Source organism: Solanum dulcamara, chromosome 12, assembly GCF_947179165.1.
Source record: "Solanum dulcamara chromosome 12, daSolDulc1.2, whole genome shotgun sequence".
NCBI lineage: Eukaryota > Viridiplantae > Streptophyta > Magnoliopsida > Solanales > Solanaceae > Solanum > Solanum dulcamara.
In genome coordinates, this window is record NC_077248.1 from 65,443,167 (window position 1) to 65,584,400 (window position 141,234).

A 141,234-nucleotide genomic window follows, 5' to 3' on the forward strand; every position below is an offset into this window, starting at 1 on the left:
TGATTGTGATAGTAATGATTAAACTAGATAAAATTTATCAAAATATGTAATATTAGAATATGTGTGTGGATAATCTTATAAATTCTTATTTTATTTTTTTAGTAGCTACAATGGTCGGGCCCTTCCCTAGACCCTGCGCATAGCGAGAGCTTAAGTGCACCGGGCTGCCCTTTTACAATTAGACAATAACTTCAAAATCCAAATAGACTTGTTTAATAAAATGAATTCATGACTATTTTAAAATAATTTAGTCAAAAAATCAGTGTAGTTCATTAGTTGTTGAGTTTATATTTATTCTATCTATAATAATCAAGTAGAAATGTCTTTTTTCTTAATCAATAACATGAACTCACAATAATTCTTTATTACATTCATAATAATACTCTCCTTGCCTAAATAAGCAAAAAAAATAATCTATATGGTTCAAAAGGGAAGAACTTAAAAAAATGAAAAAATAAACAAATAGAAAGCTATCGTACTATATTGCATTTAAGTGATTAACACTTTTAATGACTATAATTGACATGACTCTATATTTAGTATTTTTATTTTGACTATACATTATTAATTTAGTTATTAATTCTCTATTTGTAGTTTTATTATTCATATGATGAGAAGTTACGTCTCATTCATACGAAGAGAAAGTTAAAGAATAAAATTTAACAAATTTCACGAGTCCTCCTTAAGCTATAAACATTCTCAATAACAGTTCGGATTGAATTGATATTGATATATTAATTCTATACAAGTTCTTAAAATTGAAATAAATTTGATTGATTCCTTATAAATATGAATTGGCGCATGAAACTATCTTACATAAATAACATCAAATTAGTGAATACATGAGATGTCGTTTTCGTATTTATTTTTTCTCAATATTTTCATATGTTTGAAGCAACTCAATCATTATTAATTAATAGTATATATTTTTAGTTTAAGTTATTGCTTGATATATTAATTGTGAAAGATTTTTTCACGACGTGTCATTAAAAGTCAACTAATGATTACTGTAAGCATTAATTAAGAGTATATAAGTAAGAAAAACATGAAAAATCAATTACGTGTATAAGACCCTTACATTATTTGTGTATACAAAAGTAAGTCTTAATTATTACACCACAATCTAATTTTATATGATAAAAGAGGATTGTATTGAGGAAGTTAACTAATTTTTATATATTAATTTTCTAAAATATTTTTTTATATATTCCGCTAACTGTAAAAATTATATTTTGCAATGTTTTTTATAATTTTTTAAATAGTTGGTATTTAAAGCTCATAGTTCGATTAATCTAAATTTGAGTACATAAGGGTCATTAAAGGAAGAAACACTATCCATTAAGACTTTCTCCATCTGCAGGACATGAATTCGATACCTTCATAAGGAGTTTATCTTTTCTGTTAATTTTTATGGATTGAATACAAAATATATTTTATAAAATTAGAATTGAAAAGAAATTTTTTATTGATTCTATTCCTTATTTCTTACAAAGAGGATGAATCCTTTTCTTGAAGGATTAGAAAAAAATGGTATGAATCTCCTATGAAAATAATTTGAAAGATTCAAAATTAAAAAATATATATATTTGTTACGATAATATGTGTGTACAAATCAAATTTCATTCGTATTACATCATAATCTAATTTTGTATATATCTTAGACTCTATTCTCTTTCGATTCTATTTTGTGCGACTACACGATTTATATTATTATAATATAATTAACATTTTTTTCACACCTCTAACTATACAAATATATATATATATATATATATATATATATATATATATATATATATATATATATATATTTTGCAATCACTTGCACAATTTTTTTATAAGTTAGTTGAGAGAAAAGAAAAAATTATTGATCACTATATCCTAAAATCCATATTTAATGAGCAATATTTATCACGTGGGTGAAAAAATCAAACCTTCTCATCCACTATTTTTGACTGCTGAGATGAGTAAATGTGTATCATTCCTATCCTAAAATTACAATGGATTCAATCTCATCCACCAAATCTTACACCTAGTTAAAATCATGGAAAATCATTTTTTTTTATATATATATATACACTTTCTACGTTTTAATTTGTTCGTCATATAATTTTTTAGTCTATTTTAAAAATAATATTTTTTTTATTTCTACAATTTTCTAATTTTGATTTTTCATATGGCATATTTAAGATCACAAATTTAAAAGATATTTTATGATATTTAATATATTTTTAATCTAAGATTATGGGATTCAAAAATTATTTTTAAAATTTTTGTGTCAAATTAAAATATGATAAATAAATTAATTGGCATCCGGACCCTCTAGTTCAACTATTCATATGTGTTGGGTAAGTGTCATTGAAAGAGGACTCACTGTTGTCGAATGAGCTGTGGTCAAATGGTTGAAGTTACTCAAGCCCTAATAAGAGATTTTGACTTTGAGTTTTAAATATAATTTTTTTTTGGTTGAGAACACAAAATTAAATTAAACCTTGCAATATGCGATTCAAATATAATTAAATTTCAATAAAATACAAAAAAAAAAGGAAGGACTCAATATTTGTTAGGAATATCTTCATTTAAGGACATCAATACGAAATCTCTGGTTAAAATAGAATGGTCACATTGCATAAATAGTTAGACAAACTTTTTGAAGGTGTGAAGAATTCACACGAAATATGCTTCAATTATTATTGGATTTTTTTTTTGTCATGATTCGTTTTAGAGAAAAGAATTTGAAATTGTTTATTGAAAATATTGCATTTTTTATTTATAGTGGAGTTGTACTTTTTGAAATTTTGTGTGTTCTGATGGTTGTTTTTTAGAGTTATGTTTGGTTTTAGTAATGCAGAAATTACTAATAAAGAGTTTAGTTCATTGATATATTGATTACTTTATTTTCATTATGTGTGAAACAATATATATATATTTATTTATTTCTTCGTGTATTAATTATGTTAGTGAAGTTGTAAATTGATAGCCGAACACTATATTTAGTATACTGAATTTTTTATATAGCAACTAAAATACTATTAAATATGATATTAATTATGCTTATTTAAATATATAAATAATTTACTTCTTAATCAGCAACCAAACTACCCTCTTATTTTCAGTTTAAGTTCAAAAGTACCACAGGAGGGTGGTTTTAATGGAAGAAAATCTATTAAGGTTCTTCTTTAAAAAAAAATTCAATATTTTAAAAAATTAATGACTTCTTAAATATGGTGGAACTTAAAAAATTTAAAAAGTATGATATAAAGAAACCATGAAAAATATTATTTTTTTAAGAAAAAAATATATTTAAGTTACATATGCTTATCATTCGTGGAGTTGCTCATTGTTTTAACACTTAGAATAAACTTTTACTATAATTATTAACAAAGTAGGGTACTAACACATATATGATTTATATATCATCATTAATAAAAAAAGAAAACTCTTTATTTAAAGTTTATGATAAGATAATGTATAATAAATTTTCGTAATCTAACAGTTTTTTTAATTTCGTATATAGTAAAAATTAAGTATACCAGACTATTTTTCTTTTTCTATTTTTTTTAACTTTATATACTTTTAGTTTGTAATCATTAAGGATTATGATATCGAACTCAAAAGTATGTAAATAGAGTAAGTTTTTGTAGAAGGCATAATCAGAAATATTTGAGCCATGTGAATGAAGTTTTTGTTGATAAAGTATGTCCTAATCAGAGATCTCAAAATTAAATCTTGAATGAACTGTTTTTGATAGAGTACAATTTTTTCTCGAAATTTAAATTCTTATTTTAGCTTTATATACTTTTTAGTTAACAATCGACAAATATTATGATGTCAAACTCGAAATACGTAATTAAAATTATTTTTTACGGAAAATATTTTTAACAAGAAATTTTATATATGAATCGTGTGAATAAAGTTATTTTTGATACAGTATGTTTTTAATAGGAGATCTCAAATTTAAATCTTATGAATAACTTTTTTCGAAGTTCGATTTCATGATATGGATCTGAAATAATTGAGTCTAAAGATCATAAATTTAAAGATCTTAGTATTTATTTTTCTTTTCCTTCTGTGTTTTTGGTTTGTTATTTTATGATTATAGATACAAATACTTTTAGAGTTTTCTCTCTTTCTCTCTCACACACCATTTCTCTTCTCCTTTGGGCCAATAAAATTTAAACTTAATCTAAAGTTTATATATTTTATTTGATAATCAAATGTTGTTGAACTCGACCTATGTGAATAGAGTCGTTTTTAATTAAAAATATTCTTAATTAGAGAATTTATATTTAATATAATCCGAATAAATTTATTTCTAATAAATTATATACGTCATAAGAGATCCAAAGCTCAAATCTTAGAAATAAATCATTTTTGAGAAGTAATCATTTTTTCTCTTTAAATTAGATTTTATGATAAAAAAATTTAAACTCTTATCCTAAGCTTATATAATTTTTTAGTTAATAATCATCAAATATTATAATATGGAACTTGAGATTGGTGAATAAAGTCTTTTTCAAGATTTTGTAATTTAAATTGCGTGAAGAAAATGACTTTTAATAGAGTATGCCATAATGAAAGTTTTCGAGCTCAAATCTTACATATAAACTATATTTAATAAATAACAATTTTTTAAAAGAATCTAGAATTTAGACTCTTCCAAAAAAAAACTAGACTCTTATCTTAAATTTATATACCTTTTTAATTAATATTCATAAAAATTATACCCTCAAATTCAATATATTCTTAATCAGAAACTTTATATTTGAACGGTGTAAATAAAATTACTTTTCATAAAATAAGTATTTTATCAAAAATTTCGAAATCAAATCTTAAAATGAACTATGTTTGATGAAAGATCATTTTTTCAGAATTAGACTTTCCAACACAAATCTGAAATAATTCCAACCTAATAAAACCTTAAAATCTTAGCATTAATTGTTCTTTTCCTCTGTGTTTTTGGGTGTTATTATTGGAGTATTATTTTTGTTGCAATAATAGATACAGATTACAGAGATACTTTCTGAGTTCTCTCTCTTTCTCTAAGCTCCAATCATTCTCCTCTCTCTCTCTCTCTTCCCCTTTTGGGCCAATTTTGGTTTCCGGGTTTCTCTCTCTAGAAGTTCTTCACTGGTGTCCCGGCGGGAGAAAAGGAAGTGAAAGTGTAGAAGAAAACAATTTCTCTGGTTTTACGAAAACTGTTTCCTTCTTCTTTACTGCTACATCACCTCTTTGGGACTTCTCTTCTTTTTTTTTTCTATTGTTGGCAGTGTGCGATCATCCTAGTTTTTGTCCAATTGCAACCGCTCTATGAGGTAAAATCATAATTCCACCTTTTTTTTGGGATTTTGTTTTGGGTTTTTATGTCAGTAGAATATATTTATTTTGGGAAATTTTAAGTGGGTGTTTGAGTTCTTGGTTGAATTCATTGAATTTCATGTGTTTGGGTTGTCGATTTTGTTGTTCTTTTGGTTTTAGGTGTAAAAAGTTGTAATCTTTTTTGGGTTTTGGCTGATTTCTGTTTTCATGGGAGGTAATAATGGTGAAATCAATTGTCTGTTTAGAGGTTTTTTTTGTTGCTAGTTTTTTTTTTTTTTTTTTGATATGGGGTATGGTTGACCAGTAATTAAAGTGAATTCCAAGAACTTAATATCAGTAGAAAAAAAAATATTTTTGGAAATTTAAGTGGGTGTTCGGGTTCTTGCTTGAATTTGTTGAATTTCATGTGTTTTGTGTGGCGGATTATGTGATTCTTTGGTATTAGGTGTAGAAAATTGTGATCTTTTTGGGTTTTAGATAATTTTCAGTTTTTATGGGAGGTAAAAATGGTGAAATCAATTGTTTGTTTAGAGTTGCTTTGTTAGTTTCAGCTTTTTTGATATGGGTTATGGTTGACCAGCAATTAAAGTCAATTACAAGAACTTAACATGCTTATGGGGTTTGATTAAGTTTATTGGAAATTTAAGTGGGTGTTCGAGTTCTTGCTTGAATTCATTGAATTAAGTGTGTTTTGTATGGCAAATTGTGTTATTCTTTGGTTTTAGGTGTAAAAACTTGTGATCTTTCTTGAATTTTAGCTAATTTTCAGTTTTTATGGGAGGATAAAATGGTGAAATCAATTGCTTGTTTAGTGTTTCTTTGTTAGTTTCAGCTTTTTTGATATGGGGTATGGTTGACCAGCAATTAAAGTGACATCCATGAACTTAATAAAAGTAGAATATTTTATGTTTTGGAAATTTAAGTGGGTGTTTGGGTTCTTGTTTGAATTAGTTGAATTTCGTGTGTTTTGTGTGGCAGATTGTGTTATTCTTTGGTTTTAGTTGTGAAAAGTTGTGATCTTTTTTGGGTTTTAGCTAATTTCAGCTTTTATGGGAGGCAAAAATGGTGAAATCAATTGTTTGTTTAGAGTTTCTATGCTAGTTTCAGCTCTTTTGATATGGGGTATGGTTGACCAGCAATCAAAGTCAATTCCAAGAACTTAGCATGCTTATGGGGTTTTATTAAGTTTAGTAGAATATTTTATTTTTGAAAATTTAAGTGGGTGTTCGAGTTCTTGATTGAATTCATTGAATTTCGTGTGTTTTGTGTGGTAGATTGTATTATTCTTTGGTTTTAGTTGTAAAAAGTTGTGATCCTTTTTGGGTTTCGACTAATTTCAGTTTTCATGGGAGGTAGAGTTGGTGAAATCAATTGTTTGTTTAGTGTTTCTTTGTGAGTTTACTTACGTGGTTTGATTAGTTTCAGTATTTTTGATATGGGGTTAGGTTGACCAGCAAGTAAATTCCAAGAACTCAATGTGCTTATGGGGTTTGATCTTTTCCTTTTTTTTGGGGGGCTGAAATTGTTTCAGTTCTATTGTCGGTTTCCCAAAGCATTGAACTTTAAGTTAAAAATTAGTAGCTAAGCTTTATGTTAGTGTTGTCAATTATTTATATGGCTATGTTGAGACTTGAGAATGATATTGGTAATTAATGGTTCATTTGATTTCAGTTGACAACAATGGCAAGCATGTTTCTAGTGTTTCTTTCTTAGTACAGTAATGAGATTTGATAAATTTCAGTTTCGGTTTGGGTGGGTTTGACCAGTAGAGAATGTAAATTTCATGGGCTGATCTTTTCCTTTTTATCTGAACTTGTTCAGTTTTATTTCTGTTTACCAAAACATTGAACTTTTAGTAATACAGAAACTACTCAATCCCAACCTAGTTTGGTTCAACTTTATAAACTCCTCTATATTTGTCCCATTCTTTGAGCCAATTTCATTTTTGTACTCTAAACATTTTTTTAGAGAATTAGATGTTCTCCAAATTTAGAAGCCTAGATTATAATTAGTATTGCCATTTCTTATATGAATAGGCTGAGAAGTATGTCAAAAAGATGAATAGGTTGAGAATGACGTTGGTACTTCTTGTGGACTCTATTCCTTGTTACATGTTGATTTAATGTTAATCGGCATTATAATGTCCTCACAGTAAAAACGGGTGAAATAGAGATCTTAACTTTGTGATAATATATTGAATGGTTGCTCGTCTGGTGCTTAATTTTTGTTGAAACATCTGAGAGTAGATGTTTCGTTTGCTAAGTTATATATGTTCAAAGATCTTTAGGTTATAACTTGATGTGAATAGTTTCAAAAAAAAAAAAACTTGATGTGAATGGCTTACTTCCTGCTACAAAGATGAATATCTAGAGTTTTTTTGGGTTCTAAACGAATTTTTGTGCAAGACTTTTTTCAATATGTAACTGGTCAAAAAGACTCTTCTTAATATGTAGCACTTCTATATAAATTAGGCTTAATACATTGTTAGTCCCTTAAACTATTCAGATGTTCCATTTAGACACTCAAACTAAGCGTTGTTCCAATTGAACACCTCAGCTCCTAATTAAGTTTCGAATTAGACACGTTTCGTTTAATTTTTCAATTTTTTGTGTGTTCTCATTCGTATATTAGGTAATTAAGTTAACCACATAAAATATGTCATTGCCTTTAACTATACGCATTCACCTTAATAAGCCGTAAAACCCCAAACATTTTCTACTTGAGGTTGATGCTTATAATTAAAGAAGATGACATATTTTATGTGGTTAACTTAACTACCTAATAGACAAATGAAAACAAGCATAAAGTTTTTCTGAAATTTGTACCGAAAGTGTCTAATTGAAACGCTTTATTAGGAGTTGAGATGTTCAATTGGAACATGACTTAGTTGAAGTGTCTAAATGAAATATCTTGCCAAGTTTCAGGGGCTGACTATGTATTAAGCCTATAAATTAATACATATTTATTGAACAAGATTTGCTACTTCTGCTCCTTACCAACCATCTTAGTGCTCTCTGTATGTATTTTATTTGTTATGTCGCTTATTTGATCAAGTTACCTTTCCAAGCTTATTGAAAGAGTTTTATCTGATATTACTTGGCAAATCACAGTTTATAGCACTTCATATTTTAGTTCTAGGTACTTACCCTTTTCGAATCATGCTTTTCTCATGGCATTTTATTTCTTAGTCACATTTGCAGTAACTGAAAGATGGAGAAACCTTTAAAGAAACCTATGTCAGACGACTCTGAAGGTAAAACTATTCTTTTAGCCTATGAAAAGTATATGCCCGTTTTGGTACAGTTTTGTTATGCTCTCGATGAATTCATACGTTACATTCTTTTACAATCTGAATAGCTGCTACAACAAAGACTTCTTCCAAAGAGAAGAATGCTTGGGCCATTCCCCTTGGATCTGCCGCATATCATGCATCAACTGATACAAGCTTGTTCTCTAGCTCATTGCCTGTGCTAACACATGCGAAATGTGAGTATAATCTTTACTTTTCAATTGTCTTGGTGTCCTTCAATTTTTGAGCAAATCCTTTTAACTGTTTTTGCTGATGTGTAGTAAACTTCAATGAGTCCGAGCACTATGGTCAATCCATTGACGATAGCTCACCCAGCTTAAGCAAGCTTCAATTGGAAGATAAAATTAAAGATCCGTTAGAAGAGGTTGAGTCAAGTCCAGTTGGGTTCTTGCTTCCAGGGGATGAAGAAGAGCTACTAGCAGGCTTAATGGATGACTTTGATCTTAGTGGATTACCATCTCAGCTGGAGGACTTGGAAGATGATTTTTTTGGGAGTGGAGGACTAGAAATGGAACCTGAGGATCAAAATAATTTACTTAATGGTTTTGCAAACTTAAGCATATATGATGGTATTCCTGGAAGCAGTAGTGGACATTTTAGTGTTCCAAATGGTGCTGCAACTGTTGTGGGTGAACACCCATATGGAGAGCATCCATCAAGGACATTATTCGTTCGAAATATTAACAGCAATGTGGAGGACTCAGAGTTGAAATCTCTCTTTGAGGTAATGCTCAACTTACCATATTCTTTAAATTCGCCTCTACTGATTTGCTATCCCTTTTCCCGTGCTTCATTTATTGCAGTTGAAATGCTTGTTCATTCTGTTTGTGCTAGGAATATTTTCTTTTGGATGATTTCATATGCTTGAATGGTAAAGTTGTCGTTCGAGCGTGGAAGTAGCCACTAATGCTTGCATTAGGGTAGACTGTCTACATCACACCCCTCGGGGTGCGGCCCTTCCCTGGACCCCACTAACGTGGGATGCTTTGTGCACTGGACTTCCATCCTTCCTGATCTTGTTTCTCTGGTAGTCTGGTTTCTCTGATCACCTATTACTGAGCTCAGAGGTGTCATGTATTTTGCTTGTATGGAATTAAGACAGAATAAAAGCACGGGACAACTTTAAATATATACAATAAACTAATTAGCTTACAACAAATATAGCCATATTTTATTTACATAAAAAATAGCAAAATCATAGAAAATATACAGTGACTATACACTGACTATACAATATAGATTACTTATACATGAGCTATACACTGAATATACATTATGATTCACTCAAAAACTGAATATAACTTGACTATACATGAAATATACACTGACTATACATGCCTATACAGCGAATGACCATTTTTTTGGTAGTTACTTTGGCTGAATAGCCACTGGGTGTAATTTGCCCTAAAAACAGATGACTGGACTTTATTCTGGTTAGGCTGGGTGTTTATTTATTTAGTTTTTGTTCTTTTGGCTAACGAAAAGGAGTTGAAGGATTTGATCAGTGATCTGCTACTTTAGCCTCTGTATAATATCTAACCGATGCTTCTGTTTTTAGAGCCCCGTTTCCTGTCTCTTTTTCTGTGTCTCTGCTTGTGTTTGTTTATTAATTTTTAAAAGAGGGTTTTCACTTCATTCGTCACTGGAGTCCTTGATCTGTATTGATTTTGATGGGAGACTTCTAACCTTGTATTACTATACCTTTTCTGAAGCAATTTGGTGATATCAGAACCCTATATACTGCATGCAAGCATAGGGGCTTTGTGATGATATCTTACTATGACATCCGAGCTGCTCGAACTGCAATGCGTGCTCTACAAAATAAGCCCTTGAGACGAAGAAAGCTCGACATTCATTTTTCTATTCCTAAGGTTTGGATCCACATTATGTAGACATATGCTAACATGGAAAGACAATTCTAATTAATGTTCTTTATTGCTGCATCCAGGAAAATCCATCAGAGAAAGATATTAACCAAGGAACTCTTGTCGTGTTTAACTTGGATCCATCAGTATCCAATGAGGATCTTCGTCAAATCTTTGGAGCATATGGGGAAGTGAAGGAGGTATCAATTTTACTTGTTTGTGCACTGTTGATGCTGTATTATTTTGTTGTTCTTGTGCTTATGTGCAATTCTAAAACTTTTATGCTTTACTAAATCATGTTGTATGCAAAATGCAGATCAGGGAAACACCACATAAACGCCATCATAAGTTCATCGAATTCTATGATGTCAGAGCAGCTGATGCAGCTCTTAAAGCATTAAATCGTAGTGACATAGCTGGAAAGCGGATAAAGCTTGAACCCAGCCGCCCTGGTGGAGCCCGTCGAAAGTATGTTATGGTTCTTCTATGAAAAACTTGCCTTTGTTTTCACTTTCCGGTTTAATTTTGTGATGAAATGCTTCATCAAAAAATTTTGTGATGAAATTATAAGCTAGCATTTTGCCCCAATTTATAAGTGCTTATGGACAGACATGCATGAGAAAAAGGAAGGAAACTTAATGCAAAAAAAGGAAGAAAGTGAAAAACGAAAAATAATCGCTCTGGAAGTAAAAGAAGCATGATTACCCTTGTCGGTACTTAGCATGCTAGGATTTCTGGGATCTTTTTGCAGGTTGATTAGTGATGAAATTTCTTTCTATCCTGGCTCTGTTAGGCTATGTTGCTCGGACTCTTCAAAAATATCAACGGGTGCGTGTCGGATTCTCCAAATATAGTGTATTTTTGGAGAATCCAACACGGGTGCGGCATCGAAAGTGAAGAGTCCGCGCAACTTAGTTGTTAGGAGCCTACAACCTCATTACTCCGTTAATATGGATTTTGGGCTTAACTTATTGACTGTCAAATTGTATAACTGCAAGTTGACTGGTGATGGAAGTTACTTTTCTGTTTGGGTGTTATCTTCTGTTAGTAGCCTGCCACACCATTGCTCCGGTAATAAAAGAACACCACTGCTCCAGTAATATGGATTTTGGACTTATCTTACTGTCAAAGTATAGCTGCAAAACTTGGATTCTGCTGCAAATATGTTCGGCTTTGGTTATTCTTATGTTTCTGTTGCAAGTATTTCAGGGTTTTAACTGCCTCCTTCACAAATTCTTGTACCCTCAGTTTTAGCCCTAATAATTCTATGGATGAGTTATGACAGATTTCAATGCTGCAGCCACATATTTTGCTTTGTCCTATATATAGTACTATGGTGCTGTAATAATTTTTCTGTTTAGTAATATATCTGACGTTTGAAATGATAAAAAAAATATCTGATGTTTGAATTTCATTAGTGACTCACCAAGTTTAGTGCTTAAGGATGAATTTTATTTATTTTTAATTTTAGAATGTACTATTACCACTTGTTGTCTCTTATGCCTCTATTTTCTTACTACCCTGCTGTTATTACTGCTTATGTCTTCATAGATGTTGTGTTTTTGCTTTCCTTGAGCCGATGGGCTATCGGAAACCACCTCTCTACCTGCCAAGGTAGGGGTAAGTTCTGTGTACACTTTATCCTCCCCAAACTCCACTTGCTGGGCTATACTCTCCCCAGACTCCACTTTTGGGACAATACTGGGTATGTTGTTGTACTTGTAGAATCTACTATAGACTATTAGCCATGATGTTAGTCATTCTACGTTTTTGTTCGCATTGGTCAATGTAGGCAGGTCTCTGTTACTTGAATCATGCTTGCCTTTCTATGTGAGGGTATTTTTCAGTAGGCCTTGTTCTAGGGTGATATTTGGATTCTTCCAACACTCCCCCACCTCCTTTCCCTTTCAAAATTTGTTTTGAATGTTACAAACAGCTGATCGGTGTTGATCAAATGCATATAAAGACCATCTCAAAGATGCAATAGTGTATTCCCCATCCTTTCCCTTTTCCCAAGAAATCTGTTATGATCACTCTCCATCTGCAGTGGCTTATTATTAATTTGCTTGGATCGGGAAAAACACATGTTCTATCATTCAGATGGATGTGGTATATTATGAAAGTTGTTAACCAGTTAGCAAGAAAATTAATTTCTTTTCATGTCTAGTTTGATGCAGCAACTAAGTCAAGAATTGGAACACGATGAAATTCGATCATTAAGGCACTCAGTTGGATCACCGGTAGCAAGCTCTCCTCCAGGTATTTCCATTGTTGTAATTAGTCATTCTGCGGTTTTGTTCGCATTGGTCAATGTAGGCAGGTCTCTGTTACTTGAAAATCATGCTTGCCTTTCTCTGTGAGGGTATTTGGCGGTTGGCCTTGTTCTAGGGTGATATTTGGACTCTTCCTACACTCCCCCCACCTCCTTTCCCTTTCAAAATTTGCTTTGAATGTTACAAACAGCTGATAAGTGTTAATCAAATACATATAAAGACCATCTCAAAGCTGCATTAGTGTATTCTCCAGCCTTGTCCTTTTCCCAAGAAATCTGTTATGATCACCCCAAGACGGTTTAATTAAAAAAAATAATAGATGCTGTTTTTAATATTTTTTAATTTTTGATCAAGTAGCATAACTGCTGATGTTAACCTCGGAGAGTCTATAATCTGATAAGATGACGTGATAATGGTGTTATATCTAACAGGCAGCTGGTCAAACTTTGGCAGTCCAGTTGAACCCAACCCGTTGCGAGGTTATAGTCAATCACCTGGTCTGAGAAATCTCAGCCCTGTAAATGGTAATCTTATGCCAGGGCTGGCCTCTATTCTTCCTGGACACCTCTCAAGTCCGAAGATTGCACCCATTGGTAAAGATCCTGCAAGGATTGGCCACTTGAATCAGGTAACTTCTAGTCCAAAGTCGGTGCAAGGAGTGGGTTATCAGCATTCTTTTTCAGTCCCTGAGCAGAAACCAGCTTTAAGCACGGGATCTACGCCATTTAGTAACTCTAAGGCATCCGGTACTGGAACACTTTCTGGTCCACAGTTTCTTTGGGGTAGCCCCCCTATTCACTCAGAGCGTACTGACTCTCCTATCTGGCCAACTTCATCAATGGCACATCCATTTGCATCAAATGGACAAGGACAAGGCTATCTCCATTCACGTAGGCAAAACTCTTTCCTTGGATCACATCATGTGGGGTCTGCTCCATCTGGAAATCCTCTGGATAGGCATTTTGGTTTTTTCCCGGAATCTCCTCAAACATCATATATAAACCCTCATGCATTTGGTTGTGGAGGTTCTAGTCATAACAGTGGAAGTAAGGTGATGAATATAGGTACCCTTGGAGCAATGAATATGGGTGGTGCTCTTTCTGGGAACTTTACTGAAAGTGGTTCTCCTAGTTCTAGAATGATGCCATTGACAAGAAATGGACCTATATTTTTTGGAAATGGCTCTTACGGAGGAGCAGGAACAGTTAGTGGTGAAGGACTAATTGAACGTGGTCGAAGTCGAAAAATTGAGAGTGGTGGTAATCAGATTGACAACAAGAAACAGTATCAGCTTGATTTGGAGAAGATCATAAGTGGAGGAGATACTAGGACCACCTTGATGATTAAGAACATCCCAAACAAGTAAGAACTATCGAAATTGTAAATGATGTGTGTTTTGGTAAGATTTTTAACACTTAATAGTTTGTGTTTTTCTTCGTCATTTAAGGTACACTTCAAAGATGCTACTTGCAGCAATTGATGAGACTCATAAGAGTACATACGATTTCCTCTATTTGCCAATTGATTTCAAGGTAGTGTATTTCTTTCATTTGTTGACAGTTTTCGATAAGTTTACACAGAAATCTCCGCTAACCTCTAAACTTTGAGTGACTTCGATATACTGAAGGTAGAACTAATTATTTCACTGTTTTGCTCCTTCAGAATAAATGTAATGTTGGTTATGCCTTCATCAACATGGTGTCTCCTGCACATATCGTCTCCTTTTATGAGGTTGAGTTCTTTCCCAATTCCTGTTGGTGGTTGTTTTTTGGTGTGTAGCAAGCATAAACTCTAATAACCACATAGTCCCTCCGTCCCAGTTTATGTGGCAGTGTTTTGACTAGACACGGAGTTTAAGAAAGAAAGGAAGACTTTTGAAACTTGTGAGCTAAAATAGGCCATAGACATTTCTGAGGCTATAAATCATCTAAGAGTAAAATGAGAAGTTTAAGTTAAATTGTTTTTAAATTAGGAAGTATTGACATTCTTTTTGGGACATGCTAAAAAGGAAAATATGACACATAAACTGGGACATAGGGAGTATTTATTTGGTGAAGGTTTTGCAGTCATTGAATGTGGTATATTTCTCTTTCAGGAAAATTTTGCATGTTTATATTTTTGTCTCCATAACTAATCTGGATGTTCTATATATTTTAGAATGGCTTGTAACCTTAGAAACTTGTGTAGGCATTCAGTGGAAAGAAGTGGGAAAAGTTTAACAGTGAAAAAGTTGCATCGTTGGCTTACGCACGGATCCAAGGAAAGGTAGCTCTGGTTACTCACTTCCAGAACTCAAGCTTGATGAATGAAGACAAAAGGTGCCGACCAATTCTTTTCCAGTCAGAGGGCCAAGAGGCAGCTGATGAGGTACAATTAGTCATAGAATATAGTTGTATCGTTTATAACTGAATAACTCCCTTCCTTGAGGTGAATAACCTTGTTGGGCTACAAAAACATCTAGATTGTCTGAAAAACAAGTTTATCATATGCTTATTAACTGATTGCTTTTTTGGTTCGTCCAGGAAACGTTGCCATCCAGCAATCTGAATATTTGTATCCGTCGGCCTGATGGGTCATATTCAGGAGATTCTCTTGATAGCCCAACAGGTGATCTAGATGGGAGACCAGAGCTATTCACCGGAAGCAGCTGACCCTCAACCGTGGCAATGAGTGTTCTAACTGTGAATAGAAAATCGAGTACATAATTTATCAATGAAACCAGGGAACTGCATATAGTTACTTATGTGTGCTAGTAGTGTCTGCTTTTTGGATGAAAGACACTCTAGAGCATGTACGACGCATTGTTACCGTGGCAGAGAGCATTTTGTTTATATGTAGAATGATGACAATTGTTGATCCTTTTAACAAAGGGGGGAAGTAAAATAAGGTTTAAGCATTCAGCCAACAAGTGAAGTCTTTCTCTACTGATATGCTTTGCCAATTGAAGCAGTGCAGGATCTCTCTCCTTCCTACTTTGGCTGTTATGCTTCTTGTTGTGGTGGGATTCTCTTAACTAATGCATATACTGTTGTTATACTTGTGGGGCTGTTTCATAAGTGTATAGGATGGAGATCAACAGACCCTGCATTCTTTCTTGAATCTTGTAATGACTGGCTACTGTTGTATTTATCACATTTGTGGTTAAACTGGAGCTTCCGTTGTCTCTGGAAATCAGTGTTATTGTGGTTGATGGTCATCGTTATGATAGTTAATTATGATGAATCCTCTTAGTAATGAATGATGGAGTGGGATATATGAGATCTGTATTATCGATCTTGACTAGCTTGGTATTGAGGCATAGTTGATTGATTCATTATGGTTCATTGGAGAAAGAATCTTCAAGGGATTGGTCGTTGTCTTTGGGTTGTGTGAAGGGGTTGGTATTGAGGCATAGTTGATTGATTCATTATGATTCTTTGGAGAAAGAATTACCTGTTTAAAGTTCTAACAACCCAAAGCAAAATCAATTGCTTAGGTTAAGAAGCCTAAATTGCTTGGAAAATATTCATTTTTTGATAACCAAGGGCAAGTTAGCACAAAGTTTGAAACTCACGTGATAAGGAACCTGTTCTAACCTTTTCCACTTAGATATAAGTCTTTTGTCTATGTATTCGAACTTGAATCATGTGTCAAACTCACATATTGAACCAACGACCCGTGGGCAATAGCTAGGAACACATTCTTGCTACTGAACCAAAGACTTGAGCAATCGCTAAGAAACTATTTGATTCTTATAAATTGATGTTGGCTATAGTGTTGATGAGAGTTCATTCTCCAACTCTTTATAGATTGTCGGTAGACCAAGGTAAGTACTCTATCCTTAACTAGAGATTTTAGGTTCGAGTCCTGAGTATGAAATTGCCATTGTTAGGAGCGTTTCACCCCCAATGTAGAACTTCCCAATGCAAATGCAGATTTAGAAGCCCCCAGTACAACAACATACCCAATGTAATCTAACAAGTGGGGTTAAAGGAGGGTAGGGTTTATGCAAACCTTACCCTACCTTTGTGGGATAGAGAGGTTGTTTCCGATATTTAGACGCTCCCAATGTCACCAAAAAAAAGAGTGACTTCATTAGGAAATCAGTTGACTCTATGCAACAAGGCAAGTTTCTGTAACAACAGGAATATCTCAGCTATGTCAACTTATAAGATCCCTTACAAGTTACAACATGTCAAAGAACAAGTTTTTCAAACACTCTTCCACTCTAATTGATCCTATCCAATGTTCTCATATTTGAAGAGCATCAGCAATGGATCCTGCCAAACTAATAACTTCAAATGGAGCCTTATTAGCGACGGCTTTCACAGTATGAGGACAGGAATCCGTGGTCCAAAAGTAAGTGAACGCTTTCTCTGAGCCTTCACAACAAAATCATAGGCGACCGTCAGAAACACAGATAATAAGCAAGGGAGATGCTCAACAAAAGGCAGATGGATATAATTTGGGAGAGTTACCATCATTCTTGTGAAGAAAACGCTCCCATGACTGCTTTGGGAAAATTCCATGGGTCACATAAGCACTAACTTTTGATGCACCATGATCGGCCAAAACTTTCTGGGGTTGACCAAAGCATCAGAAGTACAATATTAGCAACTTGTCATATGAATGTACTCATCAAAGTTGAGTAGCGCCGATTTTTAACCACAATGCATTAAATGGTGGAGGTGTGCGGATAAAACATTTTTCGTGTCATTAAGACCTTTAAAAGAAACTTTTGTAAGTTTTGAAGTGAACGAGTCTTATTGTGCATTCTCTAACTTCCTACCTCCTTTCCCTTCTTTTTCGGGTTTTTTATTCAATAATCCAATTTGACGTGGATTATTGGGATCCTTAAGTTTGCCTCATCCAGTTAGAAGGTATAAACCCCCAAAATCTCCTCACTGCTAAAGGCGGCAACAACAACATACCCAGTGAAATCTCACAAGTGGGTTCTGAAGAGGGTAGGATGTATGCAGACCTTACCACTACCTCATGGAAATAGAGAGGTTGTTTCCGAAAGACCCTCGGCTCAAAAGTCACAGTCTCAAGTAAGAGAGAAAAACATATATATAGCATAATGGCAACAAATGAAAAGCGACACAAATTTTACAAAACAAGAACAATAACGATAACAAAGTAATGTGATAATCAAAAGCAATAACAACACAACTATAACGACACGCCTAGACCTACGACCACTCTAAACCGACACACGGCAAAACACCATTCTATCCCTACTAGCCTTTTACCCTAATCCGCGACCTACACTCCTTTCTATCTAAGGTCATGTCCTCGGTGATATGGAGTAGCGTCATATCTTGTTTAATCACCTCTCTCCAATACTTTTTCGGTCTACCTCTACCTCTTCGCATAACCCCCAAATCCAACCGCTCGCACCTCCTAACTGGGGCGTCGACACCTCTCTTCTGCACATGCCCAAACCATCTCAGTCTCGCTTCTCTCATCTTGTCAACTCCCATCTTCTCCCGAATAACATCATTCCTAATCTTATCACTCTTAGTGTGTCCATACATCCATCTCCGCAACATACATCTTCTGAACATGAGAGTTCTTTACTGGCCAACACTCCACTTCATACAACAACGCTGGTCTAATCACCATTCTGTAGAACTTACCTATAAGTTTATGTTGTACTTTCTTATCACACAGGACTCCAGAGGCAAGCCAAATAAATGACACAGAGCAATCATAACGATTACTCAACCAACCCAAAGACAGATACTTTTTACACCCCCAAAAACTAACAATATAAATAAGAACATGGAAAAACCAGAGTTTCTTGAGACGAAGATTTACAAAACAAGAACTAAACAAACCAGAAGGATCAAAGAGATATAGAAGCAGATTTAGTTGCAGGTAGGAGCAAGTCTACCTGCAAAGCGGCTTCTTGTAAAGTTTCAACTGATCATCACATAATGGGGAGTAAACACATTTAAGTACTCTTGACACATATTAAAACCCTTATCAGATCTAAAGAGGCAGAAGTACCTGGCATTCAATTAAGGTACCTCCAGACTGGACCAAGTCATCAACAATGACCACATGACAGCCAGCAGGATTACCCTCTTTTAGCCTGACGATTCTCTTATCACCTTCACGCACTTTAGTGCAGATAACCTAAATAAGATAGTCTGCTGAATTACACAAAAGTTCAAGATTGGATAACATGCAGAAATCAAAGTAGGAAATTGTAATTTTTAACTAACAGTAGGATAATGAACTAGTTGCTTGTGAAACCTCTTCCAAGCTCCATCATCAGGAAACGCTATAACTATCTGGAAAATAAAGAACACATTAAGGGTGTGTTTGGTATGGTGTCACTACATCTCAAGATAATTTTATTGGAAAAACAAGGACAAAAAGCTCAACAGGACTCTTGCCCACCTTTTCAGAGTCGGGAAGCTGCTGAAGCCGTTGCTTCAGCAGTGGAATTCCAGTCTCAAACAGAGGCAGCACATGATCTCCAAAATAGAACCTCTCCTGCAGAACAAAGAGAAGTATGTTCACCATTAGAAAGGCGAAATTTGCAGTGTAATTATGGACATTTCAGGGGAACGCAAAAAAATCATAACCTAAAAGCTAAAATAGGATGTATAACATGATTATGAGAAAGCAGAAAGAATTCATGCTTCCGAATGATCGTGAACTCCAATTACCAATTCAATTAAAGAATCTCGGATAGAAAAAGCCAAAGCGACCATCACATCAAGTAAGAGAGCAATGTGAATACAAAATTACAAATAGATCAACCTGCAATGCATGTATGTCATAGATAACTAAGCTGGTCGGACCACCCCTTGATATTGGAATATTTGATATTATTCTGGCCATGGTAAATGCAGTGGCTACATCTCCTTCTTCTTCCATCCTCTCAAAGGTACCAGTTGGAAAGAAAGGTAACACAAGTGTAAATGAGGCGACAAACAGCCTTGGAAGTGCAAATATCACAGAAAGCTGTTCAAAGATGACTCCAGGTGAGCTGAAAGATGCTAGAAAAGCAACATGCTGCCCGCGGATATCATGTGCATTGTTTATAAAGAGATTTGGGAAACCATCAGCAAAACTCCTGGCACATGAATCCAATTGGTTAGCATTTGTTGTCGGAAAGAGTCAATGGCAACTATGGTACAATAATAGCATTATTTCAAGGCTATTAACATCATACAAATTCCCAATTGAAAGTCTGATTATTTGGCAAATTACAGAATATGCAAGATTATTTGGCAAATTACAGATTATGCAAGAACTTAATAATCGAACTTTGTGTAACCAATGCAAAAATGATGTTATAACTTATAACCCTTTTCCTTTGCCTGAATATTGTTTAACACATTCATCTTTTTTACCACTAAACTTTTGGTGAAATTTAGATCTTTTATTGTAACAAAGAAATCCCGAGGGCTTGCTGGTGCAGGGTTTGAAACTCGGCGGGTAATGGGCTCGTTCCTCTACCTTTTTCCACTTAAATACCGGACTTTGGTCTGGGACAGGATACAAAACCTTGTCATGCACCTAACTCACACATCATGTGCCCTTAGAGAGACTAAATATTAGGTCTTGTTATTGCATTCCTCAAACTTCGGCCTATTCAAGTTTAGCAAAGGATAACTAGTCTAAAACCAAGAAAAAGGAAAAGGATTGCGGCAGGTGGATGGTCATCATACAAAATAATTAAACAATGATCAATCCTGCGAATGAAATAGGCCCAAATAGAACAGAATTGATTTAGGATATTCAACATAGCTGAAGCAACTAATCCCAGATTAAGGTATAGTTCAATGATTGATTCAAGTCTTTTCTCAATTGAATTATACTACCCAAGCATCTATGTTTCACACTACACTAGAAAATGAGGTCTATGGGTCTACTATACTTTAGTCTAAGACTATTCACAACACCAAAATCATATTGAAGCTTCCTTCATTTTATCCTTTTAACATGACAACATCGTCCATCACAATACAGTATTTGAAGCTCACCCCCCAAAAAAGCTTTCTACAAGACGAAAAAAGGAGGAACCTTTGCTCGATTTTACAGCTTCACCTACTGTTCGACTCGACTTCAACATAACTCATTAACTTTGGCTCAAACCATGTATATGGGTTTAAAAATCCAGTTAATTGTATAAATAATGTTATCAAGAACCCTGTAAACTGCACTTTCTAGAGTTCAAAATCCTTGCTCTGCCTGTGGACTCATTTTGGATTTGACCCAAATCATATTTCCCCTATTTAAACCCTTTTAACATGAAACATCGCCCATCCCAATACACAAATCTGAATCACCCCCAAAATGTTTTAACAAAAAAAGGAGGAATCTTTATTTGATTTTAGATTCGACCCACTTAATTTTTCTACAGAAAATTCAAGTAAAGATTTGGAATTTGCGTATATAGCAAGCGCAACGACATGTACTTGCGTTTTAATTTATCAAGAATCCGGTAAACTGCATTTTCTAGAATTCAGAACTCTTAAAACTCAAAAATCCTAGCTCCGCCTCTTGACTCATTATGGATTTGACCCAAATCATATTCCCCCCATTTTAACCCTTTTAACATAAAGCATCGCCCAGCCCAATACACAATCTGAATCACCAACAAGAAAAGGAGTAATCTTTATTCAATTTTGGATTCGACCCACTTAATTTTTTCAACAGAAAATTCAAGTAAAGAGTTTGAATTTGCGTATATAGCAAGCTGATGATACAAAGACATAATAAGAGAGACAAAAAGGGGTAAAAGAGAATAGAACCTCCAGTTAATAGAATGGAGGAGAATAGAATCGGATTCAGAAGCGATTTTGCGTGCAACATCTTCCATCTCAACACAGTAATAGAGAAGAACTTGCTTCTTTTTCTTCACTGTTTCCTTCTCCATCTTAACACACAGTAGCAAAGAGAGCAGGAGAGTGGTAGGTGTGGCTGTGTTCAAGGTTTTTGCCAGCAGCTGAGGGTTTTAGTCCTCCAGCAAATGACTATATTTTGTGGCCGAACAACAAAAATTTCATCAGTTTAGGGTCTAATTGGGTGTCTATTTGTGAGTTGTTTGACATTATCATTCGCGTTAGATTTCGATGTCTAAGTACAATACATGTATGTGATGGTTTAGATATAGTATGTCAAATATATAAGGTTAAAATTAGGTATAATTTATTTCAGATATACTGTATTCAAGTAGATTCGTATGTATTTGGGATAAACTAATTTTCTCGCTCGCCTTTCTTCTTCTCTCTCCATCTCTCGCTCACTTCTTTCCTTATGTATTTGTATTTAAGAATGTATCTGCCCAGATATATGTATCTAGTGTGATTCATATGTATTTGGGATACACCGACTCTCTCGCTCGCCTCCCTCCCATTTTGGTTGCCTCACTCCGTATGTATACGTATTTCATAGTGTATCTGATAGAAACAATATATGTATTTAGGTGTATCTGACTTGAAATAGATATGGAATTGTTAATTAATGAGACAATTTATAATTATTTCAAAATATTGGGAGAATTAGTAAATATAGTAGGAATATTTATGTAATTAGATTATTTTTTCAATATTTTATCTTTATCTATGTTCTTCAATTTCGGATATATACGCGATAATAAAATTTATAAAAAAGTTTAAATAAGTCAATGCGTGCATTGATATAATACTACTACTACAACAACAACATACCCATTGAAATCCCACTAAGTGGTGATATGATTTTCGATCACATTTTTTGTGAAACATTTACAGGATCCTCCGTAATGACCCGTGGAAACAGTATGTATGGTCTCATCATGATTTGTGCCATATGTATAGCATTTAGGAACCACTCAGTAGAAATTAGACGATTTCTCAAATTTTCGTATGCGTTAGTTAATGAATTTTTGGTGACATGACATACAATCACTTTTTTGCGAAATCATTAAAGGACCCTCCGTAATAACCTAGAGGAGCAGTACATATAGTCTCACCATAATGTGTGCCACATTTATAGCATTTAGGGTCACTAAATAGGAATTATGTGATTTTCTTAGTTTTTCGTGTGTATTAGTTAATGTATTGTTTGGTGATATGACTTTCAGTCACTTTTATTGCGAAACATTCATAATGACCCCGAGGATCAGTACTATAGCCTCATTATGATCTGCGCCACATTTATAGTATTTAGGGGTCACTCAACAGAAAATGGGCGATTTTCTTAGTTTTGTGTGTTGCGATATGACTTTCAGTCACTTTTTTTGCGAAACGTTACATGATCCTCTGTAATAACCTGGGAGAGTAGTATGTATGGCCTCATCACGATCCACACAATATTTATAGCATTTAGGTGTCACTTAACAGAAATTATACAATTTTTTTATTTTTTTCGTGTGTATTAGTCTATGAATATTTTGGTGATATAATTTTTGGTCACTTTTTTTTGCTAAACCTTCACAGGACGCTCCGTAATGACCTAGAGAGCAGTACATATAGCTTCACCATGATCCGTGCCACATTTATAGCATTTAGGGACCGCTCAACAAAAACTCGGTGATTTTCTCAATTTTTCGCATGTGTTAGTTAATAAATTTTTTGGTGATATGACTTTCAGTCACTTTTTTGCGAAATCTTTATAGGACCATTCGTAATGACATGGGGGAGAAGTACATATAGCCTCATATTGATCCGCGTTTATAGCACTTAACGGTCATTCAATAGAAATTAGGCTATTTTCTCAGTTTTTCATATATGCTAGTCAATGAATTTTTTGGTGATATGTATTTCAGTCACTTTTTTATGCAAAACATTTATAGGACCCTCTGCAATGACTTATGAAAGTAGTACGTATAGCCTCACCATGATTTGCATCACATTTTATAGCTTTTAGGGGCCACTCAACAAGAATTAAGAGATTTTCTCAGTTTTTCGTGTATGCTAATCAGTTAATCTTTTGGTGATATGACTTCCATTCACTTTTTTGGGTAAAACCTTTGTAGAATCCTTCGTAATGATTTGATGGAGAATTACATATGGCCTCATCATGATCCGTGCCACATTTATTTCATTTAGGGCCATTCAACAAGAATTAGGCGATTTACTCAATTTTTCGTATATGCTAGTTGATGATTTTTTTTTGTGATATGACTTTCGATCACTTTTTTTGCAAAACATTACCCTCCGTAATGATCGGGGGAACAATACTTATGGCCTCATAATGATATGCACCACATTTATAGCATTTAGGGGCCATTCAACAAGTATTAAATAATTTTCTTAGTTTTTCGTGTGTGTTAGTCAATGAATGTTTTGGTGATATATATTTCGATCACTTTTTTGTTGTAAAATATTTATAGGACCCTCTGTAATGATGTATGGGAATAGTATGTATAGCCTTACCATGATTCCGCCACATTTATAGCATTTAGGGGTTATTCAACATGAATTAAGTGATTTTCTCTGTTTTTCATATGTGTTAGTCAATGAGTTTTTTGGTGATATGGTTTTCAATCACTTTTTTGCAAACCTTTATGGGAACCTGTGTAATGACTTAAGGAGAAATACATATAGCCTCATCATTATCTGCACCACATTTATAAAATTTAGAGGCCACTCAACAAGAATTAAGCAATTTTCTCATTTTTCCGTATATGTTAGTTAATGAATTTTTTTGTGTGTATTAGTCAATGAATTTTTTGGTGATATGACTTTCGATCATTTTTTTGCGAAATCTTTACATGACCCTCCGTAATGACCAGGGGGAGCAATATGTATCGTCTCACCATGATCCGCACCATATTTATTGCCTTTAAGAGCTACTCAACATTAATTAGGCAATTTACTAAATTTTTTGTGTGTAGTAGATGAATTTTTGGTGATATGACTTTCAGTCACTTTTTTTGTTAAACTTTTTCATGACCCTCCGTAATGACCTAGGAAAATAGTATGTATGGTCCCATTATGATCCGCACTACATTTATAGCATTTAGGGGTCACTCAACATAATTTAGGCAATTTCTCAAAAAAATTTGTGTGTTAATCAATGAATTTTTTGGTGATATGACTTTTGATCACTTGTTTTTGGAAACCATTAAAGTACCCCCCGTAATGACATGAGATAGCAGTTTAAATAGCCTCACCATGATCTACGCCACATTATAGTATTAAGGGGCTACTCAATAGGAATTAGGCGATTTTTAAGTTTTTCGTGTGTGTTAGTCAATGAACTTTTTGGTGATATGACTTTCAATCACTTTTTTTGGGAAACCTTTTATAATGAACTGGGAGATCAATACATATAGTCTCACCATGATCCGCACCACATTTATAATATATAGGAGCCAATCAACAGGAAATAGACGATTTTCTCAGATTTTTGTGTGTGTTAGCTTATAAATATTTTGGTGATATGACTTTTAGTCAATTTTTTTCTGAAACCTTTATGGGAGCCTCCATTAGGAACCGAGAGAGCAGTACATATTGCCTCAACATAATTCACAGTGTATTCATAGCATTTATGGGCCGCATAAGCTAAATTAGGCAATTTTCTCATTTTTCGTGTGTGTTAGCCTATTAATATTTTAATGATATGACTTTCGATTAATTTTTTTTTGAAACCTTTATGAGACCCTCCATAAGTACCCAGGGTAGAAATAGGTGTAGCCTCGGAATAATCCACGCCGTATTCATAGAATTTAGCGGCTGCGCAAGCGAAATTAGAGGATTTTTTCATTTTTTGTGTGTGTTAGTCCGTGAATAGTTTGCTGATATTTTTTTCGGTCAATTTTTTTCCAAAACCTTTATGGAACCCTACGTAAGTACCAAGGAGAGAAGTACATATTCATAGCATTTAGGGGCCACAAAAGTAGAATTAGACAATTTTTTTTATTTTCGTGTGTTAGCCAATGAATGGTACTATGTTTTTTGATCAATATTTTTTTTCAAAATCGTTATGTGATCCTTCGTAAATACACTGAGGAGAAGTAAGTGTAGCCTCGGCACGATCCACTACATATTCATAGCATTTAGCAGTCGCACAAGTAGAATTAGGCGATTTTCTCAATTTTCATATTTGTTAACCCATAAATATTTTGGTTGTATGTCTTTCGATTAACTTTTTAAAAAAAAATATTTATGGGACCCTGCGTAAGTACCTGGAGAGCAGTACATACAGATTCGGCTTGATCCACAGAGTATTTATATCATTTAGGTGCCACACAAGCAGAATAATAGATAATTTTCTCATTTTTCGTTTGTGAACTTGAGTGCCCATTAATATTTTGGTGATATAAATTTCTGTCAATTTTTTTCAAAAACTTTTAACGGACCCTCCATAAGTACCCAGGGATAAGTACGTGTAGCCTCGGCACGATCCACGACGTATTCATACCATTTAGGAGCCGCGTAAGCTGAATTAGATAATTTTCTCATTTTTTGTATGTGTTAGCCATTAATATTTTGGTAATATGACTTTCAGTCAATTTTTTTATAAAATTTTTATGAGATCCTACGTAAATATCAGGACGAGCAATACTTGTAGCATCGGCACAATCCACGATGTATTTATAACATTTAGGGGATGCATAAGCGGAATTAGATAATTTTTTTATTTTTCATATGTGTTAGCCCATGAATATTTTGATGATATGTCTTTCAGTCAATTTTTTTCTGAAAGTTTTATGGGACCCTCCGTAAGTATCTGAGAGAGTAGTATGAGTAGCCTCAACACGATCCACGGTATATTCATAGCATTTAGGAGAAGCGGAATTAGACAATTTTTTAATTTTTCGTACGTGTTAGCCTATGAATATTTTGGTGATATGATTTTTGGTCAATTTTTTTCGAGTCCTTTATGGAACCCTTCGTAAGTACCAGGGAGAGTAGTACGTGTAGCCTTGACATGATTCAGGGCGTATTCAAAGTAGTTAGGGCTCCACAAACGGAATTAGGCGATTTTTTTATTTTTTGTGTGTATTAGCTTATGAATATTTTGATGATATGACTTTTGATTAATTTTTTCCGAAACCTTTATGAGACCTTCCGTAAATACCCGAAGGAGACGAACGTGGAGTCTCGGCATGATCCACTGCATAATCTTAGCATTTAGTGACTGCACAAGGAGAATTAGGTAATTTCTCCTTTTTTGTGTGTTTGCCCTTGGTGATATTGCTTTTGGTTAAAAAAAAATTCAAAACCTTTATGCGATCCTCCGTAAGTAACTAGGAGAGAAGTACGTGTAGCCTCGATACTATCCACGGTGTATTCATAACATTTAAGGCATAAGCAAATTTAGGTAATTTTTTTATTTTTAGTGTGTATTACCCTAAAAATATTTTGGTGATATAACTTTCGGACAATATTTTTCCAAAACTTTTATGAGAACACTTGTAAGTAATAGGGGAAGAAGTACGTGTAGCCTCGGTGCGAACCACGTCGTATTCATTGCATTTAGGGGGGCCACTAGCGAAATTATGTGATTTTCTCATTTTTCGTGTGTGTTAGCCTATGAATATTTTGGTGATATACCTTTCAGTCGATTTTTTTTCCAAAATCTTTATGAAACCCTTCGTAAATACTAGGGAGAGCAGTATGTGTAGTTTCGGTACGATCCACAACGTATTCATAGCTTTAGGGGCTGCATAGGAGGAATTAAATGATTTTCTCATTTTTCATGTATTGGTGATAAGTCTTTCATTAAAAAAAATTTTACAACCCTTATGAGACTCTCCGTAAGTACTCGGAGGGAAGTACGTGTAGCCTCTGCATGATTCACAACATATTCATAGCATTTAGGGGTTGCACAAGCGAAATCAGGCGATTTTCTTATTTTCGTGTGTGTTAGACTATGAATATTTTGGTGATATGACTTTCGATCAATTTTTTTAAAACTTTTATGGGATCCTCTGTAAATACCCGAGGGAGAAATACATGTAGCTTTGGCATGATCCACGGCGTATTCATAGCATTTAGGGGCTGCACAAGCAAAATTAGTCAATTTTTTTATTTTTCGTGTCTGTTAGCGCATGCATATTTTGGTGAATTGGGTTCCAGTCAACTTTTTTCCGAAACTTATATGGGACCCTTTGTAAGTACCGGGAGATTAGTACGTGTAGCCTTAGCATAATTCATGGAGCAGTCATCGCATTTTGGAGCCATACAAGTCAAATTATGCGATTTTCTCATTTTTCGTGTGTGTTAGCCCATGAATAATTGATGAACTGAATTTTGATAATTTTTTCTCGAAACCTATATGGGGACCTTTGTAAATATTCGAGGGATCAGTACGTGTAGCATCATCATGATCTGTGGTGCATTCATAGCATTTAGGGGTAATACAAGCGGAATTAGATGATTTTCTCATTTTTTGTGTGTATTAGTCAATGAATATTTTGGTGATATTTCTTTCGGTTAATTTTTTAGGAAACCTTTATAGGACCCTCCGTAAGTACCCAGGAGAGCAGTACGTGTAGCCTCGTCACAATTTATGGCATATTCATAGCATTAGGAGTTGCGCATGCAGAATTAAGCGATTTTCTCATTTTTCGTATATGTTAGCCCATGAATATTTTGGTAATATGACTTTCGGTCAATTTTTTTTGAAACTTTTATGGAACCCTATGTAAGTATCCGGGAGAGCAGTACGTGTGGCCTAGACATGATCCAGGTGTAGTCATAACATTTAGGGGCCGCACAAGTGGCATTAGACGATTTTCTCATTTTTCGTGTGTGTTAGCCCATGAATATTTTGGTGATATGACTTTCGGTTAAATTTTTCGAAATCTTTATGGGAACCTCCATAAGTACTCGGGAGAACAGTAAGTGTGGCCTCGGCATGATCCACAGCGTATTCATAGCATTTAGGGGCCGCACAAGCGGAATTATGTCATTTTCTCATTTTTTGTGTGTGTTAGCCCATGAATATTTTGGTGATATGAATTTTGGTTAATTTTTTTTCGACATCTTTATAGGACCCTCTGTAAGTACTCGCGGGAGAAGTATGTGCAACCTCTAGAGGAAATGCCTCTTTTGTAAGATTAATTAATGAAGAGAATTGGTTGTACTTTTAAAAAAAAAATATATCTACATGTGTAAGGTATTAATACGATATGATTGAGACATTTGTTGAAAGCCAAACTCATAATTCTTTATTATATAAGCAGGTGTAAGTCAAAGCCGAACAAACTATGATCACCAATTTACGGTACCGTAAAATAACAAAATCGAACTTAAAAGATATCGAACCATATATACCAAATTAATCCAATATAATAAAATCAAAATTATCAATCAAGGGAATTGCCCGGATAGTAAGCACCCCTTACTTCCAACCCTAAGTTGATCGTGAGTTCGAGTCACCAAAGAGCAAAAAGGTGAAAACTCTTCGGAAGGAGTAAAAAAAATTTAAAAATTACCAAATCGAAATTTTCAGTATCGTACTGTACGCACTCCTAGTTGTTTGTATGGGGGATATATTCAGCACTTAAAATAACCATTAAAGATTGTGATTTTCAATGAAGCAACATCGATTTTTCAACAGCCAACTGAAATACTGACGAACTTCGATGAGTTTGGGGTAGACAGTGGCGACCAACGTTTTTAGATACATATATAAGTATGTGTATGCTATAAAATTATATAATCTTACTATATTTTGTAATTATTAAAAGTATCATTATATAAGGTAATAATAAAATAGAATCCAATATACATCACGTAATCTTTTCTCTAAACTTTCGAATTTTTTGTTAGAATAGACACTTTCATGGATAGTTTACACATACAAATTAAATCTCATTAGGATTATGGTGGAACGATGTTTAAATTGACTTCCCCTCCCTTTCAATCTGTCCCAACTCCCTATATTCTAAAATAAAAAAGTCAAATATAATAAATATAGTAATTCTACCCGTTGTGAGATGCATCTGAAATTGAAATCCTGACTCTAACCCAATAGCTTTAACTAAGACTTTTTCAATCTTTTAAGTTGTAATCATCTTAGATAAAGTAATTTTGCGTTGAAAATTCTTAACTCCAAAATGGTCACTAGAAATTGTAATATTCCTTTTATTTTGGAGTTGATATATAGCCACGTTGTACTAGATTCACGTATATTTATTTTTAAATAATTTGACGGTTTAATTTTTTTACACTATCAATATAATATAGGTTACAAATAGATTCAAACACGAAATAATTTACTTATTCTCTTTATTATGTGCTTGCTAAAAAATATTTATGATCGAATTTATTATTTTGTTGGTCGACTAAAAAAAAGACAAATAAAATAATACTCGAAGAAAAGACATGATTTTCATCTTAATAAAGAAGCATTTCCTTATTCACAACACACATGATAATATACAAAATTGATATACCATACAAAATAGTTGGCCATGAAAAATAGATAATAAAAAAAAATGAATCATCATAAATTGAATTTTCAATTATCTAAAAGAAAAAAAAAAGAAATTAATTCCACAGCCCCACTTCACTTTCTCTCATTTATAGCCATGTTGTTCTGTTGGTGCACTCATTTATGACAGCTTACAGATATGTCATATTCTCTTACACATGAATAACAATATATTCGGTGTAACTTCACGACTAAAATTTAAAAGAAAATAGAGTATATATAGATTTATCCCTATCTGTTTTTGATATACATTGATCGGGTCAAGAAAAACATCATATTCTCTTAAAAAATTCACTTGAAGAATAATTTATTTATTTATTAAGTCTTTTTGTTCGCGAAAAGTTGGATGAGAAGGAACTCTCACATCCAATTCTATAGTAGAGATGATGAAATTGAGAAGCAACTATCAACTATATATAACCTCAAAAGAATCAAATCCTAAAAGGTGACAAAACATATAATTTGTACAAATCTTTTATTTTATACATCGATCCGATCCATTCGTTCATAGATTTATTTACTACATATTCAAAGCACCTTTTTATTGTAAGTTTCACATAGATGCCAAGCTGGCATTCCTAATACATCATCAATCATTTCCTCATGCCAACCATTTTTCATCTCTTTGTTCAATCTCCTAACAAATCCTTCTTTTTTCCCCTCACAATAATTTAATAACTTTACTATGGTCCTTGTATCCTTGCTCTTCCAACAACTTCTCTTTAACCTTACTGATTCGACTGATTCAGATCCTGACATTTCAAAACTAGTAATATACTCAATCATGCCATTTACAATATTAGACGGGGCATTACCTTGACCATCCCATAACCATATACGCGCCATGCCTTTTTGCAACGCTAAAAACATGTCACGCTTATAATTTGGACCTTCCAAAATCGAAGGACTTATGTGTATAACAAACTCATCGTTGTCTTGGGACGATTCAATGATGACTGGATGAGTCAAATTCTGGCTAGATAGTTGGAGGATAACATGTTTAACTTGTTTCTTGATTTGTGGTTGATCAAAATCCTGATGATCATCGATAGGGTAAAGAATATTTTCGATAAATTTACTAGTCCTTTGGACTAAACGTGTAGCTTCGTCATTTGACACGTAAAAAAGATCGAAACGCTTACTTGAAAATGTATCCTCGATGGCTTCATTGACAATGGTTATGGAAAAACCTTTGGAAGCTTCATAATTTGCCCATAAGGAGACTACTCCAACAAAAATGACCAAAACAAGTCTAAGAATTATACTTGTATTTGATGAATAAGATGTGATTTTGTGGTCATTTTCATAAGAGTTTGTGGTGGTTGTTTTTATGAGAGGTTTAAGGAGATGTTGGTTTTTTTCTTCCATATATGGAGAGAAATAACCAAAAAAAAGAAGAAAGAAGATGAAATATATGTAGAAATAAGAAGTTAGAAAATAGTAGAAGAATAGAAGAGGATATCATATATAATTTACACATAGGACACAATGAGTGGCTACTAATAGATAAAGGGTCCCTTTATCAACTTCCTTTTAAAATATTCTACCTTTTTGTGTATAAATTAGAGGTTAGGAGTTTAACTTCTTTTTTTTTTAAAAAAATAATCTTTACTTTACCTATTCACCCCATAAAAATAGAGGTAAGATCTAATTAAGTACATTCTAGCTATTAATATAGTTGTGATGCAATGGTGGGATTGTTTCACCCTTAATCAGAGGTCTCGGGGTTCGAGCCCTGGGTTTGAAGAAATTATGTTAGGAGCGTCACCCTCGAATGGACCCTACAGTTCGCGATCCAGATTTAATCAGGGCTCCACGGGCTCCGACATCGTGTGGGAAACAAAAAAAATGTACATTCTATCATTTTTAGATTTCATTTATGAAATTACATTAAATATATTATTGTTGTTGTTATTGAGTCGAAAGTTTATTGAAAACAGTTTTTCTATCTTTTTCAAAGTAAAGATAAACTTGTGTACACATCACTTTCTTCAAAACCACTTATAGTTTAACTTTTTCATACGCTGATGATGCAAAGAAATAAAAATTGTATGACTATTTTAGGTCATGTAAAAAGAAAATAAAAATATCCATTCATATTAAGTGAAGTTAAATAATAATTTGAAAAATAAGATATGTTATATTATATCTTCTTAAAATACATTGATATAAATTCAGAAAGCTGGTCAAGTTAGTGCAACAAATGATATATTATAACAAAAATCATAGATCGATTTTTTTTTTGCCAATGACTTTTCAATCAAACTCATCACACTAAACTTATTTATTATAATTTATATCTCTTATGTAATTTATAAATTATTACACATGAACGGATTTATACTGTGCCAAATAAAAGGTTACATACATGATAGAAGAATAATTGAACAACAACATTATCACATTTAAATATTTAAATACTAAAACGACATTGGTGAGTTGTACCATGTTGGCATGTTCTATTTATTGTCTCTTTTCATTCATTTAATTTAAACTTTCTTTGTCCCGAATCGATAACAAACTTTAAAAATTCAAACTATGTAAATTTTGATTAATATTTTAAAATATTTTTAATAATTTATTTGAACTAATCATAAATAACAATCAAGCAATAACCATTAAAAAAATGTGAAAATGAGATTTTTTCACCTTTATTAAGGTCTCAAATTTCAAATTTTAAATTTTCAAAAATTATTTCTATGATAATGAAAAACTCAAGGTAGGCAATTTCCTTTTTTATGGGCTCTACATAATGTAAATTTAAATTCAGAGCAAGTATTTTTCCGCTTATTAGATGATTATAATAAATAAAAATAAATAAGACATTTTAATTAATGTGTCGGCAAGAGTTAATTACATATTATTTAGTTTTCACTTGGTGTTTAATTAGTAGTTGTATTAGAGCTTGATTAAATTTGAATTCATGTATTGCAGAACAATTTTTAGTTATGGCGCTTCCAAATTTTTCTTTTCACTCCCAAAAACTTTAACTCGATATCACTAGTTAAAGGTGAAAGAATCCCGACCATTTATGCTTGTCATTTCAACGAGTATGCATGCACATTTTATACCGTCTCAACCTCAAATATTATTTATGAAAAAAAGGAGGTTATTCATATAGTTCATCAATGCAATAAATTTATACAATACCATATAAATTAATAAGTATATATGAATATAATATTCATTATAAACAAGGGCAAATTACACCCAGTGGCCATTCAACTAAAGTAATTATCAAAAAAGGTCATTCATTGTATAGGCATGTATAGTCAGTGTATATTTCATATGTAATCAAGTTATATTCACTTTTTGAGTATATCATAATGTATATTCAGTATATAGCTCATGTATAAATAATCTATATTGTATAGTCAACATATAGTCAATGTATATTTTCTATAATTTTGACTATTTTTTATGTAAATAAAATATGTTTATATTTATTATAAATTAATTAGTTTATTATATATATTTGAAATTGTCCCTATAAATAATGAATGGATCGATGAATTTTACCTTTCGGCCCATTCTTTGACCCAAAACTCAAATGATGTGCATTCCTACTTTGAATTAAGATTTTTAATAGTGATAATCCAAGTGAAACGGCTTATCATTAATCACTAAATTATCAAATATCATTTGGTAATGTGTATAAAAATAATATTTTTTTTATTTTAATTAATTTATTTAGTTTTAATTTAATGAGGAGTTTAAGAATAAATAAGTTTTTTGAATTTTGTTGGTATAAACTAAAGAATGTCAAATGTATCACAATATTCTTTAATTCTGTGGTCTTAAACATGTCGTGTGGAAAATTAAAATAAAAGAGTTGCCAAAAAAGAAAAGAAATATTCTTTTTAAAATGTATTAAAAAGAAAAGTATGACAAACAAATTGAAACAGAGGAAGTAATGAATAAGGTGTATTTATAATAATAAAATTAGTAATGATGTGATTAGCTATATTTGGTTGTTGTATCAGTTTTTTGAGTTTCATATCAGAAATTTTAGGTAGGAAAAGTGAATAAACCGATATTTCAAATGTCTTTTGATAAATATTTGGTGATAGTTTAGATATAAAACTCAAATACTTGCTAGTTCAATTATGAAACTTAAAAATGTCGAGATACTTAAGATGTATTTTTGATCCGTAACTCCTAATTAATCCATAAACACTCACTTTCTTGCAAAGGAGCCCCACAAAAATAATTTCTTATACATGGACCCTAAGAAGTTTGAAATTGATTGATAAAAATTACTTCCTTTTTTTTTATGATTAAGATGAAGTTTAGAGGATTCATCATAGCTAACTATTTTAAGTTAATCATTAAGTGTCTTTAATTTCTCTTTAAAAAAGAAAAAGAAATGAAAAGATAAATAATCAGCTTAAACAAATTATAAGGTACTTGATTTGGCCCTATGAAAAAGTTAATGTCCCAAAAAATAAATACTCAAAAGGAAATTACACATCATCATTAATATTATCACTAATACATTACCCCACACTTAAATTCCAAATTATTCCTCTTTTACTTTCTTGTCTTCTCCTCCTTCCCTTTTTAACTAATGACATCTCAGTCTCAAATAAAACGGGATCGAATATATATATTCTCACTTTTCTTATATATTTATATTCAACCCATGATATCATAACGCATGTCATGGTGAACATGTTTCAACGATATCTATATTATGAGTAGATAAGTTTTACGTTAGCTAGTCATGATCTATAGCATTCGTTTTTTTATTTGGACTTGAGATCGATAATATAAGCTAGCTTACACAAATAAAATTGTAAGAGATAATAAGTACTATCAATTAAATTAGTTGAAGTTTGCATATGTGCGGAGTTAGGTTTAGGGTCGAAAATTATACTAAACTGTTGAATTCCCTTGATATAAATAAAGAAGTTCAAAAATTACTTTATGTCATATGTTCCAATCCTACATGTGATATTATGGTGTTGAATTTCTAATTCCGCCACTGGATAAGCTCGAACATCATCATTAAAAAGGAAAGAAGAAGATAATATAACTTAATATTGGTATATCTCTTAGAGAAAATCATGAGCTTTCCAAGAAGTTCATCATGGTTTCTTGTTTTCAAAATTAAAAGAGTAGAAGTTTATAAATTAGACTATGAAGAAGAAAGTTGGAATTTTTGCAACAATGAGTACAAATATTCTCAACAATCTTATATTTATTCAACTCATTTCTCTTTGTATTATTATGTGTTCAGGTGAATTAAACTTTGTCTCTATCTTCATAATAATTTTCTTCTACAACTTTTGTTATTTCTCTGCTTCACTAACTTTGAAAATTTTGCCTTTTTATTTGTTGTCTGGTGTTTGGTATTCATTTTTGCAATCCAAATAATTGAGAATCGCATTGGAAAATTTTATTTTGAGGTAAAACACTTCCTATGATCAAAGGAGATTTCAGACTCAGGTCTCACCTCGAGACCTATGGTTAAGAGTGAAGATTACTTACCACTCTGCCTCAACCTCTAGTGATGAAATTTGTGCTTTAGAATTTCGTTGGTCTATTAGCGTTTTAAGGGTAAAAAGCTTTTTATGAAAGGTGACACATATTCAGGATTAAAACTTGAGATATCTAGTCAAAGATGAATGAGTACTTACTGCTTCACCTCAGTAGTAAAATTTCTATTATAGTATTTCGTTGGTCTATTCATGTTTGAATTGTTCACATGTAGGTTATTGATCAATTTTATGTTTAATCATTATATCTCTTCTGGTATATTTATGTTGTTGTCTTATTTATCGTCATTCAAGATTAATTTTGTTAGCTTTCGTGTGACACCTGATAATTTTGATCCTAATGACAATTGCATGAACAAATTAAAAACTTCATCCCCATAGGCTATATTGCTCGAACTTTTCAAAAATATTGTCAGGTACTTATTGGCTCGGCCAAAAGTATTTCATTTTTAAAAGTTCCGACACAAATAAAATAATATTTTTGAAGAGTCCGAGCAATATATCTCATATGTGGTTAAAGTTAATTGGAAATCACTCCCCAAATTTGAATTTTTATTTCTCATTTGCTTCTTTCAGTTTCAAATGCAACACCAAGAGAATTCAGAGTGCATCAAAAGGATATAACAACAGTACCAACAACAAATCCTACCACATCTACCCCTATGTTGAATCCAACCATCTCGAATCCCGATTCGATATTCACTAACCCGACTAATTCAAAAACGACACCATCAATAATCAACTCTCTGGTGTTTTACGGAGCGAGTTGGTGTGTTGCTAGCCGAGCCGCTTCAAAAACGGCTCTACAAGTCAGTTGTGGATCTAGACTAGACGCTTCTAGCCCAAATTTATGATTTAGAGTAGATATACGCCTCAATTTTAGAGATATTATTTTTAATTTAGTAAATATAGGTCTATTAATGAAAATAGTAAATATGCACCATTTGTTAGACAACAAGGGTATATATGCACCATTTGTTAGACAACAAGGGTATGCATGCACCATTTGTTAGACAATGATAGTATATATGTACCACTTTCTTAACAAGGGGTATATCAGCTTTAAATTACAAAGTTGAAGGGTATGTTTGTCCATTTTCCCTATAAAAAATTAGCACATATATTATAGGAATATAGTTTTCTAACTTTAAATTTTGAATCCGTCTTTACTGCAGGTTGCTTTAAACTATGCTTGTGGCGATGGTGGTGTTGATTGCTCCGCGATTCAGCCACGTGGCAGCTGCTACAATCCCAATACTCTTCGGGATCACGCTTCGTATGCATTCAACAGCTACTACCAGAAAAATCCAATTCCAAATAGCTGCAATTTTGCTGGAACTGCTATTACTACCAACACCAACCCTAGTAAGCTAAGCTAAGCTACATTTGTTATTATTAGTCATGTCTCATGTTAATATGTTTGGGGTGAATTACACTTATTGTCACTGAACTTTATACGTTGTAATAATAAACAACATAGATTATAATCTGAATAATCTTGAAAATTGCAGTACAAGTTCATCTATTTTGAACACAACAAATGGAAGAGGATCAAGAATATTTGGTGCTGGACCAATCACACCATCAACCTCATCAACAGCTGTAGCAACAAGTAGCTATTTATTATTAAGTTATAAGTGTCACATCTTAACATACCTTGTGATATTGTTAGCCTAGCTAAAGACACAGAGAGAATTCATTTTTATTTACTTAATTATATCTTCGACACAGTTATTACACGTGAGTTTAATTTTTTTTTATTATTATGAATCAAGTATGTGAATATATTTTTTGATAGTGAATTTGTAGTCAAATGTATATTTTTAATATTATACTCTATTTACTTGTCAGCTAAACACAAGTATGAATGTCTATGTATGTATTACCTCATTGCAATGTGTATGTTACAATGATCATTTTAAACAGGCTTAATATATACATGACCAACCTTTTTAAAACTTGTCAAGATATTTCATTTAAACAATCAAATTAAACGTCTGGTTCAATTGAACTCGAATAAAGTGTTCTAATTAGACATTTTCAAAGTTTCAATTCAATGTCTAGATATAAGCTATTTATGTTAAAATAAATCATATCATATCATCATCATCATCATCATCATATATTATTAAAAGTGAAAAATTTCAAAGTGCAAAGTTGAATTACCATTTTGCCCCTACACTAAATTATATATTTATTTAATTATAATATATATATATATATATATATATATATATATATAACATTGATACAATATAATATTAAATTCGTTGGATCTTATTAAATGGTAAAATTATGATTTCAGTTCAAGCCTTTTTTCCTTCCAACCTCCGATGTCCAGATTCGGTAAAATATTTGTTTTTCTTTAATACTCCATTACTTTAATTTATTTTCACGTTTTTTGCTCTGACTTCCCATTTTCCAATATGTTTTTAAATGAACATGTAATGTAATTTCACTTATAAATAGAGTGCATTTTAAAGTCATTTGATATCATTTGTCCTACCCAATAACCCAAATGGCCAAATCCGTATAGTTGGTAGTAAGGATGGTGATATACAACGAGAAAGGTATCAGAATTTATTTTAGAATTTTATAGTATTATTTTTCTGTTGTAAGCGTTTAAAAGCATGTATGTTTATTCTCTTTTTACTATTTGCAAGTGTGATGTATGCTGTGAAATTGATAATAATTTACTATTCATATATCATAAATAGGAATCTAAACTTGATTTTAAATTTTAAGTCTGATATTTAACTTTCATAATATACAAATAAATACTTTAACTATTCAACACTTAAACAAAAACCACTAGAGTCCCACAGCCAAAATGCGTGAGATACAAATGCTTCTACGTGGATTATTGAGCCAATAAGTGGCTGCCAGATAATTAAAGATTTTACACGTATTTTTAGAATTTTAAAAAATTAATATATAAAGATTTATATAAAAGGGATTCATTAAGGATATAATTGCCTTTTCACACTTTTTTATTGTTTTGGGCGTCGAAACTTACTCCTGACGCGGGTGAATTGAGTGTCGAACACGCGTTTTGCTAGGTGGGATTCGAGTGGTTTCTTGTTTAAGCGTTGGATAATTAAAGTGCCTACTTATATATTATGAAAGTTAAAGGTCAGAATTAAAATTTGAAACCAAGTTTAATGTCCTATTTATGTATTATGCCTTAAAAAGATATATATTGATCGAATTTTTGTACATACACTTCTACAAACTGTTACTTTCATTTATAAGCTCTCTATATAAACACGTTAATCAAAATAAGATTTATCAGATTTACAAAAATAATGTGCAATAAATAGTTATCAACATAAAGCCAATCATGTACAAATTTTATAAAGTTGTAAGGGACAAACGTGTAACGCACATTCCCAGAGATTAGTATATATATATATGAGTCACTCTACCATCTTGTTTGGATGATTGTTATCCTTTGTATTGTATTATTTTATTAGTTTAAATATGATATTTATTTTAATTATTACTTAAAATTTTTATTATATCATTTTAAATAACCATGAAAAGTCCATTTTGTATATATAACAATTTTGTCTTCAAAGAATTAGTGATAAAATTAGAATGGTAAGAAAAGTGTATATATATCCATCTATCATCAACCCTCCCAAACACAATTTTTAACCAAATGAGACTACAGAATATTTTACAAAGTGCAAATCTTGGTAGAGTTTGCTAATTGCCTTTCCAATTTTTGTAGTAAGAATGACATCAAGAATCGTTTTTTCAAACACCCATTTGAATCTTTGGTCATAAAAATAAAAATTTCTGGAGTTCAAAGGGACAAATCTTTCATCTGGGGCCAGTCGGTGGGTGTTCACTCTTGCTTGCTTACTACTCGTAAGTTTTCTAAAAAATATGTTTTAAAAGAATGGAAATGAGCTCGAATTCGAGAAGAATGTGTGTGTGTGTGTGTATAGTTGATTAATTGGGTGATTTGAAAGAAGTTTTCCTTTTTGGTTCCTGTATCTTACTTCCACTAAGGTGTTTAGAAATTAGCATTAAGGGAATTGTTTTCCATGGGAAAAATATTTTTTTTACATGGTATTTGGTTTGTATTGCTGGTGAGAGGTACATGTATCCGCAGAATGAGTCAAGCCCGTACACCAAGGTTATCAAGATAAAGCAAAACGTTTTTTTTTCTTGTACCGATTGGTGGTAGGAGGTGACCTGTACTCCGTGAAATTAGTCGAGGTGGTACAAGCTGGTTTGTATCAAAGTTATCAAAAGAAAAAGAAAATGTTTTTGTTGCGGGTGGGAGGTTACAGGTATTCCGGGTAATTAGTCGAGGTGCTTACAAGCTGGCTTGAAAACCATTGTTATAAAAAATATGTTTCTTTTTTCTAGGTGGTGGCCTCACTTATTAGTGTTTGGCTATGTGTCTGGAGGATCCGACACATACCCATTAACATTTTTGAAGTGTGAGCAACATAGGTGTTTGGTTGGTGAGTGGACAATATAGATGATGATTTCAACTAATTGAATAGTCATTGTAAGAGCTTTTGGAGTGAGATTGATTGATAATAATATGTAAGTGTAGGTGGGAGCAAGGCTCCCCTGGCTTTGGTCTAGTGTTAAGGACACACCATTTGAAGTGTAGGTTAGGCGCACGTCACATGGTCAAATTCTGCCGCAAACAAAAGCCTGGTATACAAGTGGACTTTAACTATGTCTCTAAGATTGTATACAAGTTAAAACAGTCCCTTATAACATATGTCTCTAAGATTGTAACTTAAACTGTTAAATGCACGATATGCTTTCCAAGTGTACCACTGCAGAGTAATTCTAGCTGAACTGCTATACACGAGCATCACTATCTGACTGTTAACATGCAAATTATATAACTTTGGTGAATATATCCTCATTCATACTTAGTCAATCTGGCCTATGATGCAAAGATAAATTCACTAGTTGATATGATTTACCTGCTGAATATTCAGTCTTCTTCTAATAATGAATTCTGGTATTGGTTATCTGTTATTTTGCGACAATCATCAAGATTGTTGATGAATTAATTGGTCCATGAAGTTTTGTGCATAGCTTCTACCATAAGTGCTGGTGAACTTATGGTAGCAGATTGTTTGGTACTAGTATATACCTTTTGTTTTCTGGCATAATTGTACAACCTTTTGTTTTTATTGAAATGAAGTTGAGAAAGATGGGAACTTCATAAGTTGATTAGTAGTAGTTTTTATTGAAATGAAGTAGCAGATTTTAGTAGTACAGTCTTTGACTTTCCTATCAGCGACATTAGTTCCTTTAGATTTTTATGTATCGTTAGTCGGTATTGAAGTGGTCGATTTGCAAGTAGGTATGTAGTTTCTGTTTTTCCTATCAGCAGCATTAGTTCCTTGGTTCTAGTATATACCTTTAGTCTGCTGACATAGTTGTACAAACTTTTGTTTTGCTCAAAACAATTGGACAACAACCCAAATTATTTGTTAAATGGTTTCGTGAGATTATAGTACAGATCTGACCTGGTCTTGGCAAAATGTTAACATTCACAATCCTCAGATAATACTACTTCTCCGTGTTTCTTTTTTTTGTTGTTGTCTTCCTTCATCTTGCAACTTTTTCAACAAACTTGGGTCCATCAATTGCTGATATTTCAGGAATGCTGGCTAAGTTGAATTGGGAAAAGGGGAAGCAACATGAGTAGTGTAACTCATGAGAGTGCAAAAATGAACAATGGTATGAAGAACCGAGAGAATCATAAACATCAACTGTCCAGAGATGTCATGCTGGCTAGTGAGCTATGGACAGATGGCCTACTTTGTGCCTTTGAATTTGTCCGTGGACAACGGAAGACAAATGGCTCGAGATCGACTGAACATTATGCTGACAGGGAACCTAAAAAATCACCATTATATAAATGTGGAGCAAGTAATTTATCACCCCAAGATGTTGACAAGGATCACTTCATAGAACCTTATTATACAACAGAATCTGGGTATGCTGACATTGAGAACGCGGATGGCCAAAGTTATCAACAAGCCTATCCTTATCATTCCCGAGAAAGGTCTCCCGGTAATTACTGGATACCAATAGGCTGGGCTAGAATATCTGAGCTGCTTCAGACAGTGCATATTGATAGTGGTTGGGCCTCTCAGCCTGTTGATCTCACCGATGATGAAGATGATGTCACTGTAGCAGATGTCGCAGCTCCATACTGGCAACTTCCAGTTGGACCAACTTGGTGGTGTCATGTAGCTGCAGGTCACCCTTCCGTCAATGCATGGTTGAGCAATGCTAAGTGGCTACATCCTGCCATAAGTGTTGCCTTGCGAGATGAAAGCAAGCTGATCAGTGAACGTATGAAGCACCTTCTCTATGAGGTACCTATCTTCTATAAGTTTCGACTCCCCCAATTCTGTACTGCTTTTAACAACTTTGGGAAGACTAAACCTTCTTTTTGCTCCTAATAGCATCTTGATCTCTAACCTATAACCTATTGCATGACCTACCAGGATATTGTGGTAGTTTCTGTCACGACCCGATTTCGGGTGTGATGGCACCTGTCTTTCCCACCGGACAAGTCAGCCTAAAACCCAACATTTCGATAGATATAGCGGAAACAGTCTAAATAAATAAATAATAAACCAAAAGCGGAAGACTTTCAACTTAAATAGCCCCAAAGATTGATTGTCACATGTACAAGCCACTAAAATAACGAAACTGAAATGAAAGTACAAGTCTCAATATGTCTTCAACTCTCAAACAGAGTAAAGCATAAAAATACAGAAAGTATGAGAGTTCACTGGATATCAATGGCTACATCTCTCAACTCCCAGAAGCCTCGAATGATCAAGAAAAGAGACGGTAATCAAAGTCCGAGCTCAAAACCTACACAAGTGTAGAAGCAAGGGTGAGTACCAAACAACACGGTACCCAACAAGCTAACTAGAAGAACTAAGTAAATCGAAAAGAATACACGAACTCCGTTTCCAACCCAACCGGACCTCCAAACTACAACATGCACAGAAATCAGTCCAACCTAACAGTTCATACTATACAGTTCAATAAGGTTCAGATCACAGCTCAACATCGCAGATATATCGTACAAATACTCAAAATGTCACAAATAGGCATCAAACTGTCAACAAAGATATGCAGAATATGTATATGCACACTTAATGATCATGCATGTGTGCAATTGCCGGCAAAGACCTCGGCATAATAATCTCTGATCGAAAATGACCTCGGTCTCATAGTCTCTAACCGAAAATGACCTCGGTCTCGTAGTCTCAGACCGAAAATGACCTCGGTCTCATAGTCTCTGACCGGAAATGACCTCGGTCTCATAGTCTCAGAACGGAAATGACCTCGGAGACATGTCTCTGACCGGAAATGACCTCGGTCCCACAGCCTCACCGGAAATGACCTCGGCCATATAATCTCGCTGGAAATGACCTCGGCCATGTAATCCCGCCGGAAATGACCTCGGCCTATCAATCTCTCGCCGGAAATGACCTCGGCCTATCAATCTCTCTCCGGAAATGACCTAGGCCATATCATATCTCTGACTGAAAATGACCTCGGTCTCACAATCATATACCTCTCATCACAGTGTTTCAGAACCAATGTTGTTCAGGACCAATGCAACAGCATGCTCACACAAGTAATGAGGAATAATCCATTAAGACAAACCACAATCACAATTAGACTATCAAGTATCTAATCAAATACACATAGATATCTAGATTACGGCATGCAAGTTTCAATACCAACAATGTCACACATAGTCTTTTATTAACCCCATCGTTTCATTTTAGATTAGTTTCATATCACAATTAAACCCATAACCTCATCCCCATTACGCCCCAACACATATACAACAGGATATTCTGGAATTCTAAGAGATTCACGGAGTTTTAAGAGTTCACTTGCCGTAGCCAATACGCAATCGGTCACTCCACGTGAGCTTTCCCCTTCCGAATGCACTCCAATTCACCGCAATCTATACAAATTCAAGTTCCCAATTAAAATACGGAACCAATGATAACCATATCATATTTTTGGAAACCGGGCTGAAATTGACCTGAAATGCCCAAAAAATCCGATTCCAAAACAAGCAGAAAATTTCAGAAATTTTTACATAAACAACATCCTCAAGGTATTTGGAGTTTACTTGTGAAAACGAAAGTGGATTTGGACTTAAAACGAGCACAATCATCAAAATATTGAAACTAATTCAAGTTGTTGAAAACCCCAACCTCTCCAATTTTAAAACCTCAATTTCATGCTAAAACTCTCAAATAATCAATGGATAATCAAGATTGGAGGTTAAAATCACTTACCCCAAAGTTTACCCATGAAATCTCTTCTGAAAATCGCCTTCCCAAGCTCCAAAATCACCAAAAATGGTGAAAATAGGCTAGACCCCGACTTTGTCAATGTTCAGGGGTCATTTTCTCTCTATGAACGTGGATCACTAACTTTGCGGAGGCTAACCAGACGTCCCTCCGCGAACGCGGGGAAGGACTCTCAGGCACCAGATGACAGCAATGTTACTTAAGCCTCCAAGTCTCCGAATGACCCTCGGAATTTATTCAGAACCCCGTATAGACAAACCATATATGTAACCCTACTAAAATCGACATTATGGACTCAACAGAACCATCAGAATTCGATTTCAAGGCATCCTTGACCCGAAAACCAAAAAGTCGCAACTAGACCAACATTATGCCTCAAATGACCAAAACGCTCTCGGAGCTTCCGAAAAATACATAGAAAATCTCACTAGGCCTAAAATCACCCTCGAATCCAACGAAGTCGTCAGAATTCAATTCCGAACATCCAGTCCTCAAATGTTGACCAAAGTCAAACCTATAGCCAAAAACTCAACTATTTCCAACTCAACTCCTCAAATCCACGATATGACCCCAAATATGATTCCGTCAATTCTCCTAGACTAATTTCAACGTTCCGGAATTGATGGAATCGACGGAATTCCGTTCCGAGACTCGAAACTCCGAATAACCTCAAATACCACTTTTGAGTCATTCTAAACCTCTAAAACTCAAAGTTTATCAAAAATCCCAACTTTTCAAGAAAACCACGAAACCGGCATCAAATATCAATCAAATATGACTCGGGGAAACTACCGGGAGGGGTAAAATAGTCTTTTTATGAAAATTTCCAAAAATGATCTTCAGGGTCATCACAGTTTCCTTTCTTTTAGTTTTAAGGATGTACAAGTTTACAAGGATCTTAGAATAGACTATTGTTTCTGAAAATGGCCTAAAGGACGGGTGACTCTTGATTGTTGTGAAAAGCTTGGACAAAAGAGATGCAAGTAATCATGTTTTATGTCATAAAATTATTTGCCTCGCCAGCTACCTACTTCTATGCACCTTCTAGAAGTTGCTTAATAGAAGGAGCAAAAAGATGCTAACACTAGGCAATGTTTCTGGACTACGCTGGTTGGTCTGACATATTCCATTTAGATATTTCTTCCTGAGATTGGAAAAAGAAGAGAAAGAGAGAAATGAGTACAGACAGTAAGTTGAACTTTCTTGCTAAATGGCATGCTTAAGGTTCAGAAAACCGTTTTGATAAAGAACATTGAGGTGAAGTTTGTCTGTTAACTTGGTGACTGGACATTTGATCTTGTGAAAGTTTTCTCCCTGCAGTTTGACATGAGTTACTTAGTTGTTACTTATCTCGCACAAACATCATTTAGAGCCAGTGGCTTTATCAACTTATATAGCATCTTCCCACAAAAGTATTTTGTGCTGTGTCCAGGGACTGCATGATTTTTCTTTGATTCTTCTCAATTTTTTTTTTTGTGAACTGTAATAAGAACAGCAAAATACAAATAGATTGAAGAAAAATCTATGAAGGAAAAGGGAGGAATAGTGAAACTATGAGAGACTGTATTAGCTTTTCCTAAACGTTTATTCTAATTTTTATGCATGCTCTTAGTTGAGGTCTAAATCTGAATTTGGACCTGAACAATCTGGTAGCCTACAATAGTTCCTCTGCAGAGCGTCATGGATCATCTGTAAAAGGAAAATGAATATTTCTTAAATTGTTGACAGGATATAACATTGTGGAATGGTCTCTTTACTACAATGGTAGTTATATTTCCACGTGAAAACTATGTCCACAAATTTGAGCTTGTATAACCTTCACGTCTTGTTGCTTTCGGTGCAGGTGCCGGTTAGAGTTGCTGGTGGATTACTATTTGAGCTCTTGGGGCAGTCAGTCGGTGATCCTTATGTTGAAGAAGATGATATCCCAGCTGTTATACGATCATGGCAATCACAGAATTTCTTGTTAACTGCAATGCATGTTAAAGGATCTGCATCAAATATCAATGTGATAGGTATTGCAGAAGTCCAGGTTTGTCAATGATCATGTATAAAGTTATCCTACTGTCTATGTTGCATTTGACATTAGTACATTACTAGAGAGAGAGGAATAACAATCTTGAGGCTTGGATATTTTATTGATATACATCTCACAGTTTAATGATGTGTTTCATAGGAACTACTCGCTGCGGGCTCTTGTAATGTCCCGCGAACAATTCATGAGGTAGTAGCACTTCTAGCTTGTCGGCTGGCCCTGTGGGATGACAGGTATCAATTTTCCCTTGTTTTATTCGACCCATTTCTTTTCTGACTACATGTTCTAGGAGACAAAGGAATACATGCTTATTATTTCATAATTTACCTGGATCTTTTGAATTCATCCTCCTTGTTGGTTTTTAAGCCCTTTTGCACAGGTTCCTTTTTTCGGATGTCTGTTTTATAATTCTCCTTCCTTTTCACTATTTAGCTCTTGCTTTTGTTACTTTACACATAATTATGTTCTTGATAATGTTTTGTTATTACTAGTTCCTCTGGATTTTAAAGAATCATATCTTCTTGTTTCCTACAATTCACCTTTTATAGTTTTTCCATCTCAGGGAAATGATGCATTTTCTTGTTCTTTTTCTTTCATTAGACCGTATCGATTATACTTAACATCATCATTAAATATGAGTTGTCTTGAATAAATAGAAGTTGACCAAGATGTGAACTGTGCTTTGGATGGAAATAGGTTCCATCATCCGAGCAATCGTGTTCATATCATGACGTTAATGAATACTTGTGTAATTTGTAGGTGGGCTTCTTTGATGCGCTGCTATACAGGGATCATTCTTTTTTTCCTTTTTCTTTTTAAACTGTATTAAGTGATTGTAAAAGTATCCTTCTTTTGCTTTCTGTTCCACCAGACTCCTGTCTTTGACCAATCTTTACATTTGAGGCTACTTTACTTCGTCTGAAGTTGTAACTTTTATTGTTAGTTTCTAATTGCTTAATATGCTGTAAGCACGATAGAAATTTATACACTACCAATAGCTTTTGATTTGTCAATTATGGTGCACGGCTGAATTCACCTATAATTTTTGTCACTATGGGTGTCGCTTGGTATTCTGATTGTGAATTCAACTAATACACCTTTTTTTTAAAGGTTATATCGGAAGTATATTTTTGGGGCAGCTGATGAAGCTGAACTGAAGTTCATGAACAGGTTTTTCCACTTGTTATTATAAACTGCTTTTGCGATGAAACTGAAATTCTACTGCCTTTCATTTAGTTAATGGCATCTATTTAAAACTTATGAAGTATCCCTGTTGGACAGGAGGACCCATGAAGATGTGCAGTTGTTCAGTGTAATTTTGAATCAAGAGATTAGAAGGCTATCGACACAGGTACCTTTAGTTTCATCGCTGCAGGAAATTGATCCCTCAAAGCATTAAAAAATGTGCTTATTCCAGTTGACGCCAAACCCAATGAGAAAAAAGATAAGTGTCGGAAAGCAACGTAGTTCCCTTGATTTTTGCACGATATAGAAGTATCCATAAACATAAACTTCCTTTCATCATTGAGAGGATTTTGTATTTCAGTCAAGTGTTTAAAAACGTGTTTATGTGTCGGAGTTGAACCATCATTCTCTTCGCTTTTTTCTGCAAGGTTATACGGGTAAAATGGTCTTTACATGCAAGAGAAGAGATTGTATTCGAGCTTCTTCAACATCTTAGGGGAAATGCTGCAAAGAGTTTGCTTCAAGGAATACTAAAAAGTACAAGACAAATGATTGAAGAACAAGAAGCAGTTCGTGGCCGCTTATTTACAATTCAAGATGTCATGCAGAGTACTGTCCGTGCATGGTTACAGGTGCCTTAAGTTTATTCACATATGATACATTTACTAGTCTATTTCTTTAACTAGTAAATGTGCTTGACAGTAACTTCCATGTAATCCTGTTGAGCTTTTTACTTTGAAATTCTTTAAACTTCAGGATCGGAGCCTTCGCGTCCAACATAATCTAGGAGTTTTTGGGGGCTGCGGACTTGTTCTTTCTATTATCACTGGGCTATTTGGGATAAATGTGGATGGAATTCCTGGAAACGAGGGATCCCCATATGCATTTGCCTTCTTCTCTCTCACCCTAGTCTTGCTAGGAGCTGGGTTGATTGCTATTGGATTGATCTATCTTGGATTGAATAAACCATTCACCGAGGAGAAAGTCGAGGTGAGGAAACTAGAGTTACAAGAACTCGTCAAGATGTTCCAGCACGATGCTGAATCGCATGTGCAAGTTAGAAAGGATGCTTCAGAAGCCAAGAAGTCAATTGATTCTGCAGGTATAATATCAGATGGAGACAAATATGTTGTCATTAGTTGATCAAAACATAGAAATGCCAAGTCTTCCAATACTGCATCGCGATGAAAATCGGAAAATTTTGTCTATCTTGTCACAACTGGTAGAAGGGAAAAAAAAAGTAACATAACTTGTAATAACTGCATAGATAGAATACTTCTGCTGCTTCATAAGTTGAATTTACAGGGGGCATTTTTTTTTTATTCTCTTTGTTCTGTTTACATGATGAAAAGCAGAAAGCAGGCCTAATTCCAAATACAGTTGAGCACTTAGATTTTGTATATGCATTTCTCTGGATTCGTCGTCATGGTTGCATATGTAATATGTTCTTGGTAGTTGATGGAATGGGAAAAGAATCACGAATAGTCTCCTTTCAGCTCATGTAATTGAATAATAGTCATTGTCCCGGAGTTTGAAATTCTACGCGTGAAACTTCAAGATATCGGTTATCTCAGAAAAGTGGCCAGTGGGCACTGTTTTCTTTGATAACCTTGTAGCTTGCATGTACATCCACTATTTCACCGGTTACTTGCTACTTTTTATTAGTACAAGTAATTCAACTAAGGCTGGTGCAAACAAAGTTACCATATGCTAACTGCAAGGATTTAAATAAGTAAAGGATACAGAATCAGTGAAATAATAACAAAATTAAGAATATACCATTGTCTACAGTATTTGAAGATTATTCAGTAGAGGGTATGCTACAACTTTCAGAATCTTAAACAAATAAAAGGAACTTGTATAGGATCTTCAGCAACTGGAATTGGACACAGAGGCAGCTACATTATGTGCATTTACCATGGATATCCTGAAAGTTAATTTACGAAAACCAATGGGATTAAACATGGTCAGTAAAGATTCATATAGCTAGCCTCAACTTGTTCGGGGTTGAAGCATAGTTGTTTTATATAGTTTTCTCGGAGTACATAGATCAACAACAACATATCCAATGTAATCCCACAAGTGAGGAATGGGGAGGGTAGGACAGACCTTACCCCTTAGAAAATAGAGATGTTCTTTCCGATAAACCCTCAGCTCAATGAAATAGTATAGAGACCGTGCTAAGTAATGTTCTACTGCTGCGGTAAATGAGTACATTATATCCAAGCTCAAGAAGATGAGGGAAATAAGAAAAGATGACATCTACTAAATCACCAATCAGTATGATATCTTGCATATCAGCAACTGTCGAAAACTTACTACTGCCAGACCCCGCGATGAATGGTCGATGACAAGTGATGACAAGTTAATATGAACTGGGGAATATCGTGAATATAAGCACAGCAACCAACAACAAGAACGTACCCAGTGTAATCCCACAAGCAGACAACATAAGCAACAGCAATCAACTGACATTATGCTAGACAAGATGCATCAGGGGGAAATAGAGAGCCTTGGTTTTCAGGAGATCAATGCATCAGGGGGAAATAGAGAGCCTTAGCTTTCAGGAGATCAATGCATTTTCTGATGCTCTTCACTGTTGAGATGGAAAAGAAATGCCAACAAAAGATTGAATTCAAGAATCAAAGGCTGTGTTGGGATTTGGTTATCAGATGAAACTTTGTAAAAAAAAAAAACAGCTATAAAATTGAATCACCTCATAGAGCACGTAGTGATGCAGAAAGGATACTGGAGATATGATTGCTTGAATATACAATTGAAAAAGGGAGATTTGACAGAGTTGGTGGAGTGTAGAAATATATTACAAAAGAACATGATGAATATCATATCCACCAGTGAAAGAGCGCTTAGGATCTTAGCAAAGTCCCACCACCAACAGGAATCGCAAGGAAATTGAACTTTCGCCTTTACATAAGCCATGGAAGGAATTGCATATAGTGCAAAAAAGCTTCAATGTACACTGGCTTTTTTCTGCACCATGCTTTCAATTCTACAAAACAATTCAAATTTTGTGTCAGACTAGTTCTACAGAAGCACCTAAAAAGTGGTGGTGGTGGTGGTGGTGGGGGGGGGGCAATGAGAAGTAAAAGCTCATTTGTTTCTGGATCCGTTTATACATACCTCCCTCTAAGCTGATGAACACCCTCAAGAACGTCCAGTGCTTGTTGTACCTTTGAGTTTTCTAGTTTATCTTTGCTTTCAAGTATTAAGGATGAAAATCTCAAAAAGGTGACAAGTTCTACTTCAATGTCTCTTAGTTGTTGGTCTATATGCTCCAAAAACTCCTCATATGAAGATACCCCCTTTAAACTATGGATCCTGTCGGCTTCCTTGGAAATGTTCCCACTTGTTGATGCCTCGAGATTTTTCAATTCATTATCAGTTTTAAGGTCTGCATTACCATCATAGGGAGCTTGCGATTCTTGGCTATCATCTAATTTTATAGTTTCCTGGTCAAAGTCTTCATTTTCATCTGAATTGTCTGCATTATCATCCTTTGGTGATACTATTCGGACGGGACTTGGAGCATCATCTATAGCAATCTCAAGGTCTAAAGCAACATTTCCAATCAACTGCTTCTCCCTCATAGATATTGCCTGAAAATAGAAGACGTCGTGAAAAGGGAGCAAAAACATATATTTGAGTAGCTTTTGACATAAATGTTCTATGATTAGCGGGAGTAACTCTTTAACCCGAACTTTTAAATAGGAAACCTATTCATCTTGGACGAAAATGACACTTCGTGTATCTTCTGGAATAACATTCAACTTACTAAAACATAGACTCACTGCATTTCACATAACTGTGTCAAGCAGTTGCCTTTCTCCACACAAGTGAATCATTTCAAGATCAAGCAGGCGTAATCGCTAACCTAGATTAACCTGGATATTCTAGTTTTCCAATTTTAGGCTTCATCTTCAGTGTTAGTGACAGAAGAACAGAACTGAGTCAATATTTACACATCCTGTTTTGGTTCAAACCAAACAGGTACTGATCCTGTTTTAGTTCTCCTTTGATTATTCAGTGGACCTGTCACAAGAGTTGAGTTTGTGACCATACATGATTAAGCAGTATCTGTAATCAATGATCATATGTCAACCATCAAATAATCAAAGACATGGGGCATCAAGACGTCCTGTCAAATTCTCCAGGTATTTTTGTATGACAAGTTGACAACTCAATACCATAAGACCATTTGGATCAAAAATACTGTATCAGATTAACACCTTTTGGTATCTGATGTTTGAGCAATTACATTGTACAGCTAGAGGTGCCCAATAAGGTTCTAGATCACAATCTTTAAAGCCTTTCATACGAGGAAAAATGTAAAACCACAGCAAGGAATACTTCCGAAAGCAACCAGATACGGATTCTCCTTAAGGCACCACGTTGATTAGGGATTTGAATCTATGAAGTTTGGTAATAATTTTAATTTATTTTTGGTAAGTGTCATAATGATTTGAGATCTTGGATACCATAACAACTTCCTCGGCTGAAGGAAAGCAACCACCCAAAGGAGAAAACTAAAATATAGTTAACCATACCTCATTGAGCTTTGCTGCAAGTTCATCAAGCAATTCAATGCGACTCTTTGACTTTTCCATGGCTTGCATAATCTTCTTCTTTTGAAAAAGTAGCTCCCTGGCATCATTCTCCTTTCCTGTTCGAACACTAATGGCTGCTTGTCGCCGAAATTTCTCTGCTGCTTCAGACAGACGAAGTAGCCTCGATCTTGCATTATTTGCTGAATAGCCAGGATTCTGATCAGTAAGAACTCAAACTGTTTAATAAAATCTTATGCTGTCCATAGAATCAATGAGTAAATAACTAAGGTAACAGAAACACACAATATTGGATAAAAGTGATCCAAGATGAAATTGTTATAAAGTTTCCACCTTTTTCATGTGAAATAATAAGAAACATAAAAATCTACAAGGAACAAAATCTAGAGCATAGAGAAGAAACATGACAAAGAAAAAAGTTATCAGTGAAACTACAAAAATAAGCAAATTTACTTACATAAAGAAAATACTATAAACGAGAGCCTACACGACCGGACATCTGCAATTTTTCTAAGTCTATAACACGAAGCCAAATCCAAACAGACCCATGGAAAGGGCAGCTATTTTCTAAATTAAGCCAACTAACTCCATTGATAAAATTTTCAAAACGACGAACAAGTTAAAAGGCACGTTTATGTATTATGCCTTTCAGGAATCTCACATATTAATCCTTAGATAACAATAACAAAATACCCGATGTAATCCCACCACATGGGGTTTGCAGAGGGTAAGGTGTACACACACTTTACCCCTACCTCATGGAGGCAGAGCGGTTATTTTCGGAAGACATATCCAAACATAACCCACCACTAAATTCGACACCCAATAAAGGAAAAATCAATCAAAGGTACAAACTTTGCAACATTTCATACACCAAGTTCGCGAAATCTCACATATTAATCCTCATATAACAATAACAAAATACCCGGCGTAATCCCACCACATGAGGTCTGCAGAGAGTATAGTGTACACAAACCTTATCTCTATCTCGTGGAGGCAGAAAGCTTGTTTCCGGAAGACATATCCAAACATAACCCAAAAGGTACAAACTTCGCAACAATTCATACACCAAGTTCGTGAAATCTCATATATTAATCCTCACATAACAATAACAACTATCCATTGTAATCCCACCAGATGGGGTCTAGGGAGGATAGAGTCAAACCTTACCCCGATCTCATGGAGGTAAAGAGATTGTTTTCGGAAGGAAAATTCAAACATAACTCACCATTAAATTCGACACCCAATAAAGGAGAAATCAATCAAAGGATCAAACTTTGCAACAATTTATACACCAAGTTCGCGAAATCTCACATATTAATCCTCACATAACAGTAAAAATACCCGGTGTAATCCCACCAAATGCGGTCTGGGAGGGTATGCATACCTTACTCCTGTCTCGTGGAGATAAAAGAGGATGTTTCCTATCAACAGATTCAAACATAACCCATCACTAAATTCGACACCCAATAAGGGAAAAATCAATCAAAGATACGAACTTTGCAAAAATTACACACTAAGATCCCAAAATTTCACATATAAATCCCCAACTAAGTAATTTTACATAAAAGTAAGCCAAATCCAAACAGACCCATCAAAATTATCATGGAGAAAAAAAGAGAATAAAACCCATTTATAATGAGAAAAAATTAGGCAATAAAATACCTTTATTTCTTGTGGTTTGTGCTTCCTTGTGAAGATGGTCTAATTGTTCTCGTAGCTTCTCTGTGTCTAAAGTATTTGTAGCAGAAGCAGTGAAATATACCATTTTCTTCGGAATTTTCCATTGAACAAATCCAGAAAAGGCAGAATTTAGTATCATTTTTTTCTTTACTCTCTATCTTCACAAGGAGGAAGCTGATGGAATACAGAAAATATTTCTTATGATAAAATTAATAATACAAGTAATGCAAGAAACAAAAAAGAATTTGCTTCATTTCTTTCTTTATTTTGGTTTTTTTTTTTCCTCTCTGTGTAATAAAGTGATTTATTAGACCCATTTAATTCAATTTTTGAATAAAAAATATGTATGTATTTTCAGACAGTATTTATTAGTTATATAAATAAGTTAAATATTTAAAATATATCATATTCTTTAATTATATGTACGAAAAAGGATTTAAAATGCCCTTGAACTATTGGAAATAGTTCAAAAAATACCATCATTCATCTATTAGGCCTAAAATGTCCTTAACGGATCCTTTAGGACTAAAAATGATATTTTCTTTAACAGAAAAAGGGCACGAAGGCTATTTTGTACCATTTCCAATAGTTCGATCGCATTTTAGGCCCTTTTCTATAATTAAAATTCTATTAAATAAATTTTGGTTTATAATTAATTTTAAATAATTAAATTATAACCAATAGATAGTCGCCACGTGTTTAAAAAAATTATTCAAATTATTTAATTAAAATTCTGTTAAATAAATTTTGATTTATAATTAATTTTAAATAATTAAATTATAACCAATAGATGACCGCCACGTGTTTAAAAATAATTATTCAAATTATTTAATTAAAATTATGTTAAAGAAATTTTGATTTATAATTAATTTTAAATAATTAAATTGTAACCAATAGATGGCCACCACGTGTTTAAAAATAATTATTCAAATTATTTAATTAAAATTATGTTAAAGAAATGTCATTTTTTTTAACTAAAGGTGGGTGATTATCATATAAAATTCTGAAAATTAATGCCTTATCATCTACCTTTAGGTCCATCTATTGGTTACAATTTAATTATTTAAAATTAATTATAAATAAAAAGTTATTTAATAGAATTTTAATTATGGAAAATGGCCTAAAATACCATTGAACTATTGAAAATGATACAAAAATGCCCATCATCCATCTACTGGACCTAAAATGTCCTTGACATCCACCTTTAGGTCCAATAATTCGAGGGCATTTTAAGTTATTTTCCGTTATATGTATTAATTTCAATAAATCATAAAATTTCAGGCATATCTCAATTGAGATTGTTGTGTATGATTAAATGAGAGTACATATTTTATGTGGTTAACTTAACTATTTACTAATGTTTGAGAGCATGCATAAGAAAATTCAAAATATGTACTGAAAGTGACTAGTAAGAATATTTTGTCATGTGAAAAGGAGACGCATACATGCACTAGAGAGGAGATGTGAGGGGTTGGTTATAGAAGGTACAAGGAGAGACAGAGGTAGCCTCAAGAAGTATTAGGGAGAAGTGATAATACATGATATCCGGAACTCACGAAAGTAAGGCAACACTCCACTACCTACTAATACTCTGACACTCACTACCTACTAATATTCTACCATAATACGCAATATTTAGACCATTTTATCTAAGGTCACGTTCTCGGTAATTTGAAGTTGCGCCAATTTTAAAAAAATAAAATAGCCCACTACACTAAGAGCATGTTTAAATTGGTTTTAGAGTTGGTCAAACCTACTTTTAAGTCATTTTTAGTTTTTAGGAGTGTTTGACAAAGTTAAAAATAACTTTAAAAATGTTTAAAACCAAAAGTAGGATTCTCTATACTATTTATTTTTTTGACTAAAAGTCATTTAAATTTGAATTTCTATTTTTTGATTTAAAAGCTATTTTTTTTCAATCAATCCAAACAGGATCTAAGTTTCGAGGAAAGGCTGGATCACAAAGGTCTAATGTACGCAAGTTACTTTGCATTATTGTAAAAAAATATTTTCACAACTCAAATCGATGACCTCCAAATTACATGATAATAATTTTACCAGTTACGCCAAGACTTGCTCCACGAGAAACCACCCAAAAAAAATATAAAAAATAAAATAAAAAATCAACATATTTTCCAACCCGAACCCAAACGGCATGCAGGCCCAACATAAAACGGATTTCCCGGCCCAATGCCTTATAGCAACACCTTCTTCTTTAACTCAATGCGCGCGTTTTTTTCCCTCTCTCTCACCGGAGAAAGATCGGAAAGAGTAGTCAGAACCATCGCCATCGGCCGGGATCGACTCAAGCCACAGCCACTGATTACCGAAATTACAAAGATGACGAAAGGAACAGGTAAGAAGAAGATTGACATTAAAAAAATCACCAGCGATTCAGCAAGAAAAGTCACATTCTCGAAAAGACGAACTGGTCTTTTCAAGAAAGCTCAAGAACTCGAAACCAAGTCCGGTGCTCAAGTTGCTCTGTTAGTATTCTCGCCGTCTGGCCGACTTTACACTTCCGGCGACGTTTCCCTCTTCGAGAACAATGGGTTTTCTTCGAAATCCCATTTTTCTACTGAAATTGCTTCGAATTCATACACGAAACCAAGTACTCTGTGTCTAAAAAATTTCAATGTTGATGGATGTACTGAAATTTTCTCTCCGACCGGCGGACTTTACAGTTCCGGCGAGTTTCCCATCATCGGCGACAACTTGAATAATAATGGGTTTTCTTCAAAATCCCATCTGTCTACTGAAATTGCTTCGAATTCATACGTAGAACCAAGTACTCTGTGTCTGAAAAATTTCAATGTTGAAGGATGTACTGGTACTGAAATTTTCTCACCGGCCGACGGACTTTACAGTTCCGGCGAGTTTCCTATCTTCGACGACAACTTTAAGAATAATGGGTTCTGTTCAAAATCTGATCTTTGTACTGATTTTGATTCGAATTTATTCCAAGATTGGAGTACTCTGTGGCTGGAAAATTTGAATGTTGAAGAATGTAGCAGTGTCGATGAACTTATATTATTGAAGGAGAAATTGGAAGAAAACAAAGAGAAACTTGTTTTGAAGATGGAAGCTGAGTTTATTGAGTCATTACTTGTTTAATTAGATAATTAATCATTCCTGATTTTGGTTAAATGAGTCCGATGATCTATCAAAAATTATTTTTATGATACAATTTATTTGTTTTAGATTCCACTTTGGGGTCTACACGATGTTGTTGTTATTGTTAAATATGATCTTTGTTCAAAGGTTAGAGGTACAAAATATATCTATAAGTAATTTCGAGATTTAAAATTTATAGATTCCGATGAAGAAGGGGGTGTTATGATCCTTCTCTTGTCATAGAATTCACAATCCATTTATATTAATAAGTTTACAGTTTCTTGTATGGATGTATTTGATGAGTTGTTATCGAACTCATAATTCATTTAAGCTAATGAATTTGTTGTTTCTTATATGTATGTAATTGGTGAATTCTTATTAGTATGTGATGGTGTAATATAACATGAATATAATAAATTATAATTAAAAAATAAAATAATAAAAATAAATAAAAAAAATATATTTAAATTGAGACGCGAATAAAAAATATATTCAGTCCATTGTAATCTTTAATTTTTCCTTTCACATTTGTAGTATTGCCCTGATAGTGCACAGATTCAAAGAAATGGATTATAGTAGTCAATGCCTCATTTTGTTCAAAACATGAAGAATGTTGTATTGAATTTTTTGACCATTTAATACTTTTGAGATGCTCTTACTTTGTCTTCCTGGTCATTTGTTCAATAGTCATATAATGATCACCCCCTCCCTCAACACACACAATCCCTCGTTGACATGGAGAAAAACTTGCACTCGGTGTTTACACGAAGCAAATGAATATAAGACGTGCGTTTTGTACAAATTTGTGGTCGTGGGTTCAAGCCCTATGGTGGGCGCTTTTCTATTTTGGACTCAATTTTATTTGTTGCTATTCACCGTTTGTTTAGTCGAGGTTCTGTCTTAAACAACCTCTCCACATTTTCAAAAGTAAGGTCTGAGTATACTCAACCGTCTCCAGACCCCACTTATGGGATTACAGGTTTGTAGTTGTTATGATATGAAAAATACATCAGAAAAAATTATCATTTCATATCAGAATTTACCCTTTCACAAATATCTTTTTCTAAATGAAAACTATAGAATAGACTAATGTCTACCTTAGCTTTACTAATAACACTAAAAAATGCACTAGCAATCCATGTAACTACAATTCTTGGAATATTCTTGATAAATTAAAGTAGAATAGACTCTAATTTTCACATCTTAGTGTAGAATGAAACATTTTCTCAGCATCTTTAGTTTAATTTCCAACCATTAATCTTCTTGTGTTAATTAAACATATTAACACAAGAATTTTTCATATTAATACCTCTTAGGATCCCTTCAATAAGAGCAAAGAAAGTGAAATCCAAAAAAAAAAATCTAGTTCTTCTCATGGGGAAAAGAGCCATATCACAACATAGGATCAACAAGAACAATAATATTCTTTGCAACAAGAAACAACTCAACAATTTAATAAAGTTATTGAGACCCAAAGTTTACATCACAAGCTGTTCAAATTTCAAGACACTTGTTCAAAAACTCACAGGAAGTATCAGTCAAGAACTAATTGTAGATTCATCCGGAAGAAGTATGCCGTCATCTTTAATTACACGTGAACCATCTATTCAAAAATCATCTCGTACAGTGTTGAATAGTTCCATCCAGAAAAGTATGAGCCCCTTTGCAAATTATGAACCGATTAATGATGAACTAGTGTATTCTTTGACAGAGTCACATCAAGAAAGTAACACCCAAGAATTGTCTGTAGATTCATTGAAAGGAAATATCTCGTCATCTTTTACTGCATCTGAGCCTTCTATCCAAAAATTGTCTCGTACAATTTTGAATAGTTTCATATCATACCAAGAAATGGATTTTTCAACGGAATATAAGAAAATGGATGAAGTTATTCAAGACGCTATGAACCCCTTTGAAACTTTCGATACGATTTGTGAGGGACAAATGTATTCTTTGACAAAGTCCCATAAAGAAAGTATCAATGAAGAATTATCCACAAATTCATCGGAAGGAGATACACCGTCATATTCTTTTTCAACACATGAGTTTTCCATTCAAAAATCATCGACTAAAATGTCGGACAATTCAACGTCATGCCAAGAAATGAACTTTTCAACAGAATATAGGAAAATGGAGTCATGGCTATTGGAGATAGATTCATGTTCTGATTATGATTCTTAATTATCCAATATTTTGCACTACTAGCATTACAACGACGAATTGATATTTAAACGTTATGAGATCTAAATTAAGATTTAATTCTTCTATCTATAGGAATTAAGATTGTTCATATCTAGCTATAAAATTGTACATGGTTCTTGTTATCTTTTATCACCTTTTTTTTTTTTGGTGTGTCTTGTATGTAAACAGAGAAATTGTAATAAATTGTAGAGTGATTAAAATTGATGTATATAATTTTTTATTTAAAAGATGTAATTATTCTATTTTTATTAATATGTCATAGATTGCCTTTAAAAAGTTAGATAACCACTAAATGTTGTGTGGAGTGTCGGATAAGTACTTCTCCACCTTAATAAGAGATTTCGGGTTCGAGTTCTGAATATGGAGTCACATTTGATAAGGAGTGTTTTATTTCTTGAGTGGAACTTCCTGATCCTAATCCAGATTAGATGGACCCCAAAGCAAGTACCAAATTCAAGAGTTTGAACTAAAAAATTTGTTAGTGTAAGCTGAGGTCATTTTTCAAGATTTCCATTAAGCGGGATCAAAAGTTCAAGACCATCCTCATGAAGGTCATTCTTGCAAATCATCCATGCAATTGGATGTAGGAACTCATCATATCTAATTTTATAATACTTCTTGTTGAGTTTTATCAACAAGACTCAGTGGCCTAATGGATAAGGCGGTGGTCTACGAAACCAGAGATTTTGGGTTTGATCCCAGCAAAGTCGACAGTTTTCTATTTTTTTTTAATTTGGATTAACTTTATAAATATAACTTGTTGAGAGAAAGAAGATTATAATTTTATGAATTTTTATTTTTATTTAGTTGAGGTTTGAAATAATTAATTTCATAAAAAAATCTCGCCTGATATAATATAGTGGTTGGTTGGATGCATAAAAGAAAATAATAATCTCCACATAACTGATACAACTTTCAGTTGATACTATTAAATAATACATGCTTTGAGTTATGTGGGAATATATGAATGATTTTACCGTGGGATAGAATATGGAATAAGAATACATGTATTAACAAAAATGTGGTTTTAAAGTAAGTAATTTCATGTAGAACAATCTCATCATTATTAATCTCCTCATAAATACATGGGAGTGAGTATATATGTTGCTCGAACGTGTCAAATTCTCCAAAAACGCATTACTTTTGAAAGATCCAACAGACACCCAATGACATATTTGGAGAGTCCGAGCAACATAGGGGGTATGGTATGAATACAAAACAATGAACACACACATGGTGAGTTGGGAAACAATGGGAGTGAGAGTATGAGTTATTTAGGGGATGGCTTTGTTGCTCGAACGTGTCGGATTCTTCAAAAATGCTCTACTTTTGAAAAATCCAACCACGCACCAGATGACATTTTTGAAAACACTTCCGTTCATTGGCCGCGCTTCGATTGTGTTAGTTGAGAAGCAGGAAGAGTGTACAAAGATTTAAACTGCTGACTAATAAGCTTGCTGTTACTAATAGCAATTTGTAGTTTCAAATTATCAGACCACCATTGCTCTAATCCATGTGCCTCAACAAACTTGTGTTTCCCTTTATTAGATGACAAAAAAAGATTTGCAGCAGCAACAACTTGTTGGCCATTTCTTGGTTTTATATTCTCTTTATCAGCCTCATGATTGTTGTCTTGTAATCCATTTTTTTCTTGATCAATGTAAGAGCAACATATGTAATCACTATTGTTAAGGTACAAATGTGGCACCCATTGCTTTAGACCTATCCGAAAAGATTGAGTATCACTTTCCTCGTAGCTCGTTTGAGTATCAGGATTCGAAGGGAGCATTGATTTGAGCCTTTTCCACGCAAATCCAGCTTTTCCCCCTATGTTTCTCAAGCTTATAGCAAGTGAAACCGAAGGCGGATTGAACAAATGTGCCTCAACATGTATGCCTTCTTTCGCTAACGCTTTTCCTACTTGAAGAGCAAATCCAGCTCCAAGTGAATGGCCTACAATACACACATTGTTGCTGCCATACTTTGTGGCAATTGATTTGAGAGCATTGAGAGCTGCATTGAATCTAACAGAACCTTTCAGACTTTCCCAAGCTAAGAAATGGAGATCATCTTCGATATCCCTTCTCATCGTTTGGCTTTTGAGAAGTGTGCCTCTTAAGGCCACGACAGACCTTGGTGCACCACTCAGTCTGATGAGCACAAAATCGGACAGTGCTGCAGATCTATCCCATTCCAAGATTGCACCGAAAATGGATCCATCTCTTTCATCGTTTAAGGTATCGACTAACTTGTACTTGAAAGGTATCAACCATTTTGGAGCAAATGCATTTTCTTCTGTCCTGTTTTCTTGTCTGTCGATCTCGAGAAGGTAAACTGCTTGGACAAAGCAAGCCACTACTGTTCTTTTGTAGTTAGCATTCTTCCTGGTCAATTGAATTTCCCATTGTTTAACAATTTTTACATAAGAAAAGAACCATAACTTGATAATTAATGTACTATCAAGAGCACTGTGAGAAGTCTATGTTGTTGGTACGTGTCTGGTCCTCCAAAAGTAGTAGAGTTTTGAAGTCTTTGACACGGGTGTGACAACCTTGTCGGAGAATCCGAACAACATAGAGGAAATTAGTTTGTTCACATCTAGATAGTAGTTGCAAATTGAGAATGGAAAAGGATAACTCAAAAAATTTAAAGGACAAAACCACAAGATATCAAGTAAATGAGTGAACTAACATAGCTATCAAGATATCAGTTAAATACTGATAATTGGTCTTTTAGCAGTAGATTTATACTTAGAACAACTCAGAGTATGTTGTAGATTCACCCGAAACAAACCTATTTCATACTCGGTATTTGTGCTAGAGCGAGGTAATAGGTACCTCGTGGAACTAGTTGAGGTGCGTACAAGTTGGCCCGGACATCACAATTATTAAAAAAAGAGATCTTTTTTCATGCACAATGTCATGACTACACCTTGAAACAAGTAAAGAAGAATCCAACAATATCACTCTAGACTAAGATAGAAACAACTAACATTCCGAAGCCATACTTTTGGATAAGACATTGCAATGAAACAAATCATCTAGAACTTCTAAAACCAAAACAACATAACTAAACTAAAACTTAGACTACTACACCAACATTTAACACTAAACTGGCAGCAAAATCATCTATGTGAAACCTAAGCCAAGAATCAGCTATAGTATCGCCTATATAGATCTTTTTCTTCCATTATTGCCCTACTTTTTGCGAGATATGCATGATTATAAGAGATTGTAGGTCGTAAGAGATAGTTGCCAGCTAGAAGAACAGAAGAAGATTGCTCAGAGTCTATAATTTCAGATATAACAGGAGAGTTGGCTGAGCAACACCAACTAAATTCAAATTGGAAGCCTAAGCCAAGAACGTAAATTTGCAATGAGAGATGAGGCAGGCCCTAAGAATAAGAATCAGCTTCAGCTATAGAATTCAGTTAAAGCACAAGACGAAGCAAATCAAACCTAAAAAACAATGAAGTCTGAAATCAAGAAAAGGGTCTCAATTCCACTGTTTGCAAACCCCAAGCACTGAAACAAGCACACTCTATGTATCAGCTACCAGACTAAAGCTTGAAACTTTGAAACCAAATTGCGAAGTTCTCTACATATCTACTAGCTTATAAAATCTCGAGGAGACTAAAAGTCTTCTAACACGACAATACGTATTAACATGACTAAAACCTAATCTCAGCTAATAGTATTGCCTATATGGATCCTTTTCTTCCATTGTGCCTTAATTTTTGCTAGGTATGCATGAATTCCAAGAGATTGTTGGTTGGAAGAGATAATTGTTGCCAGCTATAAGAACAAAATAAGATTACTCCCTATCGATAATTACAGAAATAACAGGAAAGCTTGTTGAGCAACACCAACTAAATCCAATTGGAAGCCTAAGGCAAGAAGATAAATATGTAATGTGAGATGAGGTCCTTTGAATATGATAAGAAAATGGACATTGTACCTAACTCAATCCCCAAAAAACTAGCAAAATGTTACACAAAAAGAATCAGCTGGTCAAGTCAGTAGCTTTGCCTTATCGGCAGTTAGTTACGCGCTGTTGAATTAGTTAGAAACAGTTAGCAAGATAAGATTCTTTCTCATTAGTCATTTCTATATAAGGCATTGTATCATTACAGATTGAATCATGAATTGAATATACAACTACATTCCCTATTGAATTCTACTCTTCATCTTCAATCTTTCCATATACCATAGCTGAATAACTCTAGCTTCTCCGTCAAGCTCCTGTCCAGCTGCTAAAACCTCGGATTCCTTGAGGATTCCTGCATTTTGGCTAACACAAAAAAGGTGAGTATTGCCCAAAACCATATAAGGAAACAAATTTGCCTCCCATCCACCAAAGTGGGACAATTCAACCACAACCCCCCCTCCCCCCCACCCCTTCGCTGGCCCAAACGTGTCAACTGGAGCATGGATATATGGGGAGCTCAACATCAGGTGAAACAAGAATTGGGTAATGGACCTTGGCTTAGCTCAATACGAAATACAATCTCAAAATGTGAGGATTGCTCGACATCATAGAAGGAGACATATTTGTCTCCCACCCACCAATGAGGGACAATCCAACAGAATAAGAATGAGCTTTAGCTAGATTTCAGTTAAACCACATGATGAACCAAATCAAGTCTAAAAAACAATGAATTTTGAAATCGAAAAAGTGTTGGGTTTAATAGATAGTTTGAATGGAAAATTGAGGAAAAAATGATATGTTCTCTCTTGCTTTATGAAATAAGTTTTGGTCCCACATAGGTGGTGGAAATGAAAAGTCTCCTACTTAAAAGTAGAAGCACTCCTTCATGTTGCTAAAGGGTCAAGAAGAAGGTCTCTCCTCGCGTCGTCGTCGTTGTCGCTCGCTCGGTTACGGCTATGGCTACGGATTTGGTCGATTGATAATCTTTTTGGACCAAATTTCCTTTAAATTTTAATTAATTAATATTATTTATTTATTTAATTAATTAAGGGAAAAAATTCTGACTCGCAACCCGTTTCTTTCCCGGATTAATTTTAAAAAATATTTCCCTCCATTTTTCCAACAGATTTTTGAAAGGTTGAAGATGCTGCTCCAAAGAATAAGAAAAGGAAGCAACCTTTTGGAAAGAATCAGGAGCAGAACAAAAAAAAATTCAAGGGCAATTATTATAATTGTGGAAAAGTTGGCCACAAAGCTCCAGATTGTCGTCTTCCAAAAAAGGACAAGAGAAAGGGACAAGCCAATATGGTGGAAAATAAAGAAGGTATGGATGATCTGTGTGCAATGCTATCAAAATGCAACCTAGTAGGTAATCCTAAAGAATGGTGGCTTGATTCGGGAGCTACTTTGCATGTGTGTGCAGTCCGAGAAGCCTTCTCTATTTATTCCCCTACAGCACCTGATGCGACGATCTATATGGAAAATTCTGCAACTGCTAAGGTTGAAGGATATGGGAGAGTATTTCTGAAAATGACATCCGGCAAGGTAGTGACGCTGAACAAAGTTTATCATGTTCCAGAAATGCGAAAGAATTTGATGTCTGCCGGCCTTCTTATCAAGAATGGATTCAAGTGTGTTCTAGTTTTAGACAAAGTAGTTGTCAGTAAGAATGAAATGTATCTAGGAAAAGGCTACCTCACTGAGGGTCTTTTCAAACTAAATGTAATGGTTGTTGATGATAATAAAGTTTAAATTTCTTCTTACTTACTTGAGTCAAATAATTTATGGCATTCACGTTTAGGACATGTCAATCATAAAACCTTGCAAAAACTGATTAACTTAAACATATTGCCTAACTTTGATTGCAATAAATCAAAATGTCAAGTATGTGTTGAATCTAAGTATGCTAAGCATCCTTATAAATCTATTGAAAGGAATTCTAGTCCCTTAGAATTGATTCGCACAGACATTTGTGATATGAAGTCTACACCAACTCGTGATGGGAAGAAATATTTTATAACTTTTATTGATGATTGCACTCAATATTGTTATGTGTATCTGCTTAATAGTAAGGATGAAACAATAGATGTATTTAAGCAATACAAGAACGAAGTGAAAAATCAATTGAATAAAAGGATAAAAATGATTAGAAGTGATAGGGGTGGAGAATACGAATCTCCTTTTGAAGAGATATGTTTAGAATATGGAATTATTCATCAAACTACTGCCCCTTACACACCACAATCAAATGGAATTGCAGAAAAGAAAAATCGAACATTAAAAGAAATGATGAATGCTTTATTAATAAGTTCCGATTTACCGCAGAACTTGTGGGGGGAAGCAATCCTTACAGCTAATCGAATACTCAACAGAGTGCCCCACAGCAAAACACAAACTATTCCATATGAACTATGGAAAGGAACAAAACCCAACTTGAAATATTTCAAAGTGTGGGGATGTTTAGCAAATGTCCAAGTTCCTTTGCCCAAAAGGGTAAAAATCGGACCAAAGACTGTGGATTGTGTTTTTATTGGCTATGCTATAAACAACAAAGCTTGTCGATTTTTGGTTCATAAATCGGACAATCCTGAAATTAATATTAATACGGTAATTGAATCAGATAATGCTGAATTCTTTGAAAATATTTATCTGTATAAAACTAAGTGTGAGTCCTCAAGTAAAAGATCTAAACGACCACGAGAAGAACCAAAGAAAAGTAAATCAATCGAAGAGGATCCAAGGCGTAGCAAACGTCAAAGGATATCTACTTCCTTTGGACCAGATTTTGTGACATTCTTGCTTGAAAATGAGTCTCAAACATTTAAAGTTGCAATGTCTTCTTCTGATTCAGCATTTTGAAAAGAGACAATCAATAGTGAGATTCAATCAATTTTGAATAACCATACATGGGAATTGGTTGATCTTCCTCCTGGAAATAAACCTTTAGGATCAAAATGGATATTTAAAAGGAAAATAAAAGTTGACGGCACTATTGATAAATACAAGGCAAGACTTGTGGTCAAAGGTTATAGACAAAAAGAAGGTCTTGATTACTTTGACACATACTCGCCGGTAACAAGAATAACATCTATTCGGGTGTTAGTGGCACTTGCAGCTGTATATGGTCTTGAAATTCATCAAATGGATGTTAAGACGGCTTTCTTAAATGGAGAATTAGAGGAAGAAATTTACATGGAACAACCTGAGGATTTCGTAGTTCCAGGTAAAGAAAGGAAAGTGTGCAAACTTGTTAAGTCACTTTATGGACTTAAACAAGCACCTAAAACAATGGCATGCAAATTTGACCAAACAATGTTGGCAAATGGATTTAAGATTAATGAGTGTGACAAATGTGTTTACATTAAAAATACTTCAAATCATGAAGTCATTGTTTGTTTATATGTTGATGACATATTGATAATGAGTAAACACATTGTCGATGTAAATGTTACGAAGCGTATACTTGCTAGCAAATTTGACATGAAAGACTTAGGGATTGCTGACTTAATTTTAGGAATTAGGATCCATAAAACTCCACAAGGTCTAGCATTATCATAGTCACATTATATTGAAACCATTCTTGATAAGTTCAAGTATTTAAATTTTAATGTTGCAAAAACTCCAATTGATGTAAGTTTTGCATTTCAAAAGAATGAAGGTAAAAGTGACTCACAATTGGACTATACACGAGTTTTGGGAAGTTTGATGTATATTATGAATTGTACACGACCAGATATAGCATGTGTTATTAGCAAGTTGAGTCGATTCACGAATAATCCCAATCAAACTCATTGGATGGCAATAAAATGAGTCTTGGGGTATTTGAAACACACCCAAAACTATGCTTTGTATTATAATAAATATCCCGCAGTAATTGAGGGATATAGTGATGCAAACTGGATCACCGGATCATCTGAAGTTAAATTCATAAGTGGATATGTTTTCACCGTTAGTGGAGGAGCAGTGTCTTGGAAATCATCAAAACAGACATGCATCGCCCGCTCTATAATGGAGTCTGAATTTATAACTTTAGACAAGGCTAGTGAAGAAGCTGAATGGCTTCGAAATTTTTTGAAAGATATTCTATTTTGGCCCAAACCTTTGGAACCCATATGTATACATTGTGATAGACAAACGGCAATAGGGAGGGCAGGAAGCGTTATGTATAATGGAAAATCGCATCACATTCGACGGTGACACAATACTGTTAGACAACTACTCTCTAGTGGTGTTATCACTATTGACTACGTAAAGTCAAGAGATAATGTATCGGATCCACTAACAAAAGGCTTATCTAAAGAGGCTGTTGAAAGATCATCGAGAGGAATGGGATTAAGGCCTAGGACAAGTCATCATGGCGGTAACTCTACCTAGTAGACTGGAGATCCCAAGAACTAGGTTCAAAGAGATCAAACAAAGTTATGATTGGCGGTTCAACATTGTCAAATAACTCAATCCATTCTCGTGATGATGACAATGTTCAGAAACAAAGGATAAAACCTTAAGGCTTTTTACTGAGTTAATACAGCATTAAAGGTTTTTTAATGATTATCTAAGTCTGACGGAAAATAACTAGATAGTGTGTCTATAGCACTACACGTTTAGAAATCACCTATGTGAATGTGAAGTATAAGCCGCTTCAAGGGGAATGACGGTAAATGCCTATTCTCTATACATTCACAAAACCAGACGGTGTTCATGGCTGAAAAGAACACAACCGTGAGAACCATAGATGGTTGATGATTAATTGTGTGACTTATGTTGTCTAGTTATACAACAAAATTTGATGGTTCAAAGATATCGCATCTACCGATTGATCGAGTATATCCTATTTAAGTTCACTATGGAAAGTTCAAAGGGAAACCTACTTATCCAGATGCAATTAATTTTTGCTTGTATATCACACACTTATCCGTGCATTCCTTTATCTTGGAGACATTCCCCATTCATGTGGGGAATTGTTGGGTTTAATTGATAGTTTGAACGGGAAATTGAGAAAAAAGAAGTGCAGAGGAAAATGTTTTGTTCTCTCTTGCTTTATTAAATAAGCTTTGGTCCCACATAGGTGGTGGAAAGGAAAAGTCTTCTACTTAAAAGTAGAAGGACTCCTTCATGTTGCTAAAGGGTCAAGAAGAGGATCTCCCCTCGCGCCGTCGTCTTCGTCGCTCGCTCGGCTCGGCTTCGGCTATGGATTCGGATTTGGATTCAAATTTGGATTCGGATTCGAATTCGGATTCGGATTTGGATTTGGTCAATTGATATGATTGATAATCTTTTTGGACCAAATTTCCTTTAAATTTTAATTAATTAATATTATTTATTTATTTAATTAATTAAGTGAAAAAATCCTGACCCGCAACCCGCGACCCGTTTCTTTCCCGGATTAATTTAAAATTATTTCCCTCCGTTTTTCCAACAGATTTTTGAAAGGTTGCAACCTTGTTCGAAAAGTTGCAAACCTTTTCTCAACAGACAAATCTTTTCCCAACAGGTGTCTTTTCTTAAAAGGTGCAAACAGTCTATATATTTCTCTTAATCCTCAGAATGTTCCATACGAAAATTCTGAAACAACATCTTCTTTTTCTTCTTCTTTCTGCACTTCCTAAAACTCGTATGATATACAACTTTCAAGTGGTTCGCAGTCACCAAAAATTTGCAGTACCTCTACTTTGGTGAGTAAATCGTTCTATCCTGGGAGGAAAGATTCCAAAACCTCGAGTATTTTGAGGGGAATAATTTCTTTAAGGACACACTGTGTATTCAGTTGGCTCGATTTTGTTCTTATAATAATTGTTCTTATACTGTTATTATTTTTTTATTAATTCCAAATTCTGTCTTTATTACTTTCAGAAGTTTCTGTTACTGTTTAATATTTTTCAATACAGTTTTATAACATATTATCCTAAAAGTATTTATCTATAATCAATACAAAATGCAATGTGAGGTGGAGGTAGGATAGAGCTGTGGGGTGGTGGAGATGGAGGCTACGGGGGTAGGGGTTAATGATCAGGTATGTTGAAGCATGGAAAAGGCACAAAACAATATGAAATGTGAGTACTTGAGGAACTTGTTTTTTCTAATTTCAGTAGAAAAATTCTGTTTTAAAGGAACTTTTTTTTTTTAAGAAAAAATATTTTAAGAAAAAAGTTGAAAACCAAACAAACATAAAAAAAATAATTGAAAACATCATTATGGTGACATGAGAAACCAACCAAAAGAAAATTAAAATTAAGAGAAATGAAAAAATAGGAGGGTTAAAATAAATAGGCATAATACATAAAAATGATTCTTAATTTGATTTTAACTGATAACTATGACCTTTAACTTAAGTTTACACTTTAACTTGTATAAAATTGAATATATAGACACATTCGTCATACGTGGCATCCTATATGTTAATTTTGTGTCATACATGACGTCATACGTGTATTATGTCACTAAGATATGTGTGTCTACTTGCTCAATTTTATAGAAATTTAAGTGTTTATTTCTACACACCCAAAATTAAAGAACATAATTGCCAACTAAAGCCAAGTTAAAAAGTATATTTACTTATTAGGACAAAAAAATATACAAACTCGAGAAGAAACTTCAAAGGGGACCATAACTTTCTAAACACGTTCACATTTTAGAAAATAATATCTATTGACATCTTCTTTCAAACAATTAATGAAACATCTTTATCCTACTATTTCTTTTCTAAGAAAAATAATAATAGAAGTCTTTACATTGTCAACTCTAAAGCTTATCAATAAATTTAATTTAAATACTCAAATTATAATTTATTTTAATTGAATATTTAAACATGTAATAAAGTGTTTATATTATACATTTTCAGTTCAAATTTTAAAAAATATTTTTGTGTATTCTCAAATATTCTTATAGATAACTTAACCACTTAAAATATGTCACATTCTTAAGCAATAGCTTCAATAAGCCATAAAACTTCAAACGTATTATTCCAATTGAGATAAATGTGTATATTTAAATGAAATGATATATTTTGTTTGGTTGATTTAGTTATCTAAACAGACATTTGAGAACATGCTTTATTATTATTTTTTGTAGATTTTGAATCGAAAATATCTAATAGAAATATCTTATCGTATGTTGATGTGCTCAATTAGAATAACTCGTCGTTTGAATATCTAAATAAAATTTACTGACAAATTTAAAATGTTATTGATGTATTTAGCCAATAATAAAATGATCATTCTCTCATTGTGGGAGCTCTTATCATTTAAAAGTTTAGACAAGAAGATCAACTATTTTAATATGATATCAAAACATTCAAGAGATTCCAAGTTTGAATTTCATTATTATTCATTTATAAAGATAAATAAACAAATCATATGCTTAGATCCATGAAAAAGAATCAGGCTTGCATATGAAGAGTCATGTTAAAAATAAAATTAATATTTAAAAGTGGATTCAAAATGAATTTGTGAGTTTTGTGTACAGAAAAAATCACTTATTAGTTTCTGGTTAAATAATATCTCTTTTTCTATATATATAGCAGATCTCTTAACACAAATAATAGTTAATAATATTGAATTTTGTACAATCCGTAACTAAAATTTTAATTTCGCGCCTAATATAAGTAAATAAAAGTATAATAATTTTCTCTAATAGCTTAAATTTTTAGATAAAATAATTACATATGTTAACCCTTATGTCACGTTAAGCTTGCTCCAATTGGATGGTGACATTTCTTCTTTGATGTAATTGTTTTTTGACTTTTCCACATGATTCTATATATAAAAATTGTGACCACAATCTCTAAAACATGAACTTTTAAGAATATTATTATCATAGATTGGTCCATTATTCTAATTTCTATCCATTTGAATAAGAACAATGAAGGTATGTAAAATAATTAAACCTCCCTATAATAATTATTTTTTATAATAATATTTCATTATAATAATTAATTTCTTTTTGAAATTGATATTTTAATTGTGTTATATAATATATTCTATATAATAATATCTCATTATATCAATTTAAAAGTATCAAAACAAATAACGTTATTACATATAGGTTTAACCGCACCATTATTTTTTTTGGTAGCATCAAATAAATGTGCAATAAACTCATTTAATTTTAGTTAATTTTGCTTCTTTTTTTTTGGATGATATTAATGCAGAAAAAAATTGTCATTAGAGTGGCTATAAATGGAAATTCTCCTCCCACACTGAAGAAATTTGTTGTGGATTTTTTAAAGTTAAAGTACTTTAAAAAATGGTGGGGGCAATGTTGGGGGAAATGTTGGGGGCACAAATCCCAGTCTTCTAGCTCCAAAAATCAGAGCAAGCTCTTGTCAATTGCAGCAAAAATAAAAGGTATCTACTTTCGTTTTTCATCAAAGATCTCGAATTTAAAAATTAGGAATAAATCTGATTTTGATAAAAAAAAATATATATTTTATCATTCAAAGTAAAACTTTTCAATATGAATTAGTTTAAATTATTTGAGTCCAAAAACAGGTACGTATTAGAAACATCAACATATCAATCAAGTTTGTACACATAATTGGCACAAGAAAAATAATAGACCCATGCATCATAAAAAATTATGGTGAAATAAATAGAATTCCTCTAAAAGAAAAATTTAGAAAATAAAAGTATTAGAAGAATCACTATCTTTAATATAGACATGCTAATTTTTTCTTTAAATAATATAGATATGAGGAAACTTTCTAAAAACCAAAGAAAACAAACAACCAAAAAAAAAGCATGACTATATAACTACTAAAATATCAAAAAATATAAATTTGGGAAAATACTAAAGTGGAAATCGAACATAGATGATCCCAATAAATGTCCACCCGTGCATCCCAAATCAACTAGTAAAACCACTTTACTTTTATTGCTAAGAATGTCCATACAAAAATATAGTATACACTATTTAAGATATATATATACATATATATATATATATATATATATATATTTATTTTTTTTATTTTTATTTTTATTTTTATTTTTCAAAATTATTGGATGTCCGCAATCCCCCTAATCTAACGATAGATCCGCCTCTGCCTCTTCCTCCACCTCCACTCTAAACGAAGACCTCGAGTTCAAGTCTTAATAATAGAAAAACTCAATAAACAATAGTACTTATTACTAATTAATATTGTCCAATTTTTTTGAAGATCTGGAGAAAGTAGCTATAGAAGGAGAAGAAAAGAATGAGCTAATGGTGATAGGTGAAGGAATTTGTGCAGCAAAGCTTGTCACTAAACTTAGGAAGAAAGTGGGCTTTGCTGAACTTGTGAGTGTTGGTCCAGTGGAGAAAAAGAAAGAAGAAAAACCAGTAGTACCATTTGTCTATGGCAATTATCAAATGCCTCCTCTTCAATTTTGGGAAGTTAGAGATCCCTATTATTATCCTTTTTGGTGATTTGTGCTTAATGGAGCTCAAGAATATAGTATTGAACTTTGTGCAATAACAATAAAAATAGTGAAAGATAGTGTATTAGTATATTCGGTTGTTTGTGATGGAATAAATTCAAGCGTTTGGATTAATATATAAATAAATCTTGTTTAATTTGGATGGTTATTATATATCGTTTCATAATGTATCATTTTATATTGTATTGTGTTGTATTGTTTTGATGAATACAATATTTGAATAGATTGTAATGTTTTCTTAATTTGTTACATAATGACAGACAACAGTAAATTGAAGAATAAATATATAAGAAAAGCAGGGTACTAAATAGAGCTATATGTGACGTGTTCTTGTATATTATATCATATTATATTGTATTGTATTGTATTGTAATGTAATGTTGTTTTTCTCTTAAGGACACGATCTTATACGTTAGACACTCGTGCACCACTAAAAATACCATTCCTTTTCTGATTTGCATGTGTTAAACATGTTGTCAACATTCATCATGAGTTAGGATCGAACTCTAAATGAGATGCATAGTTACATTACTTAGGAAAGTGAATGGAATTAGATACTCCAATAATTTAAGCCGTAAATGATAGGTAGTAGGCGATGTGTGTATCAATCCATGTAGCGCTTTAGCTAACATGTTATGTATTTCGTTGTTTTCATGTGTTGCCCCAAATAGAACATTAATCTATTATACAATAATAAAAAAGATAGTAAAGTTTTTTGCCTATTCTTGGTAAACGGAGTTATTTGGTACTTGTCAGTAGTGGAAGATGACATGTATTCTATAGAATTAGCCAAGATGAGCAAAATTTGACTCAAACACCCACGATCATAAAAAACAACAACTGAAATGAATAATTTTTTTTATTCCTAATATAATAGCTTAATTTTGTATTGATTCTCTTTTGGGGGGTTAGAATAATTTTGGAATTTTAGCCTATGCTAAAGATTCTCTCCTCTTGTCTTGTGTATGTCGGTGTCACCAAAAGGAAAAAAAATATAGAGAGGCTCTATAAAATCATGTAGTTTTACACAATTTTTTTTTCGATTGATAATAAATGCGTGTAGATTAATTTAAGTTTTAATATAAAGAAAGTGATAGATGCCATATGAAACTCGCATAGAGAGGCTTTACAAAATAAAGTAATTTTACATAATTTGTTTTTGATTAGCAATAAATATGTGTAGTTCAAGTTAACATCAAGATGTGTTTTAATATAAAGAGAGTAATAGCTAACGCATGAAACTCGCAAACTATTTATCTATTTAAAGTATAAACTATGATTTCTTTTATATTGAAATACATACATGTTGAGTTGACTAGATATTTGTTCTTAATGAATAACGGGATTCAATATTGAGATATTTTCTCTATTCCATATTAGTTGAATTTTTAAGGTAATGCACACATATTAAGAAAAATATTCAAGGACAAAATTTGAACTATATTTTTCTTTATTACCCTTTTGTTTATTCAACCCCATAAAGAAGATTAAATGTGAAATCATAAATACAAGGAATTCTTTATTGGAGTATAACTTTGTAAGTAGTGTATTTAACTCCTAGAAAATGTACAGAACTTCATTAATGGAAAGGGTAAAAATGAAAAAAAGTTTTAAATATTTCTCTTGAACTTTGAATATTCAACTATTTTAAAAAAAGAAAAAAAAACTCTGGAAATTCAGTTAATATGGAATATAAGGAGTATGTTCTAACACAAAAAGTTAAAGTTACTAGAATGAACCATCCAAGAAATCTTTCTCCCTAAGTAAGGTCTAACTTCCTGGGTTTTAAAAAGCAGTCAAATACCGACGCTCAAAGAGCATCGAAATAAAGAGCAATCAACTAAGTTGCTTACGTTTTTCTATAGGGTTTGGGCTGCGGGATCCTTTTTCTATCTTATGCGTTCGGAGACGTCCCCTATGGATACTATCTATTTGAAGCGCATTCCGTGGGCGTCCTTCAAAGGTTATCATTCATAGGACGAGACGCTAAACTACGCTTGCATGACGAATATTGAATAAATGGACGACGGGGGGTGGAGCATCTCTAAACCTTAAGAAGTTAGTTTTTTATAGAAGGTGTGTCGTTCAAGATTTAACTCTACTCCTTTCCTTAAAGTTTGTGTTTTACTGTCTTCTTTGCCTTGTCCACTCTTCCTTATTTGTTGGAGGGAGGATATGATGAGAAATAATTTTACTACTTGTCTTTTCCTTTTTTGAAAACTTGGCTACTTAAGTCCTTCTCAGAAAGTCAAAGTAAGGGCCTGTTTATGCTGCTTCAGTGACGCTTTTACTCCCTCTCTTCACTCTAGACAAGAGCTCTGGTGGAAACAGAGAGAGAGATTTCTTGTTTAATGCATCTTTCTTAATTTTTTTGGTCAATCTGAGGCGAGAATATTGATCAGGGTAAAAAATTGTATAGAAAAATGGTCTTGGTTGAATTTTAGGCTAATCTGTTATGGCCCGCCACTTGATCTTGGAGAAGGTAGAAGAATCTAGAGTCTTGGAGAGGTTAGTAGAAGACTCTAGATCCTTATAGAAGCTTGTAGAGATGTCTTGAAAGACTTGTAATTCTCTAAAGTGTGTAAAGAATTTTAGAGAGGGACTTCTTTGTAAATATGGAGGGACTTGTATAGTAATTTCTATTTACACTTGAGCCCCTTAGGAGTAGTATAAATAGAGGGGGCATTCATTTGTAGCAAACCATCAAGCATTCTTCTAAAGCAATACAAAAGCCTTCTTCGTAAAAGCTTTCTTGTCTTTCTTACAATCTAACGTTCCCTTAGCGATCTAGTCTTAAAGGCTTACTTGAGCTTACAAGATCGTGAAAGACTTATGAGTAAGTTGTCAAGTGTCGCACAGAAGTCTAAGTCCGTGACAACGTGGTATCAGAGTGTGGTTCTACTAAGGGATATGGCAAGTGAGGGAGACATCAACGCCACTACTGCCACCAATGTCAAGCAAGATGTTGGAAGGAAGCACCGCAAGGGAAAGAAAAACTCTAAGAGAAATGAGGAGGTGCCGCTTGAGACTACACCAAGCGAGGCCCTAACATCCTACTCACCCTCGGCTACTAAGGTGAGTGACGATGAGCGAGGCGAGGATCCCATGGATGTCACGCCCGGCATGGAGTGGATTGCAAGGGTGGATGCTGCTCGGCAAGCTGTGGAGATATTAGGCAAGCGCTTGAACAAGGTCGACGGCAAGTTCAAGTCTCTAGAGGAGTTCACCCTTGAGGAGAACGACAACATCCGGAAGGAGTTGGAGGTACGCAAGGCTACCGAGTACGAGATGAAAGAGGTGATCACTTCCTTGGAGTGTTGGCTCATGGACGCGCTAAGCACGATAGAGAACATGAAGGCCGAGATGGCAGCACTCAAAGAAGACATAGATGCTGGAAGATGCATAACGTCTAGTGCGGACCGGGAGGCCAAGATTGAGGCTCCCAAGCCACCAATGTTCAAAGGTGCCTGTGATGCACAAGAGGTGGAGAACTTCTTTTGGCACTTGGAGAATTACTTCAAGTGTAACAAAGTGAAGAGCGACGAGACGAGGATCAACACGGCCATGCTATACCTCTCAGAGATGGCCATGTTATGGTGGAAGTGCAAGAAGTCCGAGATCGGGAAGGGTCTATGCACCATCAACACCTGGGAGCAGTTCCGGGACGAGTTCAAGAAAGCCTTCTTCCCCAACAATATCATCTATGAGGCCAAACGCAAGTTCTGGGAGCTAAAGCATACGGGTAGCATACGGGCCTATATGAAAGAGTTCACTACCCTTACGCTTCAAATCCCAACCTAACAGATGAAGATATGCTCTTCCACTTCATGGATGGGCTGCAGAGTTGGGCCAAGACGGAGTTGGAGCACCGTCAAGTCAGCACCATCGATGAGGCCATCACCCAAGCCGAAGCCCTAATGGCTTTAAGCATGATAGGCACGACAGGGGCAAGGGCAAAGAAACAAGGAGTAGTCATGCCAAAGTTGGGGGAGATCGTGGCAAAGGCAAAGAGCAACATCCTCCACCCAGGAGCCATGATTCTAACAAGTCCGATGGTAGGAGGTTCGGGCGACAGGGCTACGCCGAGAGAAAGGAGCAGACCACGAAGGGCAGCGGCTGCTACATATGTGGAGGTCCTCACGGCTATACTAGGTGTCCGGAGATGAAGAATCTTGGTGCCATACTGCGGGAGCGAAAGGACAAGGAAGTGGACCAAGGGCAGGGTTCGGACACGACTCAGCTAGGCATGATCGAGCTATGTAGAGCCATCATAAAGCAAGCTGAGAAGGCAGGGGATTATTCTGCCCAGTATGTTGACATATCCATCAACGGACGACCAGCTCGTGCCATGGTAGATTCTGGAGTAGAAGCTAACATCATAAACAAGACGGCGACAGCAAGGTTGAGGCTAAGTTATGGGCCAAGCAACACTCGCCTGAAGATGGTCAATGCACCATTGACTCCCGTGTGCGGAGTCGCTCATGGAGTGGACATCACATTGGGCAAGTGGTAAGGTAAGATAAGCTTTACTGTCGCCTCCTTAGATATCTTTGATATCATACTTGGGCAGGAATTCTTCCAACGGTACCGCACAATGATCGATCCCTACCTCCAACAACTCTTGGTGATGGAGCGAGAGGGACCCTGCATGGTACCTCTAGTCAAGATGTCGAAGAAGGAAGGACAAGCCCACATGTCGGCCATGCAGCTTGTGAAGGTCCCAAAAAAGGGGGAGCCGATGTTCGTAGCCACCATTGCGAGCTTGGATGAAGGCAATGGTGCTAAGGAGACATTGCCACCTTGCATAGAGAAGGTGCTTGAAGAAAACAGAGACGTGATGCCCGAAGAGTTTCCAAGACACCTACCTCCGAGGCGCGAGGTAGACCACAAGATTGAGCTGGAGCCAAGAGCGAGGCCACCCACATACCATCCATACCGCATGGCTCCACTCGAGTTAGAGGAGCTGAGGAAGTAGTTGAAGGAGATCCTCGAGGCCGGTCATATCCGTCCATCCAAGGCACCTTATGGCACGCCAGTGTTATTTCAAAAGAAGAAAAATGACTCGTTGCGCCTATGCATAGACTATCGGGTGCTCAATAAGGTGATCGTGAAGAACAAGTATCCCATCCCGCTCATTGCTGACTTGTTTGATAGACTTGGACAGGCCAAGTACTTCACCAAGGTAGATCTAAGGAAGGGCTACTACCAGGTACGCATAGCGGAGGGAGATGAACCAAAGACAACATGTGTGATAAGGTACAGAGCTTACAAGTGGTTGGTGATGCCATTTGGCTTAACCAATGCGCCCGCAACTTTTTGCACATTAATGAACAAGATCTTCCACCCTTACTTAGATCAGTTCGTGGTAGCCTACTTGGATGACATATTCATCTATAGCAACACCTTGGATAAACACGTGGAGCATCTAAAGAAAGTGTTCTAAGTCCTGCGCGAGAATGAGCTCTTCATCAAGCGGGAGAAGTGCGAGTTTTCCCAACATGAAGTGCAGTTCTTGGGACATGTTAAGGAAAGCTATGGATGGACGAGGCAAAAGTTCGGGCCATTAAAGAGTGGGAGGCCCCCACAAAGGTAACCGAGCTCAAATCTTTTCTTGGACTTGCTAACTATTACCGCAGGTTCATAAGCGCTTACTCCACCAAAGCCGCCCCACTTATTGAGCTATTAAAGAAGAATAAGTCATGGGTTTGGAGCGAGGAGTGCAAGGAGACCTTTGAAGACCTCAAGGCTGTCGTAATAGAGGAGCCGGTCCTAGCGTTGCCTAACTTCTCCAAGACATTCGAAGTGCATACGGATGCCTCCGACTATGCCAGTAGGGGAATATTGATGCAAGAGAGGCACCCTATCGCCTTCGAAAGCCGCAAGCTGAACGAGATAGAACGGCGGTACACCGTGCAGGAGAGGGAGATGACAGCCATCGTCTATTGCCTATGCACGTGGAGACATTACTTACTTGGCTCCAAGTTCTTAGTCAAGATCGACAATATGGCCATTAGCTACTTCCAGTCACAAAAAAAACTCACCCCAAAGCAAGCTAGGTGGCAAGACTTCTTGTCCGAGTTTGACTATGAGCTGGAGTACAAGCCAGGCAAAGGCAATGTTGTGGCCAATGCCCTTAGTAGGAAGTTCGAACTGGCGGCCGTCACCACAGCACATTGTGACATCCAGGATGCATTCAAGGATGGTCTACAGCATAATCCAGAGGCAAAGAGGCTTATGAAGTTAGCCGCCCAAGGCAAGACAAGACGCTTCTAGATAGAAGACGGACTTCTGCTTACCGCCGGGCGAAGGATCTATGTGCCAAAATTCGAAACTAACAGGCGACGGATCATGAAGGAAAGTCATGACACCTTATGGGCCGTACATCCAGGGCAGCGTCGCACAAGGGAATTGATTGAGGCGATATACTACTGGCCACGCATGCAGGATAATATTGAATGCTATGTGCAGACTTGTCTTGTGTGCCAGCAAGATAAAGTAGAGCAGCGTTAACCAAGAGGACTCTTGGAGCCCCTGCCCGTAACAGAGTGTCCATGGGAGAGCGTGACTATGGACTTCATCACATACTTGCCGATGTCCAACGGGTACGGGACAATTATGGTCGTGGTGGACATGTTCTCTAAGTATGCCCGCCACGACAGGCTGCACTACTAAGGAAGCTGCCAGACTATTTTTCAAGAATGTGGTGAAGTATTGGGGATTGCCAAGACACATCATTAGCGACAGAGACCCACGCTTCACCGGGAACTTTTGGAGAGAATTTTTCAAAATTCTTGGCATGAAATTACATTTCTCCACTAGTTTCCACCCGCAAATAGACGGCTAGACGGAGCGAGTCAATGCCTTGTTGGAGTGCTACTTGAGGAATTTTTTGAGCTCCCATCAAAAGGATTGGGCGAGACTATTAGACGTAGCCCAATTCTCATACAACTTACAGCGGAGTGAGGCCACAGGGCGAACACCATTCAAGCTAGCCACAGGAAAGCAGCCACAAACTCCACATTCACTACCGACCGCATTCGAGGGCAAGAGTTTGGGGGCCTATCACATGGCCAAGGGATTTGAGGAGCAGCTCGACACTACCAAGTCTTATTTGGACAAGGCAGTGAAGAAGATGAAGAAGTTTGCCGACCGCAAGCGTCGTCCCACAGATTACCAAGTTGGAGACATGATCTTGGTCAAGTTCAACCCTAGGCAATTCAAGGCATTGCGAGGCATGCATCAAAACTTGGTACGAAAGTACGAGGGCCTATTCATGATCATTGCGAAGGTTGGCAAGATCTCTTACAGGTTAGAGCTACCACCGCATCTTAAAATTCATCCTGTCTTCCATGCCAGTGTCCTCAAGCCGTACCATGAGGATAAGGATGATCCTAGCCGAGGAGAATCAAGTCGGGCGCCACTCACAATTACCGCCTCCCATGATCGAGACATCGAGGCCATTGTGGAGTACTAAGCCAAGCAAAAACATGGACAACAAGCCACTGCTATGTTCTTAGTCCATTGGAAGGGACAATCTCCGAAGGAGGCCACCTAGGAGATATATGAAGACTTGTGGAAGTTCAAAGACAAAATCCAGGAGTTCTTGCAGTAGCAGTGCGCCGCGGTCGTCGCCACATCAGGTGGGGGAGAGTGTTATGGCCCGCCACTTGATCTTGAAGAAGGTAGAAGAATCTAGAGTCTTGGAGAGGTTAGTAGAAGACTCTAGATCCTTATAGAAGCTTGCAGAGAAGTCTTTAAAGACTTTTAATTCTCTAAAGTGTGTAAAGAATTCTAGAGAGGGTCTTCTTTGTAAATATGGAGGGACTTGTATAGCAATTTCTATTTATACTTGAGCCCCTTAAGAGTAGTATAAATAGAGGGGGCATTCATTTGTAGCAAACCATCAAGAATTCTTCCAAAGCAATACAAAAGCCTTCTTCGTAAAAGCTTTCTTGTCTTTCTTACAATCTAGCATTCCCTTAGCAATCTAATTTTAAAGGCTTACTTGAGCTTACAAGATCGTGAAAGATTCGTGAGTAAGTTGTCAAGTGCCGCACGGAAGTCTTAGTTGAAGCCTAAGTCCGTGACAAATCGGATCAAAAGATAAATTTTTAGAGTGAAGCGATGAAAACAGAGAAGTGGGCAACAGGTCTACATCGCGAACCTGCCGTAGATTAGACTTGTCAGACCTAACCCCGTGGGCCATGACTAGTGTCCGAATTGGACACTCGTATACACACTTATTATCTATAGTCAATCAGCAATTAAACATGATATAGAATTTATACGGGCAACACATCGTCTCAAATTGTCACTTATATATATACCAAAATTAACTATCTCGTGGAGAGTCTTAATTGTCAAAAATACGAAAACATAATACGTAAGTCGACAAGGCTTCCACTCTGAATGTAAACGTCCAAAAACATAATCCATACTAGTACACCGGACAACATCTATACACAACCCACTCATGTGTCTACAGACCTCTAAGAGGATTAACAATAGCATATGATGGGACAGGGCCCCGCCGTACCCCTAAATACATAAATATATACATTATAAGGATTAGTACCAAAAGTTTAGGCTCTGAGACAATGGAGCACTTCAAACCCATTGAGTAGAATCCTAAGCTGGCGGCTCTCCAAAATGAGTATCTATACCTGCGGGCATAAAACGCAGCCCCCCGAAGAAAGGGGGTCAGTACGACATATGTACTGAGTATATAAGCATAAAATATAATAAGAAATATCATAGCTAAAGTAGAAATTTCCCGAGACAAGTATGATACTCAAGAAGTCATTGTACCTGTACCTTATGAAATAAAGTCATGCATGCTTATATCATATATCATATCCGGCCCTTTAGGGACTCGGTGAATCTGTCGTATACATACATATCATATTCAGCCTATCATGGCCTCATGTCATATCATCATATACATATATACTGTACCTGTCCCTCTAGTGAGGAACTCGGTGAATTATGCAGTGAAACTATGCACGAATATATACCCGGCCTGGGACTCGGTGAAAGATACATTAAGGCATGCACGAGTAGAGTAGTGAGTAACCATATGCATTTAAATCATCATTTGAGAATCAATAGAATAATTCAAATGAACAATCATTTGAAAATCAAGACAATATTCAATTCAAGTAACCTCCGATTGACATTATAAACGGAAAAGGGCCAAAATTACCCCTGAACTTCAAAAAATAGTTCATTCATGCCCTTCGTTATACTTTAGGGCCAATTATACCCTTACCGTTATAATTTGGGCCAAATATTCCCTTGAGTATAATAGAGTGCCACGTGTCGGTTTCTTAGTGGCCAACTTATTTCCCCTCTTATTTTTTCATCCGGATCAAATAATATTAGATTCGACCCAATCAATTTAGTATCCGACCCATCAATAATATATCATACCCAAATAAACCTAAACCTAACCCATCAACAACGCTACTCTCTCTCTGTTCTCTCTCTAAAAAAATGCATACCACCTCTCTCTATCGTCTTCAACCTCCATTGATGAAGACTCTTCAACCTCAGTTGAGGAAGATGATGAAGACCCTTTTCTAAGGCCCATAGTGATTTCTGAATTTTCCACAAGACTTCAAATGAGGCAGAAAGCGCAAGAACCAACAGGTAGAAGGGCAATAAGCTTTAGAGGTGACGACAATGGTGTTAGTGAGGCAACCAATCTTCCAGTCTCATTAACAAGATTAACTTGGCAAGGGAATGATGCAATTACTACCAGCAAGTTGGAGGCTAAAGCTCAAGAGAGGATTGAAAAATTGAATCCAAGAAGGAGACCTAACAATTGATTTAGCTTTATAAAATGTTATTGTTTTTTGTGAATTATGGTGATGTATTTACTGCTTAAGACTTGTGGTGTATTAGTTTTTGAAATGTCCAGTTATTTTGTCGAATTCAATTATGTTTAGTTTTACTGAAATATTGATGAATGTATAGTTGTGTTGTTCAGTTGAAATATGCAGTTGTAATGTGCAAAAACTGCAGTTGTGCAGTTGAAATGTGTATGGAGTGTAGTAAATTGAGATCTATCAGAAGCAGTAAAGTTTGATACATGAGAATATGATACATAAACTTTCATCTTATATTCGAGTTTGATACATGAGAATAACTGATACATAAGTTGTAGCTGATACATAAGTTGACTTAATACATAAGTTGTAGCTGATACATAGCTAATACATAAGTTATAGATGTATCAGAAGCAATAAGTTGATACATTAGTTGTAGCTGATACATAAGTTGACTTGATACATAAGTTATAGTTGATACATAAGTTGACTTGATACATAAGTTGTAGTTGTTATATAAGTTGGCTTGATACATAAGTTGTAGCTGATACATAAGTTGACTTGATACATAAGTTGTAGCTTATACATAAGTTGCAGCTGATACATAAGTTGACTTGATCCATAAGTTGCAGATGATATATAAGTTGTAGCTTATACATAAGTTGCAGTTGATACATAAGTTGTAGATGTATCAGAAGTAGTAAGTTGATACATAAGTTGTAGCTGATACATAAGTTGACTTGATACATAAGTTGCAGCTGATACATAAGCTGTAGTTGATACATAAGTTGCAGCTGATACATAAGTTGACTTGATTCATAAGTTGTAGTTGATACATAAGTTGACATAATACATAAGTTGTAGCTGATACATAAGGTGTAGCTGATATATAAGTTGCAGTTGATACATAAGTTGTAGATATATTAGAAGTAGTAAGTTAATACATAAGTTGTAGCTGATACATAAGTTGGCTTGATACATAAGTTGTAGCTGATACATAAGTTGACTTGATACATAAGTTGCAGATGATACATAAGTTGTAGCTTATATATAAGTTGCAGCTGATACATAAGTTGACTTGATACATAAGTTTCAGATGATACATAAGTTTCAGATGATACATAAGTTGTAGCTTATATATAAGTTGCAGCTGATACATAAGTTGTAGATGTATCAAAAGCAGTAAGTTGATACATAAGTTGTAGATGTATCAGAAGCAGTAAGTTGATACATAAGTTGTAGCTGATACATAAGTTGTAGCTGATACATAAGTTAAGTTGACACATAAGTTGCAGCTGATACATAAGTTGTAGCTGATACATAAGTTACAGCTGATACATAAGTTGTAGCTGATACATAAGTTGCAGCTGATACATAAGTTGACTTGATACATAAATTGCAGATGATACATAAGTTGACTTGATACATAAGTTGCAGCTGATACATAAGTTGTAGATGTATCAGAAGCAGTAAGTTGATACATAAGTTGTAGCTGATACATAAGTTGACTTGATACATAAGTTGCAGTTGATACATAAGTTGCAGTTGATACATAAGCTGTAGCTGATACATAAGTTGCAGCTGATACATAAGTTGTAGCTGATACATAAGTTGACTTGATACATATGTATCAGCTACAACTTATGTATCAAGTCAACTTATGTATCAACTTACTGCTTCTAATACATCTACAACTTAGTATCAGCTATTCTCATGTATCAAACTCGAATATAAGATGAAAGTTTATGTATCATATTCTCATGTATCAAACTTTACTGCTTAAAGTTTATGTATCATATTATCATGTATCAAACTTGTAGCTCAAAAATTCCAAGAATTCATCCATAAATGGTTTCTTCAACACATAAAACTCAACTCTGTGTCTATCAAACACCGGCTAACACAGTGTCTGCAGTTTCTGCACATCTCAATTTACTATACTTCATAACCTGTTGTTCTGCTCTTTTCCTCAAATTGAGTGTTCAAAAATGTCCGACTTCAAGAAAACTACAAACCCACTTCGTTCTTCAAATTCATATAATTTCCTTTATTGCCCTTCTACCTGTTGGTTCTTGCGCTTTCTGCCTCATTTGAAGTCTTGTGGAAAATTCAGAAATCACTATGGGCCTTAGAAAAGGGTCTTCATCATCTTCCTCAACTGAGGTTGAAGAGTCTTCATCAATGGAGGTTGAAGACGATAGAGAGAGGTGGTATGCATTTTTTTAGAGAGAGAACAGAGAGAGAGTAGCGTTGTTGATGGGTTAGGTTTAGGTTTATTTGGGTATGATATATTATTGATGGGTCGGATACTAAATTGATTGGGTCGAATCTAATATTATTTGATCCGGATGAAAAAATAAGAGGGGAAATAAGTTGGCCACTAAGAAACCGACACGTGGCACTCTATTATACTCAAGGGCATATTTGGCCCAAATTATAACGGTAAGGGTATAATTGGCCCTAAAGTATAACGAAGGGCATGAATAAACTATTTTTCGAAGTTCAAGGGTAATTTTGGCCCTTTTCCGCATTATAAATTATTCCAAATATGAATTATACAGAAGTATGATTTATACTAAAATACGACTTATACCAACTTGGATAGCTGGAATCATACATATGAGTCAATACATAACGATATAAATTCTAAAAATTAAGAACATTCGCCATCCTAGTATATCTAGAAATAAGAGCTTCGTTGGAATTTTATACATTCGTCATCCATTTATTTCATAAGATCATGCCAAAAAAAAGAAAGGTTAACTTTACATACCTTTAGCGTTTATACGAATATGTTGCCCAATATTTTCTCAACCTATATTAAAACGTTAAGCACTATAGTTAAGCTATGGACATGAATAAAACGTATTCTACCGTTACTAGGTTATTTCTAAAAAAATTTGGACAACACCTCCCCTATACCGCTCACTTTTTTCACTTTCAAATCAGTCATATAATCATCAAGTAATATCAACAATCCAAAATATTGACATAAAACAAAATTTATTATTGACAATAAGCCTAGAATGTTGCCACCCGAATTATGTTACCCAAAACAGTAAGTTTGGAAAACCGAGTACCTCAAGTTGTGTCCATATTTTGAAATTGAAAACGGTAAAACTAGACTTAATGACCTTCATGAAACTTTTAGATATATGTCTTAAGTTTTCAACTCAAAAAAAATCAATTCAAAACTCATTTTGTACAAAAAGATATCATCAAAACACCAACAGCTATACATGAGGGATTTTTTCAATCCAGAATCTGGAAAGAATTTGTCTCATGATTCATCTCCTTTTTTCGACATAAAAACAGTAGATATAGACAACAATATAAACATAAGAGTTGTAGGTACGTGTATTGGATTTTCAAAACATGTTTAATATCTAAAATCAAAGATCTACACAATGAGATAATCCAGAATTACTACCAGCTACACAATCCCAAAAACGGATTTGAATACTCACAGTCTTCATACACTTTTTTCCTCCAAATTCAAGAACAACAACTCATTAAAAACATCAAAATAATATCAACCATTATTATATATCATTAATAAGCTAATTCCATCAATTTAAGCTACCTAAAACAACCCTTTAACCCATAAATCTCAATAAATCATCAAACTAGTTTATAATGTTATTTTCTCTGTTCTAATCCATTAAAACTCTAACTAAACTTGTTAACAATGAAAAAGGGACTTTAATATTACCTTAAGTGTGCAGCAAACAAATTAAATCTTTTCCTTATTAGCTGATATCTAGCTCAAATTGAAGCCAACGCGACGTACAACAATTTTTTCTTCATGAGCTTCGGATTTCGGAACTCAAATTTTGGTCGGATTGGGATTTTCTCTCAAGAACTTCCTCTCTCTCTCTCTCTTTGGAAATTTATGAATGTTTTCTTATTTGAGGATGAAGATAGAAACTTAAACAAATCCCTTAAGGATGTGGTTATTGGGTCTGACCCGAGTTAGAATCGGGTTGGGCCAAATCTACTATCCAGCTTGACCCCTCTGTCTTAAAATATGCATATCTCCTTATTCCGATGTCATCTCCAGACCCACGATATATGGTTGGAAATATATTTCAATTTTCTACAACTTTCATTTTGAGGGGTTTCCCAAATTACCAAATTATAAAGGGGTTATGGCCTCCCGAAGTCAGCTTATCCGAAATGTGACTTTAAGAAAAAAAAATATTTGATGGCTTCTATTTTGATTTGGCTCAAGGGTACTTCTTGAGATATCTTTTAATTCACATAAATTATCCATATAACTAGTCATTTATAACAAATCAAGTCATTTTAAAATTCAAAATTAAAAGTTTTTGAATTTATATTCGTTAGCTCACGAATAGTCCAAGAAGAAAAAATACGGAATATAATATTCTTCCCTTCTTTAGAACATTCGTCCTCGAATGTTAAATCCGCCTCATAAAGTATTATAAGGAATTTGGGGAATTTTTTTATTATACAACAACATATAGTTTAATATATAAATCAATATAATTGATCTAAAGGTTTAGATTACCTGTAGGCGTAGAGAACAAGTGAGGATGCTTATTCTTCATCTCTTCCTCGGCTTCCTAGGTCATCTCTTCTCTATTTTTATTTTGCCACAATACTTTGACGGAAGTCACATCCTTAGTACATAACCTTCTGACTTGGCGATCAAGTATAGCTACAGGGTTTTCCTCATAAGACAGCTCCTCCGTCACCTGGATGTCATCCACTAGGAATACTTTAGAAGGATCACCAATACATTTGCGAAGCATCGACACGTGAAAGACAGGGTGTACTGCTTCCAAATCAGATGGTAGGTCCAACTCATAGGCAACCTTGTCTATTCTACGAATAACCTGGTAAGGGCCAATGTATCGCGGGCTAAGCTTCCCTTTCTTACCGAATCTTATTACCCCCTTCATGGGTGACACCTTCAAGAACACCCAATCATCAACTTGGAACTTTAAAGGTCGACGTCGATTATCTGCATATGATTTTTATCGACTCTGGGCTGCTAATAATCTCTCCTGAATGAGCTTCACTTTATCCACAGCTTGCTAAATCATATTTAGGCCTATTAGTTTAGTCTCACCAACCTCAAATGAACTAATAGGTGACCTACACTTCCTGTCATACAAAGCCTCATATGGGACCATTTGGATACTAGAATGATAGCTATTATTATAAGAAAACTCAATAAGTGGCAAATGATCATCCCAGCTACCTTTGAAGTCAATAATACAGGCCCGTAACATATCTTCTAGCGTCTGAATAGTACGTTCAGCCTGTCCGTCAGTCTGAGGGTGAAATACTGTACTAAAATTTACTTGTGTTTCCAATCCTTTTTGGAATGATCTCCAGAAGCTAGCTGTAAATTGAGCCCCTCTGTCTGAGATAATAGATATAGGAATCCTATGAAAACTTACTATCTCCTTGATGTATAACCTCGCATAATCTTCAGCTGAATATGTGGTTCTAACTGGAAGAAAATGGGCTGTTTTTGTCAGCCTATCTATAATAACCCATATAGAATCATACTTCCGTGGAGTGCGAGGTAAGCCTGTAATAAAATCCATATTAATTGCTTCCCATTTCCAAGTCGAGATTTCTATCTCCTGTAATAGTCCGCCAGGCTTCTGATGCTCAATCTTAACCTGTTGGCAATTTGGGTACTGGGCTACGAACTCTGCTATATCCTTTTCATACCATTCCACCAGTATAAATATCTAAGGTCATGATACATCTTTGTTGACCCTGGATGAACAGAATATTGGGCACAGTGTGCCTCTCCCATAACCTGCTGTCGTAGCCCGGCAATCTCAGGTACACATAATCTTCCCTTATATCTTAGCACTCCGTCAGGTGTGAGCTCAAATGGGGTCCTTTTCTTCTGAAGGGTTGCATTCCTGCACTGTGCCAGAATAGGATCTTCATACTGGCGTTGCTTTACCTCTTCCATGATAGAGGATTTAGCAACTCCTCGAACAAAAACTTCACCATTACTAGAATCCACCAATCGAACTCCAAGGTTAGCTAACTGGCAAATCTCACGGACTATCTTTTCCCATTCTGGTTGTACATTAGCTAAGCTACCCATGGATTTACGGCTAAGTGCATCTGCCACAATATTTGCTTTTCCCGGGTGGTATAGAATATCAACATCATAATCTTTCAGCAACTCTAGCCACCTTCTCTGACGCAAATTCAACGTTTTTTGTTTAAAGATGTATTAGAGACTTTTGTGATCCGTATAGATATCAACATGTACACAATATAAATAATGCCTCCATATTTTCAAAGCATGAATTACTACTGCTAACTCCAAATCATGAGTTGGATAGTTTCTTTCGTGCTTTCTTAGCTGCCGTGAGGCATATGCTATGACTTTACCATGTTGCATCAATACACAACCTAGCCCAACACCAGAAGCATCACAATAGATAACATAGCCATCCGGTCCTTCAAGAAGAGTTAGAACTGGGGCCGTGGTCAACTTGTCTTTCAGCAATTGAAAGTTTCTTTCACACGCATCGGTTCACTGGAACTTAGCTGCCTTTTGAGTTAGTTTGGTTAAAGGCGCTGAAATCGAAGCAAACTTTTCAACAAATCTTCTGTAATATCTAGCTAGCCCCAGAAAATTACGTACCTCCGTAGGTGTCGTAGGTCTAGGCCAAGTCTTTACGGCCTTAATTTTCTGTGCATCTACTCGGATACCATCAGCTCCAATAATATGCCCCAAGAATGCTACTGAAGTCAACCAGAATTCACATTTAGAGAACTTAGCATACAACTTCTGGTGCTGAAGCACCCTAAGTACCATTTATTAAAGTTCCTTTTTCCTCCAAATTCAAGAACAACAATTCATCAAAAATATCAAAATAATATCAACCATTATTATACATCATTAATAAGCTAATTCCATCAATTTAAGCTACCTAAAACAACCCTTTGACCCATAAATCTCAATAAATCATCAAACTAGTTTATAACGCTATTTTCTCCGTTCTAATCCATTAAAACTCTAACTAAACTTGTTAACAATGAAAAAGGGACTTTAATATTACCTCAAGTGTGCAGCAAACAAATTAAATCTTCTCCTTATTAGCTGATATCTAGCTCAAATTGAAGCCAACGCGACGTACAACAATTTTTTCTTCATGAGCTTCAGATTTCGGAACTCAAATTTTGGTCGAATTGTGATTTTCTCTCAAGAACTTCCTCTCTCTCTCTCTCTCTGGAAATTTATGAATGTTTTATTATTTGAGGATGGAGATAGAAACTTAAAAAAATCCCTTAAGGATGTGGTTATTGGGTCTGACCCAAGTTAGAATCGGGTTGGGCCGAATTTACTATTCAGCTTAACCCCTCTGTCTTAAAACATGCATATATCCTTATTTCGATATCACCTCCAGACCCACGACCTATGGTTGGAAAGATATTTCAATTTTCTACAACTTTTATTTTGAGGGGTTTCCTAAATTACCAAATTATAAAGGGGTTATGGCCTCCCGAAGTTAGCTTATCCGAAACGTGACTTTAAGAAAAAAAATTTTGATGGCTTCTATTTTGATTTGGCTCAAGGGTACTTCTTGAGATATTTTTTACTTCACATAAATTATCCATATAACTAGTCATTTACAACAAATCAAGTCATTTTAAAATTCAAAATTAAAAGTCTTTGAATTTATATTCGTTAGCTCACGAATAGTCCAAGAAGCAAAAATACGGAATATAACAGGACTTAACTCTATCCTAGTTATTTTCTATGGGGTTAGAATTTAATCGAAAAAATTTTAGAAAAAAATTGCACTATGAGGGAACCAGATCGCGTCGCGGACCTAGTCCCCCATAGGTAAATTTTTCTACCATTTTTATTCTTAAAGAGGGACATTTCGGTCTCTTTTTCACCCCTTCTATACTTACCCCACGATTGATATAGGTCATTTTCGACCTTAAAAGAGTTCTTAAATGCATTCCTAAGTCTTTTATGCTAATTTAACTTAAGATATAGGGCTAAAGAGTGGAGAAGAGGCTAGGGTTCAAAAGATTCAAGCAATATCTTGCAAGATTGATTGTCCTGTCTTCATCCCAGGTATGTAAGGCTAAACTAAAGCATGGACTTTGTTCTTCCATGTGCCCTAAGATTGTGATATGTTGATTTGTGAATGAATTGAGTCTCCTAGATTGTGATAGGTTGATTTGTGAATAAATTGAGTCTCCATGATTGTGTTCTTGAGAATCTTTTTTAAACTTAACATATTTTTACATAATATTGTGTAATTGATGATTTCTATGAACTTATTCTTGAACAAATGATTTTGACTATTTACTTCATAAACCCTCATGATATTTTGACTAATATTGGATGAGTATGATTAAGAATTGAGTCTAGAGCTTTGAACTTGTGAATGTATAATTGTGATTGGAATATGAACTTGATGATAGTGTTGATGAAACTTGATAGTCTTTACATCTTCATTATTGAACTAAATTGAATGGTTTCAACTAAATACTGTCATAAATGATTCTCCCAACCACTCATAAATAAATGATTTGGGAATGATTAGAAGATTGATTGTCCAAAAGGATTGATTGGATAAAATCGATGAACTGATAAAGGTCCATCTGAGGCTTGTTCATTGGTTGATTGAGATTGATTTTCTTATAAGCATTGAGTATTGAGAGAAGTATCGAGCATCAAATTAGGTAAGAGTAAGTAATAACTCGAACTTAATAACTGCATCCCCAAACATAGGAGAGGATTGAACCGTTAAAGTCGGATGTTTCCCTATTTTATTATCCTAAAAAGATAGGACTCGATTGATTGTTGAATCCAAATTAGTACTTTACCCTAGTAAGGTATTGGACGATTGTGGCAATGACAATGAGCTTGTTGTATGATCACTGACTCATAAGTGATTGTTGTCGGATAAGAGAAACTCTCATATATGTCCTGATAGTAGTCTGATTTGATTGGATTGGATTATATATGATTGGTCTCTATCTAAACCTTACTCTTGCTTTAGATTATGACATCTTGATCGAGCTTCTTACTTCTTGATTTAAGTTATCTGAGTTGATAGTATTCTACATTATGCATATTTTATTCTGCCATATTACATACTCGTACATTCCACGTACTAACGTCCATTTGGGCCTGCATCATTTTATGATGTAGAGACAGGTACTAGAGGTCATCAACAAGCGCATTGTTGAGGATCTATTCATATTTAGTTGATTGGTGAGTCCTCCCTATTTCAAGAGGATGCTATATTTTTCTTTCTAGCTTTTGAGTTTAGTTTTCTTCATTTGAATAAAGGTAGCCATAAACCTGACATTGACACCATTTAGATAGTAGTGATAGAGGCTTAATAGACTAAATTATTGACTTGTTGATTCGAGATAGTCTTTTGGCTAGTTTCATTCATATTAGTCTTGTTGATTGGATTAGACAGATTATTGGCCTTTGTCCTTATTCTAGAAGTAGTTATTTGATCATCTTGATGAGTTAAATTTTCCGCTGATAGAGAGTTGATTGAATAATTATGTGAACAGGCCAAGTGATTCGCTTGGGGATTAACAATAGTCTCTAAGTGCCGACCACATTTAAGGTACCCTTCTGAGGCGCGATAGAAATGGAAAGAAAGACACCATTACTTTGCCTGAGCCAATTTGGATTTCCAACACCTTGAAAAACCGATCAAGATAGATGAATAATTGACAACACCTTTTCCTCCTCTTCCTTATCGGTAGGACAATCTTCTCTTATGGCCTTCACCTCCCATTTGATCCAGCCTACAAAAAGAATGTATTGAGCCAGAGATGGAGAGCCACCTGCCTCGCCTCTTTTTTTGCACCCGATAGAAGATGAAGCCTATAATCAGGCCAAAAATGAAAGAACTCGAAAGAAAAAATAAAGCATGTAAAGTGAGGAGTTGAGCCTCGCAAACCGAAGTCACTTTCAAAACATACTTCCTACAGCTAACATCTGTCTAGTCCAGCGGGAACACGCAACACCAACAAACCTGAGCTGTTATATGAATCTTCCGCTGGCCATCGGGGACCAAATGGTAAGGCCATGATCCGCATGAGAACAAATCACTCATTCTTCCATTAAAAAATATGAAATTCAAAAAAATATAATATTAAAGGTCTGAAACTTAAGACTCATTTGGTAGAAAGGATAGAATTAACTAAATATGAAATTAATTTTATGATAAATTTATCTCATATTCAATTGAGATAAATCACGAAATAAGTTATTTGAATGTCACGTCTCCAAGTGCCTCAACTTATTTTTTGGGGCTTTTCTTACAAGTTGCTTTAGATAAACTAAGTCAAACAGATTCAATTATTTTTTTTGAGCTTATTTTAAGTATTAAATAATTTTAAGTTGACCAATCAAATACTCAAAAAATATAAAAACAACTTATAAGCAACATATAAACCAATTCAAACCGACTCTAAGCCGAGGTTCTACAAAATCTTCTTCATAGAGACAATCAATAAGATTGTGTTAGAAAGTAAGTGGGAAGAGCAAGTGGCTGTCCACTTGTTGCTCCCTTTTCTTTCGTGGGGCCCATTGAAAGTGGGCAAAGTTTCCACTAATTTTCTCTTCCTTTTGGCTATAAATTGTCAAAGTTTGGCAATTGAAAATAGAACATAGATACTGTAATATCTCTCAATTCTCTCTTTATCTCACTCTCTCCTTATTTTTTTAAGTTTAGTTTATTTTATAACACGTTATCACTACGAAACTCTATATTTTTTTTAGAAAATTAACTTCTATATCAGGTATATCTACTGAAGAACTTTAATTTTAGTTGTCTTTGTTATTTTTAAATTAATTTTCATTATGTCAAACTTGGCAAAATTAAAGTTTGTGGCATTTGATATTTCTGGCAAAAATTATTTGTCATGGTTACTTGATGCTGAAATCCACCTTACCACTAAGGGTCTTGGTGATGCTATAATCGAAAGAATAAAGTATCAAGTCAGAATAAAGCAAAGGCTATGATTTTCCTTCGTCATCTAGATGAAAGCCTGAAGGTTGAATACTTGATAGTAAAAGATCCACTTGAATTGTGGAAAGATTTAAAAGGGAGGTATGACCACCTCAGGGCAACGGTATTGCCAAGGGCTCATTATGAGTGGATGCACTTACGGTTTTAAGATTCTAAAAATGTAATTGAGTATAATTCTGTTGAATTTAGAATAACTTCACAATTAAAATTATGTGGAGAAACTATAAATAATAAGGACATGTTAGAAAAGACACTAACTACTTTTCATGCCTCTAATCTGATATTACGGCAGCAATACCGTGAAAAAAGTTTTTAAAAATACTCTGAATTGATCTCATGCCTTTTGGTGGTTGAGCAACATAATGCTCTTTTCATAAAAAATCATAAAGCCCATCCCACTGGAATTGCTCCGTTATCGGAAGCAAATGTGATAGTAGCACATGACTAGTTTGAAAGAAGACAAAATAAAAATCAAGACCACAATAATGTGCGTGGACGTGACAATGGCAGAAGAAGATATAATAATCATCGTGGTAGTAGTCAACATAAAAGGGAGAACAATATGAGTTCTCAAAGTGACCTTTCAAGAAGTAACTGTCATCGTTGTGGCATGAAAGGCCACTGAAAAAATGAATGTCGGACGTCTGGGCATTTTGTAAGGCTTTATCAAAATCCTTCAAAACAAAAGCAAATATAGGTGGTGCCTCTTCTTCTAATGCTCGAATAGAGTCACACTTGACATTTGAAAATAATGTTGAGGCAAGACATTCGCTTAATGATAATATTGAAGCAAATCTGGCTTTGAAGGATGACGATTTTAATGACCTCAATGATATTACTCATTTGGAGGTTGAAGACTTCTTTAAGGATTATAATTGATGTTTAATTTCATTATATGATTTACAATATGTTGTCGTTTTTATGTACTTTTCATTATCATGTTTTTACGTTTATCTATTTAAAAGAAAAGAAGAAAAATGACTTATGTTTTTTTAGCAATATTATTACTTATTTTATCTCTTATAATGTATTTTTATTTTATGAAAATAAATGAATTTCTCAGTCTTCAATTGAATCCAAGATGAGTAATGAAAATATGTGCCTTTTGAATAGTGCCACAACTCATACGATATTAAAAGAAAAGAAATATTTCTGTTATTTGATTATAAAAAAGGCCTATGTCAATACAATATCCGATAGTACAAAATTGATTGAAGGCTGAAATAGCGGCCTTATTACTATCCGGAGGAACAATATTGGTAATTGATAATGCATTGTACTGTAGTAAGTCTCAAAGAAACTTGTTAAGTTTCAAGGTTATTCGCCAAAATGGCCATTATATTAAAACTGCGAATGAAGGAAAGGTTGAATACCTTTATATTACTACAATAAATGCGGAGAAGAAAATTATGCACGAAAAATTACCTGCACTTTCTGCTGGATTGTACCATACAAATATTGATACTGTTGAATCATATGCCATAGTAAACAAAAAGTTTACTGATTCTAATGATTTTATCATTTGGCATGACCGGTTGGGCCATTCCAGTTATAATATGATGCATAAAATTATTGAGAATTTGCATGTACACACTTTGAAGAATCAGAAAATTCTTCAATCTAAGAAATTCTCTTGTGTTTCTTGTTCCCAAGGAAAACTAATTATTAAATTATCAGCAACTAAGGTTAGGATTGAATCCCCTACATTTTTGGAACGTATACAGGGTGATATATGTGGGTCAATTCACCCTTAATGTGGATCATTTAAATATTATATAGTTTTGATAGATGCATCTAAAAGATGATCACATGTATGCTTATTATCAACTCACAACATGGCTTTTGCGAGATTGTTAGCTCAAATTATAAGATTAAGAGCATAATTTTCAGATTATGCAAAGACAATTCGTCTTGATAATGCTGGTGAATTTACATCTCAATCTTTTAATAATTATTGCATGTCGATTGGAATAAAATATGAGCATCCAATCGCTCATGTTCATACTCAAAATGGTCAGAATCATTGATTAAATGTCTACAATTGATAGCTAGACCATTGTTAATGAGGACAACACTTCTTCTTTCGATATGGAGGCATGCTATTTTGCATGCAACAACACTTGTGAGTATAAGGTCAACAAATTTTCATGAATTTTCCCAATATAGTTGGCTTTTAGAAAGGAGCCAAATATATCCCATCTTAGAATATTTGGGTGTGCGATATATGTCCCAATTGCTCCACCGCACCGCACAAAAATGGGTCCCCAAGGAAGGTTGGGAATATATGTTGAGTATGAATCTTCTTCTATTATAAAATATTTAGAACCTATGACTGGAGATTTATTTACAGCAAGTTTCGCTGATTCTCATTTTGATGAATCAGTGTACCTAACATTAGGGGGAGAACATAAGCAATTGAGAAATGAGATAGATTGGAATTCATTATCACTATCTCATTTAGATCCTCGAACAAATTAATATGAGCAAGAAGTTCAAAAGATGATTTATTTGCAGAATATTGCAAATCAACTGTCGGATGCATTTACTAACCTTCCACAGGTTACTAAATCGCATATCCCAGCTGCTAATTCTCAAGTTCGAATTGATGTCCCGATAAGACAACTTGTTCAGGAAAATGAGTCTAGGCCATGCTTAAAACATAGAAGACCAATTGGTTCCAAAGATAAAAATCCTCGAAAATAGAAAAAAATAAATGATCAAGATTATCATAATTTGGGGGCAATTGCTCAAGAAAAGCCCAAAGACACAACAAATGATGATACCACCGAGGAGGTCCAAGTACTTGAAAATAATAAGAATGAAGAAATCTCAATAAGTTATGTCTCGACTAGAAAACGGTGGAACTGAAATGATATTGTGGGCGATAATATTTTTGCTTATAATATTGCCATTGAAATAATGCAACAAGATAAGGATCTTGATCCAAAATCTGTCGATGATTGTAGACAGAGAAATGATTAGCCAAAATGGAAAGGTGCAATTCAAGCAGAGTTAACTTCACTTGAAAATCGTGAAGTTTTAGGATTAATAATCTGAACACCTGAAGGTGTCAAGCCAGTAGGGTACAAATGGGTTTTTGTGCTTAAATAAAATGAAAAAGGTGAAGTCGTAAGATATAAAACACGACTTGTAGCCCAAGATTTTTCAAAAAAGACCTGACATTGACTATATGGAAACATATTCCCCTGTGATGGATGCAATTACCTTCAGGTATCTAATGGATTTGGGAGTTCATGAATAGCTTGAAATGCACCTAATGGACGTGGTCACTGCCTATTTATATGGCTCATTGGACCACGATATTTTTATGAAAATTTCTGAAGGGTTCAAAGTGCCTGAAGCATACAAGGATTCTAGAGAAACTTGCTCAATAAAGCTTCAAAAATCCTTATACGGGTTGAAACAATCAGGGCGCATGTGGTACAATCGTCTTAGCGAATATATGCTAAAAGAAGAATATAAAAATGATCCAATTTGCCCTTGTGTCTTTATGAAAAGGTCTGGATCTGAATTTGTCATAATAGCAGTATATGTTGATGATTTGAATATTATTGGAACTCCAGAAGAACTTTCAAAGGCAGTAAAATCTATGAAAAAAGAGTTTGAAATGAAAGACCTCGGAAAGACAAAATTTTATCTTGGTCTACAAATTGAACATTTTACAAATGAAATATTTGTACATTAGTCAACATATACTGAAAATATTTTAAAGAAATTTTATATGGATAAAACACATCCATTGAGTACCCCAATGGTTGTGAGATCTCTTAATATTAATACAGATCCGTTTCGACCTCATGAAAATGATGAAGAGCTTATTGGTGCTGAAATACCATATCTTAGTGCAATTGGTGCATTAATGTATCTTGCCAACAATTCTAGATCAGATATAGCTTTCTCTGTAAGCTTGTTATCAAGATTTAGTTCTTCTCCAACATGAAGACACTGGAATGGAATTAAGCATATATTCAGATACCTCCAAGGGACCATTGATATGAGATTGTTTTACTCAAATGAATTCACGTCACAATTGATTGGTTACGCAGATGCGGAATATTTGTCTGATCCCCATAAATGTTGATCGCAGACAGACTATTTATTTACATGTGGTGGTACAACTATATCATGGCGTTCAACAAAACAAACTATGGTTGCCACTTCCTCAAATCATGCAGAGATAATAGCCATCTATGAAGCAAGTCGAGAATGTGTTTGGTTAAGATCAATAACTCAATATATTCAAGAAACATGTGTCATTTCTTTGAAAAGAGACGTTCCAACAATATTGTATGAAGACAACGTTGCATGTATAACTCAAGTGAAGGGAGGATACATCAAAGAAGACACAACAAAGTATATTTCACCAATTTTTTTTTAACTTATGATCTTCAAAAAAAGGGTGAAATAGATATTCAATAAATTCGTTCAAATAAAAATTTAGCAGATATGTTTACCAAGGCATTGCTAACTTCAACCTTTGAGAAAATGAGATACAAAATTGAAATGCGTCGTCTTCGAGTTATTAAGTGATGTTTTCATGAGGAGGAGTAAAATATGCATTGTACTCTTTTTTTCTTAGCCAAGGTTTTATCTACTGGATTTTCCTGATAAGGTTTTTAATGAGACAATACTCAAGGCGTATTACCAGATGTGTGTACTTTTTTTTCTTCATTAGGTTTTTTTCCACTGGGTTTTTCCTAGTAAGGTTTTAACGAGGCACAAATTCTATGAATGTTCAAAATAACAATGTATATTATTTCTTGTAAAGTTTTTATTGAGGCACATTACACGTGAACATACAAAAGGAATTGTTACAAATTAACTCTTACTTTTGACTATAAATTATCAAAGTTTAGCAATTGAAAATAGAACATAGACTCTCGGGTATCTCTCAATCCTATCATTCTTTGTTCATTATTTTGCTAAGTTTAATTTATTTTATAAAAAATTACTTGTATAATTATCTTTGTCGTTTTCTCCAGCTCACGTATATTTTTTCAACTTCTCTCTCTATATTCAGATCTCCGTTCCGCCGCCGTATATCGGTAAATCATGTCGTACGCATATCTCTTCAAGTATATTATCATCGGCGATACTGGTAATTTTTTAGTATATTTTTGTTTTTGTTTGATTTGATTTGATTCGATTCGATTCTTCAACTTCCTGTTGTTTTGCTACGAGTTTGAGTTTTTTTTTTGTTATAATTTTGCATGATTTTGAATCTGGTTAATAGTTTTTGCTGTAATTTTGGTTACCGGCGATGCTAATTTGATTGATTTTTTCGTTTTTTCTGCATTTTGATAAATAAGTTGTGTTATTTGGTAAAGGATGATGCTAATCTAGTGTTTTTGTACTTGTTGTGAGTACTGATTCTGGATTTGGATAAAACACTTTCTGAGTTTCTATTGTAGTGATTCTTACTGAAATATATGAGCAATTGAGTATATGCTACTATATAAGTACTAGCATTTTAATCATCTTCTAATTTTTTGCTGGATTTCGTATCTTAGAAGACAAAATCAATTTTGCATGATTTTGAATCTGATTAATAGTTTTTGCTGTAATTTGGGTTAACGGTGATGCTGTTTCTATTTATTTTCACTTCCTATAATTGTTTTATTTAATTTGCATCTGTTTAATAGGTTTGCTGTATTTCGTTGACTGTGATGTTAGCTTAATTCATTTGGTACTTTGTGTAATTATGTACATGATTTTTCATCTGACTAATAGGTTCTGTATAATTTGGTAACCAGCCGTGCTAATTAATGTTTTTGCACTGCTTGTAAGCTGGAAAAGAAATTGAAGGTTCAATTGTAATGGATTCTGTGGCTATAGCGTCTTCTGAAGTACATGAGCGATTGAGAATGTATGCTGCTATTTCAGTCCTGACATTTTTAATCGTCTTCTGTTTTTGTGCTGCATTTCATAACACGTAGCAGACAAATAATATATTCATGTTGCTTCTGCAATCGATCATTTCAAAAAGAACGGATTTTTTGTTGGCCTTATTAGGTTTGCTGGGTACATTATTACCGTGATATCAATGAGAAACTAGAGTTTTGGCATTTTAGCCTGATTGTTACAATATTAACTGTTTACTTGTCATTGAGGTCTATTAAGTTTGTAGCTTGTTTGTAGAAAGTCTTTTTAGTAGGGCAATAAATTGCATCTACAAAGTTCTCGCTCTGCAGTGGCCCAGTTCAATTTTATGGTTTCCAGTGTGAAAATAGCAGTGTTATCAAATGTGAAAAGCGCAAAAAAGCTCTAAGGTCTGTTGGGGCTTTAAGCGCAAAGAAAAATAAAGCGTTGGCTTCAATGAAAAAAGCACAAATACAAACAATCAATCCCCACTTGTTATTCTTTCAAAAAAAAAAAACAAGTCCAAGACCAGTGTTATCAAAAACAAAAAGCGGAAAAAAGCTCTAAGATCCGTTGGGGCATTAAGCGAGGCGAAGTACTCAACACATTTTGAGCCTCGCTTCAAGGCTTAAGCGCGCGTCTGACAACACTGTCCAAGACTAATAATTATAAGCATGAATAACAAATATTTGGACAAAGAAATTGAAAAAAGAACAACAATAACGTGAAGTATTAATTGTTTAATATTGCATCTTTAAGAAACACTCATTGGCAAGAAAAAATATGTCTTAGAGCCTTGATGACGGCACTGAAGCACACATCAAGCGAGGTGAAGTACTCAACACATTTTGGGTGTCGCTTCAGGGCATATGTGCCTTTGACAATTCTTACAAAATAGTCGAGCAGTTTTAGAAATTACCTGCACAGCTTCTTTGGACTCACTGCATAATTTTTTACAAGGATTTGCTAAATGCAAGCCCTCATAGATAATCAATAGAGAGCTGCAAATGCTTTCAAAAAGCAAGAAAGACTTTAGCTTGCGTGGAAGTGACAATACTCGCTCTCTGAATGCTCATGTTCATAAATTCAATGTTTTAAGAGGTGAATTAGACATGATTCTGTGCCTTTATCATGAAGTCAATTACTCAAGAGCATCGCCACCCATTATGACGTTTGACAAAATGTCATGTCAATACATATTCTCTTAGAGACTCGCAAACTCAATGTGATTCTTAACTCTGTACTGTTCATCTGATAGTTATTTTGCTATCATCTATGTTTTATTGCTGTTTCTGGACTCGCAGAATGCCTCTTTTTAGCTTTTGTTGTGCCATGAGTGCCCTTCCCCCTCCCCCCCCCCTTTTGAAAAAGTCATTTCTTACAATTCATTAGATTCTACTGTGTGATGTCCGTGCATATGTTACTTGAAGTCTTGTGGGAGACATCACTTATAAAGATATGATATTCTCTGTACAGGAGTTGGAAAGTCATGTCTACTTTTGCAATTTACGGACAAACGGTTTCAACCAGTCCATGACCTGACCATTGGGGTTGAATTTGGGGCTCGAATGATCACAATCGACAACAAACCTATAAAATTACAGATGTGGGACACAGTTAGTGAGACAAATTTTCTCTTCTGTTTTATCTTAATATGTTATGGAGAATGTCCGAATAAATGCCTACAGAAGTCCATAATTCAGTTTATCATCTTTTTTTAATCATTTGGAGTTTAATCTAAATGGGACCAAGTCCTCCTCCTAGTTTTCATCTCTGGATGTGCTATCGCTAAAGTCTAAAAGCATTTTCTTATGAATGTTCTCGTTTCAGGCTGGTCAAGAATCATTCAGATCCATCACAAGGTCATATTACAGAGGGGCTGCAGGCTCATTACTTGTTTATGATATTACAAGGTAGAACAAATCTTTGTCACTATGGATAAGGGAATTTGACACTTTCATAATGCATGTAACTCTAGGACTAGGAGCCTAGGAGGTGTACTTCTTTATGTGTAATTTAACCTTGGTTAGAGATTCCTGTACAGTAACTTGCTGCCCCAAAGATCTCATTTAAAGTGGCTGCAACTCAAATATATTGTAGTCTTTTAGCTAAACTAATTAAGGAATATCTCATTTTAGTCTTTAACTTATCATAGCGAGCAGTGGCGATTAAGGGGTGTCAAAATATAAAGTAAAAAAATAAATGCTGCTAGCAGGGGTAGAACACACAACCTCAAGCAACTTTTGCAACCCCTTAACCACTACACTAAACCTTCAACTTGTGTTAAGAGGTGTCAATACTTGTATATATATTTGTTAAACCAAATTTTGACCTATATATACAATGTAATTTTCCGACGAAGGGGTGTCGCTTGACACCCCTCGGGCAAGGGTAGCTCCGCCCATGATAGTGAGGACATATCTGATGGTGTTCTGGTCATGATAGCTAATATATTCTGGACTAAGTAGAGGAATAAAAAAGTTTCTAAAAATGATAAGAAAAGTGCAAAAGATGAGCATTGAACTTCCAGAGCAGCATCTCTGTCGGTTAGTGAACTAGAGTACTATAGTTTTCAAGGCGTTTCGGTTCCTAAAATTTGTAATTGACGCATACTCATCATGGTCCAATTGAGACTATATGTGGGAGTAACATTACACATCTGTTTTACAAAGTCTACTTCCATTAGAGAATGCAAACAAAGGTTAAAGTATGGTACAATATGAAATCAGGAGACCTGATTTGCATGTCTATTATATCTGCTCACATTATTTTAGTTGGTCACAAGGTTTTGAATGTTTTCTCCAAAATAAATAGGAGGGAAACATTTAATCACCTTGCTAGTTGGTTGGAAGATGCAAGGCAGCATGCAAATGCAAACATGACCATTATGCTAATCGGAAACAAGTGTGATCTGGCTCATAGAAGGGCTGTAAGCACAGAAGAAGGTGAGCAGTTTGCCAAGGAAAATGGCTTGATATTTATGGAGGCCTCTGCTAAAACAGCTCAGAATGTTGAAGAGGTAAGGAATTTTTCTGATTTGACAGGCCTTTTGAGGTTTTAAGTCCAACCATGGAAGTTCTTTCTATTCAAATTTAAATTTTGGTTCTTTAAGGATGATCTATTTTCTGCATTATTCAGGCTTTCATCAGAACAGCCTCAACAATCTATAAGAAAATACAGGATGGAGTGTTTGATGTATCAAATGAGGTATGCCACACCTTGATCACTGAATTTGAGTATGCTCAATAAGTTTTGTAATGGTCATGATTAGTGGATGTTGTTACCTCTCTGAGAGGAATTACTTTTGCAATTGTCTATTTATACCTAAAAGAAAAGGCACCTCTTTAAGAGTAATATGCAAAATAAATGAGAAAAACTGTGATTGGCTTCCAATTTAGTCTACACATCATAGTTGGTTCATTCTGATCATGTTACCAATTGTTGTTATTGTAACCAAGAAATCCCTAAGGGCCAGCTGGCACATGGTTCAGAACTCGGTGGATAATGAGCCCACCCTCTATCCTTCTCCATTTAAGTACCAAACCTTGTTGTTACCAAATTTTATTATCTCATTAGTTTAAAGAACATATCGTTAAGTCTGGAGGATTTTCCCTTTCATGAATATTGGAGGATTCTATCCAAAACTAATCTGGTAACTTGCGAACATTTCACATGAAACGAGGTCAATCATCTGGGGACACCCTTTTCCATTGCATGGTGGGTCTGGTTCAAGGGCACATATGTTCTGGCTATGTGCAGCTTATTGCTGCTATTACAGCTTCCGCAATCCCATTTATTTCTAAAATTTTCATGAAATTTAAAAGGAAATATCCAGTCCCAGATGAGCCCAGATCACATTATATCATTAAAAGTTCACACAATAATGCGAGCACTCTTTCATTCATCCAACTTTTGATTGCCCTTACAAATAATTTAGACGAAGAGTAGATGTTAAATTGGTGCTTGATTAAGAACCAGGTTCTTCTAGCACATACCACTTAGATGTGACATGCTATATTAGAATGTTAAAGGAAATTGATTTGATGGAAGATTAAGGATGTGATAAAGTTTACTAACCATAACAAAGAACACTACTTGTGCTTGATTGAAATTAATCTGCATTCTTGTACTCTTAAGTAGCTCTTAGGATCGAATCTATGATATGGACAAATGGGCATATCTTGGTCCTTGTTTAATGATCAGTTTGGTACTGACGACAACCATTGATGACCGAATTCTTTGCTTTAAGAATAAATAAACAGAGGTTGCCTGCTTTCTAAATGTTTTTTTGCCAATGAGAGTATTTGATTTTCATCGTGTATAATTCTCCTGTCTACTTGTATATTTTTCTGCAGTCCTATGGAATAAAAGTTGGATATGGAGGCATTCCTGGACCATCAGGTGGAAGAGATGGAGCTTCTTCTCAAGGAGGGGGTTGTTGCAGTTGAAATTTGAAAATCATTCTTCAAACTTGATCCTGTTCTCATCATCTATATGCCAGCCGTCATCACGGGTCTTTCCTTCTTATCTTTCGGAGGTCTCTTTGATTTGTTTTAATGATTTTATCTGTGCAAAAATAAGCAAAAAACAGTAAATAGTGGACAGTCCATCTTTGTGTGCCCCCGTGTATAATAGTTGACATTACAAACTGTGAATAGAATTCCTTATACCTTGTGTGCTTGTGTGAATGAGAAATATTGAACTACACTTTCCCGCCCTTCTCCAAGTCTTTGGTGTCAATTTTCTTCTTGTACAATATCTTAACACAAGGTACAGGCAACACGATCGTTGCCAGATTTATTGGTACAAAATAACCGCATCTGATCTATGGGAAAAGATACCTAATGTTAGATGTTTGAGAATGAAGAAAAAGTAAGACTACATTTATTGTTGTAGTAACTTCACACCTTCAACTAATTCAAGCAATTTAGTCAGTAGGAAAGTCATATCAGTGAATATTGATTCGTCCTTTCATACAAAGAAAGGGATGGCTCTCCTATTAAGTTTTACTATTTTACTTCATTATATTCTGGAAACTTGATGAGATGGTCAATAATCAAGACATCCACTTCTCTTGTTCTATTTTATGTTTCTCGATGTATATTGTTCAGCTAGTTTAGCTTTCCATTCGGTTCGATGCAGAACAACAATAGTATTCAGTCACTGTCTTAACTTTAATAAGAGAATCTAAACAATACAAAGATGTCATATAACCATGAATCAGTGAGGTTTGAGGTGTCAACTAAAAAACAATTTCATTTGAATTCTTCCTGTGAATGAATCGTATCAACTAAACCCTTTCAAAATCATGTAAGTAAACAAAACGTTATTTGTCTTGCTTATTTGTGCTTTTAATTACTGCTACAATGCTATATGGATTCAATACCCAGGAAATTCCCACTCTGGATTTGTGAATGTTTAGCAACAATAATAACTATGCTTCAGTCCCAAGCTAATTGATCGACTATATGAATCTTCACTAATCATTTTGTTATTTATCAACAATAGCATATCAAAAGAGTCAATAAGAAGCCTTGAAACTGTTTTTGCTCTTTACTGTCTGGCTTTCTGCTGAAAAATCTTTATGTTCAGTGATGTAGGATTCTGTTTTTTTGTCTAATACTGTTTTTCATTCGAAATTTCTTTCATCAATGCAACTGATATATGATTTCAGACTACCTCAGGGGTGGTGGTGGGATGAATATGATCCCTCTACCCTTAACTAGATATCTTGAGTTCAAGCTCTAGTAGGGAGTATTTTCCTCCTTTAATAGATCTTAGGTAACACGAATCTGAATTAGTCGGATCAGTGAGTACCGAATACTAGATGATTTCTGCAGGACTCATTGCTAAAAACTCTAAAAATATATATCAAGCCTTTAAAATCACATGTCCCTTGTTTTAGCATTACAGATGACATGAAAAATATTAATCTGCACATAATGTTACATTACACATAAGAGAAGGGAGGGGGGAGATTTGGAAGAAAAGAGTGGATTGCTTTGCTACTTAGTTTAGTGGAACTTGAGACTGGTCAAGACATTGTTGTTTACTGGATCAGCCAAATGATCAAGAAGGTTTTGGTATGGTCCAACACCAGTGACCAATGCTTGAATAAAATATCCCAAAATAGCCAGCATAGCAAGTCTTCCATTCTTAATTTCCTTGAGTTTCAACTCCTTCATGGACTTCTCATCTTTTCCAAATCCAAGTGGGTTGAACAATGGGCCACCAGGGTATGCTGGATCACCTGACCCACCCAATCCCTTTTCAAGGCCCAAGAAGTATTGTTTCCCCATTGAACCAGGCTTGGCCCAATCTTGGAATCTCCTGTGCTCAGCAAAGCCCATGAGTGCCATCTCAAGGACAAACAATGTGTAGTTGTCAGCCCAATAGTTGTATGTTCCTGCTGGTGGGATTACACCAGTTTGGAACCATGCAAGTGCTGTTTCTTGTGGGATGAGGCCAGCTTTTCCAAGAATCTCTGGTGCTATTGACCCTACTGCTCCTAACATGGCGAACCGCCCGTTGATGACCTCGCCATACGCTAGCCATTTCGGCTCGATGAAACCTCCTGTGCCCTCGGGGTCCGAGAGTCCCAAGGGATCAAAACCATAGTCACCAGGAAGACTGTGGAACAACATACAATTTTTCAATAAGTAGACTTAAAGATAGCGTCTTAGGTTGAATTCAAGTTATATAGATACGTTATAAATAAATGCCATATGATCTATGCAATGTAAGTGTTATTGTGCGTCAACTTAACCTTCTTTATACTGTCGGTGTACATAATAGACTGTATATGTGCACCATGAACTTTTATACTGTACATGCAATTCAATTGATTATAGCAAGTTCTTAATCCATTTTCCAGGATACTATATTAGTCTTGATTTGGAGCACAACCTATATTTGTTGTAAATCAACTTATTCTTATTTACACGATCAGTGCACAAAACATAGACTCGTGTTGATTATCGTATATGTGCACCATGAGTTTTTATATTATACGTGCAATTCAGTTGAATATAGCAAATTATTGATCTATTTTCCCAATTGATATATTAGGCTTGATATAGAACTATCTATATTTATTGTAACTCAACTTAACCTTCTTTACACTGTCAGTGCACAAAACATAGATTCTTGTCGATTACCGTATATGTGCACCAGAAGTTTTTATATTATGTGTGCAATTCAATTGATTATAGCAAGTTATTAATTGATTTTACATGTTACTATATCAGGTTTGAGATGGACCTCTGCCTAGATTTGTTGCAAGTTGATTTAATTCTTTTTATAACACTGTCAGTGCACATAACATAAACTCGACAAGGCGCTATTGAAAGAGCTAGATTAAGTCACACCAAGTGTTATAGATCTTACCTGCCATCCAAGTATGAAAGGCTTTGCTTGGATGCAAACCAGAGTTGCCTATTTGCTCCTTGCTGTAAAACAGAATTAAGTGAATGACTTGTGTAGTTTTAAAGTTTTCATTAATTATTTTGTACAAATATGTATAGTTTTAAACTTTTCATTAAAGAGTCCGAACAACTTAGACGATAACAACTTACACACAAAATTCAAGATTTACTTATGTTTCACCACACTTCCATATTTAGAACTACAAGTCCCAAGTTTTTTTTTTGATATGTACTCAAAAAAATTCTTTCTTAAACTTTGTATATAGTCAAATATCGTTATATAAAATGAAATAGAATGTTAAACATTGATATTATATTTTATATATCAAAAAATCTCAACCATTACTTTAATTTAACACTATTACTTCTATTTCTAGTTAAACATCTTCCTATAAGATGAAAAGAGACATATAAGAATCGTTTGGTTACTAGGATTAAAACCATGGTATTATCTATCTATGTTGTTACTCTTCATAAATGTCAAAAAGGCTGCGTGTCGAATTCTTCAAAAAGTAGTGCATATAAAGAGGATCCGACACAAGTATGATATATTATTAGAAAAGTCCAAGCAAAGTAGTTATCTATCCTCATCATATAGAATGTGGGATAATTATATTACCGAACTATGTTACTCAGACTCTTAAAAAATGTCAACGACTCGAGTACTATTTATAGCAAGTGTACACAATATTTTGTAAGAGTTCAAGCAACATAACGACCCGAATATGGAGAGAAAAATACCTTTACTGGTGGAGTGGAAGCAGCCCTTACAACAAAAGAAGCTTTTCTATTAACAGATTGTGAATTTCTTGATCCAAGAATTTGTCTTGCAGCCTCAGCTGAAGTGCTAATTGATGATGAAGAAATCAATGCTTGAGTTGCCATAGTTTTTCTTCTCTATTTTTGTTTTGTTTTTGTTTTTTTGGATGCTATGGAAATGAAGAATAATAAACACTTAGCTCCACAAGAATAAATTAAATACAAAAGGTGGCAAATAAGGTGACAAAGTATTTTGTGGGGGCTAGGTGAAAAGAATGAAATTGTGGTGGATATAACAAGTTGTGAATATTGAAGATAAAGTTGTGATCTTGTTGACAAATGATAGAAGAACACGTGGATTCATTAAATCAGATAAGAGATATTATATTCCTATAGTCACAAATGAAATCTCAAGATACTCTTGTTTAGTATTGCCACCTGCCTTCTCCTAGATTTACTAGTGTATATAGTTTTTTTTTTTTTTTAACATAGACAAGATTTTGAATTTTGAATTTGAAGTTTGTGATTTTTATAATAACTTTAAGTTAATACCGTATACAATATGAAGATAGTATGTCTGTTACGTATTTATCTTAGGGAAAAGAATACTTGTACCATAAAAAAGAAAACTATTTATAAGCAGCTAGCTACCCTCTTACTTTCATACTTTCTTTGTATTTACCTGCTAATTCACTTTTGCTATTTGATAGAATATATACACACACATATACTTTGATGGTATCAAAGAAAAGTAGAGAACATTACTCAGTTACTCCTTAATATCGTTAGAATATATATATATATAACAGATAATGTTTCAGTGAAAAAACTATTCAATTACTGCTTGATACCATCAAAATATATAGATACCATTAGAGTATATATATACTCCGATGATATCAAGGATGAATAAGCGATGGTTTAGTGAATAGAATAAGGGAGCAAGCGGGTAAATAGTTTAGATTGTGGATCCAACTCGAGTAAATAGGTTGGGTTGGATTTAATTTGGGTAAATATTTTGCCTAATAAATCTAATTTGTATAGTTTTCCTTTTATCTTAATGTAGAATCTAGTAATGTAAATGAACCTATAAACTTTAAATTTTGATTATGCTTTTTAACAGTAAAATAATAATTGACTTCGCAACTATATAGTATTTATTTAGCAATATACGTGCTATTTAAAATTTAACTTCCCTAATGCTTTTTAAGAAATTAACACATACAATATAGTGATTTTAATGATGTTTTACTCATATGTGTTGAGTAAATTATGGGGCCTATTAAAATTTGACCATAATTTCTATCAAATATTATTTTTTTTGGATGATTGCCAGAATTTTCTTATCCTTCAAGCGTGCAATTTCTGTATTGAGGCTATTTTACTAAAATTTTTCATTAATGGGGTCAAATTTTAAATGGGGACAAGTAAGGGCTTGTCTCGAATCGAAAAAAATTATTGATTTATTGATAATAAATTATTAGTTTAGTAATTTCGATAGCGATTTTGATTTTTTTTTATTATTGGATTATCGATTTTTAATAGTTCGAGGTTTTTTTAATGGATTAACGATAATCCGATTGTTGATTAATAAATTCTATTATACCATTCAGTATATAAAGTTCTTGACTTAGGGTTTGGATTTATACTTTTATTTCTGTTTGTCTCAAACTCTCGGTTATTTTATAATGTGTCAGTATTTGCTTTTGAACAAGATACAATCTGTCAATTTATGTGCATGGTTCAATTGATTTGTCACTTTATTTCTAAATGATTTTTCAATGATTTTTTTTGTGTCAAATTTTAACAATTAAATCGATAACGATCAATAATTATTAAATCGATAATCAATAAATTAATATTTTAATAATTCTATAACAATTTAACATACGTACAAATTATCAATTGATAAGATTGAAAGCCAAGCCGAACCGAACCTACCTATATACAAGCCTACACCAAAGATCCTATTTATGCAAATCACGTGTGATCCGACCCGATTTGTGATCCGTAACGCTTGAACACTTGAAGGATCCAACGACCACTTTACAATCCGGTCGAACCAGAAATGATGCTGCGGTTACTGAACCACGGGAGAATTCAGTCGAGTCGCCTCTCCCGCCGATGGATGAGCAGCGGCGGTTATAGCAAAACAACGGTGATGAGCTTTGGTGACGGAAGCCACGGTGCTTTGGGCCTTCCGGCGTCCATCATTGGTATGGGCTTAGACGCCTACGAGCCCACTACTATACCGGGTCTCCCGCCGGACGTCGTTACCATCGCCGCCGGACACTTCCATTCCCTCGCCGTTACTTCCGAGGGCCATGTTTGGGCTTGGGGACGTAACAATGAAGGCCAACTTGGCCGTGATCCTCTTTCTCCTAGGTGAGCTATTGGTCAAAAACACACAAAATTCCAATTTTTTGAGGTTTACATCTAAACTATAAGATGTGCGAGTTTTCTAATTGAACTATAACCGATTATTTATTGAAACACAGATTAACTATTAGCTGTTTTTCCGATTTGAAATATCACTGTTATTCAGGTAGGAAAAGGAAATAATTGATAAGCCGTTGGTGATAGTTCATATAAGAAACTCACACACATAATAGTTCAGGTATGAAGCTCGAAAAATTAATTGTGGCTTACTGATTAGTAACTGTGTTTAATTGTGGCTTGATAGAGAAAATTGGCAGTGTTTATGTGTCAATATGCTTGCTTTCTATGTCTATTAGCAGTACAGGTTAGTAAGAGGTCTGCTGTATGTGGAATACTCTGTATCTATTCAGCTTTATTCGAGGCGTGTGCCTGCAAATTGGTATTGAGAAGGATTCATTATAGTTGAGCAATTATTAAGTCGGTCATCATCCTACTGTAACCCTCTTCAAAGAAAGTAGCTTTTAGATTTAATCTGGCAATTTCATGTTTATGTCATTGCAAGGAACTGTGAAGAGGTTGTTTGTGCTGAAGATTCGTATATCTGTAATGCACTTGTGCCATTTCCTTGCTTATGTATATTTTTTAGTCCACATCCATGTTTCTACCCTCATTGATAAGGAAATGTAACAGATGAAAGACAGCTCCAGAAGAAGACTATACTCTTGAGGCCATTAACTTGCTTTTGCTTCTTGAGGAGACTGGAAAACTCTGGTGATTTGGGTGTTTCTTATATAAATGATTAGCATTCCAAGAAAAGCTTAATCTGTCCAAAGCATGATCCTCACAATCTGATGTATGAAAACCATTAAGTTCCTTCGAATTCTGGTAACAGAACATTGTAACAGCAGTAGACAAGTTGTTTGGTCAACCAGACAACCTCAGCCTAGCTCCGTAGGTTCACAGTAGCTTAAAGACTGTTGCCATGATAATGCCGACAGTAGCAGATTTCTTTACTGCTGTGGAATAAGAGCTATTTCTCTTAATATCTAAAGTTTTTGTGACATCCTAGCTTATCTCTATTTGTTTGTGTGTATAACTCTTTTCATATATGTGAATTAGGAAGGTCCTAGAATTGGCTTCTCGACTGTGTTAGCTATCTTGGTACTAATGGTAGGAAACTAAACCTCTTCTTCTCTATATGCTGGGTATACTATTGTTTTCCAAAGAATCTCATGTATTTCCTTCTGTGTCCTGTTTTCACCCTGTCTTGCTTTTCTTCTTTTACTTAGGGTTGGGTTGGGGTTATAGGGTGTTTGTATTACTTACATGGAAATCTTTTTTGCTGAGCTTGTTCAGAGAAACGTGGAATGAACCAAAAAGAGTAGAAGGACTAAACAAAGTGAGAGTTCAAGCAGCATTTGCATCAGGTGTTATTTCTGCCGCCATAGGAGATGATGGATCTCTGTGGGTTTGGGGAAGTTCTAAGCGTGGGCAGCTTGGTCTTGGCAAAGGAATCACCAAGGCTGCGATACCTTCCATGGTTGAAACACTTTCTGGAGAAGAGATAGTTAAGGTGGTCATCCAATTATCCTTAAGGTAGAATAAGTTTTACTTGTTAAAAAAATAAGTTTAACTGAGAACATATAAAAGATATGATGCTGAACAACAATTATAACCAAGTAGATGGTGAATATTATTCAACTGTTCAAAAGTTATTTTTTGTAGGTGTAGACTTCTTGTCAATTCGTTTTGGGTTGGCAGGTTTCATTAGGTTGGGGACATGCTCTTGCGCTAGCTAAGAATGGGAATATGTTTGGCTGGGGATACTATGCAGATGGTAGAATCGGTAAGATAGGAAGAGAATTGGAGATCTCTCCACTGGAATCAAATAGTACTAAATTAAGATCAACGGAAGAATTTTCTGCGATTGAAGCTGCTGAGAAGTTAGTCATGGAAGCTATCGAGAAGGAAAAGGATATGCCTATAATATGGGAGCCCAGTTCAATTGAGGAGCTACACGAGTTAAAAGTTGCAGATGTAGCTTGCGGACATGATCATTCTCTAGTCCTTTGCTGTAAGTCACATTTACTAATGTATACTTGAAATGTGCATGAATGCATGTTGATGGTCGTTTCTATCTTCTTACTTTAGGTGATGGGACACTGTTTAGTGGCGGAAGCAATGTGTATGGCCAGTTAGGAAGAACGGAAAACGACTTGGGAATGCAACCAGTTAATATACACTTCCATCCTCTCTCTGTAGCTTCAGGTTTAGGGCATTCATTTGCAGTTTGCAACGATCCTTCATCAGAACCAACAGATGCAACAAGTGTTGTATCATGGGGATGGAACCAAAGTTCTCAACTTGGGAGGGATGGTCCAAACAACATTCCTCAGGTTGTTGAAGGTCTGGTTGGCGAATCACCTGTTTCTGTATCAGGAGGACGGGCACATTCCCTTGCTCTCACAGCAAAGAAAGAGTTATGGGCTTGGGGCTGCGGGAGAAACGGAAGGCTTGGATTAGGCAGCTCTGCTGATGAAGCAGAACCGATATTCGTTGAATATTTAGAAGGTTCTGAAGTTATTCAAGCTGTTGCTGGACTGGATCATAGTCTTGTTCTAGTTACTGAATAAATCTTCCTTTGATTTTTTATTTTTAAAATACCATCAAGAAATAAAGAACCACTAATGTTTGGGAACTTGTTCTCAACTATTAGTACCTTTTGGCTTTGAATGACAAAAAAAGTATGATCCTACAAAACGAGGCACTCGTCTCATGATCCCTTGGACAGGTTGATGAGCTTTTGGACCATTCAATCTGTAATAGCTCGTCTTTAGTGTCTTTGAACGAACTGAAAGGCCTCTCTTCAACTCTCAAAAGTTTGCAGGGCTATCATCTAATTGTTTCTCATCTTCTATATCCACCTCCAAGATTTCCTAAAGAGAAAAAAAATAGTTACAGAAATGAACACCATTTTCTTAAGGAAATTAACTCTAAATTTTTCACTATATACTTACAGGAATTCTTTGCTTCAAGTAATTACCAAGTCTTGCTACAACAGTAGAACGTTTATGCCAAAACTTGCCACTTAATCTAAGTTTCACATAAGGTCCATCCACTTCTGCTAGTTCTGCTTTCCCTGTATAACATTTTATTTCCTCTTGTTCAGTCGAGGGTGTATCGGAAACAACCTCTCTACTTCGTAAAGATAAAAGATAGGGAAAAGAGTTGTGTACATCTCACTCCCTCAAGACCCCACTTGTTAATACATGAAAATAAAAAAAGAGACTTATTTATTTGATGAGAAATTACCTGTTATCCCAACTGAAGTATCAAAAAGTTGTGCCAACTGCAGAATCCAAACAATAAAACAAATGAATAAGAAGATTGATAAATCCCAGACTCAAGAACTGTATATGTATTGACATTTTATTAAGTTTTTACATATATATCTATACTCCGTATCAGTATTTATGAGTTCAGATGAATCCGTAGCTAAAAGGATGGCACACCCGAGTTTGACTCTTGTCGTGGACAAGAACATGATATTTAAGTGTGACAGACAAAAGGGTAATGACGAATTCAAAATTTGAACTTTATGTACTCGAGTTCGAAATACTACTACAACCAACTTGATTTACTGGATAGAAATATATCATTTGTAGTCCTATATTAGATTTTTTAACACATACTAAATCTGAGTCTAAATTACTGAATTCACGTGAACCTATAAATTTCTTTTTGTTTCCAACTCAGTGTGGGGAGTCTCTCTAACAAAGACGACTTTATACCTGACAGGTATCGCTTGAACTAAAAATATTTGATTTAAGGATGAAGAAGTACTTATTATTCCATCACAAATCTTTATTTCTGAATGAACCCATACCACCTATTATTCATCGAATTTCAAACTGTACCACATAATGATAAAATATTTCTCAATTATTAAAAGAAAATATTGAAAAAAACAAAACACTAATGATATACCTCAGCCTTTGCATCTTCTAAGACTTGGATAATGTTGTCTTCAGTCAAATCAAGAGGTGAAATTGAAGCTGATATTCTAAACAAAAATATATTCCTTCTTTTTCTAATTCTTGATGATGATAATCTTAGATTTTTTACACTTGTTATGCCTCCATTTTTTAATTTTGAGGCACACACAACATTTTGGAAATTTGGTACCAATAAAGAAGAAGCAAAGGTGGTGAATTTAGGAGTTGATGAAGATGATAAATGTTGAAGTTGTAGTGCCATTTTTTCTCTTTTTTTTTTGGAGTTGTTGTTATCCTTTCTTTTTTCTTGAAGAGGGAATTTGTGGCTAGTAGCTAATTGACTCAAGAAAAGGACTTTTTTTCCAAAAATAAATAAATAAATAAATCCATTGTCTTTGTTTAGATATAAGTGCTCTTTTACTTCTTTTTTTTCGATTAAACGGTGTATCATAAACTATTCTTTCTATTGTATTAATAAATGAGTAAAGTTTGTATATATTTTATTTTAAAAAAAAATTATTTATGAAATTATACTGAATATTTTATTTTGAACGTTATAAGGGATGGTCTTGAATTTTTTAAATCCATTTCAAAAGATCTAAAAAATTTAAAATAAATAAACAAAAAAGGTCACTTATTCAGAAGAGAAAAAAGTGAGCTAAAAAGGTGAGCGGAGGAATATCTTAGAGGCATTTTTAGCCCTTTTCTTTCTTATAATATGATCTTCACTTTGAGAAATTGTTGGGCAATTTTTTTATTGCTCCATTGGGCATAATTAGTTTGTCTATATGGTTAAAGTTGACAACATTTCAATTAGTTAGAGACGATGAACCTATTCAATTACTCACAAATCACAAATGTTATCTCATAAACAAAAATCATATTTGTTGCTTAATTAATTATTCATAATTCAATACACGTTTAAATTTCAACAGAGGCCATTTTATCGTTGACAAGTCAATACAAATTTAAATTTTAATAGAGACACAAAAAATTATGTAAAGTCTTTCCAATCGATCGAACTTTAGTGGACAAAACTAAATGGTATATGTATATGTTTTTGAAACATAACATGTATCTCATAAATTTATCAAAGAATATGCAAGTTAATTCAAACATCAATATTATTATAAAACTATGTAATTTCTTCCCATTCATTCAAATTTTGGTGACAAAATTATCCTAATATGAAAATAACAAATATTTCAATAAATCAGTTGAAGTACGTGCACTTAGACACCGCCATATATATATATATATAAAATCTCTATGTACTCCATAATCAAATTATTATGAGATCTAAAGGCAAACAGGCTCATGTTGCCAGTATGAAAAGAAGTATATTATTTTTTCTCTATATCATGTTGTCCATAATGCATATTTATCAAGGTGTTTTAATATTTTGCATAGAAATGTGTGGAAAGCTTTAAATTGCATTAAATTGCCAAAACTACCCAACTTCTCATCTAAAATTTCATTAATAAGTAGTGACCATCACTCCAACCTTCCCTCTCACTTCAATTTCTTTTCTTCATTTTCCACAATATCTTATAGGCCAAGAGTGTCAATTATGGGGGATTTGACACAAAAAAATGTTGTGGAAAATGAAAATAATGGAAGCAACATAGGTGAGATAATGTTGAGATTGTTACCTATAGTATTATGTGTAGTGGCACTTGTCATAATGCTAAAGGATTCACAAACCAATGACTTTGGTTCACTTTCTTACTCTGATCTTGGAACTTTTAGGTAATTATATTTCTCTTGATCAGTTTAAGTTTTATGCATTGACGATATAAAAAACGTTTTATCGTTTTGTCTTTCACATAAAAGTCTTTTTGTCTTTATTCTTCTTACTCCTGACTAATCAAATATCATTCTAGCTATGTCTTGTCAGTATCAACAACGAGAAAGAAACAACCCTAACTTAACTACCTTTTCGAAACAGAATAATCTTATAAGAAAAGTTGTTATATAAATCGATTTTTTTCTTCCGAAAAGAGATGTTTATTAAATAATAAAAGCGGAGCTATTCTATAACTTTAAAAACACACAAAAGAATCATGCAACACAACTTATTTATGCAGTTAGCTAGATCATCATAAGATATATAGATAAATCTCTATGATAAGCATTAAACACAAATTTGATAAGGGTGGAGCACTAGAAATCGTGCATTTTGTAAAAACGTCCAAATGATGAACGTAGAAACTACATTCAAAGATCTTTAATTCGACCCTATATTACTTCCAATGAAGATCATATACTTATTATAACAACGTTCGACATACAAACGATGTTTTATATTTTCATTATCATACTTTAATGCCTTTAAACTTAACGAATTTTTCGAAATCGTTATATCTAAGTTAATATTACTGGTGAAAATATTATTGAATGTGTGGTGCAGGTACTTAGTACATGCAAATGGAATTTGTGCAGCTTATTCTCTTCTATCAGCTATAGTTGCAGCTCTTCCTCATCCTACAACATTGCCTAGAGCTTGGACATTCTTCCTCCTCGACCAGGTTATTAATTTTCCCATTTATTCCAAAGCGTGTCGATAAACATGCCAAAATTTAGTTGGTTATTTGTGTAAAGATCCCTAAAAAATTAATCGATATAATAAAGTAAGAAGGGATAGGGCCCCTACTGAAACATAAAGTACTAAAGACTCTTATGACGTCGACGAAATGATAGGTGATGATAACCGCTCATAATAAGTGAAATTAGTAATTAAAAAGTAATTATCAAAGACAACTTATACTATAATAGGTTAATTACAGACAAAGCTCTCAACGAATCTTCCGTGCTTATTAAATAATTATTTTAATAGGTGTCATAAAATCACGGATGATACTTATCTTGAACCAAAGGAAATAGTATGTGTAAAAATGGTATAATACATAAACAAACAAAGTAAATACTCAACTTTGAGCAAGCACATCTAGACACTCTAAATCGTCTTTTATTGTGTCATTTGAACATTCCAAGTGAAAAATTGATCATCTAGGCACATTCAAATCAACTTCGGGTGTCCACAAGACATATTAGGGAAGAGTTGAAGTGTTTAGTTGTCAGTTGAAACCAAATTGAGGTCATGTCTAGATTTGCACTCTCAAACTTGGACATGCTTATTTGTCAGCTGAGGCCAAATTTGAGTTCGCTCATTGTATTATGCCTTGCATAAAAGTATAAATTCTTTTTTTCTGAATAGCTGAAAATTTTACTTTGTAGATTTTGACGTACATAATGTTGGCTGCTGGAGCTGCATCAACAGAAGTGATGTATTTGGCATATAAAGGGGATACTGATGTTACATGGAGTGAAACTTGTGGTTCTTTTGGAGGTTTTTGCAAAAAGGCAACTGCATCTGTGTCCATTACATTCATTGTTAGCCTTTGTTATGTTGGGATTTCTTTGCTTTCATCTTACAGACTTTTTAGCAAATATGATGCACCAATTGGACACTACAATAAGAAAGGAAGCATAGAGATAAGCTAATTATTGAGATGAAATGGTATGATGTCAAATGTTTTCGAGATTTGAGCACTAGTTTTTTTTTGGTTTTGTTATGTAATAAACATTATTTTCTCTGTTTCATTTTATATGATGATATTTGCTTGTTAAATCTATGCTACAAATATTTTACAAACTATTCTCTTCCTCTCACTATAATTGCCATTTTAACTCATTTTCACGTCCATAACAAAAAATACAATATATAATTTTCTAAGTTACCCCTAAAAAGACGAGGCAACTCAATGCACAAAACATTAGTAGTTATTTCTAACTCAAACATGTGACTTATAGGTCATACAGAAGCAATTTTACCATTGTTCCAAGACTCCCCCCTTCTAGTTACACCCCTATTTAATAAAATTGTATTCAAATCTAAAATTCAAATTCCATGGGCAATCTTTTTTTTTTATTCAAAGAAAAAAGATAACGAAAATAACATAATCAAGGAAGTAAGACACAACTCGTGAAGATTTTAACATAAACGGATTTTCCACAATAGACCACAAGACATTGTGTTTGAGAAATTTCTACAATATTCAACCACGCTGAGTTAGAGTTGAACTTGCCATATAGACTAACAACATGTGAACACGAAGAAATCACACACAGATAGGTAAAGACACACAATGGCCACGCTGACACGCGTGATATTTAATACTAGCTATTACGTTTTTAACATCTACTTCCATACGAGCAGAACTCTTGCTGTTCTTCCAAATGACTTTAAGCATCACCGAGCTTCATACTGCACGACTGCACCAAAACAATGCAGCTTAGTGTACTGGTAGAAATAAAGAACTACGATGAAAAAAAGCGTAGAAGTGAAATATTGTAGGTTGGCCCAGATGCCTAATGGCAACAAAGTGAGGTGTTTCAAGATGTTGTTTATATTCTAATTTGTGGTAAAACTGCTACTAAGATTATTGTATTAGAAACCTTGCACTGGGTAATGGTTTATTTAGCTTTTGAATCTCCAGATTAACAGCAAAGAAACACAACTATATGCATAACAACTAAATCATCTTAGGATTGCAAACTCGGGATCTTCTGGCCTATGACAGTTGCTATCCATCAAAAAGATAACAATCCAGTGGTGGACCTAGTGCATCAGCAGCAGATATGGGCTCACTTGCTCCCTTCAGGAATAGTTTAACAATTTAGCAGGACATATACGCCTACCCTAAGTTCATTTCTATTGCTAACAGAGCCAATAATACCCCACATTCTCTTACTTAAACAGACTCTAATGAGACTCTTGTTGCAGCATGTGGACCATTAAAATGGAAGGCTAAGCACACATACACAGATTAAACAACCAAAGCATATATGTTCTATAATAGATTGAGCAGGAAATTCACTTAAGAATACCCAAAAGAAAAGGCTAAATCACCAAGGAGATAATTCATGTATGATATGCTTCAGTATGGTTGAATACTATCCGCAAATAAACGTGGATACAGTTTTATCAAAAAATATTTTCTTGCCGCTTAACTTCCCTTTCAGTCGACAGACAACCACAACTAGTCAACCAATGAATCAAGATAACATCAACACTAAAAGACCATAACATATTAAGTACAGTAAATGAGGCAAATCACTTAAAATACTACTACTATTTAATTGTTGACAGGTTCCATGGGTTGTCTTCAGAATTTGGCAAGCACCTAAAATACACAATAGTATAGATTAATACCATAATAATGATCACCAATAGAATACTAAGACTGTTCAATCTTCTTACATGTTTGCATCTCATCATTGCAATTCTAAGACTGTTCTATGTTCTACTTAAGCCTTTTTCTGAGATTTCTCTTTAACAAAGATACCACATTAAATGCATTATTTACAACTCAATAAGAAGCACATCAATTCTATCCCCTACCATCCCAGTAGGCTAATTGAAAAGATAGCACTTGAAATTTCACTATATCAAAATTACTGCAACTTCTGAATTTCAGCTCATCCAAATTACAGCACTTTCTGAACATTCCATCTTTTTAAACAACATCAACATACTCAGTGTAATTCTACAAGTGAGGTCCGTGGAGGATGGTATGTATGCGGCCTTACCCCTATGGCCCTATATTATGCAAGTAGAGAAGTTGTTTCCGATAGACACTCAGGCTCAAGTAAAACATATCAAAATCAAGTATGGAGAGGAAATACAGTAAAGAAGAAACCAGATGAGAAGAGTACAATAGAAACAACAATATTCCATCTTTCTAAGATCAACCAATTTACTCCAACACTTGTTTTACTCTCAATTGATAAACCTTACCGAGTTAGACCAAACAAAACCACAAGCCTTAAGCTACTAATCTATTCTTAAGAAAAATCCCCATTAGAACTTACCACTACAATATTAAAAAGGGCAGCTTCCTACTATGTCTAAAAGGGGGGGTTTCTAACCGGGTCAAGGCCAACTAGACCTTGACTAATTCCACAAGGTACCTCCCACCAATTCAGGCACCAGATAACTCTGTTCACCTAACAGATGGAAACAAAACACCTAGTATTTGATCATAAAACCTCACGATTTTCAACACACTTTATTGAGGGGTTTATTCTAGCTAGGTCAATTTGTTCAAACCTCAAATCAACTGATTTTTTCTTCTTACATGATGTCTAAACAAGCTTACCCAAATCCCTAAATCAACCCCAAATACCGCAATCGAGTAAACATCAACACATAAAACTCAAAAAAGAAGAAGATTAAAAGGGTAACAAAAGTGTAAAAGGGAAAATAAATACTTCTTCGAGTCCTCTTCTTGTAGAGAATACGATAACCACATTCACGACACTGTATCACATCACCAGGCTTTAGGGTATTCTCCTGCCCACAATCTGCAAAATCCGATCACCCGTTAAAAAAAAAAAAAAAAAAAAAAAAAAATGCGATGAAATAGTACCTCCACAGATGTAGCTGACTGGTTCAACAGGTTGAGAATCCATTGATGATCAATCAACTAATAGCAGAGAGAGAGAGAGCCGAAAAGCTTGAAGGCCAACAATGGAAGAATTTACTGGGGTTTTTAGGTATATATAAAGTAGTTTTTGGGCTGGGCCGAGTTTATGACCTATATAATCCACTTACTTAAAGGGCCTGGGCCAAATGGTGATTTAAGTGAAGAGAAGAGAGGGGTCCGGCCCAAGCTCATGACCACTAACCACTTCAGTGTAGGGCTTCGTATCAGTTGATTCGATTTGATTTTTAAGTTTATCGATTTGGTTTTAGGTATATATAAAGGAGTTTTTGGGCTGGGCCGAGTTTATGACCTATATAGTCCACTTACTTAAAGGGTCTGGGCCAAATGGTGATTTAAGTGAAGAGAAGAGAGGGGTCCGGCCCAAGCTCATGACCACTAACCACTTCAGTGTAGGGCTGCGTATCAGTTGATTCGATTTGGTTTTTAAGTTTATTGATTTGACTTATCGATTATCGATTTATAAACATATTATACCGTTATAGAACCATCAAGACATCAGCTTAGCGGTTATCAGTTATCGATTATTGATCGTTATTAGTTCGGTTATTGGTTTAACCGTTAAGATTTGACATCCAAAATAATCATTGAAAATAACTTAGAAACAAAATGACAAGCCAGATGAACTATGCACATGAGTTGACAGGCTGCATCTTGTTTAAAAACAAACACTGTTATATTGTAGAATAACTGAGAGTTTGAAACATGCATAAATAAAAGTATGAAGTTAAACTCTAAGTTAAGGACTTTATATACCAAATTGTATAAATATAATTATTTAATATGTTATGGGATTATCGGTTAACCTTTTAAGAGAAAACCTCAAACCATTAAAAATCGATAACTTGATAATAAAAAAAATCAAAATTGTTATCGAAACCGATAAACCTTAAGTTAAACTGTATTGAAATCTTTTTTGTCCTTGAGTTATAGAAATATTTCAATTTTGGTTTTTCTGTGTAATTTGACTGAACATAATTAACCTTTAATTAATATAAATATGTAATTTTAGCACTTCAAAATAATAACAATTTATAAACTTAATTCGAATCGACATATTTAACAATGAATATAAACGTTTGTTTTTGATTCCTCAAACTATTACGACATTCTTGGTACATGATCAATATTATTAAAAGAATCAACTAGCATTAATAATACCTATATCTATTTTGATTATGATATTATTGCGCGCAAGTTTATTCTTGTTGGGTTGTTAGATATTTTTGGAAAAATTACCAAATTACACACCTTATATTTTTATATTTTCAATTATTCCCTACCATTTGTAAAAATTTCAAAAATCTCTCTTCTGATACATACGAATGACGCTGATACATCACAGTTTGATACATAAGTCTTTTTCATGATATATCGCTAGTTGATACAAACCAAACACACAATGTATCAGTATAACATAAGTTTTACTGCTATTTTTGTTGTGTTCATGATATATTGGATGTTATAAGCTGATTCATAAGTTTTATTGATATTACAATGTTTGGTTTGTATCAACTAGCGATGTATCATAAAAAAGACTTATGTATCAAATCGCGATGTATCAGCGTCATTCGTATGTATCATAAATCTGGAAAAAAAAAAGGGAATTCGGATAATTACCAAAAAAATCGGAATAAATTGGAATTGAGCTTTTTCACTATAAAATTTAAGTAATCATCCCTATATTTTTTTAATACTAGAATAGGAGTGTTTGACTATCTCATCTAATATATATTAGAATCATATCAATTAATATATCCGCTATTACATTTAATTTTCTTAAAAAAATAGTTAAGCGATTTGACACTATGCTCCTTATTTTTATAATAGTAGCATATCACGTTTGAACAAGTTTTTATTATAACAGATTAAATTATACTAATATATAAGTTAAATTCTCAAAATAATACACTCCTTCTGGTAGAAATAGAAAAAATCTTTCCTTTAATTTCCACTGCCTATAATATAGGAAAGTGTTTATTCAACATACATAACAAATAATTTCCATAAAGAAGAAATTAAAAGCTCATTCACCCCTTGTTGAAAATATGGTGGTGAAGAATAATGTCAAAGTAATTAATTCTCTAAGACCAAACTCATCACTACCATCAAAATATAGGCATGTGAATGGTAATTAGGCTCACCAAAAAAAAAGAGACCAAAACTAGAAAAAAGAAAAGAAAAAGAAAAGGAATAAAAATCATCCTTTTCTCCTTATGAATTAAGGTAGCACTTCTAGTTTTAAGCTATGTTGCTCGAACCTTCGAATAATGTTGTTTTATTAGAGTCGGATTTTTAAAAAATAGAAGTATTTCGACAGATAACTGACAATATTTTTGAAGAGTTCGAACAATATAGAGTTTAAGACAGTAATAGTGCTTTTATTTTCTTGGAGACAAATACTATAGGCAGTTTTTGTAAGACTATAGCTTAGTAATAAGCTAAGATGGAGTTGATTTTGGCTCCGAGATATCGATCTCTTTCGAGTTTTCTATCGAGAGAAGATGAAATAGCTGATACATAAGCTTCTTCCTCATTGATGGTGTCCAATTTTTTAGAAATTGGACATGGTTTGGGCAGAGAGATAAATTTTTGTGGAGCAATTTCTGTTGAGAACCTCATCAATTTAAGAATATTGGCCATTATTGTAATGTTGGAGGGGGAAATATAGTGGTAGTATAATAATAAAAAGTTGAAAAACGTTGTGATTGCCCTTATCAACTTATATTGTATTTATAGAAGAAAAAAAAAACAGAGTGAGAACTATTCATTGGGTTGGGGGTATGTGTGGTTAATTAACTAACACACAATCACACAAATGAATTATAAAAGAATGAAATAATATAAATATTTAATGAGGTTTAAAACCAATGTCATAGCGCTATTGGGGCAGGATGACACTCTCAGATAACATTCACTGACTGCATTCGATCTGATCTAAATTGTCAATAAATTTGATACAGTCCTGAACTTATCAACCCTCAACCACCACTACTGTTATATAGCCTAATCTCATTACATGTATTGTTATTTTGTCCTGACAGTCCCCGCAAAGTTTTTTCTTGGACTAGCCATTGTCAAGACGAAAAGTGTGTATACATATCTTATAAAACTCTTCATTTTCCTTTTTCATTTCAATGTGTGATACACCTAATATCATGTGCACTCATCTTTTAAAAACTTGCTAGTATAGACGTTTGTCAATCCTTCTCTTTGACTGTCCTCTATCATTGGTGACGTATCTCCAATTTTTGGGTTGCGCTTTTTCAAGTACGAAATTAAAGACATATAGTCAAGATACTTGATATATGTAGCAAGCACTTCACTTCTTAAATGGATTTATCATAACAAATTAGTCAAATTAATAAATTTTAAATTAAATATTAACATCAAACAAAGAAATTAAAACGAAAGCAATATAAAAAACATATTATTTCCATCGTGTCCAATACGTTATTGCCTTTTAACATTACACAGCTGAACTCTACTTTTTTGCATTAATTTAAGGAAAATGTCTTGTTTGGCCAAAATTGACTAGACAGCAAAATCCCTATATAAGGGGGACCAAAATATCAAATTCTATATTTGAACTTTAAACTCTCATTGGTAATAATATTTTCTACTACGAAAAATGTGTTACAAACACATAACCAAAAAGTTCTAACAAGTTCATGATATGTATTATTCGTTTTAATTCAAAGACTTCACAAATTTATATCTTGTGTTATGGCATCATCTCAACCAAAAAGCGTGTGTATAAATGTATCCTCACCGATATTTGCCTCGTTATCATATATATAGTGTGAGAGTCTGATTTTGATACCATAGATTTTTCACAACTCAAGCCATAACACGTATTGACCACTTTAACCTAAAAATGGCTACGCCATCATTGAACTCAAAAGCATGTGTATTATATCATGTGAATTTGTGTTCTATTTTATATAGCATTTTACTCTTTTTTAACTTTTCAATGTAGAACTAATTACCTAAAATATCAAGTACGTGTACTTCATCTTCAAAAACTTATCTGCTTAAGACTTAAAGCTTTCGATTAATATCATTTGCTCGTTGAAAAAAAAATAATTATTATCATTTGTTGTCTCTTTTTCTATTTTTTATGGTCTTTTGAAGTCGCCAAGAGCCATTTTCTGTTTCCTATGAGAGAAAAAAAACAATTGAAAAATTAAACTATGATTTATTCAATTTTTCCTTATTTAAATAGATTTTAGTAAAATCACAAGTCTATTTTATTTATGTTGTGTGTGATACTATTGATCAATGCAGAAGTCATAATTTTTACTGAGGAGTTCAAAATATATAAAAAAAATGAATAGATGAAAGAATTACCCAAAGGCATTCAACACCTATCATATATATATATATATATATATATATATATATATATATATATATATATATTAAAAATAATTTTTATCTTATATATATAGTGTAATTTTTTGCGGAAGAGTTTGAATTGGGATGTACCCTATTGCTATTGACACTCTTCATACGTACATTCTCGTCACACAAATATCTACAAATTATCTTGAATATCTATTTAATATGTATCTGTAAAACAGTATTATATAAATTGAGACAGAAAAAATATATATTTAATACCACAACCACATTTGTCCTTTCAAATAAATTACGTACGTATGTGTTGTTTGTGAGTACCAACAGTGTCACGACTCCACATCTATCACTAGATCTTTCTAATTGTATAGATCTCCTCAACAATGACTGCTCCTTTTGGTGTATATATATATATTTATTATTTTGAAAAGTAATTATTTAAAAAAAATTAATAAACATTTTTGACTTTTCAAAAGCTCGATCAAAATAGTCTGTTTGGCCAAGTTACTAGGAGGTTAAAAGTGCTTATTTTTTAAAAACTATTGTATTTGATTAAATTTTTGAGAGAAAATAAGTATTTTAGGAAGTAACAGGAGTTGGTTTTTCAAAAACTAAAATATTAGTTTTTTCCCAAAAGTACGTTTGAGAAGAATACACTTAATTACCAATACTTTTTAAAAGTTTAGTCAAATACTAATTGCCGCTCAAAAATATTTTTTAAATTGATCGATCAAACACAAACTGTTTCTCAATGAAAGAACTTTTCAAAATAAATTAATTTTAAAAATTTGATCAAATAAATAATAAGTCATAAGTTTTCTATAATAGTCATTCTCTATAATAAATATTTTATCATAACAGACAAATTTTCTTTATAATTAATTTTATTATGTTATATTATATATTTTTATAATAATATTTTACTATAGCAATCAAATAAATATCTAAACGAACAACGCCATTATAAACCCTATTGGGGCATGAACATGAAAAATTAGGAGGCATTGAAATATTTTCTTTTTGGATGCTAGTTTCCACATAAGAGCTTTAACTACAAGCAATAAATGCCAATACTTCTGCCACGTCATTGATCAATACACAGCTAGAAGTTTGAATATGTATTTGATCGAATTTAATAATTTTTACTTAAATAATATATTTATATTAAATATTCATCAAAAATGTATAAATTTTATATTCAGAATTTAATTATTATCATTTGAAATTATTCTTTTAAAATTTAAAACTTATAATATTAAAATTCTAACTCCGTCTCTATTATACATGTTCATGTTTCATTATTTGTATTATGTGTTCCATTTGGAAAAGGTAAGAGGACTTGACCTCTTTTAGAGGCAAACCTCTCTTTTAGCATTAGTGACATGGTGCCAATAAGATTTGATGATGACAATACATATCATAGCTAGTGGCACAAGAAGTAACACCATGAGAAAATTATGGGTCCATTTGGTTCATAGGATTAGGTGGATTATCGCGATATAAATTTTGAGATTAAATTTATTTCGTATTTGATTGAAGGTATTAGCTAAAATCATTACATATAGAAGATATGATTGATTATTCAAGTTATAATCATTTGTGAGATAACTTAATCTTGAACTATAGTATTGAATCATAAGGAGATTTATGGATTTCTTATTTGAAGTAATTACGACTTGTATCACCAATTATTGAGAATCCTCACGAGATGTACATATGAATTCCCTTATTTTCACAGCCTTACAATCCTCTCTAGGAAGATGCAGAGAGTTTTTTCTTCTTGTCTTATTAATTAGGGATGGATGGCAACTTTGAAATGTCCAATTCATCCGAACCCAATATTTTTATTACAAAGTAAATTTATATGTAAAAATTCACTAAAATTACATTAAATAGTAGATATGAACCTATAACATTTAAAATATAATGGCTTTAATGATTAAAAAAATTTAAAGATTGAACTCATAACACTTAAATCATGAATCTACCTTTAATATTAACATGAAAATAATAATATTGTTTTTCAAACTCATAATAGTAAATTTATACGATATAACCCAACAACTATTTCCAACATGAGCCACACAACCTTAGGCTCACATTAACATCTCTTATTAATGTTATAAAAGGAAACTACACTGTACAGACACCTATCAAAATAGTAGCCAATATATATATATATTTTTATATGTTATTATTTAATATATATAAAATTTATAGTTTTAATATAAAATAGTATATTTTTTTGTATGTTTGATTTGCAAATATATCATTTTGACCTACTGGCCAAATATGTAACTTTCCCAGCTTATAGAGCCCAAGAGGGCAATGTTTAGGCCCTATAAGTTGAAAAGAACTTCGGCCCATTTTCTTATTTGGTTTGTACTATCTAGTGTTATTTTTTTTTCTCTTTTTGTTTGAAGATTTCAAGATTTGGTGACTTAATAATAATATTGTCCTCTTTTTTTAAGTAATGATATGTAAGTGTTGGATTCTTGTATTTCAGCTTATGTCTTAAGAAAAATCAAAGATGTATATATAGTGGTCGAGCCTTGTTCCTTTCTACTTGTCGTTCTTTATTTTCCTCCTTTTTTTTTACATATTGTATCTTGCTTACTTCAGCGCTAAGTGCTGGATTCTTGTATTTCAGCTTATGTATTAACAAAATGTGCTGGAGCCAGAGTTTCATTTGGTTCCACTCTGTTAGATATCAACTAGCAGATCAGGTCGTGCAATATTTTAAAAGAGTTTCAAGTTTTGTTCATTGAAAGTGTATATGTTAATGTTATACAGTCAAGTAAACTGAGTGAGATCTTGTTATATCGAGTTAAATTGTATTAATAGTGTAAAGATTCTTTACGCTATCAGTGTATATTTATTTAAATCCTACATCTAAAAGGTGTAGAAGGAATGGATATTTCCCTGAATCTATAAGCTTTTTCCCCCTAAATTTATTCAAGAATTGTTCGATATTCATGATTAATTTTTTTGACTATGTTGGTCGAACTCTTAAGAAGATGTTGTTACAATCATGTAAGATTCTTCAAAAATGCACTACTCTGACATGCATGCAACTGATCAATATTTTTGAAAAGTCTGAGCAACACAACTTTTTGGGCATCTAATGACATTAATGAAATCTCAAAACATAAACTTTCTTAAAGGACAACCCGGTGTACAAAGGTGAGTTCTCCCATCAGCTACAAGTTGTGCCATATGAATCCCTCTAGTAATAAATTGACAACCATATGTCAAAGGACAACCCGGTGCACAAAGCATCCCACATTTGCAAGACAAAACTTAAAAAATCGAGGTTTTCATCGATCAAGATCTAACTTTTGGGGACTCTTTTCTATTGTTTAATCTAACTTTGCGACCCCCATGTTATGTTATATTATCGACGCTCTAGTATTCACTGCCCCCTTGAATTTCCAACTTTGGCTTTGATGTTTCTGTATTTTGCCCCATAATACAAAATCAACACATGGACTAAAGTAAATCCTGTTGTAAAATGAGACTAAATTAACAATTTAATAATGAAAAAGAGAGTAAATAGGAGAACAGAAGAAGAAGCAAAGCAGAGTATTTGTTCTTCACGACTGTCTATTGCCAATTCATGGCAATGTATATATAGGAGTTAATTTAGTGGGATGCCCACTTTTAGTGGGCCCCACTTTAATATAATATGTGGTGGGCATTCCACTTATATGTGGACACTCCACTTAACACTCCCCCTTGGATGTCCACGTGTAATGTGCCTCTATAAAAAAAATTACAAGAAATAAAATACATAGTTATTGTGTCTCGTTAAAAACCTTCCTAGGAAAAACCCAGTGGGAAAAAAAATACACACATATGGTAATACGCCTTGAATGCTGCCTCATTAAAAACCTTACCAGGAAAACCCAGTGGGACAAAACCTTGGTTAAGGAAAAAAGAGTGCAGCGCGTATTTTACTCCCCCTGATGAAAGCTTCATTTAATATTTTGGAGACGGCGCATTCCAACTTTATATCTTAATTTCTCAAAAGTTGATGTAGGTAATGCCTTTGTGAATAAATCTGCAAGATTATCACTTGAACGAACTTGTTGTACATCAATATCACCATTCTTCTGAAGATCATGTGTGAAGAATAATTTTGGTGAAATATGTTTCGTTCTGTCTCCTTTTATGAAGCCACCTTTCAATTGAGCTATGCACGCGGCATTGTCTTCGAATATAATTGTGGGTACTTTAACATTATTTTCCAGACCACATCTTTCTTTGATGAACTGTATCATCGATCTCAACCACACACATTCTCTACTTGCTTCATGAATTGCTATTATTTCAGCATGATTTGAAGAAGTAGCAACAATGGACTGTTTTGTAGATCGCCATGATATAGCAGTCCCTCCGTGTGTAAACAGATAACCTGTCTGAGATCGAGCTTTATGTGGGTCTGATAAATAACCTGCATCTGCATAACCAATAAGGTCTGCGTAACCTTTGTTAGTATAAAACAAACCCATATCAATAGTACCCTTCAGGTATCGCAAAATATGTTTGATACCGTTCCAATGCCTTCGCGTTGGGGATGAACTATACCTTGCTAGCAAATTAACAGAAAATGTTATGTCAGGTCTAGTTGCATTAGCAAGATACATAAGTGCACCAATAGCACTGAGATATGGTACTTCAGGACCAAGAATTTCTTCATCCTTTTCTGGAGGTCGAAATTGATCTTTTTCCACTTCAAGTGATCGAACAATCATTGGAGTACTTAATGGATGTGCTTTGTCCATGTAAAATCTTTTTAAGTGTAGGCAGATTGATGGACAAAAACTCCGTCTGCTAAATGTTCAATTTGCAGACCTAGACAAAGTTTTGTCTTTCCAAGGTCTTTCATTTCAAATTCTTTCTTTAGATATTCAATTGCCTTTTGGACCTCTTCAGGGGTTCCAATGAGATTTATGTCATCAACATAAACGGCGAGTATAACAAACTCTGATTCCATTTTCTTAATAAAAACACATGGACAAATGACATCATTTATATAGCCTTTATTTATCAAGTACTCACTGAGGCGATTATACCACATACGCCCTGATTGTTTTAGACCATATAATGATCTTTGGAGTTTTATTGAGTATACTTCCCGAGACTTTTTGCATGTTTCAGGCAATTTTAATCCTTCTGGGATTTTCATGTAAATTTCATTATCAAGTGAACCATAAAGGTAAGCTGCAACCACATCCATTAGGTGTATTTCAAGATTTTTATGTACAGCTAAACTGATGAGATATCGAAATGTTATTCCATCCATAACCGGTGAATATGTTTTCTTCATAGTTGACTCCGGGTCTTTGAGAGAATCCTTGTGCAACAAGGCGTGCCTTATATCTTACAATTTCATTTCTCTCATTTCGTTTTCTAACAAAAACCCATTTATAGCCAACTGGTTTTACACCTTCAGGGGTTTGGACTACAGGTCCAAAAACCTCACGTTTAGCAAGTGAGTCTAATTCTGATTGAATTGCCTTTTGGCATTCTGGCCAATCACATCTACGTCGACAATCTTCGACGGATTTAGGTTCAAGACTTTCACTATCTTGCATAAGGTTAATTGCAACATTATATGCAAAAACATTATCAACCGTGATTTTAGATCGATCTAACTTTATCTCATCACCGAAAGAACTTATTGAAATTTCTTCATTCACTTGAGTCTCGGGTTCACTGATTTCTTCAGGAATATCAAGATTACTCAAATCTTGGCCTTCTTTAGGAGGTTCTATTGTAGTATCATCTTTATTATTTCTCACGCTTCTTTTTCTAGGATTTTTATCCTTTGAACCCAACGGTCTACCACGCTTCTGGCGTGTTTGGGATTCAGAAGCTATGATACTTGTAGATGGTCCTTTTGGGACATCAATCCGGATAGGTACATTCACTGCAGGGATATGTGACTTAGTTATCCGTTTCAAATCAGTAAATGCATCTGGCATTTGATTTGCTATTTTCTGCAAGTGGATGATCTTCTGGACCTCCTGTTCACATGTGCGGGTACGTGGATCAAAATGTGATAGTGATGAAACTTTCCACGCAATTTCTTTTTCTTTTTCGGGTTTCTTTTTCTCTCCCCCTAATGGCGGGAAAATTGTTTCATCAAATCGACAATCTGCAAATCGAGCAGTGAATAAATCTCCAGTCAACGGTTCAAGGTATCGAATTATGGAGGGTGAGTCAAACCCAACATATATGCTCAACCTTCGTTGAGGGCCCATTTTTGTACGTTGTGGTGGTGCTACAGGCACGTACACCGCACAACCAAAAATTCTTAAATGGGCTATATTTGGTTCATGACCAAATACTAATTGTGACGGAGAGTATTTATTATAATGTGTCGGTCTGAGACGTACAAGTGCTGCTGCATGTAAAATAGCATGACCCCAAACAGTAATTGGCAATTTTGTTTTTATTAGTAGAGGTCTTGCTATCAATTGTAGGCGCTTTATAAATGACTCTGCAAGGCCATTTTGAGTATGAACATGAGCAACAAGATGTTCAATTTTTATCCCAATTGATAAGCAATAATCATTAAATGCTTGGGATGTAAATTCTCCAGCATTATCAAGGCGAATGGTCTTAATTGGATAATCTGGGAATTGCGCTCTCAATCTTATTATTTGTGCTAACAACTTCGCAAACGCCAGGTTGCGAGATGATAACAGGCACACATGAGACCATCTAGATGATGCATCTATTAGGACCATAAAATATCTAAACAATCCACTTGGTGGATGAATAGGTCCACATATATCTCCATGTATACGCTCTAAAAATCCAGGAGATTCGATGCCAACCTTCAGGGTAGATGGCCTGATAATTAATTTGCCTTGATAACAAGCAGCACATGAAAATTCATCATTTGTAAGAATCTTCTGGTTCTTTAAAGGATGTCCAGTTGAATTTTCAAGAATTCGTCTCATCATTATTGATCCAGGATGACCTATTCGATCATGCCATAGCACAAATATATTTGGATCAGTAAACTTCTGGTTTACGATCATATTTGCTTCAATTGCACTAATTTTTGCATAATATAGGCCAGATGACAGAGTTGGTAATTTTTCCAAAATATATTTCTGGCCTGAGACACTCTTGGTTATACCAAGATATTCAATATTCATTTTATTTAATGTCTCAACATGATATCCATTTCTGCGGATATCTTTAAAACTTAACAAGTTTCTTGGGGATTTAGAAGAAAATAGTGCATCTTCTATAACAATTTTTGTCCCCTTAGGTAGAATTATAGTAGCTCTTCCGGAGCCTTCTATCATTTTTGAATTACCAGAAATTGTAGTAACATTAGCTTTTCTTCTAAGTAAATTGGAAAAATATTTCTCGTCTTTAAATATAGCATGGGTTGTTCCACTATCAATTACACAAATATCCTCGTGATTTATCATTGATCCAAACAAGATTTGAGGCATTTCCATATTTTCTTCACAAAGAAAGAAAGTAAATATTATAATTAATACATAATTTATTATACAAAGTTTTATTTCATTACATTGAGCTAGAAAAATACAAACATAATATTTAATACATACAACAACAAAGAGAATTATTTAAATATTATCGGGCTTATCAACATTCATATTTACTTCTGGAAAATTAAAGAAATCAGCTACATCTAGATGCATGGGCTCAATATTGTCCTCAGAGATAAAATTTGTCTCTGGATTATTTTCTGCCCTTTTTAACGATGCCTGATATAGCTGAACCAAGCGTTTTGACGACCGGCAAATCCGCGACCAGTGCCCCACACCTCCACATCTATGACATATTGTTTCTGAATTATTCTTCGGTAAAGCTTCTGGCTTTTTACCCTGCCTTTTATATTGCTGGTTATTTCTCGGTGCCAGCCGAGCATCATGATTAAAATTTCTTCTTTGACTACGACCACGACCACGACTGGGGCCATGGCCTCTTTCTCGTTGGTTAGAATTTGCCTGATTCACTTCAGGGAGTGGCAAAGAACCAACTGGCCGACTATCATGATTTTTCATTAATAGTTCATTATGTCTTTCAGCAATAAGAAGGTGAGAAAGTAATTCAGAATATTTTTTAAAGCCTTTTTCGCGATATTGCTGCTGCAGGAGCATATTCGCGGGTGGAAATGTGGAGTACGTTTTTTCAAGTTTATCTTGTTCCGTGATTTCATCTCCGCATAAAGTTAACTGAGCTATAATTCTAAATAAAGCAGAATTATATTCAGTTATATTTTTAAAGTCCATCAGTCTCAGATTTAACCAGTCATAACGTGCTTGTGGAAGCATGACCAACTTCAGGTGGTCATACCTTTCTTTTAAATTTTTCCACAATTTCAAGGGATCTTTTAATGTAAGATATTGTAATTTAAGACCCTCGTCAAGATGGTGGCGGAGGAAAATCATAGCTTTTGCACGGTCTTGACTAGATGCCGTGTTATCATCTTTGATGGTGTCTGTCAGACCCATTGATTCAAGATGAATTTCGGCATCTAGTGCCCATGAGGAGTAATCTTTTCCAGAGATATCCAAAGCAACAAATTCAATTTTGGAAATATTTGCCATTTTATAAAAATAAAATTAAATAAAACTCTTACTACTTTTGTTACCTTGAAAATTAGCCGGAGCCTCGTGCTGATAACGTGTTGTAAAATGAGACTAAATTAACAATTTAATAATGAAAAAGAGAGTAAATAGGAGAACAGAAGAAGAAGCAAAGCAGAGTATTTGTTCTTCACGACTGTCTATTGCCAATTCATGGCAATGTATATATAGGAGTTAATTTAGTGGGATGCCCACTTTTAGTGGGCCCCACTTTAATATAATATGTGGTGGGCATTCCACTTATATGTGGACACTCCACTTAACAAATCCAAATATCTATAAAATAAAAGTCTCATTAACAATTGTGTTGTCTATCACTAGTGGTAGATGACAATGGCATTAAGTGAGTCATCTTTTTTTTTTCCCAATAATTGCCAACCATAGTAGATTATTATAGTGTAATTAAAAAAAGATCTTTGAAAATGAAGCTCACCTATGTTGAAAATTCAAATTTTGTGTTGTTCCACATGTCAAGATCTTTTGACTAAAAAAGAAATCAATTGTGGAGCTATTTCTTGTACTTGTTAACAATTTGAGTTTTTTTTTTCCTCATAGCTTAGTAATGGAGAATGATGAGGTGATTCTATTGGATTTCTGGCCTAGTATGTTTGGCATGAGGGTCAGAGTTGCACTAGCTGAAAAAGGGATTGAATATGAGTACAAAGAAGAAGACTTGTTTAGCTCTAAAAGTCCTTTTCTTTTGAAGATGAATCCTGTACACAAGAAGATCCCAGTTTTGATTCACAAAGGAAAACCTGTTTGTGAATCATTCGTTGTAGTTGAGTATATCGATGAAATGTGGAAGGATAAAGCTCCACTGTTACCCTCTGATCCTTATGACAGAGCACAAGCCAGGTTTTGGGCTAACTACACTGACAAGGTAGATCTTAGAATTAATAGTCGTAGTATTGCTCCTATAGTTTCTTGTCTTTGATTTCCATTACTGTTTTATTGTTTCTTGTACTTTGATTATTTTACTGTTCAGAAATGCCTTGTTATACTTTTTCTAGACTACTTTAGACTAGGTTTATCGGAAACAATCTCTCTACCTTTGAAGGTACACTCTACTCTTCTCAGCTCTCACTTTGTGGGACTATGCTGGGTATGTAGTTGTTGTTGTTGTTGTTGTCTTCTCTTACGGCATTTAAATGAAACGAATCTGAATAAGACCAAGTAGATATAGAGGATTGGATTCATATATCAGATGTTGTAGTTCATTGATATTGTTGTATGTGAGCACAAAGGATAGATCTTAAAATTAGTAGTTGTAGACTAGTAGTAGTATTGCTCCTATAGTTTCTTGTCCTTTGATTTCCGTTACTGTTTGTTGTTTCTTGTACTTTGATTCTCGTATGATTTTGTTGTAGTTACTGTTCAGAAATGCCTTGTTATGCTTTTTCTGGACTACTTTGGACTAGGTCTATCGGAAACAACCTCTCTACCTTTGAAGGTAGGGGTAAGGTCTACGTACACTCTATTCTTCCTAGATCTCACTTTATGTGACTACACTGGGTATGTTGTTGTTGTTGTTGTTGTCGTCGTCTCTTATGGCATTAGAACGAAATGGATCTGAATAAGGCCGAGTAGATATAGACGATTCAAACAGCAGACGATGTAGTTCATTCATATGTGATCACAAAAACGGTGAGATTTTTATATGGGAAATCTTGAAACTGCAGTTGTATGATTTCGGAAGGAGAATATGGACAGAGAAAAGAGAAGAGTTCGCGGGAGGTAAGAAGGACTTCATCGATCCACTCAAGTTACTGGAAGAAGCTGCACTGGGAGACAAGCCTTACTTTGGAGGGGAAAGTTTTGGTTTTGTGGATATTGCTCTGATTGGATTCTACAGGTGGTTTTATACGTACGAGACCATTTGCAATTTCAGCATAGAGGCTGAGTGCCCAAAGATTGCTGCTTGGGGAAAGAGATGTATGCAGAAGGAGAGTGTCTCGAAATCTATAGCTGACTCTCATAAGATCTATGAGGTAGTACTAGAATTCAGAAAGAAACGTGGATTAGAATAAACATGTTCATGTGCTTCATAAAACACGAAAGGCACTTAGTTCTGCCTAGTCGAAAAATAGTTTCAGAGTTGAAGGAATAAAGACAATCGCCAAGCGTTGACTTGTGGAGTGTCAGTATTGTCTGTGTAATTTTACTGCTGCTTTTTTCATGGACATCAAGATATGAATAATATAAACAGATGTGGTGTTCTTCCTAATTGTAATTCTTGTTACTATTTGTTAACTTCAAACGTTCCGTTGATTGGAAAATAGAGATAATAAACAGTAAATTTCTTGCCTAAAACTCTTCAGGTTGATTCATTTTGAAGGTAGAGACATCATCCACTTCCTCATTTCCGACTTTAACCTTGTCGTTGTACCTTTCATTATCTGACAAATCAGGTAGTGAAGCAGGATCAAGTTCAAAAGCCTCGTTTATCGTTTGTGTTAATTTAAAGGAGGGAACTTTATGAGAAAATCTGTGTAATTCATTTGCTGATATCACAAATGAGTCACTTCCACAACGTCTCCTTTCAAAAATGCTCATGAATCCACTGTCTTTATCCAGATAACTAACCCTTATACCAGCATCATCAATGAAATCAGAAAGTACCTCTACGATCTCATACTTAAACTGTCGATGAGGTTTTCTAGTAGTTCAGAGCTCCAAACAGCCCAAGTCTCTCCTTTCGTAGGATATATCAGATAATACCCTTGCACGTCCCTATTGCATTGCACTTGATGAGAGAATATAAGGTGTTCTGAAACGTCTAGTGAGCTTCCGAGTTTAAATCTACCACAACTAACCTGTAAGTTCTCATGATTTGTGAAATGATCTTCTTCTGCAATAGCCTCTAACCAAACCATTTGTAACTTAAATTTAGGAGTAAAAACCTTTTCAACTTGAGCGTAGAGTCTAGGCATACCATCTAAATCATCATAACACGCCCAAATTTGATCAACATCAAAGTTTTCTATGTTCTTTTCCTTGTCAAAGTCGTGAAATTTAGCACGAGGACAGTCTAATACTTGTGTGATACCTTTATGATCTGTCTCCGATTCTGATTCAGAGTCATCACGAACAATCCTATCATAACAAATTATCGCAAGACCAGCATTGCTCCTATCAACAGCCATGCTATATTCCGAAGATTTTCCTACCTTTGTCCTTTTCAGTGGATTGTTAGAACAACAGCACTCTGCCAACATTGTTGTCCTCTCTCGTTTCCAACTTCTTTCCCTCAAATCAAATGCTCGTAGACTCAACTGACTCGTAGAATCCAGCTGCATTTTATTAAACAACATAGCAGAATCAAGTTCTTCCTCTCGTGCCTTCATTTCATTCTCTTGTTGCTTCAATTTTTCTTCCCTGGAATCGAGCTCATAAGCTAGCTTGTAAAATTTCTTCTCTTTATTACCAATCTCCTTAAGCTTTCCCTCAATCACATTCTCAAATACCTCAAGCATACCAAGAATCGACATCTCTTTCATCTCCAACTTCTCCTCTCTCATTTTTAAGTCATCAACATATTCTGAAAGCTGTCTTTCTTTATCCACAACTTCATCACATTTCGCGTTAAGTGATTCTCTAACTAATTCAAGTTCTTTTAAGCTTACTCCTATTGATTCTTGAATAGAACACATGTGTTTCTCTCTGGATTCAAGTTCATTGAAACATTCTTTCAACCTTTTTCCAGTCATATCCAAGTGTTGTTCCAAACTTTTCCACTCTAACATCAACGTTAAAAGACCTCGACGGAGGCCAAGCTTTTTACTTTCAATCTCTTCCATATCATCACAAATCCTCTTCAACAATACCATCTTTATTTGCAAGTTACTTGGAATTTTTTTTTTTTTTTTTTTTGTGTGTGTGTTTATTATCAAAATTTCCTAGTTAAAAATTGTTAATAATTTCACCATAAACTTTGACAGTTTTTCATCATACATGCACTACACATTTAAGAGAATGTAAGTGAAAATCAGAAGCAAGATGCTTGTGTTTGGTACTTCTGAAGTACTATGTGAATCCTAGCCTTTCACTTACCTTTATACTACCTTCTTTTTTCACCTTTTTTTTTAAAAAAATAATAATAATATTTTTGTAATTTTACTGAGCTAATTTTGGAAAAACAAAAAATATATATGTATGTTTCTATAAAGCTACATAAAAAGGGACAGGTGTCGTCTCCATGTTCGTTGGCCAATTAAGATGAATAGGATTTTGGCATGTTTTGGATCATTCGATGTCTACGGAATAGACACTCGAACTGAGTCTTGTTTCAATTGAAGACTTCAACTCTTAATAAAGTGTTTCAATTAGATACTTTTCATTCAAATTTTGAAAAAATAATATTGCGCGTGTTTTCATTTGTCTATTAAATAATTGAATTAACCACATAAAATATGTCAATCTCCTTTAATTATACGCATCAACCTCAAGTAGAAAATGTCTTGATTTTTAAGGCTTATTGATGTGAATGAGATTTTTAGGGAAAAAACTCAAATATGTCATTGAACTTTAAAAAATGATTTATTTATGTCATTCGTTAATAGTTGGGCTCAATCATGCCACTGCCATTTCAAAAATGTCCCATTCGTGCCATTATTTTTTAATGGTCAGGTTTTGAGATTTTGCAAAACCAAAATCAGATTTATCATGTGTCTCTTTACTTGTCTAAGTGAAAATGACATCCTTATAAATATCATACACTGATAGCGTAAAGAATTTTTACAGTATAAGTAAAATTTAGCTCGTTATAACATGACCGCATTCATTTTACTTGATGATACAAAAAATAACATATACATTGTCAATGCATAAAATTTAAACTCTTTTAAAATATTGCGCGACTTGATCTGGTAGTCGCTGTCCAACAGAGCCAAAAACTAGGAAAACTCTGGCTCCAGCTAGCACATTTCGTTAATACATAAGATGAAATACAAGAATCCAACACTTAACGCTGAGTAAGCAAGCTACCTTATGTAAAAAACGAGGAAAATAAAAGAACGTCAAGTAGAAAGGAACAAAGTTTTACGATTATATATAAACATCTCTGTCTATGGATCTACCAACTAAATCTAGTGATCATGTCACTTGCTAGAATTTTTTTTCGATTAATCGAAACTTCTTTGTGTTAATTTATGAGTTCTCTTGATCAAGAAATGGCAAATGAAGAGGTGATTTTATTGGACTTTTGGCCTAGCATGTATGGCATGAGAGTCAGGGTAGCATTAGCTGAAAAAGGTGTCAATTTTGTATACAAAGAAGAAAACATGGTTGAAAAAAGTACAATTCTTTTGGAAATGAATCCAATTTACAAGAAAATACCAGTTTTGATTCACAATGGAAAACCAATTTGTGAATCACTAAATGTTGTCCAGTATATTGATGAGGTATGGAAGGATAAAGTTACATTTCTTCCTTCTGATACTTATGAAAAATACCAAGCTTTGTTTCGGGCTGACTATGTGGAGAAGGTAACAAAATATTGTTATTTCAAGAGTTTATTTTTCTATACGTTGACAACAGAGGTAGATTCAGGATTTAAACTTGATGAGTTCAGTCTTTAAGGTTCTTACCGCATTATGAGTTTAGAGTCAATAAATTGTTGATATTTTAGTAAATTTTTACATGTACATATAAGTTGGTTTTTTGTTGACTTCTAAGTTCTTCTTCGTTTCCCTTTGCCAATATAGACCGAAAGAAGCTTCTATTTTTAGGTGTTGGAGACCCCTTCGGTCAAGTAAACCAAGCTCACAGAAAAAAAAAAGTATATCTTTTACACTGACGTATCTCCACCAAGTCATCATAAGAAAATACTGAAACTTTTGCAAATAATAGACATTCTGATGCACTAAACTTCCTCTATGCACATGATACGAATAAGGGTCAAACCACATTAGGTCTTACGTATGCAGTCTTACCTTGCACCATTGTTATATATGTAATAAAACTTCAAAAAATGTACATATATTTTGTAGATCACGCCCAATTCTGAACTCATTGATTTTAAATTCTACGTAGGTGTTTGATACGGGGCGTAAACTATGGATGGGAAAAGGAGGAGAACAACAAAGAAGAAAGGAAAACTACATAGATAGTTTAAGGATGCTAGAAGGAATTCTTGGAGATAAACTTTATTTTGGAGGTGAAAAAATTGGATACTTGGATATTTCTCTCATAGGAATTTGCAGTTGGTTTTATACTTATGAGAAATTTGGAGAATTTAGTACAGAAGTTGAGACACCAAAGATTATTGCATGGGTGAAAAGATGCATGAAAAGGGAAAGTGTCTCCAAATATGTTGCTGAACCCCTCAAGGTTTATGACTTTGCTTTGAAAATTAGAAAGCATTATGGGATAGAGTAGATGAATCAATTGGTGAATTCAGAACTTTTGTCTGTTCTGATATCATGTTTTAAAATATGAATTAGGGCTGCTTATCAGTCAATTTGGTTTGATGTTGAATCAATTTGGTTTTGAATGTTATTGGTTCGACTTAAAAGATTATCATGTTAGGCAACTTAAATTTAAATATAAAACCAAATAAGCATCAAGACAACTTGCTTAAATGACTAAACTTAATCATACTTGAGTAGCTACAACATACTTAGTGTAACTCGACAAGTGCGGTATGGAGAGAATAGTGTGTGCATAGACCTTTACCCCTCCCAAGGTAGATAGACTGTTTTCTGCTCAAATAAAGCAATCTAATTAGATAAATTTATGTGGTGAATGAAGTGATAGCTCAACTTGCATCATACAATGTGAGGCTTCAACTCTTACTAATTCAGTTCAAATATTAATGGAAGTCATAACTCTTGATTTCAAGCATAAAAAGATCAAACTTACAAAGAAAATTGTCTCAACAACTCAGTTCCACCAACAGCTATACACTTTAATACATCTGGAATCTGTTTTAACATATCAACAGTCAGCAGTCATCGATGTCTACGTCCAACAAAAGAATGTCAGTGTCCAACCTTTTCGCGTTTAAAAGAAAAATCCTCTACATTATACATCATTATAACTCTCTCTTTCTTGTGCTCCGATGTCTCGAATTCAAAAGCAGCAGAAACAACCAGAGAATGTCATATTCATAGACAAGTTCCTGACTTGAATATCACCATGTTGAACTTTTATCTTCTTCTAAAGCAACAATATGAAGCAGTATTCAACAATGCATCAATTTTAAGAATTTGCAGAATTTTCTGCTCCTTCACATGCAAGACCTCAGAACAGACTGCAAGACTGCTCTTCGCATAGGTCTACACATTGGACGTTGAAGATGATACTAAAGGTATAGACGAAGCAGCTTGAGACTCGTCTGCGCTGACTCGGGTAGCTTCCTTTTTTAGCTTGTGGCTGTTATATGCAGCTACACCTGTAATAGCTGCAGAAAACATCTTTTCTATATTATTATGTGGTCAGAAAATAGTACCATCAATACTTATATTTATCATCATATACACAGTACGAAAAAGATTAGGATTGCTCCAAGTCTAACAATCTTACTTGGAAAAAAAAAACATAAAATAAGTTCTCAATCGACATGAAGCTCTTGGCAGTGTTTATTAATAATTAGTCACCTCAATGTATTCATCAAGAACAATAAGGTCATTACTGAGGCCAATGACCATCAGTTGCATAAGTCTCAGATTAGCTCTAATGTAGAAGTTACGGTTATCTCACTCCCACGAAATGCCAACACTGGAAAATTAAAGCAGTTGCAATAAAATATTGAAAGATGTTACGCAAGGACTAGCACCAGCTTTGGTTCAATTACACAAATCCATAGAGACAAAGCAAAGGGATTATCCAGTTACCAGGCATAGAAAATGAACCAAAACAAGAAGTTGATGATGAATATTCTGCAAAGCAGCACATCTCTATGATGTGGAATGAATGCAAGGAAAATGGCTGGAAATTAGTTAAATAGTTAAAGTAAAATGTTTCTTGGCATCAGATAAGATTGTCAGAAAATTACCAATAGCATAACCACAAAGATTGATAAGGGTCAGCTTCGTATCCGCAAAGAGTAGTGCAGATAGAAGTACAACCACCCAATCTTTGACAACTCCAGCGACACGAATTGTTAGGGCACTTGTATGTGAGATTACCAAGAAAACAGAGAGATTCAGCGCAAAGGTACATATACAATTTAGAGTTAGAGCAAAAGGGTGAAAGCTCCATGTTAGTTGTTCGTCCATCTTTGGTTTCTCCAAAAAAATCCATGGAACTAAAAGGCAAAGAGCGCTGCATTGAGTAACAAGAGATTCCCATCACATTGTCTTATTATAATGTT

The 141,234-nt window shown here is 34.2% G+C and overlaps 17 protein-coding genes and 1 pseudogene across 22 annotated transcripts in view; 9 read left to right on the plus strand and 9 right to left on the minus strand.

The window, feature by feature from the left end:
* Nucleotides 1-5,009: 5,009 nt before the first annotated feature.
* On the plus strand, nt 5,010-15,918 carry LOC129875880 (protein MEI2-like 2). Its single transcript, XM_055951105.1, has 13 exons — nt 5,010-5,315; nt 8,508-8,572; nt 8,677-8,805; nt 8,890-9,353; nt 10,342-10,500; nt 10,578-10,694; nt 10,811-10,962; nt 12,662-12,753; nt 13,199-14,129; nt 14,215-14,299; nt 14,430-14,498; nt 14,955-15,134; nt 15,290-15,918. Exons 2-13 carry the CDS (start codon nt 8,530-8,532, stop codon nt 15,416-15,418), a joined length of 2,550 nt encoding a protein of 849 aa, XP_055807080.1. The 5' UTR covers nt 5,010-5,315; nt 8,508-8,529; the 3' UTR covers nt 15,419-15,918.
* Nucleotides 15,919-16,817: 899 nt separating this feature from the next.
* LOC129876791 (ribose-phosphate pyrophosphokinase 4-like) lies at nt 16,818-21,859 on the minus strand. Its single transcript, XM_055952285.1, has 7 exons — nt 21,521-21,859; nt 19,521-19,836; nt 19,155-19,250; nt 18,977-19,045; nt 18,759-18,887; nt 17,225-17,324; nt 16,818-17,128 (listed from the first exon to the last, which is right to left on the minus strand). Exons 1-7 carry the CDS (start codon nt 21,643-21,645, stop codon nt 16,998-17,000), a joined length of 966 nt encoding a protein of 321 aa, XP_055808260.1. The 5' UTR covers nt 21,646-21,859; the 3' UTR covers nt 16,818-16,997.
* Nucleotides 21,860-30,586: 8,727 nt separating this feature from the next.
* Nucleotides 30,587-31,550, minus strand: LOC129877161 (uncharacterized). The gene has a single exon (XM_055952647.1). The coding sequence runs from the start codon at nt 31,506-31,508 to the stop codon at nt 30,669-30,671; it is 840 nt and encodes a 279-aa protein (XP_055808622.1). The 5' UTR covers nt 31,509-31,550; the 3' UTR covers nt 30,587-30,668.
* Nucleotides 31,551-35,763: 4,213 nt separating this feature from the next.
* LOC129875854 (major pollen allergen Ole e 10-like) lies at nt 35,764-37,315 on the plus strand. Its single transcript, XM_055951077.1, has 4 exons — nt 35,764-35,791; nt 36,215-36,447; nt 36,814-37,003; nt 37,119-37,315. The coding sequence occupies exons 1-4, from the start codon at nt 35,764-35,766 to the stop codon at nt 37,313-37,315; spliced, it is 648 nt and encodes a 215-aa protein (XP_055807052.1).
* Nucleotides 37,316-39,250: 1,935 nt separating this feature from the next.
* On the plus strand, nt 39,251-48,431 carry LOC129876234 (uncharacterized). Of its 2 annotated transcripts, none has more exons than XM_055951605.1 (8): nt 39,251-39,511; nt 41,284-42,006; nt 45,827-46,015; nt 46,160-46,251; nt 47,129-47,188; nt 47,300-47,369; nt 47,632-47,835; nt 47,960-48,431. In XM_055951605.1, the coding sequence occupies exons 2-8, from the start codon at nt 41,323-41,325 to the stop codon at nt 48,344-48,346; spliced, it is 1,686 nt and encodes a 561-aa protein (XP_055807580.1). In that variant the 5' UTR covers nt 39,251-39,511; nt 41,284-41,322; the 3' UTR covers nt 48,347-48,431. The 2 variants fall into 2 exon arrangements, with proteins under 2 accessions (XP_055807580.1, XP_055807581.1); XM_055951606.1 differs by having other exon boundaries at nt 39,251-39,480.
* Nucleotides 48,432-48,950: 519 nt separating this feature from the next.
* LOC129876235 (uncharacterized) lies at nt 48,951-53,672 on the minus strand. 3 transcript variants are annotated; one of them, XR_008763341.1, is made up of 5 exons: nt 53,452-53,672; nt 51,769-51,968; nt 50,345-50,820; nt 49,920-50,213; nt 48,951-49,799 (listed from the first exon to the last, which is right to left on the minus strand). XR_008763341.1 is itself a non-coding variant. In XM_055951608.1 (4 exons), exons 1-4 carry the CDS (start codon nt 53,606-53,608, stop codon nt 50,174-50,176), a joined length of 873 nt encoding a protein of 290 aa, XP_055807583.1. In that variant the 5' UTR covers nt 53,609-53,672; the 3' UTR covers nt 48,951-50,173. The 3 variants fall into 3 exon arrangements, 2 of the variants coding, with proteins under 2 accessions (XP_055807583.1, XP_055807584.1); XM_055951608.1 differs by having other exon boundaries at nt 48,951-50,213; XM_055951609.1 differs by lacking the exon at nt 53,452-53,672 and adding an exon at nt 53,174-53,293 and having other exon boundaries at nt 48,951-50,213; nt 51,769-51,984.
* Nucleotides 53,673-60,163: 6,491 nt separating this feature from the next.
* LOC129875855 (GDSL esterase/lipase At4g10955-like) lies at nt 60,164-63,110 on the minus strand. Its single transcript, XM_055951079.1, has 2 exons — nt 62,992-63,110; nt 60,164-61,169 (listed from the first exon to the last, which is right to left on the minus strand). Exons 1-2 carry the CDS (start codon nt 63,108-63,110, stop codon nt 60,164-60,166), a joined length of 1,125 nt encoding a protein of 374 aa, XP_055807054.1.
* Nucleotides 63,111-70,503: 7,393 nt separating this feature from the next.
* Nucleotides 70,504-72,261, plus strand: LOC129876863 (heavy metal-associated isoprenylated plant protein 47-like). Its single transcript, XM_055952344.1, has 3 exons — nt 70,504-70,575; nt 70,859-71,054; nt 71,867-72,261. The coding sequence occupies exons 1-3, from the start codon at nt 70,570-70,572 to the stop codon at nt 72,112-72,114; spliced, it is 450 nt and encodes a 149-aa protein (XP_055808319.1). The 5' UTR covers nt 70,504-70,569; the 3' UTR covers nt 72,115-72,261.
* A 25,688-nt stretch (nt 72,262-97,949) lies between these two features.
* LOC129877124 (ras-related protein RABB1c-like) lies at nt 97,950-103,585 on the plus strand. 2 transcript variants are annotated; one of them, XM_055952603.1, is made up of 6 exons: nt 97,950-98,098; nt 100,336-100,475; nt 100,690-100,772; nt 101,674-101,878; nt 101,998-102,066; nt 103,215-103,585. In XM_055952603.1, the coding sequence occupies exons 1-6, from the start codon at nt 98,053-98,055 to the stop codon at nt 103,305-103,307; spliced, it is 636 nt and encodes a 211-aa protein (XP_055808578.1). In that variant the 5' UTR covers nt 97,950-98,052; the 3' UTR covers nt 103,308-103,585. The 2 variants fall into 2 exon arrangements, with proteins under 2 accessions (XP_055808578.1, XP_055808579.1); XM_055952604.1 differs by lacking the exon at nt 97,950-98,098 and adding an exon at nt 98,730-98,866.
* A 1,120-nt stretch (nt 103,586-104,705) lies between these two features.
* On the minus strand, nt 104,706-107,298 carry LOC129875876 (chlorophyll a-b binding protein 8, chloroplastic). Its single transcript, XM_055951101.1, has 3 exons — nt 107,025-107,298; nt 106,246-106,307; nt 104,706-105,489 (listed from the first exon to the last, which is right to left on the minus strand). Exons 1-3 carry the CDS (start codon nt 107,166-107,168, stop codon nt 104,874-104,876), a joined length of 822 nt encoding a protein of 273 aa, XP_055807076.1. The 5' UTR covers nt 107,169-107,298; the 3' UTR covers nt 104,706-104,873.
* Nucleotides 107,299-109,019: 1,721 nt separating this feature from the next.
* Nucleotides 109,020-112,154, plus strand: LOC129876387 (ultraviolet-B receptor UVR8). Its single transcript, XM_055951817.1, has 4 exons — nt 109,020-109,427; nt 110,778-110,994; nt 111,183-111,495; nt 111,573-112,154. Exons 1-4 carry the CDS (start codon nt 109,111-109,113, stop codon nt 112,052-112,054), a joined length of 1,329 nt encoding a protein of 442 aa, XP_055807792.1. The 5' UTR covers nt 109,020-109,110; the 3' UTR covers nt 112,055-112,154.
* Nucleotides 112,044-113,771, minus strand: LOC129876388 (uncharacterized). The gene is made up of 4 exons (XM_055951818.1): nt 113,409-113,771; nt 112,734-112,770; nt 112,439-112,560; nt 112,044-112,357 (listed from the first exon to the last, which is right to left on the minus strand). Exons 1-4 carry the CDS (start codon nt 113,676-113,678, stop codon nt 112,295-112,297), a joined length of 492 nt encoding a protein of 163 aa, XP_055807793.1. The 5' UTR covers nt 113,679-113,771; the 3' UTR covers nt 112,044-112,294.
* Nucleotides 113,772-114,951: 1,180 nt separating this feature from the next.
* On the plus strand, nt 114,952-117,017 carry LOC129877429 (CASP-like protein 2A1). Its single transcript, XM_055952926.1, has 3 exons — nt 114,952-115,165; nt 115,827-115,944; nt 116,654-117,017. Exons 1-3 carry the CDS (start codon nt 114,987-114,989, stop codon nt 116,918-116,920), a joined length of 564 nt encoding a protein of 187 aa, XP_055808901.1. The 5' UTR covers nt 114,952-114,986; the 3' UTR covers nt 116,921-117,017.
* Nucleotides 117,018-117,388: 371 nt separating this feature from the next.
* LOC129877430 (DNA-directed RNA polymerases II, IV and V subunit 12) lies at nt 117,389-119,966 on the minus strand. Its single transcript, XM_055952927.1, has 3 exons — nt 119,848-119,966; nt 119,690-119,782; nt 117,389-117,691 (listed from the first exon to the last, which is right to left on the minus strand). Exons 1-3 carry the CDS (start codon nt 119,888-119,890, stop codon nt 117,669-117,671), a joined length of 159 nt encoding a protein of 52 aa, XP_055808902.1. The 5' UTR covers nt 119,891-119,966; the 3' UTR covers nt 117,389-117,668.
* Nucleotides 119,967-133,339: 13,373 nt separating this feature from the next.
* LOC129877152 (probable glutathione S-transferase) lies at nt 133,340-135,147 on the plus strand. The gene is made up of 2 exons (XM_055952636.1): nt 133,340-133,803; nt 134,603-135,147. The coding sequence occupies exons 1-2, from the start codon at nt 133,486-133,488 to the stop codon at nt 134,948-134,950; spliced, it is 666 nt and encodes a 221-aa protein (XP_055808611.1). The 5' UTR covers nt 133,340-133,485; the 3' UTR covers nt 134,951-135,147.
* A 37-nt stretch (nt 135,148-135,184) lies between these two features.
* On the minus strand, nt 135,185-136,750 carry LOC129877151 (uncharacterized; annotated as a pseudogene).
* A 1,341-nt stretch (nt 136,751-138,091) lies between these two features.
* Nucleotides 138,092-139,360, plus strand: LOC129877301 (probable glutathione S-transferase). The gene is made up of 2 exons (XM_055952784.1): nt 138,092-138,406; nt 138,954-139,360. The coding sequence occupies exons 1-2, from the start codon at nt 138,092-138,094 to the stop codon at nt 139,296-139,298; spliced, it is 660 nt and encodes a 219-aa protein (XP_055808759.1). The 3' UTR covers nt 139,299-139,360.
* A 330-nt stretch (nt 139,361-139,690) lies between these two features.
* LOC129876226 (probable sugar phosphate/phosphate translocator At3g14410) overlaps nt 139,691-141,234 on the minus strand; it is a 6,996-nt gene continuing 5,452 nt past the window's right edge. For both annotated transcript variants that reach the window (XM_055951596.1, XM_055951595.1), the window contains 2 exons: nt 140,917-141,185; nt 139,691-140,322 (listed from right to left, as the gene is read on the minus strand). In XM_055951596.1, coding sequence (XP_055807571.1) covers nt 140,198-140,322; nt 140,917-141,185 — 394 coding nt within the window. In that variant the 3' untranslated portion in view covers nt 139,691-140,197. The remainder of the gene's footprint in view (nt 140,323-140,916; nt 141,186-141,234) is intronic.

What these genes read in the sequence shown, in the direction of transcription:
- LOC129875880 (XM_055951105.1), top strand. Translation starts at nt 8,530, where the DNA reads ATGGAGAAACCTTTAAAGAAACCTATGTCAGACGACTCTGAAG. An exon ending in TATGTCAGACGACTCTGAAG is followed by an intron (nt 8,573 to 8,676) that starts GTAAAACTATTC and finishes CAATCTGAATAG; the next exon opens with CTGCTACAACAAAGACTTCT. An exon ending in ATTAAGAACATCCCAAACAA is followed by an intron (nt 14,130 to 14,214) that starts GTAAGAACTATC and finishes TCGTCATTTAAG; the next exon opens with GTACACTTCAAAGATGCTAC.
- LOC129876791 (XM_055952285.1), bottom strand. Translation starts at nt 21,645, where the DNA reads ATGGAGAAGGAAACAGTGAAGAAAAAGAAGCAAGTTCTTCTCTATTAC. An exon ending in AACTAGTTCATTATCCTACT is followed by an intron (nt 18,888 to 18,976) that starts GTTAGTTAAAAA and finishes TATCTTATTTAG; the next exon opens with GTTATCTGCACTAAAGTGCG. An exon ending in TTTTCTTCACAAGAATGATG is followed by an intron (nt 17,129 to 17,224) that starts GTAACTCTCCCA and finishes TTTGTTGTGAAG; the next exon opens with GCTCAGAGAAAGCGTTCACT.
- LOC129877161 (XM_055952647.1), bottom strand. Translation starts at nt 31,508, where the DNA reads ATGGAAGAAAAAAACCAACATCTCCTTAAACCTCTCATAAAAACAACC.
- LOC129875854 (XM_055951077.1), top strand. Translation starts at nt 35,764, where the DNA reads ATGAATGAGTACTTACTGCTTCACCTCA. An exon ending in CTTCAAAAACGGCTCTACAA is followed by an intron (nt 36,448 to 36,813) that starts GTCAGTTGTGGA and finishes TCTTTACTGCAG; the next exon opens with GTTGCTTTAAACTATGCTTG. An exon ending in TACTACCAACACCAACCCTA is followed by an intron (nt 37,004 to 37,118) that starts GTAAGCTAAGCT and finishes TAAACAACATAG; the next exon opens with ATTATAATCTGAATAATCTT.
- LOC129876234 (XM_055951605.1), top strand. Translation starts at nt 41,323, where the DNA reads ATGAGTAGTGTAACTCATGAGAGTGCAAAAATGAACAATGGTATGAAG. An exon ending in CTGGCCCTGTGGGATGACAG is followed by an intron (nt 46,252 to 47,128) that starts GTATCAATTTTC and finishes TTTTTTTTAAAG; the next exon opens with GTTATATCGGAAGTATATTT. An exon ending in CTGTCCGTGCATGGTTACAG is followed by an intron (nt 47,836 to 47,959) that starts GTGCCTTAAGTT and finishes TTTAAACTTCAG; the next exon opens with GATCGGAGCCTTCGCGTCCA.
- LOC129876235 (XM_055951608.1), bottom strand. Translation starts at nt 53,608, where the DNA reads ATGATACTAAATTCTGCCTTTTCTGGATTTGTTCAATGGAAAATTCCG. An exon ending in ACAAACCACAAGAAATAAAG is followed by an intron (nt 51,969 to 53,451) that starts GTATTTTATTGC and finishes CTGGCTATTCAG; the next exon opens with CAAATAATGCAAGATCGAGG. An exon ending in TTGCAGCAAAGCTCAATGAG is followed by an intron (nt 50,821 to 51,768) that starts GTATGGTTAACT and finishes TTCTATTTTCAG; the next exon opens with GCAATATCTATGAGGGAGAA.
- LOC129875855 (XM_055951079.1), bottom strand. Translation starts at nt 63,110, where the DNA reads ATGGTTTTGGGCAATACTCACCTTTTTTGTGTTAGCCAAAATGCAGGA. An exon ending in GCTAGAGTTATTCAGCTATG is followed by an intron (nt 61,170 to 62,991) that starts GTATATGGAAAG and finishes TCAATTGACCAG; the next exon opens with GAAGAATGCTAACTACAAAA.
- LOC129876863 (XM_055952344.1), top strand. An exon ending in AATTGCAGCAAAAATAAAAG is followed by an intron (nt 71,055 to 71,866) that starts GTATCTACTTTC and finishes ATTTTTTTGAAG; the next exon opens with ATCTGGAGAAAGTAGCTATA.
- LOC129877124 (XM_055952603.1), top strand. Translation starts at nt 98,053, where the DNA reads ATGTCGTACGCATATCTCTTCAAGTATATTATCATCGGCGATACTG. An exon ending in CTTGTTTATGATATTACAAG is followed by an intron (nt 100,773 to 101,673) that starts GTAGAACAAATC and finishes CAAAATAAATAG; the next exon opens with GAGGGAAACATTTAATCACC. An exon ending in TGTTTGATGTATCAAATGAG is followed by an intron (nt 102,067 to 103,214) that starts GTATGCCACACC and finishes ATTTTTCTGCAG; the next exon opens with TCCTATGGAATAAAAGTTGG.
- LOC129875876 (XM_055951101.1), bottom strand. Translation starts at nt 107,168, where the DNA reads ATGGCAACTCAAGCATTGATTTCTTCATCATCAATTAGCACTTCAGCT. An exon ending in CTTCCACTCCACCAGTAAAG is followed by an intron (nt 106,308 to 107,024) that starts GTATTTTTCTCT and finishes TCTGTTTTACAG; the next exon opens with CAAGGAGCAAATAGGCAACT. An exon ending in CTTTCATACTTGGATGGCAG is followed by an intron (nt 105,490 to 106,245) that starts GTAAGATCTATA and finishes GTTGTTCCACAG; the next exon opens with TCTTCCTGGTGACTATGGTT.
- LOC129876387 (XM_055951817.1), top strand. Translation starts at nt 109,111, where the DNA reads ATGATGCTGCGGTTACTGAACCACGGGAGAATTCAGTCGAGTCGCCTC. An exon ending in CTGGAGAAGAGATAGTTAAG is followed by an intron (nt 110,995 to 111,182) that starts GTGGTCATCCAA and finishes TTGGGTTGGCAG; the next exon opens with GTTTCATTAGGTTGGGGACA. An exon ending in TCATTCTCTAGTCCTTTGCT is followed by an intron (nt 111,496 to 111,572) that starts GTAAGTCACATT and finishes TTCTTACTTTAG; the next exon opens with GTGATGGGACACTGTTTAGT.
- LOC129876388 (XM_055951818.1), bottom strand. Translation starts at nt 113,678, where the DNA reads ATGGCACTACAACTTCAACATTTATCATCTTCATCAACTCCTAAATTC. An exon ending in TAGAAGATGCAAAGGCTGAG is followed by an intron (nt 112,771 to 113,408) that starts GTATATCATTAG and finishes TGGATTCTGCAG; the next exon opens with TTGGCACAACTTTTTGATAC. An exon ending in TACTTCAGTTGGGATAACAG is followed by an intron (nt 112,561 to 112,733) that starts GTAATTTCTCAT and finishes AATGTTATACAG; the next exon opens with GGAAAGCAGAACTAGCAGAA.
- LOC129877429 (XM_055952926.1), top strand. Translation starts at nt 114,987, where the DNA reads ATGGGGGATTTGACACAAAAAAATGTTGTGGAAAATGAAAATAATGGA. An exon ending in TCTGATCTTGGAACTTTTAG is followed by an intron (nt 115,166 to 115,826) that starts GTAATTATATTT and finishes TGTGTGGTGCAG; the next exon opens with GTACTTAGTACATGCAAATG. An exon ending in CATTCTTCCTCCTCGACCAG is followed by an intron (nt 115,945 to 116,653) that starts GTTATTAATTTT and finishes TTTACTTTGTAG; the next exon opens with ATTTTGACGTACATAATGTT.
- LOC129877430 (XM_055952927.1), bottom strand. Translation starts at nt 119,890, where the DNA reads ATGGATTCTCAACCTGTTGAACCAGTCAGCTACATCTGTGGAG. An exon ending in AGTCAGCTACATCTGTGGAG is followed by an intron (nt 119,783 to 119,847) that starts GTACTATTTCAT and finishes CGGATTTTGCAG; the next exon opens with ATTGTGGGCAGGAGAATACC. An exon ending in CAAGAAGAGGACTCGAAGAA is followed by an intron (nt 117,692 to 119,689) that starts GTATTTATTTTC and finishes GTTTTGGTGCAG; the next exon opens with TCGTGCAGTATGAAGCTCGG.
- LOC129877152 (XM_055952636.1), top strand. Translation starts at nt 133,486, where the DNA reads ATGGAGAATGATGAGGTGATTCTATTGGATTTCTGGCCTAGTATGTTT. An exon ending in GGGCTAACTACACTGACAAG is followed by an intron (nt 133,804 to 134,602) that starts GTAGATCTTAGA and finishes TTGAAACTGCAG; the next exon opens with TTGTATGATTTCGGAAGGAG.
- LOC129877301 (XM_055952784.1), top strand. Translation starts at nt 138,092, where the DNA reads ATGGCAAATGAAGAGGTGATTTTATTGGACTTTTGGCCTAGCATGTAT. An exon ending in GGGCTGACTATGTGGAGAAG is followed by an intron (nt 138,407 to 138,953) that starts GTAACAAAATAT and finishes AATTCTACGTAG; the next exon opens with GTGTTTGATACGGGGCGTAA.